The sequence below is a fragment of the Melanerpes formicivorus genome, unplaced genomic scaffold (assembly GCF_026170545.1).
Source record: "Melanerpes formicivorus ecotype bairdi unplaced genomic scaffold, bMelFor1.0.p_v2 SCAF_70, whole genome shotgun sequence".
In the NCBI taxonomy this organism is placed as follows: domain Eukaryota; kingdom Metazoa; phylum Chordata; class Aves; order Piciformes; family Picidae; genus Melanerpes; species Melanerpes formicivorus.
The window spans coordinates 1,041,449-1,150,771 of record NW_027142422.1 but is presented as its reverse complement, the minus strand read 5'-3'; the positions used below and the strand labels follow the sequence as shown (position 1 = coordinate 1,150,771).

The window sequence follows — 109,323 nt, the reverse complement described above, 5'->3', positions numbered from 1 at the left end:
GGTAATGATTGTAAACTAAAGGAGGGTAGAGTCACAGTACATGTAAGGGGGAAAAAACTTCTATGAGAGTGGTGGGACACTGGCAGGAGTTGCCCAGAGAAGTATTTATATGTCTTATCCCTACAAACATCCATGGCGAGATTGGATGGGGCTCTGAGCAACCTGATCTTGTTTGAAGATGTCCCTGCTCACTGCAGAGGGATTGGACTAGATGTCCTTTAAATAACAGAATAAACCAGGTTGGAAGAGACCTTTGAAATCGAGTCCAGCCTGTCATCCAACACTATCTAATCAACTCAACCATGGCACCAAGCACCCCATCCAGTCTCTCAAGGTCCTTTCCAACCCAAACTATTCTATAATTAAGTAAAGGGTCAGCAGCTTTTCTCTTGTGAAGACCTCTGTAGTGCTTTGATACTGAATTTTGTTCTCTTTGGTTATGCAGGATGGGATCATCTTAGCTATAAAATAATCACCATCCCACAGCCTAAATTCTGCAGAGCACCAGATGACTGTGAGGCAATATCGGAGAGCTTTACACTGATATCAGTGTGAAATATCAGGAGGGAATCTTCAACAATCCCTTCAGCTGTTTGTACTGCAAAGACCTATCTGAAAGACAAAACTGCCACCAACACCAATAATTTCCTTGTATAGGTCTCTGGATCTTTGCTAGTCTCCCATTCTATGCCCTGGAGGAACTGATGAGAGTCATATGAAAATTACTGGTCCCAGCCTTCAGTGTCAGGACATGGGAGTTAGTCCTGAAGCTGTGCAGGTTTTCAAGAAACAGAGTGCTTGTAGCCAGTGCTATCTTCTAACTGCTTCTGAAAGACGCTGAAACGTCACAGGGTTTTGAAACAGGAGAACACCTGGAAAACAGAACTGCTGACTCAGGATAAGGATATGAATACGCTTTTTCAAAGCTATAGAAAACCGAGGGATTCTTTGTCCGTTTAACCGCTCGCCCCAGTGCTTACACTGTCAGGTGCAACAGGGCATCCAGCCGCGAGGCAGCAGCGGAGAACTGCCGGCGGAGCCTGCGCCGCGGCAGAACTGCAGTACCGACAATTGAACACGCGGTGGCAGCACTAAGCACGGACGGGGCGGCACTACCGGACGTTCTCTGCCCCGTAGCAACGCCCGGCACCATTTGTACACATCCCACTCTCGCCGTGCCCCGACAAACGTCATGGCCGCAGGCATTCCGTGTCGCAGGCCTACAGCTCCCGGCAGGCCCAGGAAAAACAATCGGGAAGTGTTTTTACCCCGGGCGGAAACAGCGAGTCCGCGCCGCCCGCGGCCTTGGTCGGCTGCCCGCCCTGTGCCCCAGCCGTGTCGTCCCAGCTCACAGCGCGGCGGCAGCAGCCGTCGTACACCGCAGTATGGATTGCCCTTACCGGCGTCCGGGGAGCAGTTCCGCAGCATGGCCACAAGACGGCAGTAGTGAGCACGACAGCGCGCGGCACACAGCGCATGTGCCGAGACCCCAGCAACGCGCGGGGCTACAGTGCATGCGCCGAGCCCATAGCAACGGCTGCCTGCTTCGGTTTGCTGTGTGACGCAGTGTCACCGAATCGCAGAGCATCACGGGCTGGACAGGACCTCCAGAGATCAGCGAGTCCAACCCCCTGCCAGAGCAGGACCGTAGAATCTAGGGCAGGTCGCACACGAGTGCATGCAGACGGGTTTGGAAAGTCTCCAGAGAAGGAGACTCCACAGCCTCCCTGGGCAGCTGCTCCAGGGTTCCATCACCTTCACTGTAAAGAAGTTTCTCCTCATCTTGAGGTGAAATCTTCTACGTTCAAGCTCGTACCTGTTCCTTGTCTTATTATTGTGCACCACCGAAAAGAGCTTGTCCCCCTACACTTGACCCCTCAGGTATTTGTAGGCATTGATGAGATCCAGTCTCAGTCTTCTCAAGACTAAACACCCCCAGGACTCTCAGTCTTTCTTCACAGGACAGATGCTCAAGTCCCCTAATCATCCTCATGGCTCTCTGTTGCACTCTCTCCAGCAGATCCCTGCTTCTCTTGAACAGATAGCTCTGTTCCAACTTTCATTAAAAACCAAACCAAAACCACTCACTCAAACACACAAAACCAAAACCAAAACAAAACCAAAACCCAACCAAACAAAACAAAACAAATCCCAAACTGATATATGAAGCAACTTCCAAGTCCCTATTTTTTTCAATGTATAAAGACACCAGTTATTTTTATATGTCAAACCCTTGCATCTCTCTAGCTAGGGGACTTTATTTTTTGGTAAAACTTAATTTCTGATAGAGAAAGGATTGGTGAGATCAGAGATACTCCAGATGGTTGTACATCCCGAAAATACCAGAAAACCAACCAGCCACCAACCAAACACTCCACAACAAACCACCCCAGTGCTACAATCCAAACCAGACTGGCAGATCTGAAACTTTTGGCCCTACTAAAGCATGCAGAGGAACACAATAGCTCGACTGTCATAGCTATGCCATCAGCTTCTGGAAGATGGGCTGTGCTTGGCTCTTTGGAACAAAAGGCTCCTGAAGGCTTCTACTGCCAAGTGCATCACCTCTGAAGATCTGCTCTGATGGGAAGTTGCTACAATGCACATGCTGCTTCCATGCCAGTGCCTCTCAGTGGCAAGATTTCAGACCTGCTTAGGCATGTGAGGAAGAGTGAGATTTGCTTCAGGGCTATTGCTTTTCGTTTTCTACTCTCCCTCGGCGTGGTTCGGTTATTTGACTGGCATGGTAAGTTCCAGGATTGCTGCCACATGTATGAAGCAGAAGTCTCCATGCGGTTCTCTTTGTAGCCCGCTGAAGTGACTGCAGCATGCTGCAGTACGAACAATTAAACACTGGGCGGCAGCACCGAGCACGGACGGGCAGTACGCGCAGCTGCAGGACTGCGATACCAATAATTAAACACCAGGTGGCAGCACCGAACACGGACGGGCAGTACGCGCAGCTGCAGGACTGCGATACCAATAATTAAACACCAGGTGGCAGCACTGAGCAGAAATGGGGCGACATGATTCCGATTCCTGCCAATGCTTGATTATGCCTCAGAGGGCTCTGATGTAACAAAACAGTTTGTAACAGACAAAATCATCTTGGTAATTGCAGGCAATTGAGCTGCCTTCAAATATCCAGACACGACACATAACGGCCACTGACAGAGCACATCATCCGAACTGAAGCAGCTGACCGCCTTAGCACACCAGCTTCCCTGACTGTTAATAGAGCTATTTTGCCTGGCTTATGGGGGCAGAACAGCTTGGTTATTTCTATCCTCATCAATTTCAATTAAAATTAAAAGGCTAAGAGAGCACATCTTGTGGGCACAGCATCCATTTATCAGTCTGTGGCATTTTAAGGGCAGACAAGCCTGCTATTCCATCAGTTAATGGTCTCAAACCACTCACCTCTTATCTGGGCCACTAGCTAATTTGACTCTCAGTTCTCTCTTCTATGAAACTGGACAGCCATGTGTGGCAGGGAGAAATACAAGTAATAGTGGTAGAGCGTACATCAATCATAACACTAGATTAAATATAGAATCTGGGTGGGAAGGGACCTCCAAAGGTCACTCAGTCCAACCCCCTCTGCAGGAATCAGAGGTATCCTCAACTAGATCAGGTTGCCCAGAGCCCTGTTGAGCCTCACCTTGAGTTGCTGTTAAGAGAATCACAGTGCCAGGATACCTGATCCATCTCAGCAGGCTATTATTATTACATTAAAAAACAGATCACAAAAGCTAGCTTCTGCAGTAATGAGCTTGACCCCTGTGAGCTAGCACTGAAGCCAGTGGTAACTTTCCCTATGGAAGTCAAGTCATGGCAGCACTTCAGCCAAGCAAAGGCAGTGTTTGTGGCTTTTTAGGTGGTGAGATGTGCATCCTCCCACCTCTCAGGGTGCAGTCACGTGTGCCTGGATAGGTCAGGCCTAAGCAGAGTTTGACAAACCAAACTGAAGCACATACTCTTACTGCATTTACTTCCTCCCTGCAAATCACACTTCAGTTGGTCACCTGGTCCTTAACTGCTGCCCTCTTGGAAGTGAACAAAGATGAAATTTCGAAGCTCCTTAAGGCTTCATTCAGCCTTATAAGCAGTGCTGTCACAAAGCATTAGTCCGTGAGGCTACGAGTCCCAGAAGCTGCTATGATTAATGGAAACCCCATCCTCTATCATCAAACTCTGTGTGCCACATGGAAGACAGAGAGGAAAAATTCTCTCTCACCACACTTTCATAATGGATGCCTAGTTGAGTCAAGGCTAAGTGCAAGTAAAGCCAAAATATCTCACTTATGTGCACAGGACTGCAGTGCCTCCCCAAGAAAACCCTGTGCCTCTGGCATCTACAAACCTCATGCCAGCCTAACCCTAGAACCACAAATCAACTGCCCTATAAAATGCTAATGTGCTACTTGTCCTTTCCACAGCTGGTTTTTTTCCCCCTTGCAATTAAACAGAGAGTATCTTCAATACCCTGGAAGAAAGCAGCACTGGAAGTTTAACTCCTCATCTTCCCTCTCATCTTTCAAAAACCTACCCATACCCTTCCCTTCCAGTCTTGGCCTTTCATCTCACTTCTATTTCTCTGATCATCTTCTAAGTAGGAGGATAAAACAAAACTCAAACAAACCAAACCCCACCAACCCAAACCCCCAGACCTGGAGCTTTTTCTGTCTTCATTACTTCCACCTAAAATACTCCAGCAGGGCACTCAGGCCATTTGTGCTGCTTTTATCCCTACTCTATCAGCTCACAGAGCCCTGTGATGCTTTCATCCCGGGCAGTGAGAGACTACAGCAAACCCATACAACTTTAAGTTGTTGAGGAGAAATCCAGGTGATTTATTTATGGTTTTAAAGCAACTAACTTGAACTAACCTGAACTAACCTACTGTTAAACAGGGGGAGAGGAGAACAGTAGGTACAAACATAATTCTTGTAGGTTAACTTGTTTCTGGAAATGGTATTTTTCTGGACATCTTATTTTTGTCTTCATAATGCCTTGCATTTTCAGTGCAGCCTTCCTCCTGAGGATTTCAAATGGCTCCCAGACACCCAGATAAGTCTCAGAAGTGCTTTGCATTTACAATGAGTCCCAAGGGAGGTAACATGATTCATGACTCTCTAAAACACCAAGCAAATGGCACTCGCCATGGCCTTTATCTTAAAGGACAAAGTGTGGTTACAAGGGCCCAGGCCATAAATAATGTTCTATAAAGAGCTATTTTTGGAGTTAATTTTCCTCACTCCAAGGAGCAAAACACTGTAAAAAGAAAAAGAACTCTCTCTTGTTCCTTTGGTGACGCTGGTTTCCTTCGGCTGGATGGGCACTCACCCACCTCAGAACAAGAAGTCCTCAGGGGGAGCACTGTCTTTTGTTTCTTCAGATCAGGAACTCCCACCAGGCATGGGCAAATCTCATTCCAGGGCAGCAGCTCTGCCCATGCAGAGGGGAGCTTTTGGGAAGAGCATGTATGTTTTGCTGTGCATTCAGCCTTATTTTTAGCCATCCAAGTAAACCAGCACATGCCACTTCTCTTGAAGCAATGCACGTTCCTGGTCTCTGCTAGGATCAGCTTCCCACTCATGCCAACAGGATCTGCCTTCCCCTGTCCCCAGCCAAGAGGGCAGGGCTTTCACCTTTGCTTGTCATGCACACATTTAAATGAGCAATATTCATGTTGAGCAAAGGGACAAACAAAATTCAAGAGCCCTGGTGACCTGAGGTGACAGAAGCAGTGGCACTGATGACATTGTCTGTTCCCTGTTCCCATTTGTAGAAGTCTTTCATCTCCTGCTCTCAAATGAGAGGGATCCTCCTTTTTCTAACAGAGCAGCTGCTACCCACTCCTATGGATCCCTACCTCTATTTTTCTTTCCCTGTAAATACCTTTGATTCTATCCATTCTTCCCACTGTGTCAGGGGTTCTTCCAAGCTGTTCAGCTAGTTATTCTTGTAATCAGTTTATTCTCTAAGGTGCATTTTCCCCTGAAGACCACTACGTGTCTAAACCAGGCAAGTCAGCAGCAAGTAGGAAATGTTTGCTTTTAGTTTTTGTTTTCTGTCAAGACACATTCACCCCTCCTTCCTCTTTTCAGTTTTACTGAGGCCAGGAACAAAAAATACATCTTTGTTTTCCCTGCCCTTTACAGAGCATGCATCATCCTCCACTTAATGCCAGTCGTGACTGCTGTACTTCAATCCCTTGTAGATGTTGGTGACCACACAGTGCTCTTTTGGGGGGCTCTCAGCTTGCCTCTGTGACACTGCAAGTGAACAAAGAAATCCAGCTGCATCCAGCCTCTAGAAATAGCACTGCAAGGAAAGGTATTGAAGTTTAGAGCAGCCTAAGCTTTCTCAGCTGGCCTTACTCATGCATGTTATACCTACAGCACAGATGGAACTAACAGTATCACTTAAAGAAGATGATCCTAAACAAAGCTAAATCACTCCCTTTATTTCAAAATTACTATGAAGAGGAGAGCATTGTCTGCAATTCATTGTCTTGAAAGCCAAAGATTCATTCTAGATGAATACTAAGGTTTATGATTCATCCCATTAGAGGCAGTACACACTTTCCTCAGATCTGAAGCCTCCTTCCCCCAAACCTCCCACTTCTGTAAGAGACAGCATTTATGCTTAGTTGAAGGGCACGAGCATCACTGCTTCTTTGGTTAAGTGCTCCCTGGGCCCATTTATCTCCAGTTAATAATCCCATTTGCCTGGATGTGCTTGACTCCAGTGGGAGTGCAATTCACAGAGCAACTGCAGAAGGCAGTTCTTAAGGGACTCATCATATTACATGGAGAAAGACATTCTAAATACAAAAGATATTCTGCCACAGTGAGGCTCACTCGTGCAGCCTGCTTCAGTGGCAAGGCAGGATTACCACTTGCTTTTATTTCCCAGCTCCCACTTAGAAATCAAACAGCACAAAAACTGTTTAATCATTCATAGATTCATTTTACAGACTACAGAGACTGGGAAATGTGACTGTAAACAGTCATTTTGCCTTTGATCCTCATCCTACACCAAGCATATAAAATGGAGAAGAACACAGGGGAGTAATAGAGGAAAAAAAGATAGAAAGAAAAACAGACAATTACTACAAACACTATTCCCTCCCCCCCACCTCCCTTACTTTGACTCAGCTGGTTACAAGAATGTCTCATCCAGAAAGCATGGCAAACTACCACAACATTCACCTTCACATTCTACTTCTCTTTGTGTTCTCTCCCACAAGGTTTTACTTATAAGCACACACACACAGAGAAATCATCTCTGTCCCAGCCATTGTGTTTGGCACCTAATATAAACCAGCTCAAGTGACAGTAATTCTTCTGGGGGAAGAATTCACATCATTAAACATTTCACAGCAGGAAAAGAAAGCAACTTCTGGTTTTGAGCAAGACCTCCAGGGATAGGTTAATCTCTTCTAGAAACACACCCTGTGATTTCAGGGGGTCTCTTTTTGAGACCCAAGCAGAGTTGCTTTGCAACTGGCCTAAGAAATCCCAATGAGGAAATCTCTGATGCAAATGATACAAAACTGACTGCACAGGGACCTAAAAAAACCCCAATCATTCCCAGGACTTATGACCTGCAGGTCTCTTCCTTCAAGCTCACTGCACTGACCTTCATGGTGGCAGCCAGCACATCTTAGCTGTGAGCTTTTCCCCAGCGGCTCAGCTGTCCTCTGCCCTCAGCAGCAAGGACCACGCACGCTTGGACAACAGCTGCCTTCATGCAGCCACACTCCCACACAGCCCACCTTCAGCTGTGGCCATGCTACCCCTGGTTAACAACAGCTCCATAAACACCCAGCAATAAAATGTGCTTAATAACAAACAGCCAAGGAGGGCTATTAGCTGCTTTGCCACAGTCCCAGCAGCTCCAGACAGCCATGTTAGGGACACTGCCTCAAAGCAAAAACTCCAACAGGAAAGCAAAGCACACTTCAGCTTATGCACATGGGCTTGAGTTTTATTTGCCTTGCCTTATCTTTTCTCAGACAAAGCCTGAACCTTTCACTGCAATTCCTTCATGCAATCTACCAGCTAAATCCACCTGGCTGCAGCTCTACTTCCTGCCTCTCAGCAGCAAAACCTTCTCCAGCTGCTCCTTGTGGGGGGTCTAGCTGGAGCCTGTCTTCACAGACTCATTGGGGTTGGAAAAGACTCTTAAGATGGAGGCTAACCATTAGCCATATTCTGAAATACCCTCTGGGGCAGGGGGAACCCAAGAAATGCTGCTTGGATTTAACACCACAACAAATGTGGGGCAGTGGTTGATTTGGCTGAGGTGTTGTGACAGACAAAAGAAAAAGGCCTCTCTGGAAGATGTCAGGAGGTGATGATCACCCCTGGCACATGCAGTTTCCCTTGATGTCTCACTTGAGCCTTCCAAACTGCTACCAGAATTATTGATCAAAACCTTTTTCTACTCATTTGGAAAACCACCTTTGCCATGGTATCCAAGCTCTTTAAAGCCAGACCTGCACTTTGCCCTGAGAGATGGGGGGAAGCAGGTTGGCACCCCTCTTACCAAGAGCCAAATCCCCAAAGACCAGGTGAGGTATTTGGTAGCTCTGGGGGTGATAAGGCACACCCATGGTGGAAGGCACTCCAGCATCTGGGGGTACTGATTGACAGCTGGCTGAACATGAGCCAGCAGTGTGCCCAGGTGGCCAAGAAGGCCAATGGCATCCTGGCCTGCATTAGGAATAGTGTGGCCAGCAGGAGCAGGGAAGTCATTGTGCCCTGTGCTCAGCACTGGTTAGGCCACACCTTGAGTCCTGTGTCCAGTTCTGGGCCCCTCAGTTTAAGAAGGACATTGAGAGACTTGAACGTGTCCAGAGAGGCCGGGGAGAGGCCTTGAGCATGAGCCCTGTGAGAAGAGGCTGAGGGAGCTGGGGTTAGCCTGGGGAAGAGGAGGCTCAGGGAAGACCTTATTGCTCTCTACAACTACCTGAAGGGAGGTTGTAGCCAGGAGGGGGTTGGTCTCTTTTCCCAGGCAACCAGCACCAGAACAAGAGGACACAATCTCAAGCTGTGCCAGGGGAGGTTTAGGCTGGAGGTGAGGAGAAAGTTCTTCCCAGAGAGAGTTGTTAGCCATTGGAATGTGCTGCCCAGGGAGGTGGTGGAGTCACAGTCCCTGGAGGTGGTCAAGAGGGGATTGGATGTGGCACTTGGTGCCATGGTTTAGTAGTCATGAGGTGTTGGGTGGCAGGTTGGACTTGATGATCTCTGAGGCCTTTCCCAACCTTACTGATTCTATGATTCCATGATCTTTGGTAACTTGGTCAGAGCAACATCTTTTAGGTTGTGTGTTGGTAGGAGCTGGAAGCTTGCAGAGCTGCACATCCATCTACATTATGTGTGGGAGCTAACATAAAAACACTTAGACTGAAGTGTTGACTCATAATGACACTGATGCAAACCTGCTCTTACAAACATTGCCTGCTCATTTTCTGTCCTGCTCTTTTTCTGTGCCTTCACATGAAATGAGCATTTAGCTGAATTTTGTGCAAACACAAAAGCTTTCATCCAGCTCACATCTTAACTGACAAGATGACGATGCATACCCTGCCTTAAAATCCAGTTTGGAAACACCCAGCAGTCACTGCTCTGTCTCAGACTTGTTGTGCTGCTTTCAGCTCCAGCAAGCCATGTGCCTGGGGGTGCTTGCTCCTTCCCCAGAGCGCTGCCTCTCCCTTTGCCAGGTGAACCTGGCCCTGCAGATCCTCTGAGCCTGCTCCTGTGTTTCTGGACATCACTTCTGAACCTAGACATAAGCACTGAGCCTGCTATGTGGCCTGCAGAGCACTGGCTCACCAGGGGAGCAGGTTTGCTCCTGACCAATAATGGAGTAACATTTCCACCAAGTGAGCCATTTAACAGAAATGTCATTAGAGTAAAAGGTCACCTCTCTGATTTCCTCTATAAATCCAATAGGACTACAGACAAATACATTTCTGCATCTGAGAAATGGCATTAGAACTTTACTTGAATGTTAAAGCATTTGTGCACTCTGCTGTCACATGAGGACTACAGGATGAGAGCTGAACATTTTCCTTCCATCCAGGGCTGTGATTTCCCCCCTGTAGCAATAGTTAATATTGATCTTCCCCAATCCCCCTCTCCCACTTTACCTCATGGTTTTCTAGGGTTTGAGCTCAGTCACAGAATGGAGATACTTTTATTCTGTAGAGTCAGGTAGAAAGAACAACCTCAGTGCAGTTTAAATAGGTAACTCTGTTTGTCAGAGCAGGGACAGGTGTGCACATTTTCCTGGCCATCCCCTGTGCTGTCTTCATGCCCTTGTCACTTGTCCCACAGAGAGGGAAAACACATTTCCAGTCAAGAGCATCCTGTGCACAAAACATGTGCTGACAAAATTCTGCTCCCCCATTTCTTTGGGGATTGCCCTAAACTTTGGGTGTTGCAGGTTGTTTGCCTTAGTAGCTTGTGTGTGCACTACAGAATCACCTCTTTGTATTTCTTTTGAAGCTTGTAGAAGGCAAAGTATCAGGAAGAGAGTCTGAGTGCATGCACTCATCTGCAGCCTTGGTGCCTCCTCACTCCCTGGCTCAGGAACTATCATGGCAGTGACAGATGGGGCACAGAGTCAAGGGCTGCATTTTTTTCATCTAAAGGTGCTTGCTTGCCTTCTCAAGGTATCTAAAGCTTACTTCTAGTTAGGAGACATGACTAAATAACTGACCCTTAATGCCAAAGCTGTTCACACCGTCACTATTAAGTGAGTATTAGCCCTGCTTTCAGCCAAGAGAAACAGTAAAACCAAACAATGCAGCCAGAGCCAAATGCAATTGATCACAGACACAGAAATGAATCTGACATCCTGTGTCCTCACCCTGTCTCCCTGGTGGCTCTGATTTGGCCTAAGCAGTTAGCTAAACAAGTGAGCTTGGTCTGCGTGCAGTGTGGCTGGAGTGCAAACAGCGTCTGCCAGCGCATCGCAGGCAGGAGGGAAAGGTTGTGTGGTGCCCTTTGCTGCAGCATCTTGCAGCCCTGCTGAGCGTGGGGGATGCTGCTCAGTGCAGGCACGGTGCAGAGTGACACTACAGACAAATTTACTGAAGCCTCTTTATGCCACTCAGCCTCATTAGTTTTTATTTCAAGCACGTCACGGTGTCTTAACCTAACAGTTCGCAAGTGCCAGCTTAACCCAACTGCCTGAACTAAACATTGACTTGCTGCTCACTGTATTTTCTTTCTGCTCTCCTTGTAAGTGGGGATAAACTGATTCCACGTTCCTGCATGTGGCTCTTCCTCATCCCTACACCTTTACAGCATCCTTTCAGAAGGCAATTAGATGCCACTTAATGTTGAAAAGAAGTTACCAAGCAATTGTTGGTAATGAGGTCGTGGTCATAAAACCTTAATGAAGGCAGATAAATGTCATTCACATTTCGACAAGGATGGCAAACTGAAGCACAAGTGCATCAATGCTTAAGGAGTTTCTGGTCCAGCCTGCTATGCTGGGGCTTTCTCTGATACAGCTGTTGAGCTGGGGAGAGCAACATTCAAAGCACTTTCTCACAGAAGTATTTTATTTCAGCTTTATGCTGGGAGAGTTGACCAAGTTACAGACTTCAAGAAGAGATATAGGCACCATTCAAAGGGTCTTACCTTAGCTCATACTTGATGCCAAACTGAGACCACAGCCTTAATTATATCTCATCATCTGAGGAGGGAACCCTCCCTTAAGCATTAGAGAGCCCAGCAGTTAGAAAAGGAGACACACGTACAGCCCCCTTCTCCAGCACTCACACCAGGCACTTCAGTGTGTGTTTAAACCTCCTGCATGTCTCCATTCTAACATACAGCAGGGCTTTCAGTAGCAACAATGCAGAAGGTTGTCACAGAAATTAAGCTTCTAGGAGATCTGTGTGGAGTCTTGATGGTGTAGAAGCAAACTTAGAATGGTTTCTTGTTAGCATAAAAGGCCCCACTAACATTTCCTGCTAATTTGGTTACTACACTAGCCTTGCTCCACATTAATCTGCTGCTTAGGTTAAGCAGTGTGTAAACTTAGCAGTGAGGATGTTTCAAGAGGAGAACATTAGAACATCAGAGTGTGTTAATATTCAAGTAATACCATTATTCTTCATCACATGGGAATATGGAGGGATGTGGCTAACTCACAGAATAAAGGATACTTCACTTTGGGGTGAGCACATCTCAGGAGGTCACTGGTTTTAGTTGCTTTGCTTTCTTTAAATAACAAGTCTAAGAGGTATCTTTAATTTGTCTTTATTCTCAGGTCAAACAACGTCGCCACTGAATTGAAGGAGGAGGTTACTGGCTGAGATACAGGTACAGTGTGGACAAATAGGGAAGGTAACACCTTGCAAATAAATTAATACAGAATAATTGTCTTTGCATAGTTCAGAAGTGAAAAGTGGGAGGCAGCAGTGTGCACGTGCTGTGAGCTGACACATACCACCAGGCAAACCCAAGTTCCTAGGTGAACTCTTGCAGCTGCAAATAAAACAAACCAAACTAAAAGTACTCCAGACCTCAGAGAGAGCTAAACTATGGAAAACCAGGCAGAAAGGGAACTAATGAGCTTTTTTTTTTGTGTTTTACCAGAGCATGCTGCAGGAGGAGTGTTTGCTGTACAGACAGAGCTGCTCTCAGATAATCTGCCTCGGCATCCCGTAGCCCGTCATTCCCGACTGCGAGGCGCCCTTGTTGCTGCCCATCTGGAGGCCTATCACGTTCTGGCCCTGGCGAAGCTGCTCTTCTGAAAAGCCTCGTCGATTCTGCTGTGCTTTCCTGTCCAAGACACACACACAGAGAGCAACATCACACACAGACCATCATTCTGTGTCTGCACAGAGGCTCCTGAACGTCAGCCTGATACTGGCTCACGCTGACAGGTGCGTCCCCGGGGCCGGACAACACCGTGTGGCCTGATTTCTTTCCTGCAGTGAGCAGCAGTGCTGTAGTTAAACCTACAACACTTCAGGCTTTCACTGCACCACTTACTCCAGAACCCCAAGGGACTCTCCCAGCAGCTCTGACAGATAAAATATTTATGTAGAGCTGCATATAACACGCCAGTGGGTTAATTTGTGTTAAGCTCTCCAGCTCTTACCAGCTGTAGTCCATGGGATCTTATCACCATGAGACACTTACCTGTGCTGTGATACAAGCTGATACAGCACAAATCAATACAATTTACCTCCGTGGAGTAAATAAGAGCTGAATGTAACCAGAGAAACAATGAGACAGAGAAGTGGCCTGCTGGGTTTTGCAGAGCAGATGATGGTTACCTACTAGACAGAACAATTGCTCTGTTGCCATTTCCAGATTGCTTTCCTCTAAGCAATAGGCTTTGGCCTTTGCACCTCTGTCTTAACTGTATGCCAGTCCTTTATCTTCTGTCAAGACACGCTGGCCACTTTTGTCCTGTGTCTCTGGTCTCAAAAGCCTTTTGGATCAATAAGCATTTGTTGGAGTTAAAAAGGAGCCTCTTTTCCCTCAGAGCAGCACTGAGGGGCAGAGTTAAGAGGAAGCACAAAAGCTTGTACTCTACTGCCTTGAGAGAAACTGTTCATTTCAAATAAACCTTTCATTAGACAAGGTAGAAAAATAATTTACAAGGGACAAGGATCAGTCTGCTGCTAGCAAATGAGCCTCAGGAGTCTGCAGAGCGCCAGAGGGAGGCTTTCAGTCAATTGGAATACTCCCACCCAGGTACAATCTTGCTCCCTGCTGTCTGTCCTGGGATCAGGCTACTCAGCAATATGGCTTCCAGTTTCAGTTCCCCTGCTCTCCCCACCCCACCACTAGAGGAGAAAGCTAGATTAGCTTCCTGCTGAAAACCATCAACGCCATCCTCTCTGCGAGGGTCTGGTCCTGTACCGCGCTGAGCACTCTGGCTGAAGTCCAAAAGAGCACTTAAACTCTGCTAGGCTCAGGGTGTTCAGAACATCACAGGGAAACTCACGTCAGCATGAAAGCCCAGCAAGGCAGAAAGGCGAGAAAGATCCACAGGAAACCAGTCCTGACCTGTCCTTGTTCAGAAGGAGGCTCCAGGGTTAATGCACAGCCCGGTAAGAGGGCTCGGGCAGCCCCGGCCGGGCTCTCAGCCGGCAAGCTCTCGCCAGAAGGCGTGCCGGTTGTGATGCACAGCGGCCGGCGCCTCGGGAAGCGACGCCCTCTCACTGCTGCTTCTTTTCCAGCGTGCTTACACAGGCACCCAACTACTGCCAGCATCTCCACACCAGGATGCCTTTAGAGCTACTGCTGTTACCTAAGTGAATCTCAGGTTCACTGGGTCTGCCTTCGTTTCAATTAAAGTCCCAGGAAGGGATTCTACTGCTTTTCTCTCTTTGCCTTCCAGGATCTTCAGCTGTGTTTGCAGAGCAATTGCATAGCAAGCTGAAAGGAAACTCTGGACAGGATAAAAACCTGAGAACTGCAAAGAGGAAATGATACAGGATACTAAAAGGAAGCCTGGACATGCTAACAAACGTTGGCTCTGTGTACATTCTGGATCACAGAGTGCTACTTTCACCAGCATAAGCACCACATTGAGCATTTGATGACATTACAGCTAATGACATGTACTTAACATTGGGTTAGTGGAAACTGCCTTCCCTGAGTCAGTAGAAAAAAGAGGTGAGGGCAGGCCTCTTCCCCTCAGTGCTTCACACTACATCAAGTTCTGTCTGGCCTGCCTGCCATCAGCTTATCACAGACTGAGCCCACCAGATGTGTTAGCTTTGTGCCAACTTTCATTAGTGCTTGTGGCTGCCAAATCACAAGGTAACAGTCATGGATCCATCAATCTTGCTGGGAAATGCAAGGAAGGGGGAATCAGATCTGGTGAGGCTGGGTGTGTGGCACTGGCAATGGAAAGTTAAGGGGCTCAGCTCAAGAGTGGTGGTGTCTTAATGACTGCAGTGTCCTGCATGGATACTCTTACTCCATTTACTCTTTGACTTCTTTCAATGTAGCTTAAGGTGATTAAGAATCAGCCTGAAAGCCCTGGCTCATGACTAACACTGGGTATCAATGAGGGGGCTTGATCTGCCTGAAGGGGGAGGTGAGTCACTTGTTTCTTGCCAGAAACCAGGTTTGCTTCAGGCAGTGCCTCTAAAATCATAGAATCACAGAATGGTGTGGGTTGGAAGGGATCTCCAAAGGTCATCTAGTCCAGCCTCCCCTGCAGTCAGCAGGGGCATCCTCAACCAGACCAGGTATTTGAGGGGCTGCCAGCAATATGCATTGGCTATCCAGGCAGCATGGGCAGGATAGACAGCTAGGGGAGAATGATCACATCTTCATTTAGGCCAGTGCCAACTGTTCCCACCCACAATTAAAAGAGTCCAGATGAAAATTAATTGTTCCTTGTAGGACTTTGTTTTAGTTACACAAAACAAATAAGCCTGTCTGGGTCATAGTGATTTCATGTCTGGTTTGTATTAAAGCTTGTAACTAGATTTGAACCCCATTCTAAACCTAATTACATTCCATAAATACAAATCTGTTTGTGCACTCTATTAAGTTAAACTAATTTAATATCAAGAGTGCACAGGAGTTTGCACTTCTTCACCTGAAATTCAACTCTCCTCAGCTGAACCAGCTCGAGCTTTAATACAAAGCCAGTGAAGCTTGGTTTACTTTTGCTGAGCCTCATCTGGACATCAGGAAATTCAAGGAAACCAAAGACAAGCAACCAGCACTCTTTTTGCCAGCATGCCTCAGACATTTCAGCTTAAGAAATGTCCTTGGATGGCAGAATGTCCTGTCAATAATATACCTGTGGGTCAGGACAGCTAACTGTGAGAGGGTTTCCATTTCTTCCTCTCCCTGCTCCTCAGCCTCCCTAGCCAAAACAAATAAGCCTTTTAGCAAATAAACAGCTTTGCCAAGACAGAGAATTCTTCACAGCTAAGTGACACTCCCCAAGGAGAAGAGAAATTTGAGCAAAAATGCCTTCTTGGTAAAGGGGTCACTGTATGAGGGTCTGCATACATCCATGACAGGAGATCAGAGCTGGAGCCATGAGCAATGCACTCCTTCGTCTTGGTTACAGCAGTGCTGTCCCAGCTCTGGTGCAGGAGGGACAGGTGTGATAGGGCTACATGAGAAAAGGCTACACTACACAGCTCCCACAGTATCACAGTATCACTTAGGTTGGAAAGGACCTCGACACAGGACTCCTCCCCAGCAGCCCTGGTGTAACTAGGTTGACAAGCTGCTGGTAAAGCTGGGAACTAGTGAAGGGTAGAAGGTTGCCTTTGCTTCCCTCCTCTCAGTTTGAGAGAGAAGATCTCTCCATTATAAGGAAACCTTGGAAATGCCCTTCCATCATTTTCCCAATCAATCCCCTTAAAGCCTAAAGGCAGATGATGTTACCAGCTTCCCAGGGAAGACAGCTCTGAGCAGTTGTGCTTTGGACTTTACCTGTGAAACCAGGATGGATCCCCTTTGTAGCAGCCATCATCCTTGGTGACTGCCAAACTGCCTAGAGCCATTAAGGTTCTCTGCACTGCTGCCATGTCCTTCCCTAGAAAGCCAGACAGTTAAATTAATAGAAGAAATCCTTGCACAACAGACAGCTTGGCACACTGATAAACAGTCTGATCCAATGCATTACCCATCTCCCTCAGCTCCCCTGAAGAAGTGCATTAATAGCACTAAAAATGCTGGTTTACAATTGCCAAATGGAGCTACTGACATGCAAGAGTCTATTAAAGGTCAGCAAAGGGACAGTGGGAATGCAAAGCTCAACGATTCAGACACTTCCCAATTTCTAGGCCTCTGGGTATTTTAATGCCTTCTCCCATATTATTTTAAGTCCTTCTAGATAATCCTTTTGGCAAAACTTTTCCCCAAGAGATGGCTTTGGAGTCCAAAGAACAAAAGAACAGTATCATGCTCAGTAAACCAGGGGTGAGGGAGAACAGTGTGTGTGGCAGTGCAGGACTTCAATGTCTTCACCTGTAAACCAGTAAGGCTGATCCACCATTTAACCCTGGCAATTCCAGACAGTTCCTGTGCTTTGGGATGTAACTTGTGTCAGTCCTTCCCAATTTAATCATCAAATCCCCTCCCAGATCGCTCCCACTGGCTTCCTTTCTCAGGCTGCCAAAAATGGATGCTCTGCAGTTTCACACCTTCAGTCCCTGCCACCCGGATCACTGCTCCCCTGCCCCTCTATGTCACCTGGCTTCATTCCTCATCTCAAGGAGCCAAGGCTTGTATCTCATCTTTAGCCAACTGAAAGTTACATACCTGCTCAGCACTTGTTCTTTAGGTTCTCTCCACAAAACAACAGGAGAGCAAAGCTTCTCAAGGGCTAATTTATCCCATCTCCCTAGGAAGGGGTGGAATTGCCTCTCATTTGCTTAGAGGCACACCTTCTACCTAGCTGAAAATGCAGCAGTTTCCAGCAGAGCACCCTGGGCCACTGAAACACAAAATCCATTTTCAAGAGAGGTTTGCATTTAAAAAGAATAGTGTGCCCTCCTCCTGTCTCTCCTTCCAGACCAAGGATAACAAACACAGTTCCCTTTTTGTTCAACATTATGTGCTTGACTGCTCCAGTGAGTTGAAAACCAAACTAACAAATCAAAGGAGACATGTAGCATTAGAGTCAGACAGACTCTAACTCAGTACCCAATCCAGACTTGTTAACTTTTGCACAACTTCCTAGCAAAGGAGATTTGCAGCCTCTATCCCTAACTGTGTGAGGTGGCAAGCAGCTAGAAATCTGCCTCTTGACTCTCTCATCTCCTGAAAGCCTTCTGTGAGTCTATGACTCCTCTCTCCCTTTCTGTTCCAGTTCTTCCTCTTTCCTAAAACACTCTATCTAGCTGGCAGATCTGATTCTGACTCTAAGTTCTTCACATGGGAAAAGAAGTAATTCATTTAAAAAATGAGGCAGTGGAGACATGATGAAAAGACCAGATTTCAGAAATAGCTCCAGTGGACCAATATTAATGAAAATCACTGCAGGCCAGCTGGAGTGCAGAGGGCAGAGAGTGCTCCACGTTCTGTTTATGCTATGCATTACCCTGATTATAGGCAGATGCATTTCAGGGCTTTGGTTCATACAAACCTAAATGCATAACACAGTGGCTGAGGTGAGAAAGATACCCTAAAGCTGAAACCATCTAGCAGCTTCCAGCTGGGGCTGTCATGCTGTCTGTAAAGTTTATAGCCATTCTATCTGCAGGGGGCCATTTGCTCGGAAGATAAATGGCCAGCCAGCCAGAATCCTCATTTCCCTGGGTTTGTTAATGCAAACTGCATCAGATGGGGTCCCTGCTCCAGAGGGCAGCTGAAGAGCTGACATCCCACACGCCCCTCAGCGCGGGGGAAGAGGGCGAGGCGGGCGCCCCGAGCCCCCCGAAGCAGCAGCTGTGCCATATGCTGTGACAGATGCCACACACAACGTCCTTGGGATGCCTCCTGCACTGCCTGATGGGGATGTGAAGAAGGATTGAAAAGTGAATGAGCTGCATAATGACAGCAAGCGCAGGAAGACGAAACAAAAGAAGGGTAGCAAAATATGATGCTGGGCCTGGAGAGCCATCTGGCAGCCCCCTACGCTCTCACCCCGCTCTGCTTTAATTGTCAGTGGTGAGTGGGAGACCTGCAGGGGAAAAACAGAGGAGAGGGGTGATGTGGGAGCTGAGCCCGCGTGACAGAACACCGCCACGGCCACGGCCCCACTTTGCAGAGTCTCCCTGCTGCACGGGAGGGGTGCTGCAGATGAGGGAAGCCCCAAATCTGGGTGGTCTTGGGACATCTGCTCTCTTCCAGTGGAGGACACAAGGGGCTGGGTGATCAGCTTAAAAAGGGCTGTGAAAAATTTGAAACCTCCACTGAGAAAGTCACCTAACTCTGCAGCCACCCTACAGAAGGCATCACAGACATTTTCTGGTGCCAGGCTTGACTCTGGCAGGGCCAAAAAGCGCAGCCAGTGCCTCCCCTCAGCTCCAGTACCAGATCAGTGGACAACCACGTAGGCTGCCTGCCCAGCCCCCAGCCTTGGCCTCCATGCAGCATGCTGAAGAGACCCACACTGACACATTTCTTCTGCAGCTTCGGTGTCCTTTGCAGCACGCTTCAAATAGCACAGCCTGGAAGAGGATCTTGGCACTGCTGTACAAGGAAGAAGGGGCTTCTGCCAAGCCATGATGTCTGGGGGAAGCCTGGCTGGAAGGCCACCTTCTTCAGGCCCAGAATGGGGAAGGCTCAAATCTAAGGATGGACAGCTGCTCTGCTTAGTGCTCCTCAAATGCTTTCTGTAAAACTTCACAACTACTCAGAGGGACAGCTGCCTCTGGCCCAGTGTGTATCCTGGGTATGGCTTATGGAAAGCTGCTCTGCACAGCAGTTAACAGTAAGAAAGGACCAAAGGAAAGGAAATACCTCTCCTGGAGCAAGAAATCGCAGAGATGAAGAAAAATGCACCAGATGGACTGAGTGAGTTTGAAACAGCCAACAGCAGATTGCATCCTGAAACATTACCATTAATTGTTACTGAGGATTGCAAAGCAAAAGCTCTAGGAAAACAATTAGTGCCAGATAAAAGCTGTTTTTCAGTCACACATACTTTTCTTTCCCTGTAAACATACAATGACATCTCCTCTCTTTCTAAAGGGGCTATGGCCTGAAGTGTAAGAGCACTAGAATAATGAAACAGTGAAAGAGATTGTCCTTTCTCTCCAGCTAATGCAGCCAGGTTCAGACAATTCAGCCCTGAAGCAGCACAGATGCTAGAGGTCAAAGTTATGGTTAGACACAAAAAGCTTGCAGTGACTCATTGCTGGAGAGACATACTGTTTCATCAGCACTGAAATGAGCAGCAGGAAGAATGAAAAGGGAGTGCAAAGGGAAGAGACACAGATGAGCTTTGGGAGGTCTGAAAGTAACAGAAAAAGTCTTGAATGTCTCCCTCCTGGGTTGTGAGTTGTGGTCTGATTTCCTCTACTCTGGAAGTTACAAGGCTTTTTCCTTCCATCTGCTGAAAAAAGATGATGAGTGAAAGGAAGAGAAACGAGGAGAGTCACCCTCATTAGGAGCTTTCTGTCTTCAGAGCAAGCCCTTTTCATTGTAAGGATCAATGCACCATATTTCCATTTGCATGATGTGAAGCTGATATGCAAAAGACTGCAAAAACCAGCATCTGAAATGAGCTGTTACCAAGCCTTACAACAGAGATGGAGCTTCTCTTTCAACAGCCTGCTAGGCTGAGAGTGGGGAGCCCCTTATACTGGAGAAGGGAAAGTCTCTTCATTTGAGACATTAAACTAAAGACTGAGCTGGCAAAAACAATCCTGCCCTTGTGCCCAAAGACAGGATTTGTCAGGCAAATTTAGTACCCTGAGAACATTATAGGTCCTGGTAACTGCAGCTGCTGGTATCTTTCTGACCCATCCAAAAAGAGCACCCTGGTATTTCGTCCTACCTTGAGCTGTCCTTCAGAGGAGCAATCTATTCCACATGTCCTGACAGGCTGTGAAAGCAGACCACAGCTCTGCTGCTCCATGTGTCTTCCTACAGCAGCTATGCTGACCAGCTGTCTCAGTGGGGTCTTTTCCTCTTTCCACCCTTTCTTTCTCAAGGCAGATTTTTGGCCCTTTCATGCCTGCCTCTCACTATCCTGCAGTTGTCTTTGGCTCTAAGCCCACTTAACAAAGTGTTCTCCATCACCCTGCCCAGACTGATGCAGGATACACAGCACCTCTGGTTAGAGCACCAGGAAGAGACGCAGCACCACAGAAGTGTGCAAAGCCAACCATACAAGCTCACAAATGACTCAGCTCTTCAGGAACTAGAAGATGCAGTTTCCATGCCAAGCATAGGATGGATAGAGCTCTCACCTGGCTTACTGCAAAACCACAGGGGCACTCTGAATGCTTTTTTTTGCTGTTGCCATAGTGACCTCTCTTACAAGACTGTATCCTTAGAGAGAAATGCTCAACTAACATGATGTTAAGCAGTGAGTTTTGCTTCTTGCCAGTCACAACCGAGTTCTCATAAGCTTGGCAGAGGCATAAATGCTCCTGGCTCTGCATTTTATAGCTCTGATTTAAGATTTGCTCCTAGTTAGACAATGGCAATAAATATAGAAGGGGTTTCCATATTTGTTATTAAAAGCTATTTACTTGGAAAGAATTTGCATAGAGAGCACTGGTTTTATCTGGTCTGTGGGTTTCTACCAGAATGGTGGGGGTCTGGATAACACATGAGCTTGGAAAGGTTCTGCTGTGCCCTCAGGGTGCTGCGAATCCCTCCCAGGAGATAACGTCTCACCGGAAGGAGATGGTAATGAGGGAAGGCAGAGAGCAACAAAAGATAATTGCATTACAGAATATGCCTTAGACAGAATGCACCACCACAACACATCAAAGCAAAGTGAAATGAAGACTGCAAGCTTACTTCCAGTTTATTATTATTACCTTCCCATAAATCCACTGTCTGGAAAATATCTGTTGTCCTTACTCCGTACATTTCAGCAGCTTTTAAGAACTGAGAGATTTGTTCCATCTGCTTGAAAGCCATTTTTGACTCAGAGATCTTTGCAATGGGCTCATTTCCCTTCGGATGTAAACTGTTTATTAACTTGCAAAGCAGCTGAGAATTAAATAGAGAAACAAAATTAGAAGGCAATCACCAAACTAGAAGGCAATTTCTGCCTGCAAAACAGTGCTGCAGAATTCCTTTCACTCGGGAAGTTTCTGTCTGGGGTGTAATTTCCTCAATCACAAAGAAAGTAGTGAATCAATAATGGTCAAAGTAGTAGTTCAGCATGCACTAAAGCTCCCATTCACTGATGGCAAGAGCCTGATCATATAAATCCTAATCTGCTAGAAACAACAAAGCAATCACTGGTAAAGGTTATATAACAACTGACAGAGAAGAACCCACATGCCCAAGCCAGAAAAATAGCCAATGTCAATTGAAATGTTGTTGAAGTCACCCTGGCAGAGATTCAATGATTAGCATAGTCTTGCAGCCCACTGCAAACATCAGCATCTGCTTGTTGTTCAATAAGCCAACAGAATACAGTGTTGTAGCTGCAGAACTACTTCCAAGACAAGACTTATGATATAACCCAAATCCTTCAACTCTTGTACATCTCTTCACCTTTCACTCTCAACACTGCTTATTCCTTCAAGAGAAAAGCATACAGCTGGTTCTAAACCAGATCTAATTTAACTGCATGAGAAAAGGTGCTGAAGGAATGAGTCATTCTCATACATAACATGCATGAGTCATAAGAATCATAAGTGCTGTGCTCATCCCAGTGCACTAGTAGAATAATTATCTTCTGAGATCAAGAGTCCTGATCAGAAGGAAACAAATCAGATGCTAAGACACACATTTCTGCACTGGCCATGAGCTCTGACCACTCCAGCTAGATAAGGCAGGAAATAAAGACACTGTGCATACAAACACAAGCAAGGATACAGCCAGCCAGCACACTCACCGTTCCATCCATCAGCCAGGTCTGGAAATGCTGCCTTCCAGGAGGAGGGTGCTCTATCTGCTCTCCACACTGCACAATAATCCAGTTCACCAGCCTAGACTCCAACTCCGGGTCGTATTTCTGTTCAATCTTTTCCTGAACTTCTCGGCTTAAGCCATAGCTTGGTCCTCTGTTAGCCATCTCTGGAACTAAAGCAGAGCTTAGTGGGGAGAGTCCTGACCTGCAGCTTTGAAGTGTGCAGCAGAAAATTAAAGCATAAAGGAGTAAGCAGCCTGCCCTATATCTTAGACGGCTGAACAGATGTTCATCAACACCCAAAGTAACTGCATGGCACTGGTTATAACTGTTCTGCAGAGCAGGGGAGGGATCAGTGAGGGAATATCCTTCTCCAGAAGCACAAATCAGCTACAGTATTATTGGAAAAAAAAAAAAAGACAGAAGCAAAAGAAGGGAAAAAAATAAGAAAAGAGTCTCCCCTGCCCAACCACAAGAACAGAAGCAGAAAAGCAGGAGTTAAAAGAGGTTTGAAAGGCTTCTGCTGTCTGTACAGAGAAGAGAAGAGTTTGCAGATCAACGTTAAAGCTGCCAAAAGCACTTTGAAATTGCCTACCTAATCCTTGCTAGTATGGAGAAGGCTGCACATGGGAGCTCCAGCAATCCGACTCAAGATGCAGGCAGGGTCTTCCTCAGCAGAGAAGCAGGGCTGGCCGTGCAGGGCTGGCTGTGCAGGGCTGCCTGTGCAGGGCTGGCCGTGCAGGGCTGGCTGTGCAGGGCTGGCTGTGCAGGGCTGGCCGTGCAGGGCTGCCTGTGCAGGGCTGCCTGTGCGAGCACTGGTGAATTTAAGAGACGAAGGCTGCCACAATGCCCTGCTGCTGCTGCTGCTGCTGCAGCATCGTGGTTTGACAAACAGTGCATTGATTTGATTTTCCTCACATATGAGGAGGGTCAGAGCAGGGGCGTTGCTAAGAGCCATTAAAGAGGCCTGCCTACTCAGTCACAGCCCGGGGATCCTGTTTATCTCGCCCATCTGCAGGCTGTTTTCATGCATGTTTCCTCAGCCTTCTGCTGCTCACCCTGCAGCCTCAGTTTTACTCCACCTACTCTGCATCAACCCTAGCTGCAGCAAGCATCCCAGCATCAGACAGTTAGAAATATAAACAGGGGGACTCAATCTGACTTTATTCTGATGAAAGGAGGTAACAGAAATTACTACACATCATTCAGTTTTCATCACAGAGCAGCAGCAGACCCTTTTCCTCCTTGTTCTGCATCACCATGGGGTACAGAGTGAAAAACAATCTCTCCTCTTCCCTGTTCAAGTGCTAACAAAAACTTTCACCAAGGGGACAAGCAGATGAAAAGTCAAGGAAGAGAAGGCAGGAATCAGAATGTTCTAATCATCCTATCACTAGCAGATATTATATTATCAAACAGGGTAACTGTCCTGAGGAAACAACTTGAATCACTAAAAACAAAGGAAATCACCAAAACCTAGCAAGCCTACCAAAAAGCACAAGGGTCACATTTTCTGCTGCTATGAGGTTAAATACCTCTGGTGATAACAAGGGAGCTACTCCCATGGAGGGCAGTGTGAATTTTAATTATACCACTGCAGTGGTGGGAGGAGAGAGAAGGAAAGTTAAGCCAAGAGCCTCTTCTTCTGCTCTGTTTTGCATAGATGTAACCTTTATTAAATGGAGTAATTTTGCTTCTGAGCTGCACCAGACTTGGTCAAATGCCTTTCACTGACTTTGTAGCATCCACTTTGCAACAAATTGTTCCCTTTTGGCAAATGATTCGTGTCCAGCTCGGCCTGAAAGGAGGCTGATAAACTGAGGTGGATTTGAAATCAGCTTGCCAACAGAAGTCCTTCCTCTGAATTTAATCCCAGGACGTCCATCTCATAATGGTCCCTTCATCCATGACTTTCTTATTTTAGACCCATGAATTCTCAGCTTTACACTGCCTTGGATGCTGCTGGGCTTGAGCAGACTCCAGAGATGAAAAATGTAACAGATGACCTAATTCATCGTTGTCTTCCACAGGCATTTAATTTAGCCCTCTCTCCTCCCTGCACTTGTAGTTTTAAAGCCCTATGAAACATCTGATTACATAACACAAAAGCATGCTACGTGACAGGGCCACCACTTGAGGACTTTCCATCCCAGCAAACACACTGCTGAAGGCACCAGGGCTGCAAACCATGCCAGTGCACTGCAGCTGACAAAGCCAGGACATGAATTTGACATCCCTTCCTATTTAAGTGGTTGCTATTACACTCTTTGGCCAGTCCCACAGAGAAGCAGCAGCTTTATTTTACACTCTCAGATCTTTGTGCATTCCTTGTTTAGAAGGGAATTACCTAGGGCTGCTTGGCTGCTTGTGCTCACACCAAGCTCAGACCAAGGTGCTCAGTGGCAGTGAGATTTAGTGGAAGTCAACTCCCTTTGCATCAACCTCCTGTCCTAACCTGGGGGCAGGGATGGGTAATTCAGCTTTCCTGAGCTGCAGTCTCCCCCTCCACAGATGCTGACTATGCAACCTGTTCTCTAGGGATCATTCTATACTGTGGAAGCTGAAAAGCAAGCTTGTCCATCAACATCAATTTTTAATAAGGCTTTGAAAAACAGGAATGCTGCAGAGGATTGGAACCATCCCCCTCCCCCAACACAGCCAAAGCACAAGTGATCAAATCATCAGCCTGCTTCTGTCCCAACAGTCCTAAGGGAAACAATGGAATGACTTGCTTTTATGATGGGTTTTTATAAAGTGGGAGTGTTGAGGCAATTTACTGAAAGCTCTGTAGCACACTGGAGTTGGCTGCTCAACAGCAGGTTGAGTAGGGAACTGGTTCTGAAACAACAGAACGCATGAAAGAGATGAGAGCTGGCTGACTAGTAGGTCCTACTCTATGACTGCAACTGGGCAGGCCACTGCCATCACTCTTGAAGAGTGCTGCTGTTCAGCATCCCTTTGTCACGGGCAGGAGCACCTGCTCCCACCCTGGCAGGCAGCAGTGACCTTCTCGTGTTGCCACGTGGGAGGCAAGGGAACAACGTGGTGCAGGTCAGAAGGCCTGAAAGGGACACAGCCCTTCACGTGCCAGCCTGCAAACATCTTACATTTGTATTTTAGTCTCAGAACCAAGTGACTGCAAATTTTAGCAGCTGTCACTTGCTTTTCACTCCAAATATAAATGCACAGCGATCTCAAGCTCCTTGCCAAACACTGTAGCAGGCTGAGAATGTGTCTATTCCTCACTCGTGGGGAGATCACAAGCCACAACTACTGCATCATAGGGAGGATGACAATCTGTCTTTAATGGAGTAGAAGCATTGGGCCATGGAACATACATATGCAGGACTGGAAAGAGAAATACAAGGTGAAACCTGCAACTTTTGTGTAGTTTAGATGTATGCATGGCATGCTCAAGGCTGTAACTAACATTCTTCTCTTCTAGACAAATATATATTGAAGAGAAATGAGGTCTGAGCTATATGAACTGATCTTTGAGCAGTAAATCCATGAGTATATTTTTGTCCTTTGTCTCTGTCTCTTCTTCCTAACCATTACAGTCATCTCTTTCCCTAGATAACATCTGCCAGGAAGAAAGCAGGCAGTGGCATTAAAGCCATGTACCTAGTAAGCTGCCTGCTATTAAACAGAATAGCTGAGCTCCCAGTGCCTGTCCTGTTCCAGAGCAAGAACGTGCACTGCTGTTTGGTGTTCATGATCCTTACACAGTTATTCAATTTTCACCAAGTTTTAGGGAAATTCTGCATTCTCACACATCTGACTGAACTGGTACATCAGCCCAAATCAGAGACTGCTGATCTCAGGAGACATGTGAAACATAACTCTTCTATTTCCATGGAAGCCTTGAGCCTATTTTTTTAGCACTTAAAAATAAACCTGCAAGGATAAGGCAGGCCTCTCTGCAACAGCACAACCATCTAGCTTAAAAATCAAGGAAGTTCAAATCTCACTATTCCCTAGGACAATTTTCCCTTCCACTTCTTCCCCACTCCCCCACACAGAGGGGACAGGGACCAAGGAGAGATTACAAGCACAGACCTCATGCAGCAGCTCTGACCAAGGCACTGGTTCAGAAAATATTTGAACTCCCTATTGCAGGAGACTAGAGCACTGAAAACACCTGAGCAGCTGCAGACACAACTGCTTGAAAGAGTCTCTCTAGGCATGTTTTGATATGAAAAGTCTGGCACCATAAATCTCTTAGCCCCATTGAATAGCAGTGTGTCCAAGAGAGCACATCAAAATTCACATAGAAATGAAGGAGCAGGAGGCAGTTCTCCTAAGGCCTATCCAGCTAGGGGGCTTTGTGAATGGTGCTTTGTTTGTATGTAGTGTTGATGCAACAGAAAGCAAGTTATCCTAACCAAAACTACATGAAACACCACAATTCAACTCAACAGAAAAACCCAACCAAGCAAACCCCAAACGAACAACAAAATCTCACAACACAACACTGAAGTGTGTCCCAAAAAGCCAAACAACAGAGGGCACAGAACAAGTAGAATACCTGACAAGATAAAAACCACATGCATACAAAACTCCACTAGTACAACTCAAGAGAGGCAGAACAGGAGCATTTGTTTATTAGGAAGCAAGCTGAATGAGCTTCAGACTCTTTCAAGACAAGCTGCTCTGCTCTAGAGTTTGATCCCAAGCACAAGCAGGCATGCCTCATCATTTTCTTCCTTTTGAGAATACAGCATTGTCTGTTCCATGAGTTAAGTCACAAGCAGCTTAATTTGCAACAGTTCCAAAGTGAAAGTGTTGGTAAGGACTAGGACAGCTGAGGTCAACCAGCAGTGCTTCAGTTTCTTTTTAATGAAAACTCTTTCCTGCTGCCTTGGCATTACACATGAACCAAGCTGCCTGCTGAGCTTTTGCAGCTATACAGCTTTTTGTTATTTACTCATGAAACTTGAATGACTACCACTCCCCAGCAGCAGTTATTGTTGTGTAGTTTAGGCATTAAATGTAAGATAAATACCTCGAGGTGCTTACTCAACCACTATGGTTTGATCAAGATCAACACCACAAGCAGATGAGTTGCTTGGGGAGCATCCAGAGCTTCCTTGCACAGTGACAGCAGTATCAGCCCTAAGGTGTCCATGCTGCACTCAGTGACAGGTGAGCCCAGAAGTAATTTACTGCCCTGCCAAAACTGAAAGACAATGAGAACGCTAACTATCCACTGAAAGGTAGATTAAGGTGTTCAGAGAAAACCATCCCCTCAGGCAGCACAGGACAGAGCTGCTGCATTTGAAAGAGTAAGTCAGTGAGCATTTCATGGGAATCAGGACCTTACCTATAAAATACCAGTGAGTTAATAAAGGCTAAGGTAAAGATTTGAATGAAGACAATGCAAGGAAAAAAAATCCCATTACAACAACTTATTTTGTGCAGTACTGAACTCTAAACAAAACTGTACTTCACAGGAATGCATCTGAAATTAAGGGGGGGGGGGGGGGGGGGAGGGAGCTGTTTTAATTGGTTGATTGTCTTCTACTGCCCACACCAACAATGACAAGCTCTCTAGGAATACCTCATCACCAGGACATTAAATCTTTTAGGGGAGCAGTATTAATGCTATCTACTATTTAAAGTAATAAAGACAGAAGCAACAATATAATTCCTACTGATGTTTTGTATTCAGACCAGCCTGAATGAATTCCATCTCTCCCCCAAGTTCCTCTCTCTTTCTTTCAAGTCTATGAACAGCACCACATATTTGGACAAATCCCAAGCATTAATCACACCTCCAATTAAATCCATTTACAATTAAGCTCTATGAATTTACACTACAAGAACTATCCAGCTGTGAAGTTTCATTTCCAAGTTTTCAGGCTTGCCCTCATGCACCTCAAATTCCTAACTCTGAAAACACTGCTTCTAGTAACCTACAGTTTTTCAAGTCACAGAAAGAGGCCATGATGCTCTGTGGTACTTGGCTCCCACCTTTACAGAAGTCACTACAGAACTGATTCAGTTTCACTTTATACCAAGGTTACATGGCTGCCTTAACAGCAGTTAGCCTTTACAAAGACTGCCTGGAAAAGAGGAAGTAAATCCTACTGGTAAGCAGAGATGATAAAGCTCTGTCTGCACTTTGAGGTCCTTCTTTCAGAGCTTCTCCTCAACCATCAGGGTGTGCCTTCCACATTTAACAGTACTTGAGAAGAACTGAATCATTTTGCTGACATCTGTTTATTATGCTCCAGGTTATTCACTATTCCTAACAACAACTTTGGTAACTCCTTTAAGTTGCATTTTGCTTTGCACAGGTTGTTACAGAGGTAAGATACAAGAATGCTAAAGCAAGAGGAGAACACTGAAAAGGTATCAAAGACTTGGGAAGTCAAAAGTTGTACTGTACAGGCCAATCCTAACAAAAACGCATCAACGTTTTGGTATGAAAGTGTAGGAAGCTTGCAATAGAAGGCTTAAGTGGTGAAGGAAAGGTTCTGAACACTATAGCAGCACTCCTTCACAGTTTGGATTGTCTGTGAAAATGCAGCATGAACAAAAAATACCTGTGTTTATGAAAGAGATGTAAGGAAACAGCAGACAAAGCTCAGGATCTACTGTGGGAGTCACAGGCCTGGCATCATCTTGCTAAGAAGAGGGTTTCTGCTACTGATGGAAGAGAGTCAGGTGTGGAGTTGCTGCAGCTCAGCTACCCTGCAGCTCAGCTACCCTGCAGCTCATGCCAGTGTTGCCAGCTTGTCAATCAAATCATCAACAGTGTTCACAAGCAGTTTTGTCTCCTCTTTCTCGCTCATCCGGTGCTGGCCGGTCTTGCGGAGGATGACATCCACGTCCTGGCTCAGAACACGCTCAGCAACCTGCAGTGAGACCTGCCAGGGGACCTCAGCATCTCTCATGCCATGGATGAGGCGTATGGGGCACGTCACAGGAATGGGGCTGTTCAGCACGCAGTGATTTGCTGCTTCTCTGACAAAGTCGTACCTCAGGGAGTAATACCCATCCTTGTTGTGCTTGGTTGGAAACTTCCATTCACCTTTTTCTTCTATTGCTTTTTGTGCCTGTAAAGGACAAAAAGAAGAATGGACCCTACCAGTATCAGGGAAGCAACTCAGAAAAGAGACCTCTCACCACCTGTATCCTCCAACCACTAATCTGGAAAAGGCCCTTCCTACACACACAAACTGCAACAGACTCATCTCATCCAAGGTTACCTCCATTAGCAGCTACTTGTCTATCCTTGAAAGCACAAGGATTCCATCTGAAGGCAAATACAACTTTCAACCATCAACATTTACCTCAAGGGGAAGCTTTCTGAAAGCTGTTACCAGATGATCTGCTGCTACAGCCACTCCAACCAGAGCAGCTACCTTATCCGGGCGTGCTATTGCAGCATGCAGCATCAACCAGCCACCCATGCTGGAGCCCACCAGAATCTGAAAACAAGAGAAAAGAAGTTATTATTTGACAGGAACTGGACAGCAAGATTCTTCTGCTCTTACAAAGTATCAGTTTTCACTGGGTTTCACTACTTAAACCTTTGGCATAATCCTGCTGTCCTTACCCAGGCAGAAGTGCTGTCACCGCCAGTGGATATTTTGCCTGAGTAAGCACCACAGGTGTTTTATTACTCTTTTTGTTTGGCATGGCTGGTTATTGCTGCCTGAAATACTGTAAACAGAATGAGAGTTGAAACAATTCAGTATCATATGCTTACTTGATCTTTCCTTCTTAAAATAAAAGCACATGGTAAAGGGCCAGTGCAGTTAAGGAGGGCAACAAAAGCAATCCATAGTACGAAAGTGTTTTAACCACAACACTAGGGATTGCCAGGCTGCAGGGGACCTCACCTTTCTCACAGCCATTTCAGAATAGAATAGAATTAACCAGGTTGGAAAAGACCTTCAAGATCATCAAGTCCAACCCATCACCCAACACCATCTAATCAACTAAACCACGGCACCAAGTGCCTCATCCAGTCTCTTCTTAAACACCTCCAGTGATGGTGACTCCACCAGCTCCCTGGGCAGCACATTCCAGTGGCCAATCATAAAGTAACTGAAGAAGTCAAACGTTGCTTCTGCTGATCTTTATTTTATCATGTACAGTACATAAACTTACAACATCCCCATGAGTCCTTTAACACATCAACATGGGATACTGACAGACCTTTTCACCAAGAGGGCTGTGCCACGCTGGAACGCTTCCTTGTCCCCTGTTAGGTGGAACCTCCACCTTGAGGCTTTCTCAGACTAACAGGCAGGAAGCTCTAATAATCAACCTGCAGGAGGTCCTTCTAACCCATGTTTCATGGTTTTGTAATTGATCTGCTTGCCAAAGAGGCCTTCATCTCAAATGATTCAGCTTGAAAGGGAGCAGGTGCAGCTGCTATGCAGCAGACACCACTGCCCAGAGCTATGATGACACACTTTTGATTAACGTTCTACCTTGAGCACAAAGACCATTCCAAATGTAAAAGTAAGACAAAACCTGTGGTCCATCTGTAAGTTCATCCAGTACAGACAGCACATCTTTTCTCCACTTCCCAATTGTACAGTCCTCAAGTCTGCCATCTGAACTTCCACATCCTGTATAATCAAATCTGAAAAAGTAACCATCAAGGTGAGTCAGCTTACAGCCTACAGAGAAGCTGACTGAACAGCACAACTGGATCAAACTAAACAGAGGGCAAGATACTGCACTGAGTAATTTTTCACTTGGTCCTGCACATCACCAGCACCACAAATCACATGAAAAGAGGTTTAAGCACAGCATATGCAACGAGGTGATGCGGTGTTTTCTTATCATTTGCTATAAGAATGTCCAAATTGACTACAGATTTTGCTTTGCAGACAGCAACCCCAAACGCCTGAGGTTTCAAGGTATTTTTCCAATGTGCAAACTCTCTTTCAAATGCAATACCCAAAGACTTGTAGAACTCAGGACACAGCCTGGTCTGTCAAAGGAAGAGTATCACCAAGCATGTGCATGTTCCAAACCAACAGAAGACACTGGGTAACCTAATCACACTTGGCATTTAAGAAGGATGCTTAAAAGCAGTAGCTTAAATTATTAGAACCCTAGGTCCTTTCTTTGTCATGTTTGTGCCTCTGGCTTTGATGTAACACACTGCCCTGCCTAGACTACAGGAATTTGGTCCAGAATTGGCTGGACTATTTTCAGAATACATTCTTCTGCCTTATCTCAGTCTTGCCACAGCCAAGAAATCTCATGTCTGCAACGGAGGCACAGTTCTGCATTCCAACCTGCATGCCAACCTGCAAATATTGCTGTTGAAAGCCCTTCCTCCAACCCACGCCACGCGTTTCACTCTCTCAAGAGGAATGCTCTGAATGTACCTGATGAAGGCATGGCCTAAAGAACTGCAGAAATCTTCAAGGGCAGCTGCTTTCTGGCCATTCATGTTTGAATTAAAGCCTGGAAGGAAAACAACCCCTGGACTTCTGCCTTTTAGTTTATGATAAGCAAGATTTGGCCGATCTGGGCGAGTCAGAAAGCTGACCGCTGACTTTGACCTGCAAACTAATAGAAAGAGCTTTTTAGTGCAATCATCATGACAACCTCAGCAGACATTCCAGTACTTCATAAAGCAAGGATTTAGGAAACATGGGGATATCATACAAACTAAAATACCTTGGCTCAAGACAAAAGGGAAATGTGCCTCCCAGGGAGGTTGGACTACATCTCCAGAGGTCCCTTCCCACCCCTACCGTTCTATGATTAAATATTCTTTACCAGCTAATGGCTAATGAACCCCGAGGGGATAGCAAATTGTGATTAATTTTCAAGTCATTAAAAGTCAGCCATGCAAAGAGCTCACTCATCAAAATGGCTGACTGAAGCCAAACACTAAGATTTCCTTTACTTCACGTCTTCACCTTTCATACCACCTTGAATAAGCCTACTTGGCTCACATGAAATGGTAAGATTTTGAGGATTAAAGTACTCTGTGCAATGTTATGCTTACAAGGACAGGAGGTGACAAATTTTGCATGGAAATTAAAACTGAAGGGCAAAACTGCATTGGTATCAAAGTCTCAGGTCCACAAGGTCTCTGAAGGAGATGTAGAGTGGGGAAGTTCAGAAGTAAGAACTGGAAAAGGATCTTGTGAGTAACTTTTTCAACACTGTAAACATAAAACATCAGCATTGTTTGAAACCAAATAAGCAACATCTAGCCTTTTTCATCACATCATCAAGGTCTATTTCTGCTTAAGATAAAGACTATTGCCCTCAAACGATTTTGACACTGGGCAGACATTAAACTCGGTTACAAGACAGCTATCTAAAATATTCCACACACTAGTGTTCCACGTTTAACAAGTTACTCTGAGTGCACCAGCAGCAACCCTAACTTGAATAATGCAAACCTCTAATGCAAACACCCCAGGCCATCCAAAAGGCAGGCTCGCTGGAGCCTCAAGCACCCCTTTAGACAGGCAAGAATATCAGTGACTGGGCAGTAATTTCCCTTTGCAATTCCAGGGAAAGCCCTTGGTAAGGGCAGGGAAGCACTTCTTAAGGGTGAAAGGTGATGCTTAGTATGGATGCTCAGTACACAGCTCAGATGGGTAGCAGACTCAAGCCTCATTTCGCGGCACCGCCTGCGCTATGGGAGCTAAGAGGCCAGCAGCAGGAGCTGCTGCTCAGCCCCGTCCCACAGCAGCTTCCAGCACGGTCGGTAACCAGCCACCCCGATCACACTAGCGCTCCGAACACACAACAGGAGGATCACCACCACCTCACCCTATCCGTGTGTTTACACTGACACAAAAATGTTTTAAATCCACACCGAGCAACCTCCGGCGAGGCTGATCACCCCACGGAGAGCGGCTGTCTGTCGAATTGACAGCCACGAATGAACTCGGCAAGCCTCAGCACCGAGCCCAGAGCAGCAGGAAGGGGCACTACGTGTTTGGGCAGAGACTCCTCTCACTCCACGGTGGATGCCACGCCAGCAGAACCTTTCCGGCGCCCGGGGGGGCCCGGGGCCGCCTCACACGTGGGCACGTTTCAGACCGGCAGCTGCTCTGCAGGCGGGGACCAAGCCACCTCCCGCGGGCTCGGCAGGACAGGACAGGAGGAGCCCATCAGCAACGACGTCCGTGGGAGCGGGGCTCAACATCCTCATCCCCGCCTCGTGGCACGCGTCCCGGCCGCCCCCGCTGAACGGGAGGCAGCGGCGACACCTCCCGGGAGCCAGCACACCTCCCGCGGCCACCACACGCCCTGTGTACACCTGCCACAGTCGCTTCCGCTCCCTCTGGCACCCCCTTCACCCCCGGGCTCACGGCCGGTGGAGAAGTGGCGCAGAGACGGGCCGGAGCCCTTCCCTTACCCGGAAGCCCTAGCGCCTCCCTCAGCGGCGACAGCAACAGCACCGCGGCCGAGGCGCGACGGCCGCCGCCGCCCCACACCAAGCCCCGCAGCGCGCCCGCTGCCGCCATGGCCGCTGCGGGAGTCGCGCGCGCCGCGCTTCCGCCCCCGCGCGGGACGTTCGCCTCCCTAGCCGGAAGGGGCGGGGCGGAGCGCGCGGCAGGTGTTCGCGGTGGCCGCTGAGGCTGCCGGCGGTCGGGTTCCTGCCGTAGGGCTGTCCGCGGAGGGGGAAAGCTGCTGGTGTCCCTAACAGCACTGAATGAGCAGTTCAGAGAACGAGCGCGGTTGGAACGCAGTTCCGAGGACCGTCGAGTCCAGCCCCCACGGCGGTTCACCAAACGAGCGGGCACAGCGCTCTGTCCACGTGGGTATTGAGTACCTCCAGAGAAGGAGGCTCCACAGCCTCTCTGGTCAGCCACCTCTCCTGCTCGGCCATCCTCAGAACAAAGTTTTCCCTTATGTTCAGCTGGAACTTTCTGTGTTCCAGTTTGTGCCTGTTGCATCTTGTCCTGTCTCTGCTCACCAGTGCAAAGAGGCTGGCCCCATCCTCCTGCCCTTTAGCTACTATCAGCACTAGAAGATACCCTCTCACTCTGCTCTTCTCCAGGCTAAAGAGACCCAGGCCTCTCAGCCTATGTTGCTAAGAGAGAGAATCTGATCCTCTAATGTCTCTCTAAGCCTCCTTTGGAGTCTCATTGAGTCCAACCCTTAGCCTAGCACTGCCAAGCCCATCACCAAACCCTGACCCTCAGCACCACATCCACCTGCCTTTTAAACACTCCTACCTGAAGGGAGGGTGTAGACAGGCTGATGATGGTCTCTTCTCCCAGGCACCTAGTACCAGAACAAGAGGACACAGTCTCAGGCTGCGCCAGGGGAGGTTCAGGTTGGATGTGAGGAAGAAGTTCTATACAGAAAGAGTGATTGCCCATTGGAATGGGCTGCCTGGGGAGGTGGTGGAGTCGCCGTCGTTGAGGGTGTTCAGAAGGAGACTTGATGGGGTTCTTGGTGCCATGGGTTAGCTGTTTGGGTGGGTTGGATTGGTTGATGGGTTGGACACGATGATCTTGAAGGTCTCTTCCAACCTGGTTTGGTTTATTCTAATGACTCAAACACTTACCTGGCACCAGGTCAGGACACAGCAGCTGCAGGTTTTAAGAGGCCTCTGTGGTTTGCAATTACCCGAGATCCTTCGGTGAGAAAAGGTACCTGAATGCCATGGGGGTAAGCTTGGAGAGCTTGCAGACTGATCATAGAACATAGTGCCTGCTGCCATGCTGTGTTTACAGTGTGCTGAGGTCCACCATTGCAGAACTTACCAGACTTTGTGACTATGACAGTGAACAGTGAATAAACAACAACAAACCTCATAAAACTGCACAGGCTTCTACAGTGAAATAATATTTGCTGCTATTCAAGTCGTGCCTGAGTCAAATACTGGGGAAACTGAGAAACCCCTAAACTTCTGGTTTGCAGCTCAACAACAACAAAAGTCTATATCCAAGTGATAAATTTCACAAACAGGGTCATAAAACATTAAGGTATTACATGAGGTACACAGAGTAAACAGACTACACTCCCAATCTCACTGCCACCTCTAAGATTATTTACCATAGATCTTTTATGAGGACACACACAGAGAACAGTCAGATTAATCATTGCTACGAAATACTAAGTTATTGCAGAGCTTTGCTAGGACTATCAAAAGAGGAGCAGGAATGGCTGAAGAGGAAACAGCAAGTGTATTTTTAAAAAGGTTTATTGAAATGCCTTCATTGTGTCATGCAGGATACAAAAAATGATTAGAAAACCTTTGTAACCATGTTTAGGAGCAAAAAAAAAAAAATCAAGATACATCAGGAAAAATAATAATTATATAAACCAAAGCAATTGACCTCTGATAGTGTTTTAAATCATTAGATTACAGGCTGTGATCAGCACAGATGATAAACAATTATCTTGCAACGAGAGTCCCTTCTTTCGTGATTCAGGGCGAGTCTGAACAGCCATGTCACCTGTACACACCACAATAAAACTCAACTTGTTCATTACAGATAAAGGCCTTAAAAAGCATAACAAAAACATTCTGCCAGCACACTTCTGCTCTGCTTTCAGCTCTTAACTGGTCCATCAAAAGCCATTCGCTTTTCATCAGGGGAAAAAGTCTAATGTGCTTTCTTCTGTTACACAAAGGACTTGGCACGTAGGTTCTGATTATTGAAATAGAGCCTCTTGTAAAGGACTTTCTTGTAGCTCAGTTCAGTTAAATAATTTATGCTTCTGCAATAGTACTCAAGAGACTTGCAAGTGACTTTAAAATGGGTGACCACTACCCCCTCAGTATTTTTATAGTTTCAGGAATCTCACCCTCTGCTGCTTAAAATTCTGGGTTTGTTTCTCCATATTCATCCACTGCTTAGCAGAAACTCTCAGAGCCTGCCTTTCTCTTTTCAATCTAACTATTAGCATTATTCTGTGCAGGTATGCATTTGGGGGGAAAAAGATATCTCTGGGGCTGAAAACCTGGCTCCAAAGAATTTAAGGTAGGTAGAGATTGTGATGCTGGCTTCAAGAGGACCAATATTTGAGAGGCTTCAGTAGAGCGTTGACATGGCACAGAGTAAGGTTAGAACCATGCACAAATGAAGACTGCTGTAGGGTCTAGAATCATCTGATTCTATCCAACACGGAAGATTTTAAACCCCCCCCCCCTTTATGAGGAAGTTAATACATGTGTTTCCATTTCATATCCTTGTGGAGAAATGCACCTGTATAAAGCTCTCCTTCCTTTTGTTGTGTTCCATGGGTGCAGGCAGTTGGCGCCGCTCCGTGTTTGAACACCCGGAGCATCGTAACAAACCAATTGCATTAAAAGTCATCAAGAGTTTTGGCACTGTCCCCTTACAGAAAGTTAGGTACCACTACCTATGTGAACACACCACGGTAAGGGGATTGGATAACTCTTTGGCTCTGTTGTAACGATGAACTGCTAAGGCAAGAGCTGTGTGCGCCTTAGGGTCGCTTTTTTGTTTATGTTCTTATAAAATACTCGACTAAAAGGTTTAAAAAGTCACCTAATCATCTCTACATGATGCTGCTGCATATTAAAATATATGCTTGCTATGCCTTTTTTATTCCATTACTAGCATTCTTGCTTACTGCTGAGAACACACATTTCCAGACTGTTTAGCAGGAGCTTATGAAGACATCCTCTGTACAGGAGAACTTGTAGAAAATTACCACTGGGTCAAGATGCTGTAACTGAAGTTGCCTGATGCTCCATTTTGGAGCACTAGGATTCTCTCAACAGCTTTTGCTCTTTCATTGCTATAAACATCAACTAAAAGAAGTAACACCCTCCCACCCTCCTTTTCAATGCATTTGTAAAGCCCTCTCGTTCTGAGGTTTTGGGTGCACATCATGAGGAGGACGCTTGGAGTGTTCACTGGCTTCTCAGACTCCACTGCGTATGGCTGGCTTCACGTGTGACAGTATTGCAGGACGCCCTGTCGGCCCCGTTCGTTATAACATGAAGTGGGTGTAGCCCTCTGCGCCGGTGACGATCACATCCATCCATATTCTCATGGCTTCGGGGGAAGGAGCGACCATGTAGTATATCCGGTCATGGGTCTTGACACTGAAAGTGAGCAAGGGGTTGGGGCTCTGCAACACACCAGAAAGACAGGAAACAGCAGAATGAGATCACTGATTCGCAGACTGTGTCGGGTTGGAAGGCACCCTCAAAGGTCATCTTGGTGATTTTATCCAGCCCTGCTGCAGTCAGCAGGGACACCTCCAACTAGATCAGGCTGCCCAGGGGCCCATCAAGCCTGATCCTGAATGTCTTCAGGGGCAGGACCTTAACCACATCCCCGGGCAGCCTGTTGCAGTATTTCACCACCCTCATTGTAAAGAACTTCCTCCTTAAATCCAACCTTAATATACCCTGCTCCAACTGCAAATTCTTCAGCCTTTCACCACAAGCCCTTCTAAACAGTCCCTCCCCAGCCATTTCTTGGCACTAGAAGTGAAGTTACAGGGGTTACAAGAGGGAGAAAGAGATTGAAATGAAACTGCAAGACGTGTTTGAAGTGTTTGTATCCCCAGAAATGCTTTTTAAAACATATCTGCACCAGACTTACACAGTAATACAGGGCTCCAAACTGTTGTTACGTGATCAAATAGCTAACCCCCTGACTCTGTCTAGTGGTCAAAACCACCTTGGCTTTCACAAATCCATGTGCCAAGGACACATTCAGCTTGTTCACAGCTCATTGAAAGGACAGGTGGGGGGGCAGGGGATGCCCTGTGCTGTTGGCACCAGTTAACTCCCTCCCCATGACAGACACATTTGGCCATCCTTTGGTTCGTCATAGCCTCTGATTTCAGTGGTCTTGCCACTGGGCTAAGGAATTCTCCACAGCAGGCAGGCACTCTTATTTCTGCTTTCATAATATCCCCACTTCCCTCAGTGCTAATCACTGATCTGGGTTCATCTTCTTTCTCCACCACTCTGGGGGAGGAAACTCTTTTTGTTTGTTTCTTCTTCTTTTATTTTCCAGTCACATCAGCCCTTCACTTTACAGCAGCTACCACACGTTAGGCATTGCTGTATGATAGTTAAAACAACAAAGTTTACCTTATATGCATTCTTTAGATGATCATAATAGACTTCTTCAATAGCTTGAAAATATATTACACCTTTTAATTTAGTTTCATGCTTGTCTGAAATGGAAAAGAGAATGACTTGAGAGCTGACACAAACAGTACTTCAAGAAGCAACAGCTCAGTTTGCAGTTCCAGAGGTGTTCAGCTGAGAAGTACCTGGATTAACACTTCTGCCTGTGAAATCCTTCACAGGTCAGTTTTACTAAGAAATGGCACTTGAATGTGTTTGCTTTTTCACCTTGTTTCCAAGGAACTAAAGCTTTTGCAATTTCCTCATCCATTTGCAAGTCACTCCCTTCACCTAAGTATCTAAACACTATAGCCAACAGAAGGAGAGATCTCTCCAAGATACATCCCATTTTCCAGTTCCATGAAAGCCAGCCAGACTTCACACAGCTCAGAGGCTAAGCTCCACAGTTTGCTTTCAAAGTCAAACTGTTATGATAAGCAAAGCTTCACATTAGATCCTTGTTTGTGCTTCCTACTCTCCCCCTCATCTCAAACTATTATTTATCATTCAAAGGTGAGGCTAGCAGGTTGTAGGCAAGTTTCTATGAGCTCTGACACGTGCAAAAGTTTACAGGAGATTTAAAAGTCCATCCTAACTGCCTGCTTGCACTCTCCTACTTGGACATCCAAGGTAAAAAAGCCAAACTAGACACAGTGTGCCCTGCTGCCAAAAGGAAGTTCCCATTTGCCTCACAGTGCTTAAGGTGAGGGAGAGTTACTGCAGGGAGGCTGCTAACAAGGAGTAGGTTGTTACCTAGTGGTACAAATATCCCACTGCAGCAAAGCCAAAATACAGGGTGGGAGTCTTCTCACTTAAATTTTGATACCTACAATAGAGACACAGCTGACTTAATCTCCCTTTAAAGGCAATGGAAAGAAGCAGACACTTGCAGGAGGTAAACTACTTAGACATCTTCTGGTACTGCCTTCTGTCCCAGCATTAGCTTGTGAATCATTAGGGCAAGGATACAGACTGAACATAACATCCTAACAGCCACAGCTATAGTGTTTCACAAGAAACACTGGTGATAGGTTGGGCTCTGGGATCTCAAATGTCTTTCCTAACCTGGTTAATTCTATTCTATTCTATTCTGGTGAGGGCAGATAGCATCTAGGGTACTCTCCATTTTCCTGCACTGTAAGGTAAATTGTTAAATATCCTAAAGGGGGTTAAGCAGCATCACAGCTGCACGTGACACCCAAGGCCAAGCTTCTTTCCAGACTTAGTACTTTTATACTAGGGACACATAATACCCTCTGATCCCCCTGTTTAACACTAAACAGTCATGCAGAACATCTTTATCAGTCCCATCAGAGTTTCTGCTGTCATTTTGAAGCTTCACCAAATTCAGCTTACATCAGTAGCTGCAGGCAGTTTCAAGAGCTTCATAGGATGGCAAAAAGAAATCCCAGAGACCAAACAATGCAGTGTTGGGAATGTCCCTGCCACCCTCAGGGAACCAGTGGAATCACAGAATGCTTTAGGTTAGAAGGGACCTTTAAAGGTCCTCTAGTTCACCCCCCACCCTCTGCAAACAGAGGGACAGATGCACCCCAAGTAACAACCGTGCAGCCTACCTGCATAATAGGTAAAGGTTCTCTTGTTTCTGTCAAAAACAAACCACCGCTTCTTCCACGTTTTGATTTTCCCTCCCATTTTGATCAGAAAGCCTCTGCAGGTCTTCTCCGTGAGGGAGACGTGGTAGCAGGTCTCTATGTTGTGCCCAGCTGTCTCGATGTGACTTCGGAGGTCAAAGTCTTCCTTCCTAACGGGCAAGTAGCGAGTCAAGGGACGGGCCTACGGGGAAGGACACAGTCATAGTATGAACAGAAGCCTTAACTTCTCCTTCACCCTTCCTGCTGCAAGGACACAACTGCAAGCTGCCCACAGATTCCAAGTACAAACCAATGGAAAATAAAGCTGCAATCCTGGTTTTTCTTAAGGACTTGTAACTTTACAAAGTGTTGGAGAAAACAAGCAACCCACCCCAACAAAATGAGAGCCCCAAAACACAGAAGTGTTTATAAAAGCCAGATTAGAATCATGGAATCAGTAAGGTTGGAAGAGACCTCAAAGATCATCAGGTCCAACCTGTCACCACAGACCTCATGACTGTGAAACTATGGCACCAAGTGCCACATCCAGTCCCCTCTTGGGCACCTCCAGGGACGGTGACTCCACCACCCCCCGGGCAGCACATTCCAATGGTTAACAACTCTCTCTGGGAAGAACTTTCTCCTCACCTCCAGACTAAACTTCTCCTGGTGCAGCTTGAGACTGTGTCCTCTTGCATAGGAGTTTCTTGAAACTGCCAGCTGCTAAGTTTAACTGTAATACTTGGACACCTATCTAAGGCTCCAAGAGCCCACACAAACTTCTGGCTGCACAGTCACACCTCAGAAATACCAAATGCATCGGCTCCACGGACAGCAGCTCTCTTTGCCATTTGTAGAAATACAGTCAGGCCCTTCTGTGTATCAAGGGGAAGTCCTTCCCTTAAAAACCATTCCATGTCACTTATCTCACCTGTGCTCTTTGTTTCTCACGTATTTTGACTTCCTTTTCAATTAGTTTTTGCCTCTGGCTCGTTTCTTCTTCCAGTCTCTTTTCTAGTTGCTCTCTGCGGCGCTTTTCTTCTTCCAGAGCTCGCTTCTTAGCTTCCATCTCCCGCTCCTGAACACAAGCACACGCAGAGCTTTAATTAGATGTGAAGCTAGAGTTGGCAATGTAGTTTCTAAGATGGGACTAAATCCTTTTTTGCCCTTTAACAAGGCAGAAATACATATCTCCAGTAAAGTGCACTGAGAACTGGAATCAGAATTGCAAATGCTACAACTCTAGAAATAAAGGCTCTTCTCAAGTAGCTCTCTCCTTGTAGGAGCAATGGTGACCTAGCTCCTGATGAGATTTTGCCATCAACTCTGAGATAGCAGCTATTGTATCTGGGCATTGGGATGTAGTATAGAATAGAATTAACCAGATTGGAAAAGACCTTTGTGATCATCAAGTCCAACCTATCACCCAACACCACCTAATCAACTAAACCATGGCACCAAGCACCCCATCCAGTCTCTTCCTAAACACCTCCAGTGATGGTGACTCCACCACCTCCCTGGGCAGCCCATCCCAATGGCAAATCACTCTTGCTGTGAAGAACTTCTTCCTAACATCCAGCTTAAACCTCCCCTGGTGCAGCTTGAGACTGTGCCCTCTTGTTCTGGTGCTGGTTGCCTGGGAGAAGAGACCAGCCCCCACCTGGCTACAACCTCCCTTCAGGTAATTGTAGAGAGCAAGAAGGTCTCCCCTGAGCCTCCTCTTCTCCAGGCTAAGCAACCCCAGCTCCCTCAGCCTCTCCTCACAGGGCTGTGCTCCAGACCCCTCCCCAGCTTTGTTGCCCTTCTCTGGACATGTTCCAGCAACTCAACACCTTTCCTAAACTGAGGGGCCCAGATGTATGAGGGTGAAACCAGAGCAATGTAAGGGGAAGAAGTAACTTTTTAAGTGTCTATTAGGGGTAAACTCTTCAGGGTCCAATGTTGCATTTCAGGGGATATTACCTAATTAACACTCCCGCTCTTGGGTTTACTCCTGAGATGATACTTACCCTGGTCTCCAGCAGCCTGGTCTTTTCAGCATGTGCTTGTTTCAGAAGCCTCTCCATCTCTTCTATTCTTGCAACATTTGAAGTGCTAGCACTGCACAAAAATCCAGAGTTATTTTAAATAATACTTGGCACTTCAAGACTTGTCTTCCTGTCCAACACTGGCCAGCTTAAGGATGGAGCTGATTCTGTCCTGGTACCATTCAGTGCAGTAGGCACTAACAAAAGGTGATGTATAAAGTATATGGTATGCTATCAATGTATACATTCCCCATGCAGAGCTGTGAAAAATGCAGACTCAAGTGCATCGTGTCAGCCCCCTGGGATCTGTCATCTTCTCCCAGGTAACAGAATGGATGGAAGTGGCTACCATGTCCTAACAGCACACTAGTGATCCTCAGAGCTGGCATTAGCAGCCATCTGAACATTCCAGTCCTTCTGCCTGTAGACTGTCTCTGTTTTGTGTCTCAAGGAATGCTCAATAAAATGAAAGAGGACTGAGTGGTATTCACAAAGGCCATTCAAGTGATAGAGCAGTGTCAGGAAGGATCTACTAGTTAAATAACCAGGAAGCCAAAGAAAGAAGGGCAATCACCAAGAGTGCTAGATCCTGGCCCAGCAAGACACAGCTATCACTGCTGCCTATCCTTTTTCTCTTTCATTTCTTTTCTCCAGTGCCATCCCTTTGTTTCATCTCAGTCTAACAGCCACTTCAACTCTGCCATTACCATAGTGTGCTATTTTTTCACCTTATGCTGTTCAAGAACAACAGTTAATGTTAAATGCTCTTGTGTCACCATTAATAATGCCATTAGACTAAAACACAACGAGAGGAAATAAAACAGATTCAAATGTTCAGGGCAAAGAGAAACTTGACTTGGGATGGTGTAGAAAATGTTCTCTGACCGCTCAAGGGGAAGTGGGTGTCAGATGGCAGGTTTGTTCATGGTACTTAACAGCAAACAGAACAACTCTGAAGGGACATGTGTAGACTGGAAGCAGTCTAAATGTGTGTCCTGGGCAAGATAAAGCAAGAAGTAAACCCAGCATCCTTCACTTCCTGAACACACAGCTGATGCTAATGTTTGTCAGACTAGGATGTTTGTCAGAAGGGTGACAGTCTTCAGAAGCTATTTCTCTGGCTGACGCTGGGGATACATTCCATGAGAGGATACAATACAAAACCAACAGATTTCATTTGACTTAGGCTTGCAGAAAAGATACAATCCATCTGAAATCTGAATGCTGAGAGCTGGTTGTCTCTGGAGAAAAAAGGAGAAGAGGCCACTGGCTTATTAGATGTCTAACCTTGGTTTGGCCCAAAATATGTTTAGTTGATGGGAAAGAGAATGTGGGTCAAATAACTTCAGTAAAAGCAATGAAGCCATAAATTAGAAGCCATCTGAGGAACTTGGAAGATTAATTGCAGTAGATTTTCCCATCTTAAACTGGTTAACACTTCAGCTTAGTTAAACTCTTTCATCCTTGCTTATCCTGCTCGCAGAAATTGATGCAAAGCCGAAGATCACAATCTCTGACACCTCAGCCACGGAAGGTAAGTTGCTAATGAACCCTGAAGCAACTACTATTTGGCAAGCTGATGAATGACTACAGCAGTTTTGTTTCTTCTGTACTTTGAGCACAGAGAGATTTTGTGCATTTCCAGGAAAAAACAATGTGTCTCTCACCTTACACAAGGTAAAATATAACATATATATGTCAGAACAAAAGCAGCATCAATTGTTCTCCTCTGAAGTCTGATGTGGGTAGAGATGATTTTCAAATGGTATCTCAACCAATCCAAATCAATTTTGCTTAAGGGAAATTTTGTCAAGGAAAATTAAATACCTATCCTCCAAGCTTTATCCACAAAATTAGCCCACATTTTTTCCTTCTCTCACCGAAGTTTGCCTTGTAAGAAACTGAAAGATGTTGGAATGTGGTTCCCCCCCACACACACCCTGTTTTTTGGATTTGTTTGGGTGGTGGTTTTGTTTGTTTGTTTACTTTGAGGTTTTTGTTTGTCTTGTTTTGGTGGTGGTGGTGTTTGTTTGTTTCTTCTGGAAGAAACAAACTGGAAGCTGCAAAAGAGACAGAGGGAAGCAGAAGGGCAAACAGCACCAGTGAAATTCAACAGCCACCGGGGCTCCTCCATCCTGGGTTGGAGACTGCACTTGCTGGTCTGAGCAGCAAGTCAGAGGGAGAGAGGTTTCACACTACTGCCACGTTAGATCACTGCACAGACAGTGAATTCCCAGCTTGGCTCCAGCTACCAGAAACTTGCTGTGGACCTGTTTAAAACAGAATTCTTAAAACCAAGTCCTAATGACTTTACTTTGAAAAAAAATCAAAGCCAAACAAAACCAAACCAAACAAATCTCCCAACCCCCAAAACCAGCCAGAAGAATGACTGCCACTGATGTTTTCTGAAACCCTTAGCACTGCACTGATAAACACTACAGGAGGAAATCAGTGGGCTGATACTCTGCTAAAGGAAACAGATGCTGTATAAAACACAACATGCTGTCCAAACAAGCTGTCCTTGTGTTCACAAAGGATTCTTAATCCTGTGACAACACAGTACTTAATTAATCATCCTCCACTTAGGCTGGTGAGACAGCCAGGCTGGGGCTAGGAGCAGAAATGAAAGAGCTAGCTATCATTGAAACTAGACTGTCAAAAGAAAATGGCACACAGTTCTGAAGCTCAGACACTTAACACAGATCATTGATGTTCTTTTTCCCTGAGGAGTGGTGTTTAAGTTGACAGTGTCTGTGGATAAGAAAAGCAGCTGAAAGCTCTAACCCCTAAGTGCCATCTTTTCACTTTTACTGACCCAGAAGAAGAGGAGGGCTAAAAAGAATGCCAGGTGAGCCCCAGGTGCTTCAGCGTAAGGGCCAGCAAGGGAACACACTGAACTTGAAGCTTCATCACCAGCAGATGTCTCTGAGAGATGTCCTATCACAGGAAATTCCTTCCCTGTAGTGACCAGGGAAGGAAGCTCCAGGTACGACCCACTCAGAAAAGAGCATCAGCACTGTCATCATTTCAGTTTGGAACTGACACTGATTTCTCTGTGGCCTTCAACATTACCACTCAGCCTCTCCATATTATAATTTTCCATCCCTAAATAAACAGTGAGGTAATAGTTAAACCTGATTATTAAGTGCTATACAAACACCAAATACCATTCCTGCCCAACAATCTTGCTTTCTGAACCAGGCAGCAGCACTACCACAGCATCAACATGTGCACATACTCTTTTCCATTATAACTCCATAAGCATTAAAACACCAGAAAGAAAGATGACTTACCTGGAAATGTTATCAGGTGAGCAAGCTGATATGCTTGTCTCCATGCTGTCAGAACTATCCAAGCTTAATGTATCAAAGGCATGGTCCTTGTAGCTACGATCTGGGTAATGGAAGCTGTTCAAATACACGTTCGACTCAGACGCTGTCCTGCTGTAGAACTCGGGAGACTTCTGCCTTTGGTTTTCACAGACACGCTGGTGGTTATACCCTACAGAGTCAGAAGAAACATTGATTTTACACAATGTGTTAGCAGCACAAGCATTCTGAATGTCACCTCAGACTTAGCTGCACTGTGAGCCAGGTACTACACAATCAGGGTTAATTTCACAAGTGAATCGCAGCTGAAATAAAAGCTGTAAACATCCGGTTTAACTGACAGTCACAAGTACATGCAGATTAGTATGGCTGACTATTCAATATTCATTCATATATGTGCATTATCAGCATTTAATCTGAATAAATGAAATGTTCATTAACATTAGACCTAATCTGGAAAGTAATGCAGTTAAATCCAGGGATCCAGAAAGTTCTGGCCGTCGTCTTGAGCACTTGTTTGGTTGATTTAACTGGATGGTGACTGTGTTTTGTCTGTTTGGGGAACTTTGCCTTATGGTAACTCCAAACTGGGCTTTTAGATTCAGCTAAAACAATACAGCCTGCCTGCCATCACAGTTACTAGTGCAGAGGTACTTCCCTGGGGTTTTGAAACTACAGATCACCCTACTCGACTGAAGCAGATCCCTATAGATCATTGACTGCAAAGAAAGAGAAGATTCATGCACACTGAAGTTCTTTGTGCTGTTATTTTTCCACAAAATCATCCTTTCTCAAAAGCCATCCCCCCTCTTGAACACAGGAAGCTTTGTTTGGCTGCATCTCCCTTAAACAATGCAGAAGTATTTACAGAGGCTTGCAGAGAGTTTGTTGAGCTTGCCTGATGACAAGGAGAATATAAGGGCAGCTGTTGGTTCACCTGCTGAAGTTATTTCACCATCCCCTCCCATCTGTGGGGTTTACAAATGCAGCTGCACTACTCATATCTTTTCCTTCAATCAATGCAAGAATTCTTGATCCCAGTTTTATCACAAGAGGCTTGATCACAGTTCTGACACTCAGCCAAATTGAGAATACTCTCTGCATGCTCCTGATACAAAATTTGAGCTAGGGGCAGAGCTGGAGATCAGGAAAGACTGTTGGACTGCATGAAGGTACAGGAAGATAGTCACTGACATTCCATGTATTTAAGATAGACAGAAGAAGAATGCAGACAAATGTACAAATGCCACAAGGTCCAGATAAAGATTTCTGCTAGCCACCATGAAGACACTGATGTTAGGAAAACATGCTTAGAGCTGGAATATTTTCCTGTCTCATCCTCATTCCCTATCTGCACATACAAGGTTATTCTCTGGTATTTGTTAGCATCCCAGAGTGAGCAGAGTTCCAGTTCAGGGAGCTAACAGCTCCAGTTCTACCTTGGAAAGGCTGTAAAGGTCTCCAAAAGGTATCTGAGAAGCGTGACTAAAGCTGAATAATTAAAGCATACCATTAAGAAAATAATGGCCTACAAACATTTCCAAGGCAGATAGCTTCCTCTTTCCCTGTCGCTTCCCTCTGTACCACGCAAAAGTTTTTCCACAGATAATTAGAGTTAGTTGTTAATCAACTAACAGGGCTTTACTTGACATTTGAAGGAACAGTAAATTTCCATGGAAGTTCATTTGCACCAGTTAGTAAAATGACAAAAGGAACACAAGTAGACCTCAGCAGTCACAGAGAACAGCATCACACCACAGGGATGTTACTGAGTCACACGTGCAGTTTGGTTTTGCCCCCACTATTGTGTCAAACGCTGCTGTTATTGCAGAGAAGCAATTACCTTTGGAATGACTAATTGCTCCTGTGAAATGGTTACAAATGATTCATTATGAAAAGAAAGAAAGAGGGAAAAATTACTGAAATAGCTTTATTCAGATGCATGTTTTTGTATTGAGGCTCTTGCAAAACCTTGCCAGCTCAGGAATATCAATTTCATGCCTTACATCTCACTGAAAAATAAACCCTTCCCAAAGGCCTAGTAAAACACAGCAGCTTTACAAATGCTTTCCTGAAGGCAAGCCAACTTTCCATGAAGATACAGAACCAGTTTTGAAGTAAAATGTTTATCAAAGTTATGCAATCATGCAAACATAACTAAACACTGCCAGAAATGCACCGTTGTTAGGTTGCAAAATGAGACACATCCACAGAGGCACAGCATAAGCTGATGTTCTCATGTCAGCAGCCACACAGAGCACAAAGCTCCAGATCAGAGAAGCCTCACAACCAACCCCCCTCCACAAAAGCCCCACTTGCACACCAGGCAGGCACAATCTGCCTGCACAATTTTTAACTGCTCGAGCACCTATCCACAGAATGTGTATTGTAAAACATTAGACTCCTTGTATGATCCAGCACTTAGTTAAGCTTCCCACTGGCCAAACACTTCTATCAGCCAACCCTAAGATGGAACAAAAGCTAAAATGTTTCCTGTTTCAGGGGCTCAGATTCTCTGTAGTGACACAGTAAACTCGATGCTGCTAACAGCCATACTGCTAGCCAAACTACTGCAAATACCCATAAAGCCATAGCATTTAAATGTATATACATACATCTACATATTATATATGTGCACACACACTCATATATATATGTATAAAATCCTAAGAAGTTAGAATAGACAGAATCACAAACCCCCCACAGAACTATGGTAAGGTCAGAGCTACATGTGAGAGCTGTTATTGAAAGTGGCACTATCAAGTATGTTAAACCCCCTTAATATCTCCTAATAAAAAAGATCAGAGTACATCTTCCTTCATTCCTGTTCTTTTTTTTCCCCCTTTCTTTTTTCTAAAGATGGATATTAACATGTCAAAATACATTTTTTGTATGGAAACATGCCAAGGCAGGAAGCCCAAGTCTGCCTACATTGTCACCCACAGATCTGCAAAGACTTCAAGATTTTCTGCTCTACTTGTGTGGCTATGAACAGAGAAGCAAAAAAAATTAAGCCTGCATAAAGCTGCAGCTCTGCAGATGTTAGCATTCGTCAGGAGTTCTGCTGTGGCAGGTTCTTTGACAGCAGGAAAAAAAAGGCATTTTTGAATTGCTGTCATTACTTAACCATTACAGATTAGTTTTTCAAGACTTTGAGCTCTTGACAGCGCTGAAGCAATCAGTACTTCTGCCAAAGCACAACAATGACAGACACAGCCAGGTCAAGGGATGCTTTCATACCTTTTCTGGCTTTTCCTGTGGTCAATAAGAAAGAGAGAAGGGGAAAGAAAAGGGCAAAGTGCTTTAAAAAGTCTTGTAACTTGTTTGTACACATACACAAGCGGTGCACTGCTTTCCTGTAGAGCTAGGAAAGAATACAGGTAACCTTCCTGGCAACCTAACTTCTCTGTGCAGTTTTCTTCCCAGTGCTGTCTGGTCTTCCACCTTAACTCCTGGCTAACCATTTCCTCTTCCATTCTGGAGTCCACCCTGCAGACAATGGGACTGAATTGGCCAACCCTTCCTCCTTGGTCCTGCCTGTCCTGTCCACCCAGCAACCCATGGGAGCTTCCTGGGACCACGCTCTCTCCTGTGCAAAGTCATAGTATCATAGTATCAGTCAGGGTTGGAAGGGACCACAAGGATCAGCTAGTTCCAACCCCCCTGCCATGGGCAGGGACACCCCACACTAGATCAGCCTGGCCAGAGCCTCATCCAGCCTGGGCTTAAACACCTCCAGGGACAGGGCCTCGACCACCTCCCTGGACAACCCATTCCAGGGCTTCACCACTCTCATGGGGAAGAACTTCCTCCTCACATCCAGCCTGAATCTCCCCACCTCCAGCTTCATTCCATTCCCCCTAGTCCTATCAGTCCCTGAGATCCTGAGCAATCCCTCCCCAGCCTTCCTGTAGCCCCCTTCAGATCCTGGAAGGTCACAATTAGGTCACCTGGGAGCATTCTCTTCTCCAGACTGAACAGCCCCAACTCCTTCAGTCTGTCCTCACAGGAGAGGTGCTCCAGTCCTCTGCTCATCCTCCTGGCCCTTCTCTGGACACCTTCCAGCACCTCCAGATCCCTCTTGCCATAGGGGCTCCAGAACTGGATGCAGTACTCCAGGTGGGGTCTCACCAGGGCTGAGCAGAGGGGGAGAATCACCTCCCTTGACATGCTGGCCACACTTCTCCTGATGCAGCCCAGGATCTGATTGTCTCTAGATTATACCACTTTGTTCTCTGCAAATGTAGTTTGCTCACCAAGGCACACAGACAGAAGGTGAATTCATAAAGTCAGTCCTTCAAAAACAATTAATGAATGGCTGCTAAGAAATAGCTTTTTCCACTAATGACTTGCATCAAAGATGTGTCCTCTGAGATGTTTTGTAAGTGGCTCTTAACTCATGCTGTTTCTTTTAAGAGTAATTCTTGAACTCATATGACTGTCTAAACACAATTTTGGTAATCCTGGAATAAAGGCTATTTAGTGATTAAAAACCCATGGAAATATCTCCTACTGAATCTAGACTAAGATTTATTCATTACCATTGATTGTTCCTGCACAAGCACACACAAAAAAGAGATTGAAATTCATTTTCAAACTCAAACGGCTGTTCTTCATTTCCTGACTTGATTTTTAGCTGAAGTTTTCATCCCAGACTTTTATGTTTATCTTCTTGAAGTGAAATAAGAAAAAGAAGAGAATGCTGACTAGAGAAGATTTGTTTTAGACCATGAGTGAATTACTGAAATGCATCCAGCTGTCAGAGACAACATGGTAGGTTTGTGCAATGCCTGCTGCACCACTAAAGCTCAGGCCCAACAAAATCACAAGTGGATCAGCTCTATCAAGTGGATGCCACAAGTCATGATCCTTTTTCAGCAAGCTTGCTCTGTATTGAATCATAGTGGTGCAAATGGCTGACCCCAGTCAGCCTCTTTGACCCTAAACAGCTGCTAGCTCTGACAAGTCCAATAACAAGTGGATGGATCCTATCTCAGCTTAGGTTTAATACAATTCTACAAAGAGACCTCTTGCACTTCTACTGATAACAGTGATGCACGTGCCAGAAAGAAAAGAGAGTGACAGATGGCACTGAGGAACAACTCCATTTGAAGATGGGACACTCAGGAACAATGCATGTCACTCAAGCAGAAATTAAGCCAGCAAACAACAGACACAGAATCCCATAGCCTACAAGACTGTGTTTGAAAGACATAACTTTCTTCTGGATCCAGAATTGCCATGTCCCTGCTACAAAAATGCACCTATCCATCCACAGCAGAACCACTCCTTCCTTGCTAAGTAGGTGAAATAGTTAAGACCACTTAAAACACCACAGTTCCAAAGTCTCAAAGGTATCTCTGTCTGGGGAATTTGTCAATATATATATGGAGATATACATCTCCCAGGCAGTGTGATACAGTCTCAAAATCAACCACATGAATTACCCACTTCACCTTATGTGTGTTTTCCAATTCACTTTTCAATTTGCCCACCACATGCTTCAAAGCTACATGTGCCACACCTGTCTTAATCTTAACATCTTACTTTGGTGATACCTGAAAATTACATTTAGAGCTTGGTTGTTTTTTTTTTCACCAAGCAGTAAACTTCTTTTCACAGTCCTGCTGATTATAGCAACTCCACTTGCAGACTCATCTCCTGAAAAATTGAACACTGACTTTAAGTATCACAGGTTGGAAGGGACCTCCAGAGATCATCAGGTCCCCTGTCAAAGAGGGATCACCTAGTGTAGTCCACACAGGAATTCATCCAGATGGGTTTTGAACATGTCCAGAAAAGAACTCCACAACCTCCCTGGGCAGCCTGCTCCAGTGCTCCATCACCCTCACTGTAAAGAAGCTTCTCCTCACGTTGAGGGGAAATCTTCTATGTTCAAGCTTGTACCTGTTGTTTCTTGTCTCATTATTGTGTACCACTCAAAAGAGATTGGCCCCCTCCACTTGACACCCACCCCTCAGATATTTCATTCATGTCTGTAAGTAAAAATTAATGAAATGAAAATGTCTTACCTTTGTGCATCCTTCTGGACTCTGACTCTTTGGCCATGGTTGCCAGGCAGTGAGGAAGCACGCTGCCACAGCTGTTGCTCTGTCCTAATGGTAAATGTCCCTGCAGGAAATTGTGCAAATATGTGATGAAAACACATGAGAGTTCTGTGAGTCAGCAACTAATGGTAAAACAACTTGCTTTGTCATGGGTATCAATGTCATGTCACATCAATCAGCCACGGGTATTTCAGTCATGCACAGTCTCCACTTCAGGCAAAAACATTTTCAGAGTAGTATCTCCACCTTCCTGCTGTTGTTATTTACCACACCACAGATAAAGAGCATTTTCACTTTATACATAACCTTATCTTTACCATTAGAGGCCTTAGAATAGAACAGAATAAACCAGGTTGGAAGAGACCTTCAAGATCATTGTGTCCAACCTATCATCCAACGCCACCCAACCAACTAAACCATGCAACCAAGCACCCTGTCAAGTCTCCTCCTGAACACCCGTTAGGTAGGAAGGAAAACAGCCTGCTCTGAGTCTAGAATCAGTTTACACCGGCTTCAAAATACAATTTGTGAGCTAGTAATCATGCATTAATGTACCACAGCAGGGCATTTCCAGAGGTGAAGACTGGAAGCATAGAAGGCTCCATGTATTCCTATCCAGTACTCAGTATCACTAAGGTTGGAAGAGACCTCAAAGATCAAGTCCAACCTGTCACCACAGACCTCATGACTAGAGTAGGGAGGACACTACTGCCCACTGCAGGCTTGAACTCACAACCTTCCCATTAAGAGTCTTACACGCTCCCAACTGAGCCACATATATAGATATATTCCTACATGTTAATCAACATGAAATTCTTTCAAAGTCCATTTCAGATGAGAATTTGGGGGGTTATATAATACTGACAGCGCTTGACCTCTAACAGAGACACTGGAAAGCTGCTAAGAGCACGCAGCCACCTACTTTCGATGCAACACTGCGTCCCAGCGTAGCACTGTTGAAGTGCGGTGACACGGACGGCGTCGTCTTCTTGCGAGGCAAAGTGTCACTCATGTACATGCACTCCCTGTGCTGCTTCTTCCGCTCTTCCAGGTTTCTGAAATGCTTCAAATGTCATTTGTTACAGCTTTGGCAAAAGGAAGTGACCTACTTGCTCAGTCATGCTCTCTATGGAACATACTAAAGGTGATAGCCTGGGAACTTCATTGGAAGGAAAGAAATGTAAACCGCAGAGCGCCTTCCTAGGGTTTCTACAAACATTAAAATGATGCTGACAAAGGAAGCACCTCATGGGCACATTTTGTGCATGTGCCTGTACCTATTTCTTTTTCCCTAGATCCCTCAAGTCTGAGGGGTGGAATCCAATTACAAAGGAAACATTCATTTACGTGTTATCCCAATGAACTGGTGGCCTAAAACCAATACAGTTTTTGTGAGGCGTTGTTCAATTGCATATGGAAAGCTAATGAAGGATTTCAAGTGCAGCCACATGCACTTTGCTGTTGCATGTCTTCTGAAAGTTACAGTGGCTCCTCAATATTAGTATTTGCCTCTGGGCTGTTTACATAAAGGAGAAATTTTGTTCTGTAACATTCTATAATGCATTCAGTTCATTTTTAAATGAGCAGTGCTTTTTGAAAGCAAAACTGTGCATGTGTTATCAACCCATCATCGATCATGCTACTACAAAAACTTGACAGGTACATCAACTTCATGACCACCACAACAAAAGCAGACAAAACAATCCCAAGTTATCAGCTTTGAATCTGTTACCTGTTGTTGCCTGCGGTGTTTCTTAGCTGGCAGAGGTGGAGGTGTATCAGATAAAGGAATAGGATCTACATGAGTTGCCATGACCTCAGGCCAATGGACTGATGGAAGTTGAGCAATAGAGCGAGGAGAAAGAGAGTGAGGAAACACAAATCCAGAACAGAGAGGTGATCTTAGCTTTGTAGAAAAAAGAGAAATTACACACAGAGTTTTCTTTGTGGAATTGCTCAAAGACACGGCACATACAAGCTGCACTTTTAGCACTGTGGTTGGGGTAGGATTTAGCAGGAAGGGAGATGTGTTGTACCTCTCCAGGCATACTGAGCCACCAGAAGCAGCACAGAAGTACCAAATTCTAAACCTGCTGCTGCCTTGCTGCAGCACCAAGGCTGGTGGCTTTACTTTTGTCAGGTTATTCCATTCCTTTAAAAAGGGGCTTACTAAAAATTTGCTTCTGGCCATCACAAAAGCAGAAACATCACAAGGAATGATGAAAGGAGAGTGTAAGCTAGAAGACAGAGACTGGACAGACTCTGTGGAATAGCTAAGATAAAGAGAAGCTATCCACCTCCCACAAATAGTCAACACATGCTTCTATCACCTCACAGGAAAAAAAACCCACAACCCAAACCACAACAAACCCCCCCAAACAAACTAAACAAAATCACATACCGAATGAACACCTAAGCACCACTGAGAGAGTAATCTAATTGTTAAGCTAATCATTAAGCTTGTCCACAGATCATTTACCAAAGGTGCAGTTACATTATAGTGTTTCACAAACTGCCACTTACTGCTGTTTGAGTCACAAGCATTCGGGTTTGTCGGACTTCAAAGTCCTATCTACACCATCAAAGACTGCATCAAAGAACTGGAGCAGTCCTTTACTATGAAAGTGTTACCTGACTTGGCAGCTGCCAGAGGGCAGTTTGCCTTAGGGTCAAATTTGTTACAACTTGCATTATCAAAAAGGAAAATAAAATACAATAATAATAATTAAAAGAAAACAAAAAGGCAGCTATGAAAGAAATGCAAACAAAGGGAAATGTCTCTGCAACAAACCTCTGTATTTTGTGGCTGGCTCGTCAGCACAGCCGTGGAAGGCTCAGTGGCACCTGCTTCAGCATCTGTGGGGGGCTGAGTGGAAGGGGATATACTCGTGGAATTGCCATACAGCTCACTAATTTCACTTACACTGACATAGCCCTAAAAGGAGGAATTGAGAAGTTACAAGAAGCAAAAGCCAAAAGGCGTGCAAGAGTATTAATGTCTCCAGTATGATGAAAGTTAGTTGAGAGGGATACAGCCAAACCTTTGTTATAATTGAAATAACTTCATCAACAAAATTATTGAGCTTTTCAAATGTTGAGTACTTGGACTCTGAAAATTGTTCTTCATTTAATGCCAAAAAAAAAAAACCAAACCCATTTGTGTACTCAAAAAGCAAATGTGCATTAAGTGACCAAAAGACTTTACTGAACTGTAAAAACCCTTTAGAAGTTATGTAGCTCTTTCTTGGGAAAGCAGATTGGGAGGGGGAGGAAGAGCAAATCTTATTCATCCATCTTTTCTTTTTTCTAATAAATAAACCTTTGTTTAAATGCTTAAAAAATAACCCTTACCCTGATTTGGTTTTTGGCCTAACCAATGAGCTATTTTGAGTAAACCAAATCACTTCCAGAACTGGGAAGAATTTACATCAGGACAAGCCATTGCTTCTCTGTAAATTATGCTGACACAACACCTTCCACCTGCATTGTCTGGAAGCTGCCTCTAACTTCTAGGTGTTACCAGGAGACTCCTGTAAGACACTGTCAGTGTGAGCTCCACAGCCATTCCATTAATAAATGCCAAATAAACAAACCTGAGGCAGCAGGCTGAGGAGGACACAGACATCTGTGTACTTTTGCCTGCAGAGAAGACCTGTGCAGGGAGCTTTGAGATAGAATGGCAGACTACAGAACACAATTGTTGCACGTGTTTTGGTATTACCTGAGCAAATGTTGTTTAAAAAGATAACACATGGATTCTAATCCATGCTGTACAGGGTGCCAGGCTACAAAGACAAATGCCCTGACTTCTTATCCACAGAAAACAAGGCTGTGCAAAAGGGAGAATAAATCAATGTTGAAGCTATGTTATAAAAATGACTTAGAAGTGGTCTTATTTTTTAATATCAAGATGATAAGCTGTTTGTACACTGAGGTGCTGTTGAAGGGGTTATATTTCAGTTACTCCATCAGCACACTGACATGCCAGTATGTATACTTCAGCAACTCAGTAAGAGAAGCCACAGACTGCTGTAGCATTTCTTCTGTTTAAAAAGGCATAAATTTAGCAATGATCATAGAAGGCAAGGTGAAAAAATCCCCACCAGCCTCCTACCCATTAGCATATTTTCCACTGTAGTTATTAACAGTTATTTCAAGCAGATACACAGCTCTTGAAAATGAAGTTTCATGCTGTAACCACAGCACTCTAGAAATGGGAGGTAAATCTTAACTTTGATATCTGATTAAGTGAGAAGGAGGTTGGGTTATATAATGAAGTTGCCCTCTCAAAACTTGTGGCCATATTAGTGTAAAATACAGTTGGGTGTGAACTAACATGAAACTTGCCTGACCATCTTGCAGTAGCAGTACATTGGTAACCAAAACTGGGCAAGCCTGTGAATGCAGTATTACATTCATTTTTGTAGGGGATAACAGCACTTTCACCCTTCTGTGAAATCATTCAGATTCAAAACTCCAATGAGGATTCACTGTGCACTTAAAATCAAGCAAACAATAAATGCCTGTGCTGTGCATTAGCTCAGACCCCTGTTACAGCAGATTAAAAACCTGAGTGCAGATCAGGCATCCAAGTCACTTTCATTTTGTCAGTGCTGGACTTTTAAACAGCATTGATCTGCCTCACTTACTTAGGTGCTGGGATATCTTTGAGGTCTCTTCCAACCTTGGTGATTCTGTGATAAGCATCCTGCATCTTTACAGGAGGTCATGTTACTTTCTATTGCTGTGCATGCAGGGCATAAGCTGCAGGATGGATGGCAGAGAGTTAAAGTGTGTGCTTTGCTGAGGAGGGGCTGGGAAACTTTGGACTGCGTGGTGAAATTAACTTCTGCGTGCAGGCAACTTGCTTAAGCCTCTGTGCCATTTGGTGCCTGACTTTTCAAGGTGCCAAAACAGAGAAAAGTTAAACCAGACTGAGGCAAATATAACATCTGTCAAGGAAAACAATTTCTTTTATAGGACAGAGCCTATGGGGACATTGAGTATGAAAGAGAAACCCCATAGTGATTCCTCTCATTTGCCTTGGAGTAAGTTCTAGCTGACTTCACTGAAGTGAACAGAACAACACTGCTGGATAATCCATTCCAATAAAAAGAGGTCAGGCACATTTAATGTTCTTGCATAGTGGTTAGACAAACCTTCATGTAGGCAGGAAAATGCAAACCAGAGACAGAGCCCACTGTCTGTTGATGAATGAACAGATACATCTCCAAATTAAAAGAATGAAGCTTCCACTTGCCAGATGTCCTTGTGGGAGGTCAGATGTCCAGGTCAGAACACAACCTAGGACACTGAAAGTCTAAGCATCTGCAACATGGCTTGCACTGAGGAGAAATGCTCAACCCTCAATGGCATGTGCTGGGGTCCACCCAGGTTCTTGAAGGCCAAATAAGTAAGATCACATCTCCCAGGTACTGAAAGGACACGTTGTTGCTTTAGACTTCAAGAGCCCAACTCCCCACAGTGACAACTGCATCATTAGATGTGGCAGACCTTGTTCAGGGCTTCGACACAAGTAGATCTGACAATTCCAGTCAGACCTCTTAAGCAGAAGTTAAGGGAGCAGCCGTAGATCCCTGTCAGCATGTTCTAAATGCTAGACTTTCCACTACTCCATTTGTAACTCTCTGTTTATCTGCAATTTGCAGACTCATGGAGTCAAACCAAGAAAATAAACCTGAGTAAATGCTAATATCCTACGTGCTGAGTGAATCTGTGCAAGGGGCTGTGGCTTAGGTGACACTGACCTTGCTCATAGACCTTGAGGCTTAAAGGGCTACTCTCAAAGCTATGAAGTCTTGACAGCTGCAAGTAAACTCTGGGTCTCTTTGTGCATTACCCAAATTCACCCAGCTTTTGCCAGCAAAGAAATATTTGATGCCTTTAACTATTCAAAGCAGTTAGATAAATATCTGAACAGGCATCTTACAACCACAGCAATGGCTTTTAAAAAGATCAAAACGTGTTCTTGTCATGCTTTACTGCAGAGCCTTGGCACAGAGGCAGGGGAGGCAATGGTGAAATCTACAGAGCAAAAATATGACTGAACTGTCTTTGTACTTGAATAGAGTTATTCCTGGCCCTTATTCTTCTTCCCTTCAATGAGGCTGAATTGTCTATTGTGAGAAAATTAGACACACACACACATTTACCCCACCATTTTCCCAGAGCAAGAGATTAAGGTGATACCACTCACACCAGGGAAAATGTCCAGAGAAGGTATTTTTGCTCATCCATGCATTTGGAGAAGTCCATGGAATAGCTTTACAAAGTAATTTCCCCACATCTCAGAAGAAATGAGTATGACTAGACCTTCACTGAACACTGAAGTGCTTTTGTAAGAGGAGTTATGAAAAATTACTCAGGGTAAAGTCAAAAGCTGTGAATCTCTTTACCTCTTTTAGACTGTTGGGGCTGACAGGAAATCCCTTTCCTCCAGAAAGCATGGAATATTTCTTTTCCAGATTACAAAGATTCTCTTTTTCCTGTTAAAAGCAGATATTTTCTGTGAACCACCAAGAGCCATGCAGTGCAAACAAAGGCTAGTTATTTTCTTAACCATAGAAAGAAACACGCTGGGATAGGAGGCTGGAAACTGCACAGCAGAGCTTCAACTGCAAAACTCAACAAAAAACTGAGGAACTGAATGAAAAGACAGTGAAGGACTTTATTTAATGACCACAGTCAAACCCAAGGGGCCTTGTTTCAGCATTTTAAGAATACTGATTCTGCTTAATACCCTATCCATAATTTCTCCTAATATTAGAAGTAAAACCTAAAATAGACATAAAGGCTCCATGCCAGCTTCTTGTCAACCAGGTGTTAGCTGATGTTCAGGAGCTTGTCTGGCAGCGTGGTGTGGGCTGTTACAAGCCCCAAACCTGAGCTCTGCTCGCAGTTCCAGCATCAACACGAGATTGCACAGGCTCTGGCACCTGGGTGGGTGCCTGGGGTTGAGCCCTCTGAAGCTGGGGCACCACTGAAACCCTTTCCATTATCATATGACTCTCTCAGGAAACCTGCTGATTAATTGCTAAAAAGAAAAGAGAAACCTTTTGAAAGGTTACTGGACACAAGTACTCTTTGTCACATTATCACCCATTTGCTACCTTCTGCAGAAAGGATGTTTTTCTTGTGCTCTGAGCTCTTCTATTGAAATGCTGTTCCACAACAAGGTAAAAGTATTTGATGGACAACAGATACTTACTCTTTGCAGCATCATTATTAAGTTGTTTTTCTCTTTCACAAAATGATCTTGTTCTCTTTGTGCTTGTTGGACAATATGATTGGCTTGCTTTTTGAGAGCAGAAATCTTTTCCTGGCAGAAGAAGCAGATAATCACCATTTACCTCTGTTATTTTTCAAAGCACAGCCTGCAGCTAAGACCCTGCTCAGGAGAGTTCACTCATTTACATGAGTGAAGCAGGAGGAAAAGAAGCTTTTACAAGACAGCTCTGCTGAAAGGGGTAATTAAACAAGATTTGAACAGTGAGGAGACAGTTTATTCAAGAGGTGAAACCAAATATTCTTTGAGAATATGGTGACTAACATCCATGCACTGGACAGAGCTGGTTTAGAGCAACTCCCAGTCTCTAAAAAACTGCCCTGCAATTGGTTAGAAATAGGATGGATGAAACTGAGCTTTAAGATATTTCCTTAGTTTGTTATTCTATTATTATTTTAATAAAACCATTTCACAGCAGCATTAATCATGAGCAGAAAAACCTGGAGGTGTTTAAGCCCAGGCTGGCTGAGGCTCTGGCCAGCCTGATGTATTGTGGGGTGTCCCTGCCCATGGCAGGGGGCTTGGAACTAGGTGATCCTTGTGGTTCCTTCCAACCCTGACTGATACTATGATACTAACTGTAGTTTTGCCCAAAGAGTACAAACCTCCCTTCTTAAAGGAGAAAACACAATGCTTTGGCACTTTTTGTAGCAAATAAAAGGGGTTAATTTTCATATGCAAATATACAAACAGAGCATTAGAATTTTATTGATTCACTTCCCCTTGGAGAAGTGTCTGATTTCATCTCTGTGGGGTATTACAAGGCCACTCTGCTTCAAAAGCTTTTTCAAGGAGGAAAGGGTTGGTCTCTTCTCCCAGGCAACCAGCAGCAGAACAAGAGGACACAGTCTCATGCTGTGCCAGGGGAAGTTTAGGCTGGAGGTGAGGAGAAAGTTCTTCCCAGAAAGAGTAATTGACCATTGGAATATGCTGCCCAGGGAGGTGGTGGAGTCCCTGTCCCTGGAGACAGGACGTGGCACTTGTTGCCATGGTTTAGGTGTCATGAGGTGTTGGGTGAGAGGTTGGACTTGATGATCTCTGAGGTCTTTTCCAACCTTACTGATTCTATGAAAGCTTTGCAGGTTTGTATTTGGTGTGGCTGCACTGGAGTCAGTTCTCCTCAGAGCATCTCTCTAGTGCTGTGTTTTGCAGTGCTGTAGCTGGGTGTTGATAACACAGCAGCGGTTTGGCTGCTGCTGAACACAGCACCCAGGCTGCCCTTTTCCAACAGTTCCCCACCCCAAGAGTACACTGAGGGGTGGGCAAGATCTTGGGAGGAGACACAGCCAGCCAAATGACCCAAACTAGTCAAAGGGGTGTTCTGTACCTTATGACATCAGCTCAGATAAAAGAACCAAGTGAAAGAAAGAAGTGTGTGTGTGGGATGGTGTCTGTCCTCCAGAAAAAACACTACACATAGAGCCCTGCTTCCTGGGAGTCACCAACCACCTGCCTGATGATGGGAAGCAGAGCATAACATCTCTCTCTGCCTTTTCTTCCACGTGTGGTCTTTTGCTCGTGCTCATCATTATTATTGAATTGCTTCTATCTTATTACCAGCTTTTGTTATACTTTCCCCTCTCACCTGTCCATGTAAGATGGGGAGTGGTAGAGCAGCTTTGGTGGGCCCCAGCCAGGGCCAAAGCACCACAAGTTTGTAGATCCCTTTAATCTCCTTTTTGCTCAGCAGTGAAGAACAAACAACTGGAGCATGAGTGCTTTTACCTTTCTACTGACAATGCTGCGCTGATACTCAGCTACTTCACGCAGGAGCTGCTGTGTCAGATTTTCCTTCTCTTCATCTAGCCTGCTCTCATGTTCAAGTTGCTGAAATTCCAAATCTTCAAAGTGTTTGCTTTCTATGTCCAAAAGATCAGCATCCTAAGCAAAACAAACAAACAAAGGAAGTAATCATACTGTCACTGACACCAGAGCTCAATGCTTTTAAGACCTAAGGACCTAGTCTTCCAGCCTGGCCAGTAGGTGCATTGCTGCAGAAAAAAGGTATCAGTCTACTTTTCTGGATTGCCCTGGGCCAGGGCCAAGCCAGGTTCTGTCAGGCAAAAGTGTCTGAATGAATGCTGCAGAAAAGACCTAAGAAATGAAGACACACCTGCCTTCTGCTTAGGGATGGTGAGATAAAACTTAGGGTGCTTTTCAGCATAAGAACTGAACACTCATCTCTCTCCTGCCACATCTGTGTATTCATAACACAAATTCCTACTTACAAGTTCCAGAACTCTATAGAAAAGGCTGCTTTTAACATTAAACACTCAAGCTCACTAAAACAGGCACATTGTACATAACTTACAGCACCAGAAACATCTATCTCCTGTAAGCAATTTCTCATTTGACAGTAACAGAACCTTACTCCCTTTCTTATTTCACCCAAAGGCAAAGGTTAGTGACAGAGGTAAGCAGATGGATCTCTATAAAGGCACTCCAACACAGCTTTCCATGCACCAGGGAAAGACACAGGGTTTAGAAACTGAAGAATCCAAGTTACTATATGAAATAGCAATATCTTCCCATTCTTGTCCAAAGATGTGCCCTTCACTTGTAGGAAATAGTGAAGAGATCAAAAGCAAAGGCTTGGGCTAAAAGTTACAAGCAGTTACCTACAGCACAGAAATGCTTCAATCAAACCAGCCACCTTCATCACTCAATACAAAGAGAAGGGCTTCACCTGGGCCCTGAAAGTCAACAAATTCAGGCTATTTTGTACCAAATTAATTGCTAATGAGGCAGAAGAACAGACTTCAGACAAAGGCAAGTGGTAGCCAGCTGAGCTCACAAAACATATTCTTTGTGAGGTGCATTAGGGAACCTCCATAACTTTCACAAGGATCCTACTCAGCAGTGTAGCATCTGTAGGAGGAGAACTGTCCTTGCTGTAGGTGATGGCTTCCTGAACCTAGTACTCCTTCCTTTTTACTGAAAGTGTATTTTATTACACCAAGTGCACTCCCTCTCTTTGACTAAAACCAAGAGACATCAAAATACTGTCACTCACAATCTGCTAATAAACAACCAACAGACAATCTTCCCATGGGCCTGTCTCACCTGTAAAAAGGTGGACAATGTTATCTGAAGAGAAAGGTAAAGTCCTAGCATGGAGCAGGGTCTCTTCAGATCTCTGCAGGAAGCCAGGCACCTATTCATTTACTCTTATCTCTATAAACCCAGACACACATGGTGATTTCATACTAACACTGAAGGATGGAGTGTGCTAATTAACTTCAAAGAAGCCATCAGCAAGACCAGTGCTTTCTCTCAGTGCCTTCTGCAAGCCCTCAGGTTCCAGAAGTCTCCAATGAAATGTCCTTCTTGCCCAAAGGGAGAGGGTTTACTCACTGCAGACAGCAGGAAGCATTGTGCCAGCTGTTCACTGCCATGTCCAACCCAATCCCCAGACCCACCCTGCAGCAGCTGCCACAATGACTCTGGCTGCCTGCTCCCCTGGGCACAAATAAAGAAGTTACTGAATTCACCACCTTCAAACCTTCTGTGCTGGCAGTAAAGCAGCACCACTGCTGCAGACTCAGGTATTTAATCCTGTACCAGGCTTATTTTGGGTGAAGAAGATGCTTCCTCTGTTAGGGGTAGGACACTTAAGAGTGTTTTCATAGCTGCTGCTCTATTTGATAACCACATGAGATCTACTGCATGTTGACTCAGCAACAGCTTCTGCTCCACAGCAGCTGCAGCTCACTGTCAATACAGCTGGCCTGGAATAATATACAATGGGACTAACCTGACACTTCACTGCACCTCTACTTGTCAAGTTTTGTCCTACTCTGGCATCCAAAATCGCTGTTCAGACAACTTGGAAAAAATGTAAAGAATTTAAAACCCAGAACCAAACAGATTCCTCAGAGCCTCTTAGTGGTCAGCAGTGAGAAGGGATTTAGCAGCATCCCACAGGAACAGGACTGCAGCTTCTCATGGGTTAATACCTTAAAGTTTGGGATTCATAGAAGAGGCTTCCCTTCCTTTTAATGTGTATTATATATTTAAACAAAAAGAGGTAACTTACCAAAAATACTTAAGTGTCTCAGCACACTTCTCAGTTAGTACAGAAGAATCTAATGTTGTTATGGCCAAAGCTGCACTTTCTGTCCTCTTTGAAAAACCAAAATTCTGCAAGTAACTCACAATCTAAAGAGTACTTCCTATAAAGCATCCAGAGAGGGGCAGCAAAGCTGGGGAGGGGTCTGGAGCACAGCCCTGGGAGGAGAGGCTGAGGGAGCTGGGGTTGCTTAGCCTGGAGAAGAGGAGCTCAGGGGAGACCTCATTGCTCTCTACAACTACCTGAAGGGAGGTTGCAGCCAGGTGGGGGTTGGTCTCTTCTCCCAGGCAACCAGCACCAGAACAAGAGGACACAGTCTCAAGCTGTGCCAGGGAAGGTTTAGGCTGGAGGTTAGGAAGAAGTTCACAGAAAGCAAGATTGGCCACTGGAATGTGCTGCCCAGGGAGGTGGTGGAGTCACCATCAGTGGAGGTGTTTAGGAAGAGACTGGATGGGGTGCTTGGTGCCATGGGTTAGTTGATCAGATGGTGTTGGATGATATGTTGGAGTCAATCTCAAAGGTCTTTTCCAACCTGGTTAATACTGTTCCATTCTAAATATCACAACAGCTTCCACACTGCCCAGCAGGCCTAACATGCTACAGGCAGGTAGCCCAAAGCTTTGAAGACATTCAACACAAAATGCTTTCTGCTCTGCCTGTCTGCCACTGTGCACATTATCTGTTACAAGCACTCCACAGGCATGCTGTTGTGGCTCTTCACAATTACAAGCTGCAAATACTTTCAAGCACTGGATACTTGAAACAGAGTATGTTAAAAGAAAGAAAAGAAAGAAAGAAGAAAATCAACAGGGAAAAAAAAGAAGTGAGTGCAATCTCAAAACTTGCTACTGACCCTCTTCAGCTGCTGCTGTAATTGTTCCCTCATGGACTCAGGGCAATTATCAAGCTGCGTCTTCTGCTCGGAGTAAAGCTCCTGAAGCCTCTCTAGTTTTTCCCTCTCAGCATCAAGTTTTAATTTTTCCTGAAGCATGAACCAGAAAATAAACACAATTACCTTTAAACCCAAGCAGTTGTTAGTGATTATGATAGTCTGTGGCAGAGCTTTAACAAACAGTTGAAGTATGTAGGTCAGAGACAGGAATCTGTTAGTTGAAATGCAGCGGTGGGATGGGGAATGATTAAAACAAAACACGAAGCATTTGAGTGCAGTGATTCATTCTCTCCCTCCTCACTGTTTTGCACCCATGCCTGGGTGGTGCTGCTAAAGCCCACTGCCCAAACACTCATCTCGCCTACACACACACAGAGAACATTAGGGGTTTGGAAGGGACCTTGAAAGATCATCCAGTCCACCCCCCCTGCCAGAGCAGGGCCACCTAGAGCAGGTCAGACAGGAATGCACCCAGGCAGGCTTTGCCTGTCTCCAGCGAAGGAGACTCCATCTAGTGGAAAAATCAGTAGTAAATAAATGGAATGGAAGAAATTGTAGGTGACTGATGAAGGAGAGAGAAAAGAGAAAATGCAAAATGGATGGAAAATGACTGTGGTCTGTCAGTGAGGGGGAAATGCATCTTCCCAGGAGAATAGATCACAGGCCTATATGCCCTTGTAGAGAGAAGTACTTTTTGCAAGCAGTGAGAATAATAAAGAACAAACCAGAGATTTATAAAGAGAGAACTGTGGGCCAGGAATTCCTGTTGCAGCAGAAACACCAAGTGATTTAGCACATTTGCTCCAGGATACATGAACTTCCTGTGTGACCTACTCTAGATGATCCTGCTCTGGCATGGGGGTTGGACTAGATGAACTTTTGAGGTCCCTTTGAGCCCTTAACATTCTGTGATTCTGTGAACAGCAACCTCTCCTCATTGACCTAAGGGGACTGCTCAACCTGCCTGGTCTCCTCCAACTAGTTCAGCTTTCCTCTGGCTTCACACTGCTTCTAGGCTAGGGCTAGAGGTAGTCACATTAGGGTCATTACTGTGAGGGGCTAGGGGTTAGGCTTAGCCTTAGGCTCAGGCTTAGGGTTAGAGTGCAGCCATGAGGGCTAGGGGTCTAACTACCTCTAACTCAGCAGACTGCCTTCCCTCCTCAAAACCCTTTACATCTTTGTAATAAAATACTACATGGTCTACTGTGCAGCACTGCTCCATAGACTGGCTGCAGATCACTTAGATCTACCTTCCAGACTATTATTTTTCTATGGAACAATATTTGGGAACCAATAAATCAGAGTGCAGAGACTTTTCCCAGTGCCTTTTGCTTTCATCTACACTTTCATCAACGTAACAGATGCATTTTCTGCAGCTGAGCAATTAAGAACTGGAAGAAAACAAAATGCTTGAGATGCCAGGCATAATTAACTAGCAATGTCCCTGAAGCCCAGCTCTCTGCTACCTTCTAGAGTCACACTGGTATAGTTTCCTTTCCCTGCTTCTTGTTCTGCAGTTACCCATCTCTTCTCACATGGTCTCTAACTCTCTGTAATACTAAAAGCATTAATAGTATCAGCCCCAAAATGTCAGCTTGTTCTTTTGGATGCTCCAAGAACAGTTGAATTCTCTCACAGCATCCACTTGTTTGTCCTCTTTCTGATCCCAGCTATTAACTAACATGCAAAACAAACACATGGCTCAACAGGTGCTGTGTGATCAGGCACTCTGTGGCACACATAGCACATGCCACAGAGAAGGGACTTCTCTCAGCATACAGTACTTGACATTTCAAGCTGTGGGATGGTCTTTCCCCAAAACCTTCTGTGTGTTGTTGCTGGCCAAGTTCTCAAACCTTCATGCACACTGGAGGCACATTCATTAGTTGCCTGCTTCCTCTGTGGTTTCACCTCTAAATCTGAGTAAGATAAGGGGCTGGAATTTCTTTTTTCCCAGTAATTAAAGATAACAGCAGGAAGCATTTTCATTCAAGCCCAGCAACCACCGAATCCCCAGCTCTGCCATTTTCACTGACACGTGCAGCTGCTCAGCTCATGCAATCAGATGGTGAAAATGCTGAACACAAAAGCTTTTGTTTGGTTGGTTTTTTTAAGCTGGTAAAAGTGAGTAACTGAGCCAGCACTACCTGAACTTCCTGTCCTAGCTTCTGCCTGACAGTAACAGCCACAGGGCTCAGAAACATGGAGGAGGTAGTGTGCACAAGCTGCACAATGAGGGATCAGCATGCAACTCTTGAGAGGTCACCTCTAGACCTTTGTCCCCAAGGAATCCCATCTGCTGAGCCATCCTTTCTTCCAACACAAAAGGTAATCTATCAATAAACTGGGAGTAGCCCTCCTTGTAAACCTGATTGTCCATTTAGCATCCAACCTATGGTCTGCCACCTTGTTTTTCACTTTCCTTTTCTGCCAATCTAGCAATCTAAAGCAGCAGCAAGGACTTCTCTGACCTTAGCTGCAGTATCATGCCTTTGAAGCTATTAATAGCTCTCTAAATGTCTATGTGCTGCAACAAGCATGCATGTTCATTAAGGAGCAAGTCAAATCTCCAGTGTGAGGGGACATTGTCAGCAAGCATAAAGCTCCCTGAGAATCCTGCCAGAGATACTGTTACTTCCCTCAAGAAATGAGAAATCTGTTCCTCTGAGACTGAAAGGGACACTCATCTGGTCTATTTATAGCATAGGAAGTGCTAACATCCCCCCAGACTGGCTCCCTTCAAGACATGCACTCTTCACAGGAAATATCCCTTTCAGCAATGAGAAGCATTATGTGTTGTGCAGCTGTGGAGGCTGAGTTCTGACATCTCTGGCTGTCACAGTAATCTGACAAATAAATGGATGCTCGGATTTTTTCCATACAGTCTCTTTACAAATGGATCAAGGCAAGTTCTTTTAGGAGGGAAAAGGCTAATAACTCTGCCAGCAAAGTACAAGATGCAGCTGAGGTAGGCCTACAACTGACTGCAGGCTGTTTGCTCAGGAGCAGACAGTGGCAGAACATGTGCTGCAGCTGCTCATCCTCATTTAACCACATCATCTTGTACTTGTGAAACATTTCTCTGCAGACACCTGCTTCCCAGCCCCAGCACTGACTCTGAAGCTGCATTAACTCAAATCTCAACAACCTGTTTCCAGATGAAAGAAGTAGAGCTCAGTAAAGCATAACATCTGGCCTTAGCCTACTGCCCAACTTGCCCTGTGTTAAATGAACTTGTGGTCACCAGAATATAGAGCAAGACTGCCTTGGTGTTTGGTGCTGCTGGGACACAGCTTAGATCAGTTTTGGAGGCTGAGTATTGTGAAGGATAGCAGTAGAAAGCATTGACTTGTGACACTGTCCACTAAGAGCTCAGACACAGGACATGAGCAGAGCATCCATGGTCTGAACACAAACCATAAGCAATCAACATGGGTCACAAAAGGAAATCAGACTTTACATCTGGTAGAACTGATTTGAAGGCAAAGAGAATAAGAAAAAAAAGAATATATATACATCCAACACAGCTCACAGAGGATGAGGACACAGAGGAGACAAAAGGACAGTTTTAAAGACAACTGTAGCTTCCAGAGGAATGGGAATGACAGAAAGGAAGGAAACCAATCGCTTCAGTGTTGTCTCCTGTGGTCAAGGATGCCCTGTACATGACTGATACTACTGCTTAAAACCCTAGCAAGTCCCTATACTCCTTCTGAGGAGGAGTTCTGCTTTTCAGTTTGTCATTCATCACATTCAGCAGGCAGGCTAAAACTGTAGAGCAGCATGTTAAAATAAACCTTTATTAGAATAAACCAAACCAGGTTGGAAGAGACCTTCAAGATCATTGTGTCCAACCCATCAACCAATCCAACCCACCTAAACAACTAAACCATGGCAAAACAGTGTCTGCATGTAGAGTAGAACAGAATTAACCAGGCTGGAAGAGCCCTTCGAGATCATCCAGTCCAACCCATCACCCAACACCATCTGATCAACTAAACCACGGCACCAAGTGCCCCATTCAGTCCCTTCCTAAACTCCTCCAGTGGTGGTAACTGGCAGACTCTGCAGAATGAGTGTAAGTAAATGTGGGTGAAACTGAAAAAGCTTCCCAAAAATCCAGTCAAAAATCGGAGGGAGGGAGTGGGGAGAAGGGAGATGGTTGGGACACCAAAACCCACACCACCAAAACCCACCAAAGCAAGAATCTTCTTATTTTCACCAGGACACTGTGACATGGATTGCATGGCTAGATGAATTGGGCTCACTCTACAACATTCCAACCCACCCACCCCCAAACCCCAGCAAAAAACCTCCAACCCCAAAGTCCCCACCAACCCAAAGTATGCCTTGTTTTCAGAAACTGCAAAGAAACCTGAGCCATGCATGAAGAAACCCCCTCAAAACTAATGAATGCCTTGCCATCCAGCAGACTCCTCTACTTCACATGTTCCAATCTGAAGTACTCCAGAATCTCCTCAATCCAACTCCCCTGCAAATTCTCATATTTAAGGCAGCAACACCTCATTACCCACACCAAGCTTTCAGGCTTGCACACCCTTGCTCCTCAGTATGGAATCAGCCAGTTTCACAACTCACATAGGACTCTGAGAAACAAGGAGAAGCACATGCAGTTCTTCGTTCTGCCCAACATCTGATCTTCATGATTTCACCTCTAGCCAAACTCTATTCTTTTACACTCCAAAAGAAAATCCCCCTTCCTCTCCAGAATAACCTACTGCCACAGCTAGAAGTGGAGGGGTAAGAGCAGACTACAAAAATGACTCCTTTCTACTTGGAAGCAGTGTGATGCCACAGAGTTTGCCACTCCAGACAACATGTTGGAGAATAAGTGGAAGAGCAAGAAAATTGACTTTAACAACTTGCTGACAAAACTGGGCTAACACTAACCATGGATTTGTAAGAAAACAGTCTGCCCCTCACAGAAAGCAGGCTAAGAGGAGTTACCTGCTCTTCACTGGTTATTGGCTGAAAGGGGCAAACAGTACAGCAGAGGAAAGTGTCAGGCCTCAGGCCTATCAGCTCTCCCAGCACTCCCACAAATAAGCATTTCCAGTGCCATGGCCACTACAAACCAGACTGCATACAACTGTAGCTAACAAAGCACTGCTGAGATGAAACAGATCCTTCTGGGCATAAGCTGTGCATGCTTTTCATATACAGACTACTCTTCCCTGCATTCCTTGACCCCTTGCAGGGCAGAAGCATAAAACTTGTCATAATTTAGTGGTCTGTCACTAAGCCCTTGTTGTAATTTTTTTCAAGAGAGCAAGCACTAATAGCTCTGATTTCCAAGTCCGAATTGCTTCGTTCCTCCCGTTGTGGGTGGTGGCACACTCATAAAAGCAAGAGAAACACTTTCAACTCGCCACAGAATGTGTGCTACTTCCCCCCTCCCCCCCTAATTTATCCATTCTTCCTCACCATGAGTCCTGCCAAATGTTCAGGCAGGGCTGAGCATAGGGCTTGAAGGAGACCAGAACTCAGCATACCATTGCAACACACAAACCTTCCTGCCAAATCCACTCCTAATTTACAAGCAAGGTGCTGGGACACAGAGACATTGTGCCACAGCAAAAGCACACTGGCACAGCCCAAAACTGAACTCACAACTCTCCCTTCTGCCTTCAAGTATGTTTTCCAGGCAATCCTTTTGCCTTGCAAAGGCTAGAAACAGCAGCTTTAAAACTGTGCAATAGCTGGCAAAAGATTGTGCACAGGGTACTGAAACAAACAGACAAACAAAAAACCTGGGTAGGAAGTAGTACAAGAGAGTCCACCCATGTTCTATTCCAAGTGCATAGCAAGGGCCAATAATGAGGTTGTAGTTTGTGATCTCTCTTTGAAAGAATTTCACAAGTTTTACAAACAGGTGCCTGGGTAAGGATGAAACACAACCAGGCAGTGGTTCCTGTCAAACAGGTGCTGAGATCAGTAGCAAATTCCAGGAGACACTTAAGTCAGTCCAGAGACAAGTGCCATCATGTACAACACTGACACCCCACCATCATTTGTGAGTGAAATGAACTCTCCTCCTCACCTCCAAACAGCACTATGAGATGTACTCAGATATCATTCCCTTACCCTGACAGAAATGTAATCACTGTCCAAGTGACAGGGAGACCAAACAGCTTCTTGCCAGGGAGCTCCTCCAAAACCAAGACCACTGATATTATTAAAGCTAAAATACACAGGCAACCAGAACAAACTCTGGTCACTGTGAGGACACTGGAGCAGTTCTTGCAAGAAACACCACAAAAACTACCATCAGCAAGGTGGGAACCACTGGCCAGAACCTGAGCCTTAATTCTGCTGAGTAGGCCAGCAGTTTCAAATCATTTCAGCAAAATGAACCACCTACCACCTTCAACTGAGCACCCCTTCTGTGGGGTACTACAGGTCCAAGAGCTTGCCTGTAGGACCTGTAGGGCAGCAATCTTACACATAGATTGAGCTTTAGAAAACACAGATTAGAAAACCCAGCCAGCCAGAGCCTTCATTTGTTGACATGGTCTGTGCCATCTCTTTGGCTGACTGACACTGCTTTCTCTAGGACCCTTCCTCTGTCACTTTGTATTTTGCCTATTCACAGAAGCTTGTCTCACAGTTCTTTTTTACACTTCCATTTCATAAGATGCTTCCAAACATCTTCCAGAAGCCAATCTGTGGGCTCTTTCAGAGTTTATTTCCACTAAGATAATTTCAGCATTAACCAAGCAATGGCTTTAAGCCTAGGCCATGCACTCACAGCTGGTGTTTGTTTGGATCTCTTTTTTAATAAGGAGCACAAAAGAGAAGGCAACTACACTGCTGTAACTGAGCTGATTAGGGGTATGCTGCATACTGAAAACATCATTTTGAGTGAAGTTGCCTTTTAAAACAGCAGGAGTGCTCCCCCTGTGATGCTTTCTGTGTTTTAGTGGAGCTGAAGATTTAAACTAGACCTCACATTTCAATTTTCTGACTGCCACGCATAATATCCCATCACATCACTGCAAGGAAATTTAAACAACCTACAGGTTTTAGAATGATTTCCATTAGTATCATTGAACTTTGAGGCTGCTAGAGAACAAACACAAAAGGCAAAAGATTTGTTGAATTTCTGGATACATTAGTTGTTATCATCTACTACACAAAGCTTCTAGCAGCATCCTTTTAGAGAGCATCTGCTTGTACCACTTATCTGCTGTTACCAACTTTAAACTCATCTTTATACTAAAAAGCAGATATGGAACACATTTTATGGAAGAATTATAAAGTGACCACAGGCAACACTGACAGCTGAAGGACCACTGAGAGGTACACAAGAGCAAGGGAAAGTGCAGGCAGGAAATTCCACAACAGTTCCAGCTTCAGCTGGATGTGTTCTGTCACTTCACAGGGCAGGGGGGTGGGAGCTCCACTCTCCTTCCCAGACACAGGTTTGATGAGTACAACCACAAAAGAGCATCCAGGCTCATTACAGGGCAAGAAGAAACTGAAAACAAAAAGCTCAGAATAAAACAATGCAAGCTGCAAGTTCTGAATTGGAGGGGAACTGTGGAAGAGCAAAAAATGCTTCTCTAAGCAAAAGCAAATAATGCAGACGACTTCCAGACATTTTTTTGGGGAGAGGATAGCTAGAGTATTCCCATGAGTGACAGGTTTAAATTATGAGGTAGAGGATGAAACATTACTGGCTGGAAGCCCTGGAAAAACTTCCTGACCTTGAGATATTATTGGCCACGGATCATCCTCCGTGGAGAAGGCAAGCGGAGAGCCCGATGGAAGGAACCAGTGCCTCCTGCTTTGAGTGGGCACAGCTTTGTCTTGCAGACCTTTTGCATTTCTGCACCTAGAATTTTTGCATGGTGCAGTCCTACTTTGCAAAGATATGCTGATATGTATTTGCTGCATATCTGAGAGCAACCAAGTATCTGAATTTTCTACAGTACTACAAATGTCAGTCAGTAAACAAAATCAATGTAATTGCTTTAAACATTACATAGTTGACAGCTGGCTTTATCTTTTATATGCAATGACATATAAACCATCTTCTGGAACTGCAGCCCTCTTTCATTCCAGTCCTTTGCTAAGAAAGCATTTGTAAATGAAAAAAAATACTATTCAGGGTATATAACCTACAATGGAAGGTAGCAGAACACTACAATTAGTACAGTTCTTTTAAGCAACAGATAACCCCAGGTCCAAGCCCTACATGTATTTCTTCTTAATCAAAACTATTCTCACTAATGTTTGCAGTGTATTTTTTTGTCAAGCATACCTTGGTAAACCAGATTGTTACAGGGAGAGGACAGCGAGACCACTATTCTTTTCTCCCACATTTATCAAGTAAATTTACCTATGGGCACTACTAAATGAGACAACTTCCATCAATATATTCATCACATACATGTATTTTGAAGATCAAGGGGCACAGAGCACACAGCCAGCTAAGACAGTTCAATTACCTTTGTTTTTTCACCAATAACATTTCTCTCCAGCTCAGCTATTTTCCTGTTTAGATGATCCAGTATTTCCTTCTCTTTCAGCAGCTCTGTTGTTTCAGATTTCTGCTCCCCATCCAAAAGGGCACATTCCATATCCAACTGGGAATACAAAACATTTTTCAGAAGTAGTCCAGATTAAGAAGAGCTCTTGACATACATTATTTTCTGGGGGAAGGGGGAATGAGTTGGTGGTTATTCACAAGAGAACTTTTTTCTTTAAAAAGAAAAAGGAAAAAAAAAGAGGAAAAAAACAGAGAAAAAAAAAAGCATTACTGCCACAAAAAGTAAGCTTAAAAGAGATAAATCTGAGAAAAAGTAAAACTGCAACACAAAATACTGAAAAGTAAAGTCCAAACCAACTTTAGCTTGAAGATTCTTTTTCCCAACACTCTTTTCTATCTCTGCTCTGTGCCTCCTCCAGTTATGACACCACACCAACTCCCTGTGCCCAGGCTCCATAGGAAACCTTCTGGAGCAGCTGTTTCTTTCCTGTCACTGATAATTGGAGCAAGCTCAACCCAAATTCCTGGCCAGCTTAGCCTGCAACTGTGAGATTCCAGAAGTCAAGAGGGTGCCAACAGACCCTTGCCACTGTAAAGCCAAGGAGGTTTGAAAGGAAGTTGTCTCACTTCCTTTCTCTTTAAACAGTCACAGGAGATACCACCATAAAACTCCCAAGTGACATAAGGTATTTAGATCAAATGAATGACCACTAAACAAGCAAGATTGTTCTAATTCCACTTAGGACTATAATGGTTACAGCTGGGAAAGGCTAATCAGAGCATCACAGCCCTCTTCCAATCAAGGAAAAATAACTTTCAAAGTAGAAGTCTGCCAGGTCCTTGATTCTGTGCCTAATCCTGGTGAAAAAAACAGCACATGAAGGCTGCATACATCCATGAGTTCCCTTGCTGAACCCATAAGCAGACATACCCAACAAGCAAGACATTTAAAACCAAAACATATTTCATACCTCTCTTGAGGATTCATCCATCTGATCATTCAAATCTTTGATCTTCTGCTCAAGTTCTTCCAAGTTATTCAGTATTGCTATGCGCTCCTCTTCCAGGCGACCGAGTTCCTGCCCTCTTTGCTCATCACTTGCACATTCTGGTATCTGAGTTGCATGTTACATGAAGTTCATTAGAAAAAGAGGTAAGCACTGTCTTTTCCTCCCCTTTTCATATCATGTTCATTTTAGACAAGCACTGCATGCTGGTTTTCAATCTGCTACATATTCCATACCTACTATATTGCTATTTCTCTATTTAGAAGGTATACAAGAGAAATGAATATGATACTTCCAGGCACTGGAAGCAAATACTGCACTTAACAATAAATGCTATTAACTCTACAGGAGTTTATTAAAACCTAGCCTTAGAGACTTCTTTGCATGATGTGCTATTTAGGCTGCAAAAACCCCATTTTTGCTTTCTAAAAATCACATAGAGATGAAGATACTCTCAATGTAAATGTAATGTAAATAAAAGCCAGGAGGTAGGTGAGGACATTTCTGTAACCAGTCAGTAAGATGGGCAGTAGCTACAAAACAAGGACAAAAGTTGGTTCTGCCTCCCCAGTTACCTCTCAGGAAGCAATGCTTAGTGATACTCTGTTTGTTGCCATTTATTTACTGGATAACCGTGCCAAGAATCAAACATTAAGAAAATATCTCTAATCCTGTGTCAGCAAAGATCAAAGAGCATTGAGTTTCAAACGTATTCTTCATGTAACCTGACCCCAGGGGGGCTGCAATCCAATTACGTTGGTAAGGCTGCTCACTCATTGTCCCCAGGCAGAAGGAGAAGTGAGCGGCATGTGCAGCTTCCTGTTAACCCCTGGACCACACAGCCTTGCTCAGCAGAGGGTCAGCTCAGCTGGTGAAGGGCTGCTCTGAGAGAAGGCATTTTACCCCGAGACTTTGAAACAATGAACTGTGCTTCACTGACACAGCTGCTTGTTACTGCTTTTCTCAAGGTTAGGCAGAACACCCTGCACAAGAGTGAATGAACAGCATTCCGTGATTAGCAGTAGTAATTCCAGCAGGAAAGCCTCTTTTTATCAGGTGTCCTGCTGGAATAATGCTAAAACCACATCCTGGATTTCAGTTTCCTGATAAGGATTTAAAATAGGATCTCTGACTTGCACGAAGAAAGCAACAAATGGGAAAGAAATGCAAGACCAAACCAACCTTTAAGGGAAATGCCTTACTACCTTTTCAACCCAGAAAGACCAAGCAAAGCTGGAGTAGCACACCTGGCCCAATGTAATTTCACACCAAAAGATTTCCAGCTCAGCAGGTTTCCAGAGTGATACCCCTTTACAAGGCAAAATGTTTTCCTATCAAACCACACTCTTCTGTATACACACACACACACTTCTAGTGTGTGGTAGGTTGAAACCACAAGTGATTGTAGAGACAAGTTCAGCAGAGGTTAAATACACTTCATGTTGGGCATATAACCATGCTAGAGCTCATACAATGTATAAACAACAGTAAAAAGGAAAAACACAGAAGTATTTCAAAGGTGTGAATTTGTTATACAGAAACCTACTTCCATGGCTTTTCTTGGTCTGAACTATGCTCCTGATTCTAACTCTTGAGCATAGTTATTTACCAGGCTGCCTGTCAGCAGGATTTGCAGCACTGCTGCTCTGGCACACCAACGCCTAGGCACTGACCCAAGAAGATGAAAGGCCCCTGCACCAGACTGGAGGAGGCTGCTGCTGCTGCCTTAGCTGAAGAAAGTTGTTAGGAAGGCTGTTGCTCTGGGGTTTTTTTGAAGGACAATTTCCCTTCAGTAACGAAAAGAGCAGTGTGAAGCACAGAGGAAAGAGCTGCAGCTCAGCGCTGGGTTAGAGGCAAGAGGCTGGCTGCCGCTGCATGCCCCAGGAGAGGCAACAGCTGACCTGACAAGTGGCTCATGTCCAGCTCTGAGGGACAAGACAGGACAGTGCCTCTGGCTCAGGCAACTCCTTTTCAAAGCTCCTGTGCAACTGTTTCAGTTTGCCTATGAGAAAAGCTCCTCTTACAGAAGACAGGAGTCTCAGGTTGGGACAAGACAGCAGAGCATCCCTTCCCTGGTACATGCCAGCATGGCACTAAACCAAGTTCCTGAACCCTCCTTATTTAAGGAGCCATAGTTGATCAAGCAAATCTTTCTCTCCTAGAAAATCTTAAAATTCTGAATTGTACAACCCTCTGAAAAAAACCACCTTCCAGTACCAATAGCTTCCACAAAAATTAATTCATTACTCACTGGCTACTAAGATGAGGTCCAAGATTAATTCTCACACCCCAAGCACAGTAACTGTGGCCCCTGCCCGCACAGCCAGCTCCCAGGGGAGGGCTTCAAGCAGTCAGTCCTGGATTGCACTTGCTTCTCCTACCTTTGGTGTGATGCTCAGGTAGGAGGACTCAGGGGCATCCTTCAGGAAGCTGGGCACGGTGAAGGGTGGAGGCCTGGTGCTCTCCTCAAAGCGGTCGTCAGCCCTCGGCCCTCGTGAGGAGAAGATGGCAGCGGTGCCACGGCTGTGGCTGCTCAGCTCTGAGAAATCCGAGTCGCTGGCTGACGACTTCAGGTGGCCTCTGAACCTCGGCTCCAGATTCATCTGGGAGTCCTCAAACACTGAATCCTCGTCAGACAGCTGAAGTTTTTCGAGTTCTTTGTTAATTTTCTGCACATCAGCAACTGTTGTAGCCGCGGAGGGGTCGCTGTCAGGCTTGGAGTACTCCGCACACAGATTGAGGATTGTCTCCAGCCGCTGCCGCTCCTGGTTTAAAAGCAGAATACTGTCCTAAGTGTCTCATGTCAGCTCAAGTAAAGATGAAGTTTAGTTAATTTGCCCCTTTTTTTTGGAGTGTATCATTAAAGTCCTGTAGTTCCATAGATGCCTCCAGTACTTAGAGCTAATAACCAGATAGTCATCATTACAGTGCAAAATGAAGAATCATCATGTGGAAGAACTACCCAAAAAATTAAAAGCACATCTCACAGACATGAAGAGCTACTTCAATAAGACATCCTCTTACTCATCTTTCAGACATGGAAAGTTTCAGTTTTGTTTATTCAGGCTGCTGCCACCACACTCCATTTCTAGGTACACATGTCCAGTGAGTTCACTGTATAATTCACCGCCTCTCCCACTTCACACTTACACTATACTCCTGCTAAGCTGCAAAACATCGCACACATTTTCCATGAACTCACTCATTCCTGACTCTCTTGGATTTTCTGCTTTACTGACTTTGATTCCCTGGGTTAGGAGAGAATTACTCCATGTTTTGAGCCCGGTTTGGGACCATACACAGAAAAAGAAGGCATTGCATCTAAACCAGAGCATGTCAAAAGCACAGAAGCGAAGGAAATCTTTATTTACCAGTTCACTCCATTTCATATAACATTCCAGACTTGGGAATCTGCCAATTTGATCTAACATGCTTCAAGTTTCTGTGAACATTTCATTTCCAAAGGGTTTCTAAGATCTCTAATGACTTACAAAAAGCATCAGAAAGTTATATTTGATTTTACTGCAGGCATCACTTCCTTACAGGAAGGCAAGATGAAATCATTTCACCTTTTCATTTGTAAGAGACCATGCTTTTACACAATTTTGTGCTTCTTTTGCTAAGTAGAAAACCAATGTAAATACAAAATAGCTTACCATAAGCCTATTGAAAATGCTGCTGGAAAAAAAGACCACTGTGAGAGTTCCATGCTTGGCATTAACACCCGCATTAGCAACCTCATTTCTGATTTCTAGGAAATACTGCTTGGGTTTTAGAAGCATTTAAAAGGAAAGCCAAAAAGCCCCAGCAAGCACTGCAGACATACTCCCTCTCCAAGCTCTATGTGCCGTTACATTTGCAAACAGGGTTGGCAAAATAGCTATTTCTGACACTCCTGTATGCCCAGCAGAAAGCGAAAACAAGGATCAAGCAATGCATTCAGGAAACGCATTGCCTGCCCTTTGCCTGCAGCAAGCCACTGAAGCTGTATCAAAATTCAGCACCCAGCTTTTCATGCAGCTCCCAACAGACTACCCAGCTGTAGACACTACAGGTCCGCATCACCCCGCATCACCCACGGTTAAGCGCTGCGTTTCTGTGCTGGAGAACCCATCTGAACCCATCCATCTCCAACCACTACCCAACCCAGCAAGCACCATGAGGCAGTAATTTTGCCTTTAGGTAACTTATCCCAGGATCCCACTGCAGCTTTGCTCTGAAGCCTCCTGCCACAGCACTGGCAGAGATGAGCCACTGAGATGATAGAGCCTGGGGCAGCTGCAGGGCAGCAATCGCAAGGTTCTGTTTTCCATGAAATGGGTCCAGCACATTCTGTAAACATCCTTTGACCCCATGATCAGCATAACTCCCCAAAGCCTCATTCCTTCCACTGCCAAACCCTAAGCCTCTCCCCTTACCCCTCCAATGCCGCTGTCCTCCCCCTTGCTAAGCCTTTTGGCCATACAACCCAGTTCTGAGCAGTGGCTCTGCTGCGGTGGCTCCCCTCAGCCCTTTCCACCCGAAATGGCTACAGATGGCAAACGTGGCATCGAGACTTGCAGTCTCATCCTTCCCTGCAACAACAGGACATATCAGGTTACTCCAGGCCAAGTTGCTATCCCTTCAATAATAATAGTAGGAAATGACACATTTCAAAGCACAGCTGTTGCTTGTCCCTAGCCAGGTAAGGGGCTCTCACAGCAAGCCTGCTCTTTGCCAAGCAGGCAGAAAAAAGGGGGGGGGGGGGGGGGGGAAAAAAGGGATTATGGTTTCTTTATTTCCCCAACTCTCAGATACTCAAGAAAGCTTAAAAATTGCAGGGAAACCTCTGCCAGCCTCTGAAACATTCCTGATGAGCTTTCAGACACATTACAGAAATACTGATATCTCTCACTTCTATTTTGACCTGCTCGAGGCTTACGGACAGGAAGCTCTGTGGTTATTTTATACGCTCTGTTCCCATCATTTCATTTCAGCCAACTCATCCCAGCTCCAGCACACCTGCATTTAACTGTTTCCAGTGTGTGTTTCTGAGTCAAGGCTAGGAAACCTTGCAATAAGAAGTGCAGAAGCAGTAGCAGGTGGGAAATCCACTCAACATTTTCACAAGAAATGCTGCAGAAGTGACTTGTGATGCTGAAGGCAGCAGAGGGGGAAAAAAAGGTATGCCAAAAGAACAACATTGCTTTAAAATTCACTCCAGTTGGGAAGAAGAGGTGCTGGATCAAATCCTGTAAGCCTTTCAGTGTACTTCCCCATACAATGTCCTTTCTAAGAGACTAAAACATCTCCACGTTTTCTGTGGGTATCTTACCTGCTACAAAAAGAGCTGCACAGGTCTTGTGCACTTTGTGTTTGAGCAGCTTCACTGCTCCTGTCTTTGACAAAGCTATACATCACCTATGGATGGCTGCAGGTGCTGAAGGAGAAGGGTGGGATAAGGGGAAAATAACTCTCCTCTGTTATTAGCCATGACATTAAGTGACATCCCTGGCCCCCTGTAAAGAAAAACATTCCAAAATAGCAGAGTGAAAAACCTCCTAGTTTTTTTAAGCAGCAATCATTTCAGTGATTCCTGGATTTTTTTCAACTGCTGCATTTCACTTACATGAGGTTTACAAACCTGTAGAGGTAAAGCTGTATCTAGATAGTCAAGGCAGAAGCCGGTAAATCAGCTGCAGCAAGTAGGAAGCTTTTTAGGTAAGCAAGATTAGCAACTGGATAAGCCCAGCTTTCATTAAAAATACAAGTGCAGCCTACCCTTTGTGACCAGTGCTAATGAGAATCACAGCTAGTCCCTGCAGCCAGTCCCACTGCCTGCTGAAGAGCCATTCTGCTGCTCGGCTACAAAAGAACAGTACGCTTCCACTGTTGCTCTACAAAACCGCATGGGCAAGCTACCAACCAGCTGCACAGCAAAACCCTGGAGCAGCAGCTACTCAAAGGACGGTGGGGAGGGAGGGAAGAGGCAAAGAGATCAGGTAAGGGAGCAACAGAAAATCCCCAAATGACTTTCTCACAAATACATCCAGTACCACCCAGCCAAGAGGCAGCAGAAGGGTTTCCCTTTCCCTCCTGTGTTTCTATGAGGCTGGTGATTTTGTATCACCCAAGTACTGAGCTGCTTATTTCCAAGCTAGATCGGAGAACAGCTCCCTGTTTTCTCCCTTTGCCCCAGCCTGTACCAGACTCTCACAGCAACCCAAATGATGTTCTCACTTTCAGTCTTTGTTTCACCACAGTCTACAGGACAGTATGGAACTCTGAGAACGTGCTGCGGCTTCGTGTCTGCCGGAGGCAATGCGTGGGCAGCCCTTCGGAGCACAGGGACCTGCATGGAGATGCTCTGCAGAGAGAAGGGTGCAGGGACCAGGCTGGCCCACCTCCTTCTTACCTTCTCAGTACAGACTGGCAAAAGCAGAAGAGGTGAATGGCACAGAGCAGAGCCAGCCTCCAGAGAGCAGCTGGGCAGACAACTTTCTGCAGAATTAGCTCCTGCATCTGCAGGCACACATCCAGCTCATGAGGAAATGCAGCTGGCTTCCAAAAGAAGAACGTTATGCAGATTAGTGCCCTTTGCCCCTGCAGTGCCCACACAGGTGCTCCTTTGCAAATCACACTGAGGGCAGGAGCCTGAAGCCCAGAGCCCCAGTGCAGCACTTAGGTTCTCTACATGAGAATAGGTCTCCTAAAACTTGTTTTTTTTCCTGGCCCATTCTGTTGATTTGTGTAAAACATAGAGCTGCAAAAGTAAAGTCTACCTAATCCACACTTTGCATTATTGAAGATCCCAGAGAAATGTTTTGCAACACAATGAAAATGGAATGTTCCTGCAAGATTACTGAGTTGCCAGTGTTAGCTATATTCTATGGGGGGTTCTTATTCTGTTATATGGCACTTGTCCATTTACCAAACTAAACTAAGCAGCTAATCTCTAACACTGTACTGTCAGATCCTAGCAGTGGGGACAATTGTCTTGATCTAGCCTTTGTCTGCTCGGCTAGGCTTCCTGTAAGGGTTACCTCTTACCCTCACAGGTTGGCTACTTTGTGTTTAAAGGCTCTACAACAAGACACAGAGCCAACACAAATTTCTAAACATATGTAGGAGGCTTTTCCAGGCTGTGTGTGAGATTTACATGAGCTCTGTTAACCACAATTTTATAGCAGCACCCACCTGGAACATTGAAAAAACAAATATTGTAATCTCCTTTTCCCATCACAGGAGCACATTTTACTCCATTGCAATTCAGCAATGCAAACCAGGCACAGGGACATTCTGTATTATTTCCTACTTGCTGAATAAACCCAATGAAATTCAGCATCTTCCTGATTGCAAAAAAAGAGTGGACTACAGAGCAAGCTTCTTGAATGTTATTACTGCTTGTTTGGGCTTTGATAATAAGTCAACTGAAACCTCTCCCGGCACAACTTCTGCACGGAGTAAACCTTCATCAACAAGTGTGTGTTTCCAGATGGGCTGGGGCGGCCGGCCCCTGGAAGGCATCACGCCGATGTCATTTCTAGGCACCTACCACCATCTAGAGGAAGCACGTTGTACTGCCTCACATCCCGCAGCAGAACAAACAACTTCAGCGCTATCCAAATGAACAGGACCCAAACAAAACAGATGGCCTTAATACTTATCTGACTATGCTGTCTGTCTGCGCTGCTCCACCCTGCCCCCACCTCCCCATGTGCTGAAGAGAAAGACTGCCTTTCAGTTCCGGCAAACAGCAGAGTTGGGCTTTGACCTCAGACGGGAAGCAAAAGTGAGATTTCCCTTTGAAAAAGAGTTTAAAGAATTCAGTAGCTAACTGAATATTCTTAGATGACAGTGATACTTTTCCCCTTGTTTAAATGGCTCCTGGGCTTAGCTTCAGCAGTGGCTAAGTCTGATTTCCACTCCTGCAAGGCTTGTACAAACATTCCCCTGCCGAGAGGCAGCGTCCGGTCAGCTGGCTTGCAGAGGAAGCAGAAGCAGATTGTGACCCACCAGTAGAACAGGAGCAGCACCAGGGTTCAGCTAGCTGGGGTGAGCCCAGCCATAGAAGGCAAGTCAAAAGAGAGGTAGAAACACCAAATCCTACAGAAGTGTGTCTGTTTGACACGTGGGAACACATTAAAATCTGGACATTTAAATCATTCAGAAAAAAAACCCAAACCAAACCCCAAAACTCCTAAAATAGATATTTGCACTACTTGGACCTTTTTTCCTTCTTCTTTTTTTTTGTGGTTTTTTTTATTAGTTCTCCCACTATTTCTTTGGACAAAGCCAGCAGGTTAGATGGTTTCACAGTGGGAGCTCAAATTGCAAACTTCCAGAGGAGCCTGTATCACTTCAGAAGCAAACGAAGCACAAATAAAAGTCACAGAATAATTTGTATAGGAAAGAAAGAAAGAAAAGGAAAAAAGAAAGTAAATAGAAGAGGCCAAGGGCAGATCCCAGGTCAAATTACAATGTGTGCATAGATTTTACTGTTAAGAGAGAATCTGTTATGAGCAGCAGCTACCAAACACAACACCCCAAAAGCAGCCTGTGCCGGCAGGATAGCTACCGGGGCAGTGCTGGTGCTAACAACCACACTCAACACTTCCTATCTGGACGGGAGAGCAGCCTAATCCTCTAAAGTGGAGGATTATGTTCATGATGTTCTCCAAGTAGTACTGCAGTTTTCTTCTGCCTGCCTTGCTTCAAACACACAGTATGGAAGAGTCTGACCCTAGTGCACAAGGCACTTTACTGCACAGAAAGTTCCTATCTCAGATTTGAGACTCAGCAAACACAAGCCAGCCCATCTAATGACCCTGGCTCCCATACCGACAGCAAAATCAGTGCAGTATGAATGCACTGTAACAGGGCCAGGGACTCTTGTAGCCACTGAGAAAATGCTTTTAGGAAACACTATGCATCCTTGCAGAGACAATCTGAATAAGCAGCTGTTTCAACCACCTTTGTGTGTTCTGAAGCCCTTTTTGTTTCCTACTCAAAGGTTGCTTCAGTACATTACATTTCACTACCAAGTTTAATATGCACTGCTGGATCCCTGCAGTGCAATTTGTGTGTTTTATGTACACAGACATTTTAACTGAGCCCACAGGATGACTGAACACAACTGCCACGGTTTCCAACATTTCTCTGAGCTGGCTGAATGGTACTGTCACTCTGCGCTGTTACAGCAGCAAGCTATTTCAGCCTTAGCTTCAGGGACTGAGATAACAAACCAGGCCCCTGAAGAAGGCAACACCTGAACTGAAAACATGGCAGCTCCTGCTTGGCTGTACCCTCCTGATGGGATGGGCACTTTGTAAGCCCTAACTGCCAGGAAAAACTGAAGAGGAGAAGTTACCAGCCGTTCCATCTCCTGCTCCCGAAGCCGCTCCTCCCTCTGCCTCCTGTGATAGTCCATGAGGTCTTCTCTGCCTGAGATGGAGCTGATGCTGCTCTTCCGCTCCCGCATGGAGCTCTGCATGGAGTTTGGCGTCTGCCTGTAGCTCTCCAGATCCGGGTCATCCAGTTCCACAGAACTGGTGGAAAGGTTTCCCCGGACAGAGAAGGACCTGTCAAAATCCACTGGGGAGAAAGAACTACTGGGGCTTGTTCCTGAGAGCCCAAGTCTATCAAAATCCTCAGGCAGATAGGGGGGAGAAGGGGCTAAAAGCATTTTTTTAGCTACCCGAGGGCTTGCAGGGACACTGAGGGTGGAGCTAACGTAGGGATTGTTCCCAGAGCCAGAGTTTGTGTGTGGGGAAACCCCTGAGCTGCAGGAAGAAAAATTCAGGTAATTATCAGCATCTAAAGCATTCTGAGGTAGATCTTTTTCTCCAAGTTTTTTCCTTTTAGTGTTACCCAGAGAGCTTCTGGGGGGCAAACTTAATGGCACCAGCTGGCTTTCTGTTGGTCTATAAAGTCTGGGTAGGGAGCGACTGTACATTCCCATATGGCTTAGAGATCCACCAGAGTACTTCCTAGGCCGGGAACTCAGAGTCTCCATCACCTCCTTCTGCTTAACTGGCTTTATGTGAGGGGGCAGGCTGTCAACATTCATCCTCCTGCCTTGCTTTGGGCTGGAAGGCATGCTGGCCGCCCCTGAATTGCTAGCAGGTGAAAGCATCAGCTCGTTCCCTGAGCTTCCATTCCACATGGTCAGAAGAGAGCCTGAGATCTTCTTTGTCTCCAGCATTCCTGGGAAGTAAACGTTGTCATAGGACTTGTTTTTCTGGCTGTACTTTGAGTAGTGGAACTTATCCATGTGTCCAAGGGACTTCTCATTTTCTCTGCTGGCATGAATATCAAAGTCTGTCCTTCCTAAGCTGTACCCACTGAGGGATGGAGATGTGCCTGACAGAGAGCCCAAATGCTTCACAGAGATGCTTTTGTCTGGGAGATAAGGGCTTTCACAGGCAAACTGCTTCCCTCCTTGAATTTTGCTAATAGAATGTATACTTTTGACACTGGAGGAAGAATTAGGTTTAACTGGTATGGGTTGTGAAAGGGTTAAATAGGAGCCAGCATAGTCCCCATTTGTTTTAAATTTGAGGCTTGATGAGTATTTCTTCGTGCTGAGGTTTTCCATAATATCCTGAAGACCGTTTTCAAGGGAATTTGCCACAGAACCCTTCCCCAGACCAGCACTTTGTAATTCCATCTGGTTTTGTGTGTGGCTGTATTCTGCCATAATCTTACTGGAATCTGTGAGGATGAGAAAACAAGGGAGAAAAAAAAATACTTTTAGCAAGTAGCCTCTTGTGTGTGCATGCCTATGTATTACCTTTGAAAGCCCCTTTGGGTAGTAAGTGCTGAGCTTATAGTGTCCCAGATCATGAAGCAAAGGAAAGGACTCAATTTGCCATCTCTGTTTTTGCAAAAGATGGGAGACCAAGAAAGAAAGAGTGGAGGGACATCACCAAACTCATAGTTGTTGCTACAAATCAGCAGCACAGTTGGAAAGAGGCTACTCTTAGGTTACTATCCACTGTAGTAGCCTGGAGCTCAGCCTCCACAATCCTGAGTCTCTTGAGATGTCCATGAAGGAAGCATCAGTGTCCTGATATTTCACAGTGGAGGCTGTGAGGTGCAGACAGAAGACACAAAGCAGACAGCAGAGGAAAGAACTGAACACAGCTCTCCCAGAGCTCAGGATACAGAACATAATCACAGTCTCACAGTATAACTAAGGTTGGAAGAGACCTCGAGGATCATCGAGTCCAACCTATCAACACAGACCCCATGACTAGACCATGGCACCAAGTGCCACGTCCAATATCCTCTTGAGCACCTCCAGGGATGGTGACTCCACCACCTCCCTGGGCAGCACATTCCAATGACAAACGACTCACTTGGTGAAGAACTTTCTCCTCACCTCAAGTCTAAACCTCCCCTGGCACAGCTTGAGACTGTGTCCCCTTGTTCTGGTGCTGATTGCCTGGGAGAAGAGACCAACCCCCTTCTGGCTACAACCACCTTTCAGGTAGTTGTAGAGGGCAATGAGGTCTCCCCTGAGCCTTCTCTTCTCCAGGCTAAACAATCCCAGCTCAGATACAGAAGATACAGAAGGAGAAGAACTGGCCTCAAGTTCTGCCAGAGAAGGTTTAGGTTGGATATCAGGAAAATGTCTTTGCAGAAAGTGTGGTCAGGCACTGGCACAGGCTGCCCAGGGAGATGGTGGAGTCACCATCCCCGGAGGTGTTCAAGAAACCTGTGCCCATGGCACTTTGGGACATGGTTTAATGGCCAATGGGATGTTAGGCAGATGGTCAGATTCAATGATCTTAAAGGGCTTTTCCAAGCAAAATTATTCTGTATTCTAAGCTACTGCTCTGCACCACCTCCTCTTTCAACCTGTGCAGCTAGTGCAGCTGAGCCCAAGTGAGCTCAGTTTCAAAGCTAAGTAGGAGTTTGTCACTTTTCTGCTTCTCTGTGGACTGTTCTGCAAAGCTTCACTGAAAAGTACAAAACTGAGGCCCATTTCTCAAGTTGTCTCAGCTCTGTGCTCTTAAAATCTAAAGCTGTAACTACATGTGCAAAGGACACTTCAGTTAAAAGATAGCCTTAAAGTATAGTGCTGGGCTCCATGTCTTCATTCAAAAGAGCAATGAAGACACATGACCATTAAAAATACTGACAGGGATTTAAGGTTCTAGACTCTAATGCTTGCTTGTCTTCTGGAAGAGGACACTGACCAAAAAGCCTTTGCTGTGGTGGATACATCAAACTCCAGCCTAGACTTTTGAGCACCACTTTGCCAAAAGCAAAGAGAGGAATTCAGCTTCTGACAGCATCAATCACTGCAGGAGGTAAACAGGACCCCCAGCAGGCTTGCACTTGCAGACCTCAGCTGATGTAGAAATGGCACCATTAGCATTTGCAGCAGCTCCCCGGGTGTGCTAGGCTGTGCTTTGAACTGATAAAGCACTCTCAGTGTCAGTTCCTGCAGTGCCAGCCAGTGCTCCTTCTGCAAACAAGGGTCAAGTCTGGGATTCACGCTCGGCTCAGTAAGATTTCACCTGTAACTCCAATCATCTTGTGAGAAATCCAACCTCAGCTTCCCAGGCAGCCTCGACAGGAAACCCTAACATCCAAATGTGTCAAGCGCCTTTAAAATCCTCAGAGGCAATACTCTAATCCTCTTCCAAGTACCACTTCAGATAAGGACACAACATTTGGATTCCCAACCCCCACCAGAGCTGATATGACCCAGTTTCATTGAGCATCACTGGGTTCAGCTATCTAGTGCAAGGGGGCAAAGATTCTTTGAGTGGCTACTTGCTTCTGGGACTTTCCTGGCTCAGAAGGTGAAAAAAACAACCTGGAATTCATTACTGCCCAGGGCACTGCTCACTAAACCTCTGCTGCACAGGCTGCTTCTGCACAAACTCTGGTGAGCACTTCACAACACACTCTCCCCAGTTCTTAAGGCCCAAACTGGTAACTTCAGTGATGGTTGCCTGTCTTCTCAATCATGTAACTGAACAGGCAGAAGATAAAAGGGAGTCAGTGTTCCCAGGGACAGAGAGGGAACAGGACACAGGACAGATGATGAAGTCAAAATGAAACCCTCCTGAGCATACTGGCCCTGGCTAAGCATGTGTTAATTAAAGCTCTGGCAGTGGCCAAACACATTAACTTACAGCTTCAAAAGTATGCCTCAGGTTTACTTCTACACAGAATTTAATGGTTTTATGCTGATCATGAACTGTATTTGCTGTAATTTTAACACAACTATTTAAGTTGCCTTTGAACCAGTAAGTTCACAGAGCTCTCCCCATCAGACCATCAGCACTGTGAGCACTGAATCCACTGCTCCTCACATTTGACAATTGACTTTGCATTTTTTAGCTGTTTTTCCCCCATTTTTGATTGACAGCTATGGTGGAGCTCAAATGAACAGCAGGAGGAACATAACCCACAACATTCAACAGAACTCTTGTTGGGACAAGGGAAAAGCACCTGGAAAAGAGCAGGCATTCATCATATTAATGGTCTTATAAGGAAGAAGAGGATGTAAAGGTTATTTAAGAGCAGAGACATAAAGCACAATGTATATGCCTTGTATACTTTGCTTGTGGAACACATCCTAATTTATGGCCTCGTCTCTTCCTCCTTCCCTCTTCCAATTCTCTCTTGAAAGCTCATCTCATATCAAAACTGTACTGTCCAAAGCCTAACTACCATACAGCTGAAGTTCAGATGCTTTGCATGAAATCCACTGTTTCCTATAGCAATAGCTTAGCAGACACATTAATAGGACATTAGTAATTGTTTATTACTCCCTTGCAACACCAGTGGGGCACATTTAATCCTACAGACTGGATGCTGTTGCCAAAGAACAGGTTAAGTCATGGAAACTTTCAGGCCTGTTCACCACAGCAATGAAGGGTTCATTGTACTTGGATTCCAAATAAGTACAGGAAGAAAAGGTCACAGTACCTTCCTGTAGTCACAGAATCACAGCACTCTTTCTGTTGTAAAAACTCTTAAGATCAGCCAGTCCAACCATTATCTAACTCTACCAAGTCTGATGCTAAACCACATGCCTCAGCACCACATCTATAAAGCCTTAAATCCTGCCTAGGTGCAAATGGCTTCACCACTTCCAGATTCGATGTCACCACGGTACAAACACCTCCATGCACAATGTTACTGGCTTGATGTCAGCTGTATGTCAGTTGTATGAGGAAAGGCTAAAGGAGCTGGGGTTGTTCGGCCTGCAGGAGACTTAGAGGAGACCTTATCACTCTCTACCACTACTTAAAAGGAAGTTGTATTCAGGTGGGGGTCAGGCTCTTCTCCCAGGCAACTTGTGACAGGACAAGAGGGCATGGTATGAAGCTGCACCAGGGGAGGTTTTAGGTTGGATATTAGGAAGCACTTCCTCACAGAAAGGCTGATTGGGCACTGGGATGTGCTGCCCAGGGAGGTGGTGGAGTGGCCATCACTGGAGGTCTTTAAGAAAAGATTGGATGTGGCACTTGGTGCCATGGTTTAGCTGATGGTGTGGTGTTAGGTCATAGGCTGGACTTGATCATCTCCGAGGTTTTTTCCAGCCTTAAGAAGTCTGTGACACTGTGTGTGGATTTACACACCAGCTGTAACAGCAAACAGATCTTCTGCAGGCAACAGTTGCACCTGAGCTCCTTTTCCTGAGCTATTTGCTTTGATTTACTAAAGAATCATGGGATTGTTTTGGTTGGAAAATAACTCCAAGATCATCAAGTCCAGCCATCAACATAAGACCACCATGGCCATTAAACCATGTCCCTAAGTGCTATGTCCACACAGCTCTGTTTAGGGAGATGCAATGGAGATTTTAATGATTTTAACTGGGCTTTTTGTTTGTGTGTTTGTTTCAGTTATACCAAGGGAACTGTTCATGTTAGATCAGTCCCAGACTAAAACTTCAGTCCAGCTGGTGTATAAAAATCACAGATGCATGGATTCAACTTCCTTCTGCTACACTTTGTGGCAGTTCTGTGTTTTCAGTCCTGGCCTGCAGTCACACAGTTAAATCCCAACTGGACAGCAGCATGTCTCTAACAGGACCATAACTGCTTCCCACAGAGCAGATCTTGTTTATTTTGTTTATTTTTAGGGTCATGTCTGGGAAGAAAGATGCATTGCACACCCAGGCTGAGGCCTGCCTTGGGTGCTGCTGTAGGGACTGAGGCTGGGACTGAAGGTGCTGTGCCCTGATCCCTCCTGCGTGCATCTCAGCCCCGCTGCACCGTACGCAGCTCATCTGCTTAGCAAAGCATCTGCTGCCTGCAGCTAGACACAAGGAAATGCTTCCATTTTTATATTCTCTTCTCCACACACACCCCCCTCCCTCCACTTCATTCCTTTTCTTCCTTTTCCACATTGTTTAGCTGGGGGGGGTCACTGATATCTGTTCCACCCAGGCATGAAGCTGATGGGGGAGGGCTGGATGTCTGCAGAGTATCCAGCTGTGGCCTTATTTTGGCTGGTAAATGGAGCTAGACATGGAATAAGAATAGAGCACTGATCTTATCCATGTGTCAGGAGGCTTAAAGGGCCAAAATCAGTAACAAATTCTGGAAGATCTCAGTACATTTACCCCCAAAAAAAAAACCAAAACCAACCAAAAACCCCAAACAAACCAATTATTGATTGATTACCTGATCCAGCATTCTGAAAGGAGAGGTTACTTCTGTTTGGCATCATATTCATCTTCTACAGGATGGTTAAAACAACGCTCATTTGCATGAACCACATAAATTTGGGACCTGCAAAGCAAGTAACAACAACAACAAAAAAATATGTCAAGAAGTGTACTCTGAGAACATTCTTCAAGTGCATAATGTAGACCAAAATTGGCTTTTCTTAAGGTAAAATTTCCAAAGCCAACTCAAAAGTAAATGTTCAAAGATATTTGGAGAGGGTGATGTTTAATATGAAAACTGAAACGAGAATGAATCTGCAGTTGGCTTTTCTCAGTTTACAAGTTCCTATGATTTGCCACTCAGGTGTTATCTACAGTCCTGGCTGCATGCAGGCAGCTACCAGCCACAGACCCTGAGTTTTGTCTGAGATTCTGTGGCTTCCCTAAGAGATCATCAGCAAGATTAGTGTCTTTGAAAGCCCACAGGCCAATTTCAGCCCCCACAACACCAGCATCCTGCAATCACAAAAGAAACCTAGAAAAACCAGGTACATGACCCAAAACACAGAAGGTGCTTTGGCACTGAGTGATTTCTGAGGTTCCCAAGAAGGCAGCCTAGGAAAGCAAAGAGATTCTTTACAGTTTGCTTTAGAAAATGATTGTTTTAAACAAATGATGCACTACAGGAGAGGCTTGGCTCAGAAGAAATGCCAAAATTCAATCCCAGCCACTAAAGACTAAAATTAAACCTAACTCCAAGCAGAAGTTCCCTAGTGAGCTGCTCTATTAAAAGGCTGGCTTGTTCTTTTTAGGCACACATCTGCTTTTAAAAGGTCGACAAAAAAGCTTTTAAACAAAATTTGCATCGAGTGACAAAATTAATGGTGACCATCTGCAGGTCCTCTGGGCTTTAACTGGGAATAAGCAAATAGAAAGGCAGCAGAAAAACAAGTGAAGAATGGAGACAGATGTCTGGGGCTGTCTAGAGACCAGCCACCTATTTAATTAACTGCAGTCATCGCGACCACAGCGCTTCAGGTCTCTGCTGCGCAGACTTCTCGTGCCATGCTCTTGCACATCATTCACCAGGGAGGCCAGCCCTAGGAGAAGGGAGCTGGCTTGCTAATCCCTGCAGAGTGAAGCTCCTTCACCATCATGCCAGGCTTCTACCTCACCTGCTTCCCCAGGGTGTTCTCCCATGGGAGGCCAGACCCTGCCTCTCCTCTCTTCTCACCCTGTAAATCCCCTGCACTGATCTCACCTGGCAGTGCTTTCTCTTCCTCTGCAGTGGTCTTTCCTCACTCCTAAAAGAGAGTTTCCAACCCTTTGGGCATCTCTCCCCTCCTCACAGTGAGAGGTGGGCTTCACCCTGACAGCTTCCTCCAACAGCAGGTGAGCTACTGTTCCCTGATAATAGCACTGCTCTCCAAGGAGCCAGGGTAGGAAGGAGACCTCCAGAGCACTGCACCTCCTGTGGGGACTCAATCACCACATCTTGCCTCTCCAGCACCACAGGGCTGAAGTTCTCCAGAGCAAGTGGTGGGAAACAGCTTGGACAGAAGGCAGATTTTCAACCCAAGTTTCATGCTCAACAGGTTATTTTGCTGACATGAAACATTTACCATACCCCCACTGCATCTTCCACCCCATGGAGATACTCCTTCCCTAATTCTTTACAGCTTGCCTTGCATCCTCCAGACCCAAAATTTGTACAGCAATCAGACACTTCCCCTGCTAGGAGTGGGGCTGGGGACCACAGACCCCTAGGCAGGGCTGCAGCCAACAGGCTACTAAACTCAGCAAGAGTTAACAGTGGCTTTCTCACCTGCCCAGCTGCCTCTCTGCCTCCTGCCTGCCTATGAAATGTGAAGGACTCAGACAGAAGACCTGCTCAAACTGCTGCCACATTACCACCTTTGCATATTGCTTGTGTGACCTCCATATTGCACTTCAAGCTCAGAGCTCCCCAGAAAAGAAACAAAAATTCCTGTCTGCAGGACATGTTCCACCTGCCACAGAAAACTAGTGACTCTCAGTATTTCACACTGCTCTGTAACAGAAGCATAACCACCTCATCAAACAGGAAACCAAAATGCAGACAACTTGGGATTAAAAAGACAGAAGAAAGGGTTGCTTTAAAAGGAAGGAAAACACATGATTTGATTCCCTGTCTCTCTGACATTGCTGCTTTAGGGTTAAAATCAGTGGTAAGATCACCCCAAACCCCCATCCTTTCTATCTCATGAGGTGATGGCTACCACTTAATCATTGTAACAAACATTAAGGAGAGAACATCTGGGAGGGAAGGGTTTCTGTGTAATTGAAAACTCAATCAAATTAATTTAGGTAAATATCTGGATTTGCTAGTAGCTGAAGGTGTCTTTTTTTTTAAGGTTAAATATTCATATGGTTTCAGTTCAGGTTTGAGAACTCATTGCACAGCTCTTTTCTTACTGGATGGAAGATCAGAGAACTGGTCACCTAGCAATAACTGGATTTTGTAGGAGGAAAAGCTTTCTAAGGCTCTGTGAGCATAAACAAGAGACAATTAATGAATTAATGAGCTAAGCAAATGAACAGCTCAAAATCCACAGCCTATCTGGTCTCATCAAATGATATTCTTCCAGATGAGGGCTGTGCAGGGCCTCAGAGTCAGTGAGGTTGACTCTTGTTACAGAGCAGACGTGCACTCTGCCTTGGCTGGAAGAAAGCAAAATGATTTCATCTGGGATTTATAAAGTCATCTGAAGTGAATGTATACAGCATTACCAATCATGCTTCATCTCCACAGTGCCCAGGCCAAATTAAGTTTTGTTTCACTAACGACCAGAAGAAAGAGTGATTCATGGCTCAAGCGGGCGGCGAGACAAAGGATTCCAAAAGCAAGAGGAAAAACTCCTGTCCCTTGGTGGAGGAGCCTGCAGGTCACCCCAGACACAAGGTACAACTCTATCCAGCATTAGCCACAGACTTAGTGTGATCTCAGCACGTACTTACTTGCTCCTTCCTCTACTTCTGCCAGGGCTGGCACCATCTCCCCCTTTAACACCTACTTTGCTCTGACATTGTCAGCCCAGTGGATTGCAACGCCCCAGACACTACTAAAGTGCTCCTCTGGCTGAAAATAAACAGTCACTGCTAAAACAGAGGGCTTGCATCTGGTCATCTCTCCTTTAAGGCTTTTCTGCTTTTCACTGTTTCTTCATTTTCAGTTTCTCACAAAACATGACCAGTGGCTCCTGGAAGCTCCCATCCTGCCTGTCCTGCCCCTGACACCACTCTCTCCTGCCCCTGACACCACTCACCAGAATCTCCTACTGCAGTGTGCAGCCACCCAGTGACAAGGGATGAAACCCCACGTGGTGGAGAGTGAGGACAAAGCCCCATCACTGTCACCATCACCAGAGTTTTATTTGCTCTGAAACAAGAACGTTTTCAACTTACTAGGGTCTCTTTGCACTGTTCCAATAAAACACACACTGTTTTGGAAACAGGAGAGCCCTAGGTTTTTACACCCCCAGCAGCATTCGGTGAGTGAGTGCTGATGGCCTCTGTGCCTGGAGACTGAACTTTCCCACGGCACTGCACACCTACGTGCATAAATGGGCTGCTCCATACCAAACTGATTTACCTTTTCCTGCATCATCCGAGGACAATGTACTTGCTCCTGATTAAATCAAGCCCATTATTTCCACCTGAGTTACTCTGCTTATTTACAAACAAAAGTCTTGATAGGCTTAAACTGATGGGAAAGTAAAACTTCCTGAGATCTGTAGTTTACCTCCAAAACCACTTAAGTGCAAAACCATCTTTCCCCAGACGCTTAAAGCCTACTGACTGACTGGAACAACATATTCACAGAAAGGCATCTGCATAATTTAGTGGAGATTCTGTACCCATAAACTAGCATCCTTAAGAGAAAACACAGACATCTCTGCCAAAACCCAAGCAACTTGGCAAGGCTGTTACCTAAAGGTCACCTTAAACATCCTTCATTTCCTCCTCCTCTTCCCCAGCAACACAACGTATCAGACCCTAAGCTGCAGCTCATTTCCTGCCAGCTTAGCCCTAAAGTCTGCCCAGTCCTTGGCTTTTCACCACATAGGTGCTGCAACACCGTGATCCCAGCGGTGCAAGCGAGCAGAGGGTCCGACTAGGGGCACAGGGTGTTTCAGTTCCCAAAGCTCACAGCTTGGCACCTTCACCAACACAAAATAAATCAACAATCAAATACTCCTGAAGCAGATTTGACTAAGTCACTCCCTTGCGACCCTGCGGGTTTCCGATGTGGAAAAGGGAGCGGCAGAGGAAGTCGTTCTCAGGGCTTTTCCTCTGAGAAATCACCATGTCAGACACTAAGAGAAGAGGCACAGAAAGGGCAGTGCAAGCACAGAACAGAAAACACTCTGACCAGCTTCACCCCCCTCATAAGCCACATTCATTTCACTGGAATGACTACCCCCAGCCACTCCAAAAACTGCACCAAAACGTGACATGTTAAATTACTCTGTCCAATTGCATAAGCACAATTCCCTCCTTGAGGAGCACTGATGTTGTAGGTATTGTCAGATAAATTTCCAGTGGAGGGAAACCATGTAATCATTTTAATCAGGTCATGACAACTGACAATTTCAAGTGCACATCAGGAACGAAACCATTCATTGTGGTGTAAATACCATCGCTTGGTCACTACACATTGAGCACTAAACCACTGACGTAAGACATCAACCACTGAGTGTGTCCAAATGAAAACAGCAGTGAAAAGGTTGCAGCCTTTTAACTTTTGTGCCATAGCTGCTACTCTTATCTGGAGCTGAAACTGTTAAAGGACACTTTGCAACACATCTGCTCTCAGTCCTATGCATTTGGTAGAACAAGCGATGAGACCACCTACTCTAATGGCACATTCATTCTCACAGACATCACTGCTACCATGTTAGCTGCAGTCACACAAACCACATCACACAAACCACTGTTTCATCTGGAGTGGTTCACTGAGATCAGCTGAGGTGAGAAGGGGAGTTCATTCCTTTTTGCTAGAAGGAAAGCCATCGACAGAAGAGATTTCTGCTAAAACAATGAACTCCTTTCTTCAGGCAGAAAAACAGGGCTAGCAGAGAACAAACCAACCTCAAGTCATGCTCCTCTCTCCTGTCTTGGTATCTTTATGGTAGTTAAGCTTTAAGATTCATTCCACACTGGTAACGACCAGCTGCCTGGTGTTATTCTGACGCTATTTAATTTACTTCTTTCCTACTGACAATCTCAGTGCACTCTATAAAGATCTGCAAATCCAGACTTCAAAAGCTCACACAGCCATGGCAAACATAAAGCTCTACTGGTGGCTGGTGGACTGTGGTTGTTCACATCTCATTTTGCAGACTAACAAACCCCCAAACAAGCCATGTAGCTGGTGTAGGGATAGATGTACACAAATATTCTAAGACCAATATAATTCTTACTCCCTCAGCCCAGAAAATACAATCTTTCTTAATCTAAAGTGTCAGGATGGGAGCTGAGAAAAAACCCAATAATGAATACACAGGAGGTAGGTAATCTAAGCAGCTAGGAAAACTCATCAGAAGAGTTTCAAAAATCATTTACTGTTTTATTTTTTCCTGGCCTTCTTGGCTGACCTTACCTTCCCCCCCCGTCTATTGCTTTTCCCCACTCTCTCAGGCAACCTTTGCCCATGATCTGCTTTCCTGTGCACTGATTTCTTTCACCACCACTTTGTGTCTGTCACTTCCTTTTGTTAATCAGCTCTCTGCAGTGCCCACTTAACCTGACAGTTTCTGTCTCTTTCATTTAATTTGCCCATTTCTCCTCAATTTATCTCTTCCTGAAGATGCTTGCCCCATATTTCCAAATGTCCCCTCCAGCTCTTTCAGGCTTCGTCATTCCCCAGCACTCTCAGGGCAGAAGTAAACACTTCTGTCACACTTGCTGGGCAAACCACATCATGACAGTGACAAATGGCATCCGCTGTGGCTGTTGTGCTACCAAGTCGTGGTCCTGCCCACACAAACCCAGGCCAGCACTGATCAGCAACTCCCAGGGCTGTGTTCTCCCAAGTAAGGGACCGTATCTGCAGTTACAGCATCTAATGTCATTAAGGAAGTCAAATAAAATAGTTCACTTCAAAACTGATCCCACCTGCAGGAGACCTGAGTATGAAAAATTAAGCCTGGCCACATTTATTGAGTTTGCTCCTACACTGCAGCCTCTGGAGAACCATCTAAAGGGGGAAATTCCCCTTGGCATCTTGGAGGTGTGCCACCAGTCTAAACCAAAACCGAAATGAACAGCATCTGCTCTAGACACCCAAAAGAGGGCATTGTCTTAGAGCTTTTAGTTCAGAGGGAAGCACTGATTGCTACAGTGGCAGCTACTCACATCAGAACGAACCATTTAACAAACTGAAATGGAGAGAACACTCCACATACAGTGAACATTAATTCCTTCACAAAAAGTCGCCAGCAGTTCCCCTCCTTCACTATTTCAGCTTTCCTCTGGAATTCCAAACGGAAAAGATAGACAAGACCTTCCCATCCAAATCCCTTTAGCCCTTCTGATCCAACTCCAGCCTCAAGGTGGACCTGCAACCTTTACCTCACCCATCCTGTTTCCTATCTAAAAATCAAAATATTTCACATTTTTCACAATGGACTTTGTTCCTTCCCAACAGCAGTCAACTGGTGCCTCTGAGTATTTGCAAGGAGCTGGCTGCTAATTGCATCTGATAAGCACAGACAGCAACCAATATAGGAAAAAAAAAAAAAGGAAAAAATTACTATTCTTCCTGTCCTGATTGCTGCCAAAGGTTTCCATTCCCTCACAAAAAAAGAGTCAATTTAACATTTGTCAAAACGGAAGGGAAATAAATTCCTTGTGTGGAAAAGGTACTGCTTCAAGTGAACAAAAAATGGTACTGCTGGCTCTGTGAATTATATAATTACTGGACTCTTTCTCTGTTACTCTCTTAGCTCAGCCTACCCCTCCTCTTGACAGCAGAGCTAGGCACTATTCCATGTTCTGATTATTTCATCTCCTTTCTCTCCCACAATCCTTCCTTCTGCTGTGGGGAAGCAAGTTCATCCTTATCCTTTCTGATTCCATTCAGCGCTACCGTGGCTTACCTTGTCCAATCTCCCTTGCTTCCCCACATTAACACCTTATCTTTGGGGACCTTATCTAGGAGAACGTAAAGCAAGACAAAAAATTGGGAAGTTCACCAAACGTGGGAACTCACAGAACTGCCTCTCTCCTCGTCCTCTTTTCCCATAAGAGAGGGGACGTGGGGCACAAAGATTCGATATTCACCATGTTCTGACTGGCACCATGTCCCCTCAGCTGCCCTGGAGAGACAGCCGTGGAGGACTCGGGCACAGGCAGAGCCAAGGCGTGCAGAGATGACACATTGGCAGGATGAGCATTTGTGAGAAAAGAAACTGACAACAGCCGTGTAAGTTCACACAAGCACTCGGCGGTGGGAGCAGCAAGCCCATCTCTTCAAGCCTTTATGTAAGCACAGCCAGTCTGTTTGCACTGCAGCACATGGGGACATTCCTCAGGCAGCGCCGGGGCAAGAGAAGGCGCGGGGGCTGTTTGCAGCCTCTTCCTCCTCTGGCTGGAGGCAGCAGGTAGCTGCGCAGGCTGACCCCACGACCGAGAGTGCAACTCGGGGCGGCACCGGAGCGCACCCCGGCCGCTGACAGGGCTACACGATGGAGGGACGTAGAGCTCCAAACGTGTCAGGGGAGATGGAGCCAAGCCCCCGGTTCCCGCAAGCCGTGCGACACGATGCCGGGTGCCTGCTGCTGAACTTCAGCGCTGCCGAGGCGCACCCACACCCAGAACCGACCCAGCCCCGAGCACTCAGCTCCGCCGGGTATGGAGCTTCGCACCGCCGTAGGCGGCTTTAAAAGCCACCGGCTAACAAAGAGGCGCGGACAAAGAGCCCCGTCCTGCCTCTCCCCCGCACCAGGTAGCTGACTGACGGCGGCAAAGCCAGCCAAGCCCCGCCGCTCCTTCCGTGCCTCCGGCACGCCGAGCCCCTGCCGCTGGCCAGGTTAGAAGCTTTGCTCGCCGGCAGGGTCGCGGCAGCTCCTGCCAGCACCGTGGGGAAACACCCGGACAAAGAGGAAGAGGCGACTGGCGCCGAGAGGGACCTGGGGGAAGCCCCATCCCTTTTAGGTGCAGGGTCTCCTACAAGCCGGGCGGCAAGGGGAGAGCCGGCCGTATCCACCCGTCAGAAAAGCGAAGGGCCGGGAAGGCGATGGACACAAACTCTCCGCAAAGTAGCCCAAACCCGAGGGCAGCTGCGAGCAGCTGTGCTGGCAGCAGCTCGCATTCTAAGTACCCAGCAACGACCCTCTCCCCCTTCCCGCGGGCAGCTCTGCAGAGCTCCGCCGCCTCCGGCGGGGCCGCTCCGGCCCCGGCGAGCTACAGTCACCCCTGGAACCGGCGCTCCCAGGCCTCGCACTCACCGCCACCGCTGCCCCGCGCATCCCGCCGCCAGCGCCACCGCCCGCCGCCGGGAGCCGCCCCCCGCGGCAGCCAGCACCGCCCCGCGCAGGGGCGCGCCCACCCCCGGCGGGGCTGGGGCGTGGGGCACCCCCGCGGGCCGAATGGTTCGGTCTCCTCAGGCCGGGGTCGCGGCAGCGGGGTGGCCCAAGAGAAGCCGGGAGGGGGTGGGTGGGGAGAGGGGAAGGCGGGACGGGACGGTGGAAGGAGGATCGGGGAAAGGGGGAACGTGCGCGGGGACGTCCGCGGAGCGGGGCTCAGCCGGCGGGGCCGTGCAGCGGGGCGGCCGCTGGCGCTTCACGAGGCGCCGGGCAATTTGCTGCCCGCGGGATGAGCTGAGCAAACAGGGCGGCTCCGGGAAGGCGCGGTTTTCCTTGCCTGGGGCTGGGGGTGCGCTTACCTGCGCCCTCCCTGCTCGTCCTCCTCAGCGCCGGGGAGCCGTGCTGGAGAGCGGGCTTGACCTGCACCCTCTTAGTTGCCGGGCGAAGCGGAGCTGCTCTATGTCCCGCTCAAGTGTCCCTATTGCTTGCCGCAGCTCGGGGTCATACCCTGCTGCCGCCTGCCAGAAGCCTTCCTGCGCTGTAACCGTCTCTGGAAAGCACACAGATGTGCACGGGTGTGTGCGTGCATACAGAGTCACATACATCTCTAGGTACAGACACGCAGGCCAGCCAGGCCCGTGTGCCAGCAAAGAATGCATGCAGGGAGGTGCTGCCACCACCAGCAGTTTGCTGTCCTGAAGTGGGAAAAGGGCTGGTGATCCTGGACAGAACTTTCAAACCAAAGTGAGCACGCAAACCGACACTGCCTGGCAAAGTGTGTTTGCCCCAGCAGCATGGCTGCCCTGCCCTGGTTTGGCAAGGGGCTGGAGTGGTGAGCCAGGCCCCGCAGAGGTGCCTACAAGAGGAGGCTGCTCAGTGACAGAGGTAGAGATGCTAACAAAAAGAACAAAAAGCCTCTGGGGTGGTGTCTTCCCACCCTGGGACCAAGGGGTGCTGGTCCCAGGGTGGGGTGTACAGCAGACCCTCACTCCTGGAGTGCATGTACAGTGTTTGCTCAGTGAGGGAAGCTGCAGCAAGGAGAGCTGTGAGCTCAGGGCTGCTCAGGGCAGTGAGCCAGGGTGTCTGCACAGCAAGCTTGTTCCGTGCTGTGTGGCCTCACTACACTACCTGTCCCTGCACCTTTCCAAACAAGGAAAAGGGCTCCTGGAGCTTGAAGCTCACACAGCACTTGGCAGATGTCACCTGCCACTATGGTCTGTTCCCACCCACCATGGGGAAATGAAGGCTCATGGTGATCAGGTTCCTGCCCTGCATGTTCCAAGGGATGTTTTACTTGGCTAAAACCGTTATTTTATTGCACTGTAAACTCTGTAATAACTCATTACAATCTGGAATCTGCACAGTAACACCCACAGTACCGGAGGATATTAAACAATAAATGGCCTTAGCCGTCTGGTGTCTACTGTAGTTTATGAATAAGACAAGCTTTTGAGACTAATTAATAGCCAGAATCTAGATGAGCTCTTCTCTAATGCCTCCCCAAAAGACTGAGTGCTTCATTTACTACCAGTGCTGAACATGGGTCTTCCATGTTATTCACTAAACAAGCAAAGAGGAGTACGCACAGGCAGAAAACAGAGGCATATATTTTAACAAGTCAGAGTTAAGGACAGGAAATGCTCACAGCTAACTTTTAACCCTGCTGGACCCAAAAGCAGTCAGCTGTTCTTTTGCCTCACATGATCTTCCTTTTCCTTTTAAGTGGGAAAACTTGCAGTCTGCAAAAGTCTTCCCAGGGAAAATGTTGCCTAGTAGGACAGAAAGGAGTCACTTTGCACTTGCAGTCAAACTGCAAGGTTAAAGGACTTTTGATAAGATGACCAAAAGGTTTCTTTAGTTGGTTCCTACACAGCAGGTGAGGTGGCAGCAAAGCTGGGTCAGGCAGAGCATGTGTTTACCTTTACACTTGTACACCAGGAGAACTTTATCTGAGTTAGTGTCACCTGTTTCTCGGCAGCAAAGGAAAGAAAAGGAGTAAAGCTAATTTCTCAACTGACAACCAGCCGTAGTTGAGGCCCTAAAACTTGAGAAGTTGGAATATCTAACAGAAAATGGCCTGGCAATTTAAAAACAAACAAAAACCCAATATCCTGGACATTTTATGAATAGGAAATACTTAAAAAAATAACAAGTGAAACTCCAAAAACTAAAGAGCTGAATCCTGCTATTCACAGAAAGTCAGGGAAAAGGATGTGGAAACTTGCACAAGAGCTATGGGTCATAGGGGGGTTCAGCAGTCCACTTAGCTAGCTTTAACTGTTTTCATGGCAGTTGCATGGCTACACCAGCTCTAGCTTTTAAAATCCTCCACCCTGAGTATGCAAGCATGCCCAATAAAAGTTTAGTTTCCATGGCAATTCATACAAGTAGAAGTCAAATGTTGGAATGCTTGCAAGAAGTATGCTCTAATCAGGAGCACTGAGAATGGAGATAAATAAAACACTTCAATGCCATTCTGTAACATGGAAGGAAAGATCATTTCACTCACCAGAACTGAAGTCACTTCTGAGCAGGCACCTGCACTCACAACCTGTACATTTCCTGGTCACTTACCTTTACAGATTTTATCCACATCAGGTGTGAACATGACTGCATTGCTGTCACATGAGCCAGAGCCCACAGCTGGGAGTTGGTTCAGGCATTATGCTGCCTGCAGGAGACAATACCCAGCCTGACAAACTCAGCTGAGATAAAGCTACCCACTGATGACTCGGTGCAGTTACACCCAGTCTTTTCTTTGGTGGCAAAACTTGTCTGGTTTCCTCCCTTTCCTGTCTTAACTATTCTTTTGGGTTCCCACTCTATAGTTTGTGACCTTGTTTGGTGGACTGATGCAATTATTTTTGAAAAGCAGATAAAGAAAATTATCCATGGTGAAACCTCTTCCTTCCCTGCACCTCTACCCCTTCTGTGAAAGGTCCAAGTACCTGCATTATAGTCCTTGATTGAGGAGAAGAGGAATCCCCTACATCTGAGCAGCTGTGCTTGAGAATGAGCCTCTGTGTCTTGAACTGGCATCACTAATACACCAATGGATTAGTAAATTACACTACTTTCGAACAAAAATGTCACAATCTATGAAGATTCAGTGCTTTCCAGCACAAACTATGAAGGTGTAAAGATTCAGTGCTTTCCAGCATGTAACAAGAGCATTTGGAATAATATAATAATAATAAACAACCAGGTTGGAAGAGACCTTCAAGATCATCGTGTCCAACCCATCAACCAATCCAACCCACCTAAACAACTAACCCATGGCACCAAGCACCCCATCAAGTCTCCTCCTGAACACCTCCAATGATGGTGACTCCACCACCTCCCCAGGCAGCCCATTCCAATGGACAATCACTCTCTCTGTGTAGAACTTCTTCCTAACATCCAACCTAAACCTCCCCTGGTGCAGCCTGAGACTGTCTCCTCTTGTTCTGGTGCTGGCTGCCTGGGAGAAGAGACCAACATCCACCTGTCTACAACTTCCCTTCAGGTAGTTGTTCTTTTCAGGTAGTTCAGGTAGTTCCTGAGTGAAGAAACCCAGCTGTTGCAGAATAAAACTACACGAGTGTTTATAGCTTGAAAAGCACAGCGGTCACAAGGATAACTTCTGGTGAAACATCGAGGCAAGCAAGGATTCTTCTGTTGTAACTCCCTCAAAGGCATTTTGAGAGAGAGTGTAGCAGCCTAGATCCTAGGTACTGAAAGAGACTTGATTTTTAAGGCTTCTTGGGAATCTCTGCAAAAATAAGGCGGCAACCTGGTGCACACCTCCACTCATCAGTACCATTCCAGAAGAAAAGAATCATGCTCAGTAGGTACACTGCTCATCCAAGGTAAATACCTAAAAATCCCTGAGTGCAGCACACACCAGAGGTGCAGCAAACAATAAAATGCAAGCTGAAGCTCAGCCAGCGACCTGTTCTTGTGACTTGGCCTGAAACGTTCTGAAATTGTCACAGAAGACCTATCAAGAGGAAACTGCCTGGGCAAAATTAGTTATATGAGTAATCAAATCTCATGCTCCAGGGCACAAGTCAATTGCTGGAAGGGTCAAGAAAGGAATTTCCTCATTCTCTTCCTTTGCACAGTTGTACACAATTAACTGGGTTGTAATTGCAAGGCAAGAAAGCAGTTAGGTTGTGCATTCCTCTGAGTCATCAAGTGCTGGCTGCTTTTGCAGCTGAATTGGGAGCTTAAGGTCTGGTAGGGTGGGTTTTGCTGCGCTGCTGTGAGGCTTTGCCTAGATGCTCAGCGCAGTTGTGAGGTCTTCGATGCTGGCTGTCTTGCTCAGAGTACTGCTGCACTGCAGAGCTACCATTAAAGTGAGGGTTTGACTCATTTAGATGGTTAGTTTTCTGTTGGTAATACATAGTTACCTTAAAAATGGCTGTATGGATGAATTGCACAACTCAAAATGACTCACTTAAGTAGTAGCAATGCTGTAGCCATAATGTAGCCTGAAGACACAAACAAGACAAGATTTGTTGTAAAGGTAACCATTTTTTGTTAAAGCAACTAGACTTTTTAGTGCCATAAAAGGTCATGCTATTTCTTCTTTCCATAGAGTATTTTAGCAATCAAGAGGATTTTTCTAACCCAGGCCAGACGTTGCTCTGCTTCAAATCACAAGAGCACTGCCCTATTAGCTTTTGTGTGGCTCTCTGTCTTGGCAGCTGATTAATTGCTTCCCTTTGCTAGGATCAGCCTGCTTCTGTCAATGGGAGGGGTTTAGGCCTTAATTAGCCAACTGTGATACTGCAGCTAAGCTCACAACAGTATTAGTAAAGGTTTTCTGTACACAAGTACCTTCTTGATATGTGATCTGTGGGCAAACATGTTGGGGACTGCAAGCACTAGGTCTACAGACTACATCTTGGTCCACACTCCTCATAGATGTTAAGGCAGCAGGCAATGGTTGGCAGAAGAGTTGGTGCAAATGCCACAGCTACAGAGGTTTACAATTATAGTCACAGATTAGGGCAGCTAATAATTTTGTACTCAGTGGCTGGATAGAAGGGGTTTCTTCATCCTACAGTTGCCTTCTTCTAGACTTGTGGTTTTTCCCAGAAAGCTATAAGCTGATCCATAAATTCTCAAAAGCACTTGAGTTTGGGGCTTTATGATTTGTCTCTGATGCCTAACCAGTAAAGTTTTCTCTTCTCCTTTAGTCTCTATCCTTATTTATCAAATCTGGGTATCTTTATCTATCTAACATCTATACCTACCATATCTATATCTAAGAAATCTTTATACATCTAACAACATGGTGGGTCATGCAAGCGAGAGTGCTTTCTGCAGTAGGGAATTAAAAGACATCTAAACACATTTAAGCCACTTCTCTGAGAAGAAAAGCCACAAGAAAGCTCAGTGGGAGCAGAGTGTGGGACACAAGAACCCAAGATACCACTTCAGTTTCACAGTTCATCTGGGTAAAGATAGATCTCTGTATTAAAATGAATACTCACATGGTGTTTTCCTTCCTGCAAAAAGATATTCAGGTGAAACTCAATTAATTAGTACAGAGTCAAAAGAGGTAAACCAACACATTTCTACCAAAAGGAGAGATGGTTGCCAAAACTTCTTTTATTCTGTTCAGCCATTTGGGCTGGAAGTGACATAGTGGCTTTCATAAAGGAAAAAGCTCCACCTAACAAAGTTTAGATAAAATATATCCTCAAAACTGATTCATGAGGCTGCCTTTGCTGACAAGTTATTTTATGTGCATTGAGGAGGGCTGTAAAGGTTTTTTTCTCAAGGGATGGCTTCCAAATGTGAATTTAAGTCCCATAAGCAGCACAAAGGATGACACAATATAGCTACTGTCCTGCACTAACAGGGGCAGTATAAGATGCTAAGATACTTTTTAGCCACAGCTATTTGGGATTTCCCCCCCCTCCAAACAGAGGTAGGGTTAAAAGCAACTGAAAAATACAAATTTTAACCATTTTCTCCCTATGTGGTTGAACACCTGTACAACAATATCATTCAACCTGGCCTTGAGCACTTCCTGGGAGGGGGCATCCACAACCTCCCTGGGCAACCTGTTCCAGTGTCTCACCACTCTCAATGTAAAGAATCTCTTCCTAATATCTCAGTCTGGGCTTGCAATCTGTGCCCACAACACCCTGTGAAATCCCCACTGACTGATGTAGGATTAGGCCCACAGGAAGCAATAAAACACGCTTGCTGATCCCAGAGTATGCCAGGAAATTAACATATGATCATCTTCAACACATTGTTTTAATACAGCATAATTTTGTGCTGTAATTTAAAGACCACTATGAAATCCAAGATAGGAAGCTGGGGGTGGTCTTACTTCTTTTTCACAATGTCTCGTTTGCACGTTGCATTTTCTCCCCCCCCCCCCCCCCCCCCACCTTTTTGTACTACTGAAACCTTAAAAGAGTCAGGGTGGCATCCCTGCATTCATGAACAACCACCTGTACTTTGGCTGCAAATTCACTGGACCATCCTGGAAACTAGAAACCTATTCTAACCAAGAAGAGAAATGCACTGTCTTGGTGACATGCATTGCCAGCACGATAGAAATCAAGCAGCAATATGAAATGGGGACACAAAAGTAGCCTGCATGAGCCAGGCAGTTAGTATATCAAGACAGGAAAGGGCTGACAGAAGCTCTTCACTGGACTTAGGAACAGTTTGTCATTAGCATGCTTTGTTAAACCTCAGAAGTTTAACAGCAGAAGAACATTTCTGTATGCCTCAGAACTCCTTCTTAGCTAAGGGAAGTTTCAGGTTCCCCTCCCCCCTTCATTTCTGGAGAGGCTGCCAAGTTTTCCCAGAGCTAAAAGCAACAACTTTCTGTGAAACGTTACTTCATGCTTCTGGTATTAATCTAATAGGAGGCTGGATGAGGAGGAGGGGGAAGCAGCAATGAGAGCTGATTTCCTGCCATGCGGTGGGAAGGGCATAGAAAATTCAGAGCTAACACTGATTTTAACAGCTGGATGACTGTTTTGGCTTTTACTTGCCACGGGAACAAGCAACTCCATCTATTTTCTGAGGGATTTTTTTTGTTCTAAAAAGAAAACAGACATCAAGCAAGAGGCAGAACAGAAAGGCTTGGAATGGTGAATTCCCTGCTTAAAGCACCCTATTCAACTGGGCTTGGAATAGCAGCACATTTTGCAAACTGCATCGCATTTTTGTAAGCATTTCTAATAAGAATCTTCGTGAAAACAGAAAATACACCAGGAAATCGTCTTGCTAATAAGCACTTCAACAAATATTTACTTGGGAAGTGCTCCAGCAACCACTTTGAAAAGAGCCTCAGTGGGTTTGAGGATCGTGCAGTCGGGACGTTGAATTAAAACTCCTCGACAGAGATGAAGAAAATAGAGCAAAGAGAGCCAAGTGCAAGCACACATCATAGAAGTCAAAGGCAACAGCCCTGTAGCAGCTCATAGCCATACACAACACACCCCAAAGAGCTGTGAGCAGCCCCTCTCCCAAGCACATTTGGGTCACTTCAGCCTCCATCCTCTGGATAAGTTCTTTATTAGGAAGGGCTTGGCTATTTATTCTAATAATAATTGTTGGGAGGGTAATGGCCACAAGTGCAAACTTCTGTCTTCACTATCCCACCCAACCAGCACCAGAACAAGAGGACACAGTCTCAGATTGCACCAGGGGAAGTTCAGGCTCCAGGTGAGGAGAAAGTTCTTCCCAGAGAGGGCTGTTAGCCATTGGAATGTGCTGCCCAGGGAGGTGGCGGCGTCACCGTCCCTGGAGGGGTTCAGAAAGGGATTGGATGATTCTATTCTATTATTGGATGATTCTATTGCTGAGCCTTTGCTCCACCTGCTTCTCACACACCATATGGCTCAAATCACGACATGTTGCAGGAGAAAGCTTAATACAGTACACATGCAGAAACTGAATCCTGGTTTGTAGGTAAAGCAGGGCTGGAGCTTGTTTGTGCACGCTTTGTATACGAGGTATGACCCTTCACACATTGCCTTGATCATAAAGCTTTACCTGCCCACTGATGCGTGCAACCAACACAATGTAGCAGCTGGCTTTTATGTCACTAGCTGCAGCCAGCTGTTAGATTGGAAGTGTTAATAACCATTTTCATTGGTCCCAGGCTTGCATTAAGCAAACTGGAAAACTCAGAGTTTCTCAGGCTTAGTGATAGCAGAAACCACCCGCCCCCCCCTTCCCCCAGAACTTAACATCTAAAACATGAAGTGGAATCCATGCTGTGTGAGCTGGGAGGCTTCTCATGGGGCAGATAAACACAGGGCTAGAACATTTGATAGCCTAAAGTACTGATGGGCAGAAGAGACGAGAAACAAAGCCTTGAAAACAAGTGAGAAAAGCTGCTGTGGATATCACATTAGGAAGAAGTTTAAAGAGATGGAGCTCCTTAGGAGTGCAGTGCTGCTGAAAAGGCTGAAATATCTAACCCCAAACCTGTTTGCAATTTCTTCTTGCCTGTGTTTGTAAAAAACAGGACAACAAAGCCAGCATTGCCGTTGGTCCCTCTGTGCTCCAAAAATTCCAGCTAGTATCAGCTTTTCCTTGTAATGGAAACAAGCTGGCAGAACTTCAGAGACTGTTTGATAAGAGCTTATAGAGAGAGGACAGCGATGGTTACTTGTACTTCACTACTCATTTTTTTCCTTTTTGTTAAGTGCAGTTGGATGGAATTTGACAGTGCTTAAAATGGTGCCACTTGGATCTGCTCACAGCTCAGGAGCAGAGTGTAAAAATGTGGCTGTAGGGAATGTATTAGGGAAGGCTCCCTAACAGCTCAGCTTCCATCAAATATGCCGTGGCCAGGGTCTCCGAGCACCCTCAAATCACTGAGGTTGGTCAGACAGCTGAAAGTGACTGACAAATGCCTGCCAAACTGAAGTGGGAGTTTTGATCAGCAGGGCTCCATGAATACACTATTCATTTCTTTTTCTGGAAGCACAGAGATCACCCAGCCCTGATGAACACTGTCTCGAGAGCACAAACACCCCAAGAACCTGGGAAGCTGTGTGGAAAAACGTTGAGCAAGAGGAAATAAGCCTTTAACTTGTAATTTTATGTATCAAATGATGAAATTTGCCTTTGCTGGGCAAATCCATTTCAAACAGCTCTGTCTCCTAATGCTGCATCTTTTCCTCTCTCTGAGTATCTGTATCTCCTCTGGAAAAAAAATGGTTCCCTTTTAGAAACATTACAATCTCTCATTTATTTTCTTCCTCCTCTCCTTCATCCCTGATCATATGCAACTGAAAGAAATGGCCTTTGTTGGTGGTGTTTTTTACTGGGCTGGCAAAAAGCCCAAAGATCCAGCTGAAAAAAAGCCCAAGTCAGCAAATCCAATGGGAGGACAGAGCCCCTGTTTCACAGTCTCCCTGTCACAGAGCATCTCAATAGCGCCATACAGAAGAGCCTTGCATGGCCTTTCCTTACAAGGTGAATCATCTTTACTTTGCTCCCCGTGCTCAAGGAATTGGCTCTCCCTACCCACCTGCTGCTACCCAGCACGCTGAGGCTGGTGTGACAGCATCAGTCCAACATGAAGCTCCTGTCAGTGGGTTCAAGGAGCAATTGCAAGGCTCTGTGGACAATATCCTGTCTCTCCTACCCTCCTTATGTCTGTGGTGTGGCATCCTGTACTCATAGGGATGCAGCTTGAGAGGGCTGTGGAGACCTAGACAATGCATGGCCAGCAAAAGGTCCCTGAGTTCAACACACACCTGCTGCTCTGAGTCCTCACCTGCTACCAGGTCATTGAGTTTACACTCAGATTTCAAAAATGAAAGAGTCACAGAAGCTGCTGGTTCACAGTGGCCAGTAAAGTGGTCAGAACAGCAGGTGCTGCAAACAAACTTAGGGGTCTGTCTCATGCAGTAGCTGGATAAGATGATTTTTAACTTTTTTTCCCCCAGAGGGATTCAGTGCTTTTTGAGAACATAGAGAACACAGTAACAAAGACTTCACCAGGTGGCTTGGCAGTCTGCACTAGCCTTCCCAGCAGAGAGGTGGCTCATCCTGCAATCACAGCACTTGATGTAATGTCAAAACAAACACTTATTTCTCAGGCAGTTTTCCTTTCTGAGCCTTTCCTTAGCCACCACCACAAGCAAACACTGTTCCTTCTGCCTCCCCTTTCCTCAGCAGTCCTTTGGTATTTACCTCCTCTCATGCTGGATTTCCTGCCTGCACCCTAGGGAAAGGGTTTTCCTGTGAGAAACAAAAATGTCACGCTGCTGATCTGTTCGGATGCCAGAACAAGAAGTCTATCCTCCATGTTTAGCAAAGCTTTCAGCTACCTCCTATCAGAACAGTACTGCCCTCAGATAATGCTGTGGGGTTTTTTCCTGGCTCATTTCATTTGGAAACAGCTCTAAAGAATGAGCTTTCTGGCAGAGCTGCTGTTTCTGTGTACTAAATTAAGATGGATGCAACTGGCTTGGGTAAATGAAGACCTACACTGGACTACATCACAAAAATAAAACCAAACATCAAACATTTAAAGGGCATTCCTACTTTCTCTAGGGTCCTGCATAGCACATACATTTCTGGTTGACATTTGACATTCTGGTCTGAGAGAGGGAGAAAAGTACCCGAGAGCAGGCTGTATCTCTTCTGCACGCGTATAGAGACCAGGCTACAGCGACCCTACTAAAATCACCCAGGTATATTGAACATACACAGCTGTTTCTGAGCTTGCAGAAAGTGGGTTTTCATTAGGAGGGAAATCTTCCTGGCAATTCACACCTAATTTTTCATGGAAGTAAAAGCCATCAGCAGGAAACGGGAGGAAAATAAGCTCTGCATCCAAGCAGCAAAAGTCCCCAGAGATGCATCTGATCAGATGGTTGGGATCCAAAACTTGCTTCACCTCAAACACAGATTAAATCTTTTGTCTTTCCCCAACAACCAAGAGACCAATAGACCTTTAGTTTCTGGGCTGGATCCTGGCCAAGGCTGTGGAGTCCCCAGGCAGCTTGCTGACAGACTTTGTAAGTGTTTGGGAAGGACAGAGGTGCCACATCTCTTCTCTGGCTCTGCAGAGGCCAGAAGACACAATGCCATTGTGCCAGAGGCAGAAAAGTAACTTCTGGAAGATCCTGAGGGACTGTATTCATGCTCAAGTCCAAGGTGTGCTTGCTGTCTTCAGCAGAGTGCCAAAATCTGGCTAGAGAACATACCAGGTTCTATTGCTTAGTGTGATTTTGGTTAGAGGTCTTCAGGGTGTTTGCTGCTCAGGATGTTGAGAATGCTTTAGGTGTCTTTGCTATCCTCTTGTAAATTATAGGAGCTGTTAGATCGCTGTGATTGCAACAGCCCAACTGTGCCCAGCTACAGTTTGTGGCTCTGAATGGGTTGTACTAGATGTCTTCAAGATGTTATAAAGCTTTGGGGAGTGTTTTGTGGCTTGTGGTATACTCAGAGTGAGGGATTTACTGACCTTTTGGGTCTAACCAGCTATTACCCCTGCGCTGGTGAGGCACTGGACTGGCTGATCCTGATGCTTTATACCATGTGTGGTGTGTGGCCTTTCACACTGCTCACTGCTTTGTGAGGAAAAAGATCATTACCTTCATTGTATTCTCACTTTGAAAGCTGACAAAAACTTCCTTAATAACACATAAAAGGATTTTTCCATGCAAAAGTCTTGAGTTTGAACTCTGGGTAATGACTTTTGGGAGGCTCACAAAAGCCAGCACTCTGGGCAGTGCATCAGCAGAAGGCTGTCCAGGGTTTAGA

The 109,323-nt window shown here is 45.5% G+C and overlaps 3 protein-coding genes across 9 annotated transcripts; all 3 read right to left on the bottom strand.

Annotated features, from left to right (window-relative positions):
• Positions 1 to 12,271: 12,271 nt before the first annotated feature.
• TAGLN3 (transgelin 3) lies at positions 12,272 to 24,900 on the bottom strand. Of its 2 annotated transcripts, XM_068163100.1 has the most exons (5): positions 23,105 to 24,900; positions 22,495 to 22,682; positions 21,464 to 21,638; positions 16,455 to 16,557; positions 12,272 to 12,812 (listed from the first exon to the last, which is right to left on the bottom strand). In XM_068163100.1, exons 2-5 carry the CDS (start codon positions 22,672 to 22,674, stop codon positions 12,671 to 12,673), a joined length of 600 nt encoding a protein of 199 aa, XP_068019201.1. In that variant the 5' UTR covers positions 22,675 to 22,682; positions 23,105 to 24,900; the 3' UTR covers positions 12,272 to 12,670. The 2 variants fall into 2 exon arrangements, with proteins under 2 accessions (XP_068019201.1, XP_068019202.1); XM_068163101.1 differs by lacking the exon at positions 23,105 to 24,900 and having other exon boundaries at positions 22,495 to 23,067.
• Positions 24,901 to 27,091: 2,191 nt separating this feature from the next.
• Positions 27,092 to 33,977, bottom strand: ABHD10 (abhydrolase domain containing 10, depalmitoylase). The gene is made up of 5 exons (XM_068163102.1): positions 33,869 to 33,977; positions 31,869 to 32,052; positions 31,000 to 31,111; positions 29,808 to 29,945; positions 27,092 to 29,570 (listed from the first exon to the last, which is right to left on the bottom strand). The coding sequence occupies exons 1-5, from the start codon at positions 33,975 to 33,977 to the stop codon at positions 29,229 to 29,231; spliced, it is 885 nt and encodes a 294-aa protein (XP_068019203.1). The 3' UTR covers positions 27,092 to 29,228.
• A 1,651-nt stretch (positions 33,978 to 35,628) lies between these two features.
• On the bottom strand, positions 35,629 to 97,572 carry PHLDB2 (pleckstrin homology like domain family B member 2). Of its 6 annotated transcripts, XM_068163091.1 has the most exons (20): positions 97,498 to 97,572; positions 89,025 to 89,132; positions 82,739 to 84,081; positions 75,771 to 76,154; positions 73,354 to 73,497; positions 72,342 to 72,479; positions 63,832 to 63,960; positions 60,635 to 60,790; positions 58,832 to 58,942; positions 58,020 to 58,109; positions 54,395 to 54,538; positions 53,336 to 53,509; positions 52,526 to 52,666; positions 51,568 to 51,667; positions 45,500 to 45,707; positions 42,189 to 42,279; positions 41,111 to 41,257; positions 40,162 to 40,381; positions 38,546 to 38,631; positions 35,629 to 37,569 (listed from the first exon to the last, which is right to left on the bottom strand). In XM_068163091.1, the coding sequence occupies exons 2-20, from the start codon at positions 89,074 to 89,076 to the stop codon at positions 37,429 to 37,431; spliced, it is 3,999 nt and encodes a 1,332-aa protein (XP_068019192.1). In that variant the 5' UTR covers positions 89,077 to 89,132; positions 97,498 to 97,572; the 3' UTR covers positions 35,629 to 37,428. The 6 variants fall into 6 exon arrangements, with proteins under 6 accessions (XP_068019192.1, XP_068019194.1, XP_068019193.1 ...); XM_068163093.1 differs by lacking the exons at positions 53,336 to 53,509; positions 97,498 to 97,572; XM_068163092.1 differs by lacking the exons at positions 63,832 to 63,960; positions 97,498 to 97,572.
• Positions 97,573 to 109,323: the final 11,751 nt, after the last annotated feature.

Coding starts and splice junctions, on each gene's coding strand:
- PHLDB2 (XM_068163091.1), bottom strand. CDS start 89,076: ATGAATATGATGCCAAACAGAAGTAACCTCTCCTTTCAGAATGCTGGA. Junction 76,155..82,738: donor AGCAGGAGATGGAACGGCTG/GTAACTTCTCCT, acceptor CTTTTAAACCAG/GAGCGGCAGCGGCTGGAGAC. Junction 42,280..45,499: donor TCACCTGATAACATTTCCAG/GTAAGTCATCTT, acceptor ATTTTTGTGCAG/TGCTAGCACTTCAAATGTTG.
- ABHD10 (XM_068163102.1), bottom strand. CDS start 33,977: ATGGCGGCAGCGGGCGCGCTGCGGGGCTTGGTGTGGGGCGGCGGCGGC. Junction 32,053..33,868: donor GGAGGCGCTAGGGCTTCCGG/GTAAGGGAAGGG, acceptor TCTTTCTATTAG/TTTGCAGGTCAAAGTCAGCG. Junction 29,571..29,807: donor TCAGAAAGCTTCCCCTTGAG/GTAAATGTTGAT, acceptor TGTCCTTTACAG/GCACAAAAAGCAATAGAAGA.
- TAGLN3 (XM_068163100.1), bottom strand. CDS start 22,674: ATGGCTAACAGAGGACCAAGCTATGGCTTAAGCCGAGAAGTTCAGGAA. Junction 21,639..22,494: donor CCTGGCTGATGGATGGAACG/GTGAGTGTGCTG, acceptor TTTAATTCTCAG/CTGCTTTGCAAGTTAATAAA. Junction 16,558..21,463: donor GACAGTGGATTTATGGGAAG/GTAATAATAATA, acceptor CTGGCTTTCTAG/GGAAGGACATGGCAGCAGTG.